This window comes from Haemaphysalis longicornis, unplaced genomic scaffold, assembly GCF_048455015.1.
Source record: "Haemaphysalis longicornis isolate Haplotype H1 unplaced genomic scaffold, Haemaphysalis longicornis Haplotype H1 scaffold_1, whole genome shotgun sequence".
Classification (NCBI taxonomy): Eukaryota; Metazoa; Arthropoda; class Arachnida; order Ixodida; family Ixodidae; genus Haemaphysalis; species Haemaphysalis longicornis.
The window spans coordinates 4,106,328-4,250,506 of NW_027526203.1; the positions used below are offsets into that span (position 1 = coordinate 4,106,328).

General features: G+C 47.6%; 1 protein-coding gene and 1 long non-coding RNA gene across 3 annotated transcripts; both read left to right on the top strand.

Annotated features, from left to right (window-relative positions):
- Positions 1 to 1,975: 1,975 nt before the first annotated feature.
- Positions 1,976 to 67,580, top strand: LOC144174912 (snRNA-activating protein complex subunit 1-like). Of its 2 annotated transcripts, XM_077703899.1 has the most exons (8): positions 1,978 to 2,262; positions 2,341 to 2,371; positions 2,476 to 2,604; positions 18,616 to 18,756; positions 31,974 to 32,087; positions 34,728 to 34,840; positions 37,596 to 37,641; positions 64,862 to 67,576. In XM_077703899.1, the coding sequence occupies exons 1-8, from the start codon at positions 2,120 to 2,122 to the stop codon at positions 65,177 to 65,179; spliced, it is 1,035 nt and encodes a 344-aa protein (XP_077560025.1). In that variant the 5' UTR covers positions 1,978 to 2,119; the 3' UTR covers positions 65,180 to 67,576. The 2 variants fall into 2 exon arrangements, with proteins under 2 accessions (XP_077560033.1, XP_077560025.1); XM_077703907.1 differs by lacking the exon at positions 31,974 to 32,087 and having other exon boundaries at positions 1,976 to 2,262; positions 64,862 to 67,580.
- Positions 67,581 to 98,953: 31,373 nt separating this feature from the next.
- Positions 98,954 to 108,714, top strand: LOC144174928 (uncharacterized). The gene is made up of 3 exons (XR_013323541.1): positions 98,954 to 99,069; positions 101,509 to 101,611; positions 108,466 to 108,714. It is a non-coding gene; the product is annotated as an uncharacterized LOC144174928 (long non-coding RNA).
- Positions 108,715 to 144,179: the final 35,465 nt, after the last annotated feature.

A 144,179-nucleotide genomic window follows, 5' to 3' on the forward strand; every position in this document is an offset into this window, starting at 1 on the left:
ATCGCAATGACTTTGTACCAACGATTAACTCCAGGGTTTGTTGGGTGCACTTGGACGGCAAGCAGACGGAGCAAAATCCATTTATCACACGCAAAGCTGCGACAGGGAACGGAACCCCCTGAAATGTTAGAAGCAACTTTATCCTTTACAATACAGCATTGATTGGCTGGTTGATTGATTGATTGATTGATTGATTCATTCATTCATTCATTCATTATGGTGTTTAACGCCCCGACGCTTCATGGGTGATGAGGCGCGCTGTAGTGGAGGGCTGCGGGTTAATTTTCACCACTTGAGGATCTTTCACGAGCGTGGATACAATACAAAACTACAATAACTTCTGGTTCCTTGTAGTCAATTTAAAATACCATATATTGTTTGGTCATTACAGCCGATTGGCATTAAACAATCCTCTTTTCATATAATCTAACCTTTAAAATCACGGCGTTTTGTTTACTTTTTTTCAGGCCAACGCATTACACTGCCAAACGATATGAAAGGATAACTTTCTCCATTGCACGTACTGCTGGTCGATAGCCGGATAAGCAGGCAGCAAAATGTGGAAACGCAGCTCGAGATACGCGTGAACGCTGCATTTGGAAAATAGCTCAACCTGTTCACAACGCGGTCAAAGGAAAAGCTTCTAATCCTTTTGCGTTGCCACGGAATCTAAAGTATTACAATTACAAAACAATTACTGCTGGTCGCATAAAGAATTTGTGGTGCAAGCAGCGGTTTCACAAAGGTGGGCTCCGAGCGACAGGCCACATGCGCTGCGCATAGTTCAATCACGATCATGATCATGACAATGATCACGATCATGATCAACCAATATTAACTCGCCCGTACGTCAACCCTTTTGCTCAACCTTCGAATAGTAATTTGACTGGTTGTGCGGTCGTGTTATTTTTCCGCCCGGGTAATTTCGTTTCGTCAGTACCGTCATAACTCTAGTTAAAAAAAGATTATATTGCATTGCAATGTCAACAGCGTAGCAATCGCCTCGTCGAAAGTCCATCGCGAGCACGGATCACCGTGACCCACATATGCTGTGCGCGCTCCGCATTCGACGTCCGCGCTTCCGTAAACATGACTAATCGGTGAACATAACAAGCATGGTGGCATTGAAAACACATATTTACTCCCCGATATCGATTTCTATGTCAGTCGGTGCCATACCGGTACGTTTGCATCGCGGAACTGTGGAGCACCACCGGCACCACCACCACACTGCTACTGCTGCTCGCAACAGCCGGGGTCGGAATTTCCCGCTCTGGCAGCAAATTAGGACCTAAAATCCGTCCGCAGATGATGAAAACAAAACAGAACACACACACGCAAGCACTGCAACCGCTAACTTAACGCCAAACCACTACGGTTCACTCGGTAATGCACGGATACCGAGCAGACGCACGCAAAGAACGGCGCACTTAACAGCCCAGCGCGGAGGTTTCGGCGGTCGCTTCATAGACGGCGCTAGCGTCTGGTCAGAAAAAGCAAATGGCGGCGCCCACCTCTAGCAAGGAAAATGGTGTATAAAAAGGCGCTTGACGAGTTTACCTCAGTGAGATGAACACAGCACACAGCTTTGCTGTGACATCAAGCTTGCACCGTTGTGCCAGCTGGCTTTGATTTTTTATAAGAAAAAATGTAACTTCCTTACAATTTCTGTCATTTTGTTTTTTTCGCGAACCATTTCGGTACATGTTGTTCATGCGGATAGATTCGCTCCGCTGCGCGTACGGCCAGTCCCAGGCTTGAAATTTTTCGGGAGGAAACTAACATTTATACGTAGGTCCATTCAAAGTAGCCATGGGCGTATGCAGAAGATGGGAATAACACCCACCGAACCCCGACGACTGCCCTGAACCACGACGACTGTGTCCTCTGCAGCAATTCACCACCGAAGCAGAAACTGAAACTACAAGGAAACGGCACCAAGGCACAGTGGCGCCGCTTCGCGGCCAAGGAGCAGGTCACGTGGGTTTTCAGCGTTCGCGGAGTGTTTGGTCATCCCTGTTCTGTCGTTCTGTGGTTTGGTCCTGTTCTGTCAGAATTAATACTACTCACCCGTTTGTTTTGCCTCCCCGGTCTAAACAAAAAAGTAAATAAGCCCGCCATGGCCAAGCCACTGAAAAAAGTAACCGCAGGGTTTCAGGTTGACATGAATACCCTTCTTGCCAGATACTCCGCATCGAAGAGCGTCCGTTTCAGTGAATTCGCCAAGTGTTTTAGAGAAGCAAAGTTTTCCTTAATATTCTGGTAAGTTTTCTCTGTGATCGCTAAGATTTATAAAGTAGCCCATTTCACCTGTTTGCACTATTTGTTGCTTCATTTCAGTGCTCGGAAGGACCCTCGTGAACTACGCCTGGTAATCACGTAATTGTTCCAGCCAGCTTGTTCATTGAAGGGGCCCTTCTGCGTGTGCCTCATAGTTTTAATTGTGATTGTGCTTACCGGTACATTGTTTTGCAGATGGTTGAGGAAATGGTTTCGGTGGTTCTGAAGCTTTGGGCCCCTACGACCACGTTTCCCGAGAAAGTGTTTGGTCTGTACATGCTGTACGCGATCTACACCATGCAGCCGTTGAAGCCCAAAGCGAAGGTGTGTTTCTTGCCACTCTACCAGTGAAAGCGTGTCGCTGTTCAAGTTTAAAATTACCGTGAGGTGGTGGTGGAACGCAATTTATTGGCCTTTAGAAGGGGAGGGGGTTGGGGAAAGGAGGCCCGGACTCCGGCTCAGGGGAATCCGAATGCCATGGACGCGGCCTCTGCTCTGCCGACCAGTAGCAGCTGGTCCTCGAGGGAGGGGCTGTCCAGGGTAAGCCTCCAAGACCTAGGAGCATGATGGGATGGAAAAGGGATGCTTTTGTTACTGCTGGCTTCTTGGGGTGCCTGTCCCAAAAGCAAGGGAGGAGGAGTGCCGATTCGAGGAACCGAAAGAGGGGCGGGCGAAAGGCCCGGGGTGTGTCTGCAAAGCCACACCATGTGCTCCACGGTTCCGTCGCCTCCACAGAACGTGCACTGAGGGTTGGTGAATTTCGTTGGGTAAAACTGGTGGAGTCTGACTGGACACATAAGAGTATTTGTCTGCAGTCACCTTAGCATTGGCTGTTGTGGCTTGGTGAGGTTGAGATGGGGATGTGGCAGCCGTCGCCACCTGGACCGAAAATGTTCAATGATTTTGGCGAAAGACGTCAGGCTATTGGGTATGGAGTCCACAGCCCCGTCTTGCTTGAAATTGGTGTTTCCGGCACCGGGCGGAGGAGGCCGAATTTGAGGGGCTCGACGCTTGTGGGTGGGGTGGGTTAGAGCACTGGCCGCGGCGTGAGCTCGCTCATTGCCCCTGTTGCCTGAATGTGCCGGGATCCAAAGTAGGTGGAATGTTGTACTTGTGTGGCGGTGCCTTGATGACGAGGCGAGCAGAATCTCCTGGGCTGTCTTTGAGACGACCCCGGAGATGAAGTTTCTGCATGGCACTGCTGATTCGGAGACTACGTAGATCTTGGGAGACATTGTTGGTGCTTGGGCAATGGCCAAGGTTATTGCCACTTCTTCGGCTGGAAGGATTGTCATAGCGGAGACGATGTGTCCATTCCCATCGACTACGACTGCAACCAGAGGCTTTTGATTGTAGCTGGCGCCTCTGATGGGCAGGGCTGCAGCATCTGTGTAGAATACCGCATGTGGCGGGATGCACGATAGGCAAGCTTCGATGGTAGCCGTTCTTTTCCACCTGCGGTCACGATGTTGCATGGGATGCATGTTTCTGGGGATGGGATCGACGTGTATTCTGGAACGGCAAGTTGTTGGTAAGAAGTGGTTTAATCGGCTGTCGGGAGGCCCGTGCGTGGGGAGGCCTAGGAGTCGGAGTACATGTGCCCCCGCCTCCGTTTTTTCGAGCCTTCTGTATTGGCACATCAGGTGGGCAGAGATTAGTTCATCAATCGTGTTATGGAGACCCAGCTCTTCTAGTCTGTCTGTATTGGTCCATTGTGGTAGGCCCAGCGCCTGTTTATAGCATTTCCGTATAATGATGTTTATCTCGTCATTTTCACGAGATGAAAGACGGAGGTATGGTGTATTGTAAATGAGTCGGGTAATTATGAAGGCCTGGACAATTCTCGTTATGTCCGCCTCTGTCATGCCACGGTTTCTACTTGTAATTCTTTTGATTAACTGAATTACTTGTTTTCATGTGGACTTGAGTTTTAGAATAGTGATGGTGTTCCCGATTTTTGAAGGTGCAGCCCGAGGATGCGAATGTTGGCAACTTCAGGGATCATATTACCGCCTACTTGGATGGGCGGTCTCTTAGAGGTGCGAACCTTGCTGAGGCGTTTGTGGCCGTCCAGTAGAAGCAACTCCGATTTTTGCGGGGAGCACTCCAGACTGCAGCTACGGGCGACGTTCTCTACAAGTGATGCCTCTTCTTGTAGTTTTTGTGTTATGGTGATTATGCTTGATTGGTTCCCGGTGGTCCAGAGTGTAATGTCATCAGCGTAGAGCGCATGCTCCACGCCTCCTACAGTCTGGAGTTGGGTGGGCAGTTTGAGGAGTGCCAGGTTGAACAACAGTGGCGACAGCACTGCTCCTTGAGGTGTTCCTCTATCGCCGAGCTGGATTGTGTCGGAAGTGATGTTCCCGATCTTAATTTTGGCCGTTCTGTTCGTGAGGAAGTCTTTCACGTACTTGTAGACGCGTGCTCCACACCCGGTTTCGTTAAGGTTTGCAAGGATCGCGCTGTGTAAGACATTATCAAAGGCTCCTTTGAGGTCTAAGGCCAGTATTGCCTTTGGGTTGTTGTTACCATACACATCAATCACTTCACGTTTTAGTTGGAGCAAGACGTCGTGGGTAGAAAGATGTTTCCGGAAGCCAAACATCGTGTTGGGGAGTTGTCCTGTAGCTTGGAGGAAAGGTTCTAGCCTTCTCAGCACGATCCTCTCCATGAGTTTGCCTATGCAGGATGTGAGGGAGATGGGTCTTAGGTTGTTAATATTGAGTGGTTTGTTCAATTTAGAAATAAACCGCACTTCAGCTTCCTTCCATTCAGTTGGAATTTTGCTTGATTGCCAATATTTGTTGAATTTTCACAGAACTTTCAGGGTTTGTCATCCAAATTAAATAGTATACTATATGTAATTTGATCCTGGCCGGAAGCACTTCCTTTCCGACTATCATTAAGTGCGGCCCTCAACTCGTGCATTTCTATAACAGCGTCCAATTTGGTGTTCGGTTGGCCAGTATAAGGAGGGTGAAGTGTTCCTCGGGACGTTTTTAGATAGAGTGATGTTAGCTCAGCAAAGAGGTCTTGCTGCTGGCCAGTGTACATGTTCAAAATCCTGGCCATGTTGCGATCTGTGACCGTTTTACTTGAGTTGGGATCGATGAGGTGCTTCAGGAGGCTCCATGTTTTGCAGAGTCCGAGGCTTTGTTTCATTTTCTCGCGGATATTATGCCATTGATCACGTAATGTGTTCGCATGGTCCTCCGCTAGCCTTGTAATATTTCGTATCCTCATTCGAAGTCGGGCATTCTTCTTGTGTTTTTTCCATCTTCTTAATTAACTTTATACGCGTCCTCCATAGGCGGATTAGCCATAAGTCGGCTTCCGGTCTCATCGAATTGAGAGGAATGGTTTCAGTACATTTCTGGACGTCGTCGAGAATGCCCTGCACTAGGCTGTCGTAACTTGGTACATCTTCTCCATCTTCTGCAGTTTCCAGGGTGGTATTGACCCTTTTACGGTTTTCTCTAAAACGATCCCAGTCTACCACGCGAGCAGTGCGATGTATCGCCTCGTAGTTGCTTCGTCGCCCAATTGTGATTATGATGGGGTGGTGGTCCGACCCTAGTGTTTCTTCTACTAAAGTCCACTGACACTCAATGTTGGGGCTCGCTATAGTCGCGTCTGGGTTTGTATCTTGAGTTCGCAAACCTCCATCTCTTGTGGGCGTTGTCGGATCATTGAGCACAACAAGTTCCTGATCTTCGATGGTCTTCATGAGGTTGGCTCCACGGAGAGATTCATTGTCGTATCCAAGTAAAGGGTGCGGTGTGTTCACATCGCCCAGCATGAGAAGCTTGCTTCCAACTGGGATGGTCTTAAAGGAGCCATGAAGAGAAAACAAAAGCTTGTTTTATTCGAAAGATTAGGTGTTTCATAGTACCCCAAGCGCTTTCCCGGAAGCAAATGATGCTTTATTCACTGAGAAATAAGGCAGTTTAAGCCAAAATTTTAAATCTCCCGCTAAATTGCACATTTCGTGACGTAAACAATGGCGTCATACGAGCCGGTCCATGAAACAGATACTTGTATGTCGACTCCATATAGCACCCACACGCGGTAATCAAACAGGAACCGGAACTCGTGCCGAAACCGAGACGGCGGCCATTTTAAAAATACTAGTAAAACCTAGTGCACCCGCAGCCCTAGTCATAGAATCGCCTGATCCGGAGAACAAAACTCTCGCCGAGAAGCTCGGGCTTGCATTTAACAACCTCACACCACTTGAATGCTCAATGCTTCTAAGTGCACGAGCGGCAGGAGTTGTGGGATACGCGGATGGACCTGAAAGCGACCATTCCGTGATAGCCACAACAGACGAACGCCCAGCCGTCGGCACCGCTGCCTCGTGAGCCCCGCCGCGACAGACGAATACAGACTGGTACGTATGTGCCGTATTTTTATGACGGTTAATAATAGTTCAATTTCAGTAGCAGTATCGCTTATGCCAGTTGGCCGGTGTCGTGTATGGAAAGCCGTTCGCGCGAGCTCTCTGCTCCGACCAGAAAGATACGAGCGTCAATGCGCGGTGTGTACGGCATTTTTTTCCCCCAAGGTCAGAGCGCTTTGACGGCGATTTGACAAAGTCGGCTACGAGCGCCAGCATGTCCCAGGAGTGAGCTAACGTAAGGGTCCCTGCTGTAGTCACTTCCTCGGAAATGAAGCGAGCACACTCGTACTTCCTTTAGCTCTCTTTCTCCTCCGTTTGCAAAGTCCACAAAACGTAGCCACTTGCTTTGCCGAGGTTCGTCGTTGGGCAGCACATGAAAGGAGATCTCACCGGCGGGGATGTCGCACTCCCTCGACAATTTGCCCGTACTACATGGGCATTTCAAAACGCAGCAACGAAATTTCATTGTAAAGTACTCGAACAAACTGAAGTTTTCAGTGGTTGTAAACTGGAAACGAGCTCCTAACAACAGCAGCAAGCCAACACCATTCCGAAACTTCTGCGACGACTGTCACTATCTCGTCGCTGCTTGCTGTTCCTTACTCCCCTCGTTTCTGTTTTTACCTTTGCTGGCTGGCGATATAACGGCCAACCTCCTGTGAAGGGATTACGATACCAAGCAAGGTCGCGGCTGTGCGTGCTGGGACGGTTCGTTGGCCCCGAAGAGCCTCGAACCCGAAAATTCGTCTGCGCGACGGTGGCGACGGCGAGATGTTGAGTTCGGCTGGCGGTAGTTTCGTACGCATTGGCATACACGCTTGCGTTTTTATTCTGAACTTCAACCGTTTACTCCACCGTTCTTAGTGTTAAAAGGAATGTGCACTATGTTTAACGGGCATATAGCTCACTATGCAAACTGGTAAGCCCTGCCTAATTTGCGTTTGCTTTTGCCGGCCTCCGCCAATCGCAGAGCATTCTCGTGTGACATCATAGGTTCTGTTGCGGGAAACGAGCTCGTGGGTCGCATGGTCATTCCCTTTTTTCCTAATTATGTAGCTTATTTGAGCTAAGTTTGTGTTAAAAGTGGTGTCAGTATGGTTCTACCGAGGCAATCTTTCGAATGAACCAAACTTTTGTTTTCTCTTCATGGCTCCTTTAATTACGTCGTTGACAGTTTTGTGAATGTCACCTGAGACTCTAGGCCTGCAGTACATGTTCACGATGAAGAGGTTTTGCGATCGGACTGCGATGTTTCTGGCGTGGAGCTCCGTGACAACATGTTGGCATCTCCTTTGCGGCGTGTCGATCTGGGTGGAGGCTACTTTGTTTTTAATGAAGGTCGCGGTGCTCTTTGTAGTCGGGTCTGGCCCGCAGGGGCGCCTTGTCTATTCAAGGTGACGGTAGTGGCGACACCGCGGACCCCGAGCCCATGTGGGTTGGACCCACCCACGCCCTTGGCTGTGCGTGGCTTTGCCGTGTCCGGGGAAAAGGGCATCCTGGTGGTTGAGCCAAAGCCAGGGTTGTTTTGGACCTTTATGGCCCCCTGGCAGAGGCAACACACCACTTCGGCCCCCGCTTCCCGTAGACGGTGCCCCCAGGCTGACCCGACCTGGGGGAAATCAGCCAGTCGCCTTTTCCTGTCCTCCTCTCCATTCTTTTGCTTTCCTATCGTCTTTCCTAACCCTGTCCTGTCATCTTCTCTTTTCTTCATTTCTCCGTTTTCCCCAGGCGGCGAGGGTTAACCCTGTGCGAAGGCTTCAACCTAGATCCCGAGCATAGGGTTATAGTGGCAACGTACAGTTAGCGTGCGCTGCAAAGCCACGTTCCCTTGTTGGGCTCCGTGGTGGGTGACTGGCCTTGCCACCGAATTCATTCCATAGTTTATGGCTTCCCTCTCCATTCCATCCAAACGAACTGATCGGCCTCCGAAACGAGGCCGCACTGAAGAAATTTTCAAACCGATTTCTAACCTCGCCTTCAACAACCCTGACAACTTCCCACGCTTCCTAGTGATGCAGTCAGCTGATAAAGAAACTCCCGTTACCAGCAAATCTGTATTTTTGGTTGCAAAATTTATTGAAGGTTTGATAGGAAAAAACTATGAAGCGAAAAAGCTCAGTTCTGGAGACCTGATGATCGAAGTCAAGAGTAGAGAGCAGTCCAACACTCTTTTGAAGCAAACCAAGCTAGCCGACCTTGAGATCACAGTAACTCCCCACCGTACCCTTAACAGCTGCCAGGGTGTCATCTCCGAATCAGAACTGATCAACGAAACAGACTTTGACCTGCTCGAAGGTTTGCGCGAGCAGGGGGTAACCGCTGTGCGACGCATCACCATTAGACGGGACAGAAACGAAATTAAGACGAAGCACATAATACTGACCTTTGATCGATGCACTTTGCCAGAGTACGTAAACGCAGGGTTTCTGCGCTGTAAGACCAGAGTATACATACCAAACCCGCGACGTTGTTTCATCTGCCAGAGGTATGGGCACGGCAGCAATTCGTGCCGAGGAAAACAAACGTGTGCAAAGTGCTCTGAGCAGGACCATTATGCTGACGACTGCAAAAGCACACAACTAAAGTGCAGCAACTGTGGAGGACCCCATGGAGCATACTCTCGCTCTTGCCAGGAGTTTAAGAAAGAAAAAGAAATCATCAACCTAAAAGTGACGCAAAATCTTTCATTTCCAGAAGCCCGTAAGCGTTATGCTCTGCTTCCTTCAGGGAGCTACGCCAGCGCTGCCCGCCGGGGCGTGGGGCGGCGTCTGGTTTCTGCGGCCACTCAGTATAGTGAAACTGACTTAGTGGCGCACACACCCCTCGAGGCGCTGCCCCTGGCAGGCCAAACAACTCGTGCATCGCCAGCAGTGCCCGCAGGCGTTGCACCTGACCAGAATTGCTCTGGGAGTGGCGTTGCTGTCGCTCCTCGACAGACCCCGACCGCCGAAACTGCGGTGGCAATGGATGTGGGTACAGGAGGCGCCTCTTCTGCAGCCATGTCCAACATATCAAAAAAGGTGGTGGCTGAATCTTCTGCCATCCCATCAAACGCGTTGCGGGATGGGCGCCGTAAAACCTCCCTCCCGTCAATGCCCCAAAACCCGGACGAGGACATGGATGTCACGCCATCCCGGCCTGCATCGCAGTCATCTAAAGACCAGCGCGGTAGTTTTGGCCGCGGCAAAAAATCACAAGCTCCCCGAGTCACTGGCCCTGATTCGGGCTCAGTGACATAGGGATCTCCATCTAAACAAAACCTATGCTCAGCACCTTTCTTCTAACCTTTTATGGCAGTTCAAAGCATTATCCAATGGAACTGTAGGGGATTAATTAGAAACCTCGGTGATGTCTACGAAATCCTTAATAAGTACCATCCAGATATCCTATGCCTACAAGAAACACACTTAAAACCTACACAAACCAACTTTCTCAAACAATACTCGGTATTCAGGAGAGACAGGGACTGCTACACTCACTCCTCTGGTGGTGTAGCAATTGTCTTGCAAAAGTCTGTCCCCTGCTCACCTCTTCAGTTGCTCACTGCCCTCGAAGCTGTGGCAGTCCGAGCAATCCTCTTTAATAGGTTAATAACAGTTTGCTCTTTATACGTTCCCCCGGATTACCGTCTATCGAGCTCAGAATTCGAGTCCCTCATAGATGAGCTCCCGGAACCCTTCTTATTGGTAGGCGACTTTAATGCTCACAGTGAACTCTGGGGGTCTCAACGGACAGATGCCCGGGGCCGCTTGCTAGAAAAGTTTTTATTTTCTTCCGGAGCTTGTCTACTCAATAAAAAACAGCCGACATACTACAACACTACACACAACACATACTCACACCTGGCAATCGGCTCTTCTGTCCTTTTTCCATCTATTGAATGGGGAGTTGACAATAATCCTTATGGGAGCGACCACTTCCCAGTCATCCTGAAAAGCATTGACAAAATCCCTAACAGCTTCAACTCCTATAAAAGGTTTAGGGAATCTGCTGCAGATTGGCTGAAATTTAAACAACTATCTCAGCTTTCATACACATCTTTAAGCCATTTGGGCATTGATGAAGCCTGTGAACTGATTACGGCCCATATACTTCATGCCGCTGAGTGCTCAATTCCACAAACATCTGGTGCCACACCTAACGCTAGGAGGCCGTGGTGGAATGACGAGTGTCGGCATGCACGGAAGGCGCAAAATAAGGCATGGGGTGTCCTCCGCAGGTATCCCACTTCTGAAAACCTAATTTCCTTCAAACGCGCGAAAGCACAAGGAAGGCGCATTCGCCAGCAAGCCAAAAGGGAGAGCTGGCGCTCTTTTGTGACTTCTATCAATTCATACACAGATACAGGCAAAGTATGGAATAGAATTAAAAAGCTTAATGGACAAAAAACACACAGCCTACCCTTGGTTAGCAGTGCGGGCGACACCCTGGAGGACCAGGCCAACGCACTTGCAAAACACTTTCAATATATTTCGAGTTCTACTCACTACACGAATACTTTTTTACGACACAAATCATCCATGGAGAAAAAACCGATTAGAGATAACAGAACATCCGATGAACCATACAACTCGGATTTTTCTTCAACAGAGCTTTTGGTTGCCCTAGGAACATGTAAGGCTTCAGCACCAGGGGCAGATAGGATATCCTATGCAATGATACAACATCTGCACACAGAAACTCTCCAAACACTTTTGCACTTTTTCAATAAAATTTGGGCGGCAGGATACTTTCCGAGAGCTTGGAGAGAAGCTGTTGTAGTTGCCGTACTGAAAGAAGGGAAAGATGCCTCACTACCTGCCAGTTACCGACCAATAGCTTTAACAAGTTGCTTGTGAAAGCTTTTTGAAAAAATGGTAAATAAGAGGCTAATGTATTTTCTTGAATATAACGGCATCCTGGACAGTTGTCAGGCGGGTTTTCGATCAGGTCGAAGCACAACTGACCAGCTGGTAGCCTTCGAGTCATATGTCAAAGATGCTTTCATCCACAAACAGCACTGTCTTTCTGTTTTCTTTGACATAGAAAAAGCATATGACACAACTTGGCGCCACGGCATACTGCTTGATCTCAAGGCTTTCGGTGTGTCTGGGCGTATGTTAAACACTATTGAAAGTTATTTGTCACAGCGAATGTTTAGGGTAAGAATAGGGACAGTTGTATCCAGAACGTACATACAAGAAAATGGTGTTCCCCAAGGTGGAGTATTAAGCTGTACTCTATTTGTAGTTAAAATGAATTCGCTTGGAAAATCCTTGCCACCCACAATCTCCTACTCACTGTATGTTGATGATGTTCATATTAGCTTTAGGTCTTCCAACCTGTCCATCTGTGAAAGGCAAATACAGTTAGGTGTAAACAGGCTCCGGAAATGGACAGAGGAAAATGGTTTTAAACTGAATCCTCAGAAAAGTACATGTGTTTTATTCACAAGACAGCGTGGAATCCATCCGGAACCTGACTTTACGCTGAACGGAGAACGGATTCCCGTCAAAAAAGAACACAAGTTTTTAGGTGTTATACTTGACGAAAAGCTAACATTCATACGGCACATAAAAACACTCAAACAGAAATGCCTAAACACCATACACATTTTAAAAGTTTTGTCGAATCAGTCTTACGGTGCTGATAAAGATTGCCTTTTACGCCTCTTTATCAGTTTAGTTAGGTCCCGTATAGACTACGGAAGCGTAACATACGGGTCTGCATCTAAAACTGCCCTAAAAATGTTGGACCCAGTGTTACATTTGGGCCTTCGCCTTGCCTCGGGAGCCTTCAGGACAAGTCCAATTCAAAGTCTCTATGTAGAATGTGACCACTGGTGCCTAGAGCACCAGCGTGCTTATACAGCACTGCTCTATGCTACTAGGACAATGTCTGTGAAGAATCACCCGTGCAGTTCATTTCTGAATGACGTCTCATCTGCCCATTTGTATTTAGCGCGCCCTTCGATCCTTGCCCCTTTATCCTTACGTGTCAAAGGCCTTGCAGAGGAAATAGGGGTGTCTTTCGATGAGGGCATGAAGACTTCCATCGCCGACGCAGTCCCGCCTTGGGAAATGTCAACGATTCGTTGCGACACATCCTTTAAACGCATTGATAAGCGCCGTGCACCTCGTGAGCTGATCTTCCAGCATTTTTTACAACTACAACACACATATCCATACACCTCATTTTACACGGACGCCTCGAAGTGTGCTTCCGCTGTGTCGTGTGCTGCACATGGCCCGGATTTCGCCAGCACGAGGACCTTGAACAAAAATACCAGTATCTTTACAGCAGAAGCTTATGGTATTTTAATCACAGTGGAGCACATTACACAGAACAAAATACAAGAATCAGTTATCTACACACTCCTTAAGTGTCGTTACGGCACTAGGTTCCTTTAAACCTACAAAAAATGTTGTCCTCAATCACCTTTTTAAAGCTCTCGTGACTGCTCATAAATTACAACTAAAAATACTTGTTTGCTGGATCCCTGGACACAGTGGCATTCTAGGCAATGAAATTGCCGACCAGAACGCCACTTTGGCGGCCCTCCATAGTGGTGTTGACGTCGCGGAAATCCCTTACCTCGATCTGAAGCCAGTGATCCGAAGGGGAATCCGTAAACGCTGGCAGGACACTTGGGACACACACACAGAAAACAAGCTCCACTCAATAAAACCCCACCTAGGAAGATACACAACAGAAAAACAAAACAGATTCATTGAAGTATCGATTTGCAGACTACGCATTGGCCACACTTACGCTACGCACGCATATCTTTTAAATGGCACACCCCCACCGGTTTGTGATAAGTGTGGGGACCGGCTCTCCGTCCTGCATGTGTTAATTGAGTGCACATCCTGCAATGAGGCCAGAAAACGGCATTTCCCTAAAATCTATACTTTCAACATTCCGTTACACCCGTCACTGTTCTTAGGAGATGAACCTATGTTCATAAACAAGTCCCTTTTAAGTTATCTTGCAGATGTCAAGTTTTTAAAGCTCATTTCGTACAGTGCGTGACCTCAGAGCCTACAAGCATTGAGCAAAGCCTTCATGTTTTCATTGTTCGCACGAGGGGCCCGCTGCCGTAGCGTGCTCTTCGGCTCGAGCTACAGTCGCGTTCCATTCACAATCCCTTTCATCCGCCATTATGAACATCTCCATTTTTTAGTCTACGGGCCCTCTACACCCATATATACAGTATTTTAGGATATATCATACTCACCCACCGCGGTGGCTCAGTGGCTAAGGCGTTGCGCTGCTGAGCACTAGGTCGCGGGTTCGATTCCCGGCCGCGGTGGCCGCTTTTCTGATGGAGGCGAAAAGCAAAAACGCCCGTGTGTACGAGATTTCGGCGCACGTTAAAGATCCCCAGGTGGTCAAAATTAATCCGGAGCCCTCCACTACGGCGCGCCTCATCGCCTGCGTTGCGTCGGCGCGTTAAACCCTACACTCAGGATATATCATACTCATTTCATACATATTCTAAGCTCAAACCTGACTATTGACGGACCACTTAACATAGTTTTGGCGCTCTTTGGTCCTAGTTACCCTTGCGCCAATAAACACAAACATACATACATACATACATGTAGTCGGGTCTGTGTGAACATAGTATCCAGGCAAGGAGGGCTTGCAGGGAGTCTCTTGTAGTGCAATGATGTCGGGTTTACACTGCATAAGGTCAATGTAATTTACGAGAGTTCCTACCGTCTGTCGCAGCCCTCGACAGTTCCGTTGCATGATTTTTACTGGGATGTTAGTTTTATTGTTTGATGTCATGGTAGTCGTTGGAGGGGTGGAGAAACACTATTAAAGTGAGTGTAAAATTCCTTTCTTAAAGCCTCTATCTGCTGTTGCATACCATGTTGCATTTGTGCAAGTTGTTGGAAAACCGTAAAGATATTTTCGAGAGTTTTCTCCACACCGTTCTTAGGATCATCGTCGGTTTGTTTTTTCGCCGGTTGCTTGCGTGGTCGAGCCATGTCTCTATGTTCAGGCAATTGTGCAGTCACTTCCTCGTTCATGACAGAGGTGTCATCGTTTTCTTTGCAATTGAGGTGTGTAGGCGGGAAAGCGGTTCTTTTTTTTCTTAAAGGGACAGACAACCGATTTTTGTCGCGTATATGTTCTCTAGCTCATATGAAAGCCAGCGTTTTATATAGCCGGGTAACCACAAGCAATTTTTAAACAAACTGGCGGAAATAATTTTAATTTGGCAGCAAACTTCCTGAAATCGGAAGGGTGGCGGTTCGTAGTGTCGAAACTTGACACTACAATATGTGTCCCTGTCACGTGACCTGCAAACCTAGCAGCTACTGTAACTGCTGAAACGTTTATTTACGTATTGAGAACCTTTTAACAATAGTATTTGTACAAGCTTAAATAGTATACGTATTTCTAAACATTATTTTGAAAATTCTAAAGACACGCCGCCCGCCGCCGCTGGGTTGCTCTCAGTGTGGCTAACTGAGCCACCATGCCCAGAATCAACGGCAGCGTTCAGTAAACATACCCAGTGAAGGAGCTTTGATGATTCTGTCTGAGTCAGGGGCGTTTGTTCAGTCTCCAAATACGCCAACGGCAGCTTAAAAAAAGAAAAAAAAAAGTCGCGCCCGGGAAGAATCGAACTTCCCGCTTCCACAACGTGAAGCCAGATTCTACCTACCGTATATCCCAACAGATGGCGCATTCGTGCAAAATAGACCCTTGCATTAAAAAAACACATAGAGGAACAGAAAAGCCTGCGATTCACACTTTTTTAGCTGGGAACAAGTTTTTAAATATCGTTTTTTATTTCGTATAAAGACAAAAGTATGTTGCCGAGCTACTCTATGTCATGGTTGCCAGCATTAGTTTTGGGAGGGACACATACGGCTCGTACATGAAAAAATTCGATTTATAAAGTTCTAGAGCGTTGTCAGCAAAACCGTTTCTCGTCAAGGTGCTTTAAGTGATGCCCTTTCATTTGGGATAGAGAATATATACTCAACAAGAATCGGTTGTCTGTCCCTTTAAGGAGGGGGTTTTTCAATTCGTCGTCTGGACGGCTTTTTTCGAAGTTTGCCCTTAATGCAGCAAATTTTTTGTTGAGGTCATTAAAGGGACACTGAAGTGATATGTAAACATTGCGGGATTACTAGCGCAAATTGTAGTCTGGAGTCCCCAGGCCATGTTTCGACCACTCTGGGCCCGTTTACGCGATTTTATTTAGTAGAAAAATTAATTAGAAAATGCTGTCCTCCTCTCTTTACACTCGCCCATTTTCTGTGGCATTTTCGTGTGACGTCGGGAGGAGCCGAGCTCGCAATTGGCTGCGCTACTGCACGGCTCCTCGGCCATCAGACAGAGTCAGTCGGCCCAGCGTTTCGTCCGCCGGCCGCCGACGGGTCGTCGCAATTCGTTCGCTCAGTTGAAGCGAAGCCAGGACACGTTTGTGAATGGAAGACAGTGCCTTTCTTTACTTGGTTAGTTTGTACACTGTATCTAGCTCCAAGTCAAGGTCGCTTCACACAAGCGCTGCACAAGCGCACATGCGACGCTTCGCTGACTGGTACGCCGCTAGGAAAGTATAAGGCCTCTTGAAGGCGGGAGAAGAGTCAGCGAAGCCAATATAGGTACTAAGGAAATAAAATCAACTGATATTTTTACCGTACAGCGTAAAACTAGGGTGCCGGAAGCACTTTTTTGTGCTGGGCGAACAAGCACAGCGGTCAGCAGCACGACTACGCATCTGCGAACGCTTTTCCGTCTAAAAAATGCAATTACTAGACGTGACATATTGTGGAAACTTGGGGGATGCTTACTGCACGAGCGCAGAACAACAAATAGTCACCTAAGCTGCTTGAAATGCCAAAACTAAATAAAAGTGTAAACTGGTTATACAATATATACCTCATATTACCAACATCAGTAGAGCCTGTCCCGTGGCCGAGGGGTTAGGAGTACTAGGTATGTCGTCGCAAGTGTTTTGCAAATCAAGAGTTCGAATCCCCGCGGGTACGTGGTTTTTTTTTTTTTTTTCGTAAGTTAACTTTTTCGTTTTCCGCCGATGTTTTCTATACTGAGTTCACCTTTTCTTGGGCCGCAACGTTCATTGCTCCACGAACTAGTTCACAAAACGCGCGCAGTCTGGCACTGGCGCGAGTTCTCGTTGGCGTGCTGTTGCCATAAGCACCGACTGCTTGCGGGCAGTGGGCACAGGCCAGAATCAACAGACCCTTGGCCTGGTGCGAACACGCTTTTTACGATACAGGCATGAGTGAGGCAGGCTCCAAATATGGGGGAAAAGCGCATGGCATTTGAGCGTCTGCGGGGACGCGGAGGGCGTTCATGCACTGCGTAGGCCTCGGCTAGTGAATGCTACGATTCCAAGCCGTCCTGGGAGGCTAATCTTACGCATTTTACAGCCGACAACATGGCAGAAGCGCGGTACGATGATTACCGAGATATTGAGAGTGCCTTTTCTTCTTCTTAGGTGGTTCGGGTGAAAAGGAAAAGGAAGTGCACTGGGGATATTATCGAGCCCAACTGGGGGCTCACCTGCATACAACCCAGTGTGGTGGGGAGGGGGAGGAGGGGGATATAAAGATTAGAGAGGAGAAAGGGGGTGATAAAGAGATGTCCATCCAACAACGCCAATGGTGGTGTTTTACAGAACCGAAACCGAAACTGAAACTTGTTTGACTGCTAACCTTGGACATCGTCCAGTCACGGTGCCCCCTCCTCCCAACGTCACAGCCTTAGTTGGTGCAGCCGCCGCAAACCGCGCATGGTAGTTTTTCTTCTTTCGCGCTTTGTAAAATATTTACCGATTTTTCAACCGGATAAACGATGAAAAGTGTGCTAATTTGAGCCAGTCTACGCAGTGCAAGCAAAAACGGGAGCTTGACAAATTCACTTCAGTGTCTTTTTAACTAAACTGTCTTTGGCTCTGAGTTTTTGTTTGAGAAAATTAATTTCTCTGTTTGCTTTTTCGAGGTGTTGGGTCAAATTCGCCTTTTTGCTTTGTTGTGCACCATATCCGGTAACAACTGTAGCCCAATTAGGTATTTCGGGTATTGTAACATCTCGACGAGGTTGAACTGTGGAAATAGTCGTCGTTGGCGTGTGTGTTGTTTGGTCTGTAGCTCCACCGTTGTTACGTCTCGATGTTCCATGTTTGGATAAACTAGTGGATTTGGTTGGCTGACGGTGTCGATTTACCATGAAGCATGGGAAAATTACCGTGAAGCATGGGAAAAATCAGCACGTGTTGCTTTATTTGTATGTATATGTGCTGGTGGTGAAAAGGACGCCTTGCTGGACGCATGGCCAGCAAAGACCCAGCATCCGTGGCTTGTTTGATTCACTGTGTGGGCCCCAGTGGCACTTGTTGCGGCTGCCCCTGCGTCATAGACTGCTGAGGAAGCTCCCCTTGCACTTAGTCTTCAGAGCAGTGCTATGTGGTTAGAACAAAAATCTGGTTGTTTGTAGTGGCAAAAGGGGCTCGAGCACTTAAAATCACAGCATTCATGGAAAGGATGGTCTTCTTCTTCTCACGTGACAGTTTCTGGATGAATTAGGGGGGTGCTACACCTAACATTTTGGGGGAAAGTGTTGGCCAAGGATCCTGAATTGGTCTACGTTCTTGCTGTTTGTGAATTGACGGACAGCAGATTACAAAAGTAGCTTGTACGTGTGTGTGTGTGTGTAAAATCTGAGCACATAAGGTTAACCTGTTTCTGTCTCTGCAATTCTTGGCCACACACTGCTCCATTCAGTCTGAAACACCTTCGAAACAGTGCTCTAGTTGGGCTGTGTGTCGCAGTGCTACATTAGTCCGGATTGGGCCATTAAGTTACGTCATTTTTTACGGGATTGCTGGGGTAGTTTTCTAGAAACATGCAGTGGGGGCTGTGAAAAGCTTCAAGATTCTAATGAATTGCTATACGGTGTGATTGCAGTTGAGGCTGAAGCTATGTCACATGAGTGTGATGACACAGCTCTTGCATAAGTGTGAGCAGGAGCAGCACTTGGATGCTTGCTACATCATTAACAGGCTGTACATGGAGAAGTGCTTCTTCTACACCGCTTCCGTCAGGCAGGTATGTATTTTTCTGACTGCCTATTCAAATGTTAAACCTTTGGCCTAGGAATGGTGGGTGTATGCTTGGGCTGTTTTACCGCGCTACTCTGGCAGCTTAAATGTCAGCCGTTCGTACCTAATTATTATCTGCTACCGCTTCGTGTCCTGGCAAACCACAGTTACTTGGCTCGCCATAGTTAACACAAACTTAGCTCAGTTTGGTAACCCTGACCTCATTTTTGCATGCATTTGTAAAAAGAAAATAGTAATGTAAAAACAAAATGACAAGCCCAGCTTAAAGGAGCCATGAAGGCAAAATACAAGTTTCTGTTATTCAAAAGATTTTGTGTTTTATAGTGCGCCCAGCATTTGTCCGGATGCAAACGATACTTTATTCACTGAGAAATTAATTATTTAAGTTAAAATTTTCATTTTCCCACTAAATCATGCGTTTTCGTGGTCTTCAATGACATCACAGGAAGCGACTGCTCTGCAGCCGATTGGGAAGGCTTGTTTACCGTTAGTGAACCTAGATGGCGCCACCATACCGTGGCTGTTTCCTGTCTGATTTGTTTTTGACTGTACTGTAAAGCCCGCTTATATTGAACACGGATATATCTAATTATTGCCTATATCGAACCCTTGTGTAATTGTGGTAAAAATGACACGGATTTAAAACTTTTATATCGAACGCGATTTCGCTCACAATGGATATATCGAACTCTCCCGCACGGGATTTTTCGCTCTCCTTAGGATGCGGCAGGCTTTCCCGCAATATACCGGCGCGCAGCGGTGGTGCGGGTGTCGCTTGCGACTCCCACACGAGCTCGGGCGCGTCCAAACCGGCCGTGGCAGAGCGGACCAGCTCCACGCATGCATGCCGTTTGAGCCGGAGGCGCCACATTGGGCGCTGCGGGCTGCGGTGTCACCGAACTTCAAGGCCGCGCCACTCGCTCCCCGCACTTGCTCAGTTCGCTGGGTTCGCCGTTATTCGCTTGTATCCATGCTTGTCTTCGCTCTGTCGAAGACGCCGACGTCACAGGGCGGCCTCTGCATCCACCGTGGTCCCGCGTAATTCGCAACAACAGCGCCAAATCATCTCCTAGTGGTACGTGGCATCTGAAAAACGTTGCACTTATCGTCATGGCAACGAGTGGCGAGGGGAGAAAGGAGGTTGGTGACGTCGCGGACGCTGCTGACGTCATTTTTCCCGCGGCAGCCAGGCCGGGCCGCCGTGCGCCGGCCCCTGAAACCGACGCTTGCCCAACTTTCGCGCCTGCCGCTGGTCGCCGCCTCATGGGCCGCTCGGCAATGGCACCAGGCGGGAAAGTTGGACGAGCGGCGGCGATGACTCGAAATGGCCGCCGCCCGTCGTTTGTTATGTGTGCAGTAACGTTTCTAATAATTGAACGAAGAAAACATGTAGGTAATCGTTTGTTAAATGTGCAGTAACATTTTTAATAATTGAACGAAGAAAACATGTAGGTAATAGAATGTTTTCTGGTGTCGAATTGTTGTCTTTGGGGCGATGTTAATTGGAGTGTTACACACGGTCGCTGCCTCATGGGCCGCTGGGCAATGGCACCAGGCGCGAAAGTTGGACGAGCGGCGGCGATGACTCGAAATGGCCGCCGCCCGTTGTTTGTTATGTGTGCAGTAACGTTTTTAATAATTGAACGAAGAAAACATGTAGGTAATAGTATGTTTTCTGGTGTCGAATTGTTGTCTTTGGGGCGATATTAATTGGAGTGTTACACAAACATTCTTTTTGCTTTGCGTTTATTCAAAATTCATATGAGGACGTCTTTGATTCGAAGTCATGACAACACATGTACTACACTCATATATTGCACATACATTTTATGCACACAGTATAGGAATAAGCAAAAATATGACATATGCAAATTTAGGCATACAATATTGTACAATAGGAAAAAAATGTGCTACATACACATTTACGATAACACGTTTAGTTGGTATTCTGAATTCATGGCTGTAACTTTTGCGCAACTTCAGACGGAGACAGATACAGGTCTTCGCGTCCCTCTTTGTATCTGTCTCCGTCTAAAGTTGCGCAAAAGTTACAGCCATGAATACACATTTAGGTGCACAATACTTGATTACGAAAGAAGACCTTCGAAAGTTCTAGTCCCTGCACAGATTTTTTTTTTTCGCGCACACCTCGGCGGGAGAAGAAAAGAACTTGAAAGTTCCACTCAATGTATACTTATTTCTTGGGCTCACCTCGAGACAGGAATGTTCCTTAGACATTAAAAAAATTCATTTTAGTTCAGAGACACAATAATCGGGAACCCATAATTAAAAGAAAAATAATGCACAGGAATGCTTCAAGGCATGCCTTTGGGCCAGTTTACGGAAACTGTGCAAGAAAGCGTTGATTCGACCATTTACTGGCATACACTTCCGAGAAACCATGCTCACGCCAACAAAATGCAGCCATAAAAAACTGTTGCAACACAATGACCGCACTATAGACACTCATTGCTGGTTTATATCTACGTACAAAAACAATGCGCAACCATGTGCACGTCGTACAACACAGGACACAAATCGAACGCACCCGTCTTTTCTTTTAATGGCACGTGAATTAAGTCTGCTTAATGGGGGGGGGGGGGTTGAAAGAAGAGGGGGGGGGAAACACCCAGAAAAAAATCCCTCCTGTATTGTGAGCCACTGATATCGGCCAGGTTGTTACAAGCTACCCTCTAGCTCATGTCTGGGCAGTGCCTCTTATCTCATCCTGTCCGATACGGTATGACCATTCTAACTTCAGAACTATGGAACACCAAACCCACTCGCGATAAGATGACAAGGCGTGGGCGCGCAGGTTAGATTGAACAGCAAAGCCGGCAATGCTACTCGGTTTTATTTATTTTTTAATGAGCGAAACGCTTGCAATGGCGGCTGCAGACAGCGCATGTATTTCGGTTTGGCCTTCCACTGCTTCCTGTGAAAATCGACTTGCATTGAACACCGCAGTGTTACGTCAGGTTTTTCGGAGCACTGAAGCAACGCTTGGCAGTAGTTTCGCCGCAAATATACGTTTTGGAGCAAGACGGCGGAGGAAAAAATGCTTAGGGCGCAGCACCTCCACGCCTCTAATCGCTGTGATAGTAGGTACGCCGTGAAAGGCAAGAAGCACGTACAGTTGAGCTTGCCTTCTTTGTGAGCAGGTGCGTCATGATGACATTGGATGGATTGAGGAGAGTCACCGGAGGAAACGTCCAATGAAACCGTCTTCGACTTGGGGCCCAAACCTAGACTCATACCTGCTGCACAAAACAACAAAAAATACCTTGATAAGTATTCTGAATCGACATTCCAGCACTTACTAAGGCAATAAAAAAAACGTTAATGCCACCACAAATTGATCTTGCAAGGAAGAGTGTGCGTACCAAAGACGCGTTTACTTCTACTAAAACTTCGCGTACCTGCACAGCTGGGATATATTTGCACATTAGTTTCCACTCCAAGACGAGTGACATGTCTCATTAACTTCACGTTACATGCACGAAATATTTTGAAAACAGAAGAGTGCAATCGGTCGGCTTTTAAGGAATTCACTATAACTTGTACAAAGCTAATTTGCTTACCTGTCGTCGTCGGAGGAGGCGAGAACTGGGCCGAACTGTATCGCCCTTTGTTGCTGCACCACAGAGCTGCGCAGGAGTGGTAACGCTCCTTCCTCCGCTGCCCCATATTTAGAATACATTCGAATGTATTTTATAATGCAGCGAAACTTTCAGCCCGTGCAGGCGTTTAGGCAACCCGCGCAACCTTTCGCACGCCGGCTCGCTCACGCACGTACCGAACTGGCCTGCCGTGCGCGCCGAGAGAAAGAAAAAAAATATTGGCGCCGGTGAGCTGTTGCGCATGCGTGAGGAGGCGCGGAAGCGTTGACGGTGTGGAAAGAAAGAAACGCTGAGGGAAAGGGAAGGGCCACGCCGCAGCACCGTGCCACTAGGTTCGCCACAATTTCGGAAACCGAAACTAGCCAAAGTCGCCAACCAGTGCCGACGTCTCCGTACCGCTTCCGAGCACGAGCGAAGCCGTCGCTGCTATGGCCCTGCTAGGTGATACTGCAGTGCCATTGAGGGCAGCGGTCTTGTGCTTGTAGACTGTTTAGTAGATACATACCGTGGAGCAAGTGGTCACCAGCAACGCGTTGCGGTCCAAGAAGCAGGCTACACACACGGAGTTCTTTCGCCTCAATAAATGATTGTTTTCTTTCCGAGGAAGTGTCGTATCAATAGTGAACTGCAGAGTGATAAGAGCTCAGCGTTAGCTCGTGACTCTGCCGGCAAGATTGCTCTCATGTAAGTTTTTTTTGCTTCACTTTCTATATCGAATTTTTGCTATATCGAACTATTTTACAATTCTCGCGCTGTTCGATATAGGTGGGCTTTACTGTACTTTAACCTGGCTTGTTTTTTTTTTCAGGGAGAAAATAATCATTTCATGAAACATAGTGCTCGCTCGACATATATATGGTCACGTAATACACCGTTGCTTGCGCCAATTGGCCAGTGCTGTCTGAGACAACCCCAAAGCCCCGTTGTCCTGTGCAGCTAAACCAAGCATAGTGCGTGCAGTACCAACAGCAGTACGCATCGGCACTTCTATTCATAGCTTCCACTGTTTGTCCTACTATTCTTACTCCTTTAAAAAGATTGTGCCCTAAATTTAAGTGCAAATAGCTTCGTTCGGCAAGCTTATAAGCTCTGCTTAATTTGCACTTGCTTTTGCCAGCATCCGCCAATTGCAGAGCTGGCTGGTATGACATCATAGGTTCTGTTGCAGGAAATGAGCTAGTGGGTCCTTTTTATAAGCTCTGCTTAATTTGCACTTGCTTTTGCCAGCATCCGCCAATTGCAGAGCTGGCTGGTATGACATCATAGGTTCTGTTGCAGGAAATGAGCTAGTGGGTCCTTTTTTCCTAATTATGAAGCTTATTTGAGCGAAGTTTACGTTAAATGTGGTGTCAGTATGATTCTAACGAGGCAATCTTTTGAATGAACCAAACTTGTTCTTTTTTCTTCATGGTCCTTTTAAGTTGAGGTTAAGATTGCATTGGAAGGCTTTTTTTTAAAAAAACAATTTAAGAACAAAAATTCTGGCATTTTTATTCTTCACTGCTGTCACGAAAAAAATCAGCCAGGTATCGAAGCTGCGACCTTTTGCTCACCAGAAGTGCAATGTAGGGGGATGCACACTGCCATTTCATAACCGTGCCCAATCTGAATGCGATGCAATGGAATGCCTGAGCCCAACCTTGCCCAAAAGACCCATACGCCAGGTCTGGCTTGTGCTTTTGCACTAGTTTATAGCGGTCTGTTTCAAACGTGGCTTTTTGGCGCTGCCTGCTGCCATTGTCGGCGCCGCCGGTGTTGCGCTCCATGCGAAAAGAAACTGCTGCCACTCGGTGCAAAGTTCGTCTAGCACTAGGTGCGCACATACTATGAAAGTGTCAGGCTGCTGCCTTCGTAGTAGTGTACTGCACCTTTATGACAGTTTGACAAGATGGAAAGGTTTTATCATTGTTTTCACTTCGCAAGATGCACTGCTGTGATGTTGAATTATTACAAAAGCCGAACCGTGGCGTCGTATCGGCTCATCAACAAAGCCCCATGATGGGCTTAGTTTATTGCCCCCTCACCAGTGCTCTGGACGATGGGGCAGCTCTGCACTGTGTAATCTCAGAGAAAAGTTGGGCTGCACAAAATGTGGTGCCGCAAACCTGGCGTTATCCCAGCACAAAAACGGGCAGGCTGCCTGAGCCTTGTTTGTGGGACGAGCCAGGACGGGTCCTTTGGGCCAGCTGGAATACTTGTACTTTGCTAGTGTAGTGTATTAGCCACTAAGCCACCATGGCAGGCTGTGCATGTTTTTCAGGTTTGCAGCACTCTCGTCAGGGTTCGATTAGCGCGTGCTCTACGGACGCCTCAGATTGGAGCTTTAAGGCTGCTTTTACTCACCTGTAACAACCGCATACAAGCACAATTGGGGTTTGACACATGAAGTCACCCCTGAAGGAAAGTGAAAAGATGCTTGTGATGAGGAATCTAGATATTGAATTATAATAACAGGCCTGGTGGTGGTCTGAACTGCAGTAGTGGCTTGCAGCAAGTGCTTCGAGTGTGTGACAGGTTAAGGCAAGAGCAGGTGCCTTGTGCTGTGGCAGGGTGGTCTGTGAGCCATGTACGGGGGAGTGCAAGTGACAACGCTGGATGAAATGGGTTAACCAAAGGCCTTCTCCTAGCAGGCCTCAGTACCAGGAAGGTCAGTGCAAAAGTTTGACTAAACTTGCTTCGAATTGTTGGAAAGGAGGTGTGAGGGCGAGCATTTTCTGGTGACTGGAAGAATATTGTTAGCATTGACCGCCGGGGCAAGAACTGCAATACATCCAATCAACCTGCTTGTTGTAAGGTCGAGAGCGTGATGGAAGTCTAATGGAATACGGCCTTCCAGCAAAAGGCTCGATGCTGTGTAGAGCTAATCTGCTTTTATTGCTTACAAAGAACACAGGTTCATAACAGTATAGTGCGATGTGAAGCTGCCCCAGTTGTGTGTTTAACCGGTTGTACACGCTGCAAGGCAACTTATTGTGCACAATTGTCAAACTATTAGCTGGCCAGTTAATGTTTAAGTAGTATGGGACTTTTTTCTGCTAGCGACCAGAATGAAAAAGTTCTGAGGGCTTAGTGAGCCAGCAAGGTAGACTAAGATCGCCTGAGACTGGTACAGTGCATACAACCAGCCTGGTATGGGCTGGCAGTTACGGGGGGCCAAACAAAGAAAAAGATCCCCATTGTGGCTGTTTAGCCAGGTGGGAGTAAACAAAAAGAACTCTTTGCCATTAAACAGGGTAGTCAACTCTGCACAAATAACACTCGCATTTATCTGTGACCTCTTTTTGAATTACGCAAAATCTAGGGCTATAAGCCCGCAGGGGCACCTTGTGAGTTCAAGGTGACGGTAGTGGCGACACCGCGGACCCCGAGCCCATGTGGGTTGGACCCACCCACGCTCCAGCTGTGCGTGGCTTAGCCGTGTCCAAGGAAAAGGGAATCCTGGTTGCTGAGTTGACACTGAGGATGTTTTTGGACCTTTACGGCCCCTCAGCTGAAACAACACGCAACTTTGGCCCCTGCTTCTTGCAGACGGCACCCCAGGACTGACCCGCCCTGGGGAAATCAGCTAGTCGCCTTTTCCTATCCCTCCTCTCTCTCTCCTTTCTCTTTTCCGTCACTTTTCCATCCCTGTCCTGTCACCTATTCTTTTCCTGAACATCCTCTTTTCCCCCTCTGGCGGCAAGGGTTAACCCTGTGGTTATAATCAGCCTTGATTAGACGTCATGGGGTTATAGTAGCGCTGTATGGTTAGCGTGACAAAGTCACGTTCCCTTGTTGGGCTCCGTGGTGGGCGACCAGCACCGCTGCCGAACATTTCACTTCTCATGGATAAGAAGAAAAATCTTCACCCTGATCGCCCTCCTAAACGGGGGCGCACCGAAGTTAATACCTCGCAGTGCTCGAGCGTTAATCGTTCACCCACTGAAGCGACCTTCCCGAAATTTCTGGTGATGCAATCTGACGACCCTCAGAAGCCCCTGAGGAAAGTGTCGCCGTTTGCCGTAGCCAGAGAGCTGAGCAAGCTACTTGGACCAAGATACAGTGTTAAAAAGCTGCCGACCAGGGATCTCCTTGTAGAGGTCCAAGCGAAATTTCAATCAGATGCCCTGCTGTCAGTGAAAGAGCTGGCAACACACAAGGTTCACGTAACTGCCCACCGCACCTTAAATACTAGGTTGGGGGTAGTGTCGGACGAAGACTTGATGGATGTGTCTGAAGATGAGATTCTGGAGGGGTTTAAAGAAGAACAGACAAATGTTATTGCAGTGCGAAGAATAAAAATCCGCAGGAAAGATGAGGAAATCGCCACAAAACATTTCGTTCTAACCTTCAACTCCACCACCTTACTCGACAACGTTACACCTAGGCTACCTGAATCTACGTGTGAGACCGTACGTACCAAAAGTGTGAGTGTGAGAGTGAGAGTGTGAGTGAGAGTGTGAGTGAAAGTGAGAATGTGCGTGTGAGTGAGAGAGTGAGAGTGTGAGTGATAGTGAGAGTGAGAGTAAGAGTGCTTCCGCTGCCAGAGGTACGGGCACACACAGCAGTCATGCCGTGGAAAACCGACCTGTGCACTGTGCGCTAGCACCGAACATAGAAATGATGCCTGTGATGTAGAAGAAGTCAAATGTGGGAATTGCAGCGGTGAACACCCTGCGTACTCCAGGAAGTGACCACGCTTCCAACAGGAAAAAGAGCTGCTAGCGATCAAGGAGAAAGAGAATGTGTCCTTTTAGGAGGCCAAACAACGCCTTGCCTTCGCTCGGAAAGGGTCCTTTGCTGAGGTAGCCCGTCAGGGGGCGGGGCTGACTCAGTTTCCGGCACTGGCGCAGTCCACTCAGGGGAACTGTGCAGAGCCACAGCCCCCTAAACGAGTCAAGCCGGCAGCCAAGCTCCCGGCCACCAAAGAAAGTGGTGTGGCTTCTAAGCCACCAAAAGACTGTGCAGGCCCCACCCCTGCCACACCATCGACCTCCTCTCCTCGGGTGAGGATCGACGCACCCCAGAAGAAGGCGCCCTCAGGAAGTGGCACTGCTGCAGGTGCTGCTCCTGGGCGGCAGCAACCTGGGGACCCCCCCCGACCCTCGGCAGAAACCAAAGGGCCGGGGAAAACCACCTGGTACCCCTAACGGTATTCACGGAACTGAAGGCAGTGCAAGAGAGGTAGAGGAGGAGATGGAGGTGTGCCCTAGTGCCTCTGGGAGCATGTCTTCGTCCACACCTACCTGACCTCGAAGGCGAAAACTCTAGAAGACACCCATATGGTGCAAATAGTCCAGTGGAACTGCCGTGGATTATTGCACAATATAGATGATATTCATGCAATTATACACAAATATGAACCCAAAATAATAGCCTTGCAGGAGACAAATCTAACGAAAAGACATGACAACATCTTTCACAACTTTCACCTCCTTCGAAATGATAGAGAAGACTGCACCTGTGCCTCGGGCGGTGTGGCCTTGGCTGTGGCACCAGGCACAATTCTCAAGTCGATACAACTTAACACTACGCTGGAGGCTGTTGTAGCACAAGTCTATATTAACAAGCTTGTCGCTGCTGTGTCATTGTACTTGCCACCATCAGACCATGTGTCCTTACAGGAACTGAATGACCTCGTTGAACAACTTCCAGCTCCAATAATTATTATGGGAGATTTCAATGCTCATCACTACTTGTGGGGAGGTGAAAGAATAGATAGCCGGGGAAAACTCATTGAACAGTGGGTAACTACCAACAGCTTAGTTGTTTTCAATAACGGAGATAAGACACATTTTTCTGCAGGTAATGGAAGCTTCTCTGCTCTAGACCTTTGTGTTGGGTCGCCGGACCTCCAGATGGATTATGAGTGGAGTGCTGTGAATGATCCATATGGAAGTGATCACTTTCCTGCCTTACTGCGCGAAGTGCAGACCCTTCCTTCCCTCAAGAGCTGTTCACCCCGATGGAAGCTCGAGAGGCCAGATTGGGAAAGATTTAAGGAGTTAGTTTGCTTTGATCATTTTGACAGCAGCATGTCCATTGATGAGGCAAATACTTACATCTGCGAGGAACTTCTTACAGCTGCAAAAGTTGCGATCCCCCAGACATCTGGACGGATTCCCAAGCAACCAAAGCCGTGGTGGAACGATGCGTGTCGCGAGTCCCGAAAAAAGCAGAACAAGGCATGGGGTGTATTTAGACGGTACCCCACCTTAGGGAACTGTCTGAGCTTTAAAGCAGCCCGTGCTGCCGCCCGGAAAATCAGAAAGGTGGCCAAAAGGAATTCATGGCAAAGCTTTGTAAGTACAATACTGCCACTCCCACAAAAAAGGTCTGGGACCATTTGCGTAAAATTAAAGGCAACTACAGATGGTTCAGCATACCACTTTTCTCTACAGACGGTGCGTGCAACTTACTGGAAACACAAGCAGATGTTTTAGGTGCCCACTTTGCAGAAGTCTCTAGTGATAAAAATTATACAAAAGAATTCCTGGCACATAAAAATAATGCTGAAAAGTTCAAGATTAAAAACTATAGCAATAACACAGAGGAATATAATAAAGAATTCACTTTGTATGAACTGAAACGAGCATTAGCTCAGTGCAAGGCTACCTCCGTCGGCCCCGACCTTATTCACTATGCCTTTCTGCAGCACTTAAGTGATGGGTGTTTAGAAGTGAGTGTGGAGTTCTTTAACAAAATCTGGAAAACAGGTAGGCTGCCTAAAGCATAGAAAAAGGCTATCGTAATACCATTACTGAAAGACGGCAAGCCCCCAGAGTGTCCATCAAGCTACCGACCCATAACTTTGACCAGCTGTTTGTGTGAGACCTTTGAGAGGATGTTGAATTTTAGGTTGGTTTTTATTCTTGAAAGTTCTGGTTATCTAGATAGGTTTCAATGCGGGTTTCGGCAGTTTCGGTCTACGACTGACCACCTGGTGAGGCTTGAAACAATGATACGAGATGCCTTTGTTAATAATCAGTTCTGCCTTGCCATATTTTTTGATATGGCAAAGGCTTATGATACAACCTGGCGTTATGGAATTCTCGAGGATTTAGCAGCAATGGGAATCAGAGGGCGAATGTTTTCATGTATTGAAGATTTTCGCCAGGAACGAACCTTCAATGTAAGACTTGGCAATACACTATCCCGTACATTCCCTCAGGAAAATGGAGTTCCTCAGGGCAGTGCACTGAGTGTGACCCTTTTTGCCATCAAGATAAATTCTTTGGCAAAGGTTATTCCCCGGCCAGTCATGTACTCCCTTTATGTGGATGACTTGCAGATTGCTTTTCGCTCGTGTAACCTCTCGATCTGTGAAAGGCAGGTCCAAACTGCGGTAAATCGGTTACAACGATGGGTGGATGAAAATGGTTTTTGTTTTTCTCCTGAGAAGTGTGCATGTGTGTGCTTTACGCGGAAACGAGGTATGCATCCCAACCCTGATATAAAAATTAAGGATGTACCCGTTCCAGTACACCGAGAGCACAAATTCTTAGGTGTCACATTTGACTCGAAATTGACATTTGGAGCTCATATAAAGAAGCTCAAAATGACCTGCATGAAAACGTTGAACATACTGAAAATTTTGTCACACACGTCATGGCGTGCAGACCGCACATGTATGCTAAGAATTTATGGCTCAGTGGTTCGGTCTCGTCTTGATTATGGCTGTATTGTGTATGGGTCAGCCCGCCAGTCTGTCCTGACCTCACTCGACTCAGTACACAATCTGGGCCTCAGACTTGCCACAGGTGCATATCGCACCTCCCCCATCGACAGTCTCTACGTTGAGTGCAATGAATGGCCCCTGGAGTACCGTCGAGTATACTTAAGTGGAGTATATGTAGCCAAAACAGCATGTATAAAGGACCATCCCTGTGCTGGTGAAGTGTTTGAGAATAGGTACAAGAAACTGCATGCAAACAAGCCCAGAGTGGTCCGCCCTCTTGCCCTTCGTTTGGAGGAATACATGTCTCGGTATTCGTTCAAGATGTGCCCGTCAAACCTTCTGAGTTTTTCGGACGCTGTGGCCCCCTGGGACGATAGGCCCGTCGAATGTGATCTATCCTTGTTAAAATACGACAAAAAGATGTTTCCACACCAAATTTTGCGCCAAGAATTTCTCGAACTTAAAGACAAGTACAGTAACTATTGTCACTACTTTACTGATGGCTCAAAAACCTCCTGTCATGCAGGTTTTGCTGTTTTCAATCTACCGGTGACAGTAGCAAAGAGGAGTGCTGATGAGAGTAGCGTTTTTACTGCGGCAATTCTTGGTATAACCTCAGCTGTTGAAGATGTAGTGCCAAAGGAAGTACAAAAAGTGGCCATTTTTACAGATTCTTTGAGGGCCATACATGCTGTAACCTCCCTTGTCCCTTCAAAGAATGCAGCTGTAGGTGAGCGAAAAAACCGACTGTGCTGCCTTACATTAGCAGGGGTCAGAGTTGTCCTTTGTTGGGTACCTAGCCATATCGGCATCCCAGAAAATGAAACCGCTGATAAAGCAGCATATGAGACCAAGCATCCTGAAATAACAGAGTTAAAGCTTCCCTACCAGGACCTTCGAAACAGCATACGAAAGTCAATGAAGTTGTACTGGCAGTCTGAATGGGATAAACAAACCAGAAATAAATTACATCTAGTCAAACCTTACGTATCTGAATGGAAAAGTTGTAGACACCGAGATCGTTTCATCAAGGTTATTTTGTGCCAGCTGCGTATAGGTCACACCGTGCTGACGCATGGCTTCCTGTTGAAAAAGGAACCGGAACCCATTTGCGAGCACTGCGGAGAACCTCTTACTGTATTACATATCTTAATAAGTTGTCCATACCTAGAAGCGGCCCGCATTAGACATTTTAGAGCTTTATACACATTTTGTATACCCTTACACCCAATGCTCTTACTTGGTGATGAACCAATGGTACCTTTGACTAAAGTTTTTGAATTTTTCAGAGACACTGGCTTTTTACACCAGTTTTAGCTACTTCATCTCACGGAACTGTTTTTAAAAATAATCATTTCTATATTTATGATACTTTGAGCAAAACTTTTAACTTACATTGATAAATTCTTACCTTGTGTTTGGCGCATTATAACCGAAAGGTTGCTGCGCCATTAAACCTCAACTTCATCATCTAGGGCTATAATAACGCTTTCCTGCTGTAACTTGCGGGATGACTGTACTGCTTAAGGAAGCCTTTGAATGGAAACCATTTGTATGCGTACTTTGGGGGCTTTGTTGTTGTTAAGCAATGTGGTCCATGTAACTGTTTGAACTTCAGAAAAGAAATCATAAAAAGTAAGAAGGAACCAGTCAGTAATAAAAATTTAAATGTAGTCTCCAGCACAGCTGACATGCACTCTGCTATCTGGGCAACAAAGGTTGGTGCCCATTACAGTTGCTGAAGGGAAGTGGTATTCTGTGCTGTGAGGGGGGGGGGGGGCAGTAATTTGTGTGACGCAAGATTTTTGTCCCTCTAAGGTTGTTGTATACCTTGAATGAACAGGGTTCGAGGCTATATATTGGTGTGTTGCTGAAACATACGCAGCTGAATGGTGTGTTGCTGAAACATACGCATTTTCAACACAGATGAGCCCCATGATGACCACTGAGAAGGAAGATGACACGGATCCTGCTGCAGAGGTGTCTGGCAAGACGTTCAGCCACGTGGAGATGTTCGGCACAATGGGCAGCACACTGGAGGTACTTAGCGCTCATAGCAAGCCCCTCTTTCTTGAGAAACAAACAGCAGGGAACTCTGTAGTTTAGGCTTTCTTAGCTGAATGTTCTGATGCACTCAGGTCAAGGGGGGTGGGGGATTTTTAACGTTAATCTTAAGTGCAGAAAAAACACATACAGAGAAGACAAGGAAAAGTGCTACTTCCCACTGAATGTTATTGAACCAGGGTGAAATGTATAACAGTAAAAAGACAAGAGATACAGAAAAGGTTACAATTATACAAAGATTATATTAACGGAAACACTTGGTGCTGTCCCGCACGTGTCAGTCACTACCATGACCAGTTCTTTTTCAAAAACGCTGCCTCCTTTTCCGATAAGGCTATTGGTGTCGTACTGACGCATTCGAGATCGCCAACTTGCATTTCAGCTGCCTCCACTATCTCATGCATGTGCTGGTCAGAATCATGAAACAATATTACCGAGTTTTGAAAGTACGGCTCACACCCGCTGCATTCACTGCAGTTAGTTCACCAATTCCCATTTTTCTTTTCTGTACGTTATTCTGGTGTTTGCGCAGCCTGGAGTTGATACACTGTGCCATCTGCCCTACATATACCCTTCCACAGGCCAATGGAACACTGTACACAACCCGTCCATCACATTCAACATACTTGTTTTGGTGCCCAACGCTACAGCTAGTCTTTTGTTTTTGCACTGGAAATGTGTCTCTGGAAAGCCTCATGAGCTTCATTTGGGCAATCATTACAACCCGAGCGCCAGCTTTCCTCCCTATTTTCTTGTGCTATACCAGTGGTTCTCAAATGGGGGTCCGCGAAGCCATTTCTAGGATCCGCGAAGCCATTTCTACCGAAACAGGTTGAATGTGGCTGCAGATATGCAACTCTGTTCAAGCGCGACTGTGCCACGTATTGATGAACTGTCCAAAATGAAGTGATGTGGCACGTTTGTTTGATGTTTTTGGTAGCAATAAAAGGCACCTGTTTCACGCTCCAGTTGTGTTAATTTACCTACGTACCCCCCCCCCCCTCCCTCCCCTCCGCTGCAAGGGGTCCCCCATCACTTCCACCAGTCCACAAGGGGTCCCCGACACATCCATGGCTGAGAACCACTGTGCTATACCATGCAGATACGGTATAACCACCGTCATGTGCACTGGTTTCAGCCGCTTTCACTGCCTGCTTCTCATGCCTGCAGACAGCCTCACAGACTGTCACAGTTACATGCTCAGGATGCCCTGACTGTCTTAGCCGAGTTACCGGCGCCTCCACAGCGCTCTGCGCGTGGGGAACACAGGACCTCTTGAGGGTGTTGGTGAAGCGCATTGTTGCTACTGAGCATTTCACCAGTTTGGTGTGGGCAGAGTTAAATGGCAACAGGGGCTTCTGGCTGTAGGGCCTAACTTCAGCAAACCTGGTTGTCTGAAAATGTGCGGCTTGTGCCCCAGAACTTCACTGCGCTACCTTTTGATATTTCGTGCGTTATCTGAAGCGGATTCAGGCAATCTTCTTGTTGACCGCACATCGTTCTCAAAGCAAGACGCGCCTATCCTCAGAAAACTTGCTCAGATTAGTGTCACTAGACATGGTTTCAGAGTATCGGCACTTTTTTCTCCTATTGTTTTATGCCACCGCCTCGATCATAGCTGCCTCCCTGCTCGGCGGCTGTGCGCAACTGATGTTGTTCCAAACGCGAATCAAAGAAACCGTGCTTCCCAGCATTTCCGTTCACGAAGTGTATCTGAAAATGCTGTTTTGCTGTGTATTCGGCAGTGTTGTTTACAAACGACCCGGTCAGACTTAGCGGCAAGACCATAGACATGGCAACCTGGCAACATAGACATGGCAACCTGGCAACACTGATAAACACCAAAATGCCCTCCGTTGCTCACTTGCGTACTTCAGTGGCAGTGCTGTGGAAGCTTATTTAGTGACTCTAGCACAGATGTATACAGTGTTGCAGACCTTCCATATTGCAAAAGATCTCTCCAGTAGTTATAAAAGAAAATATTGTAGCTAATTTTCTCTTGTGCTGTGTAACAGAGTCTCTCTCTCTCTTCCCCACCTCCCAGTTCTTCCCGCATTTTGCTATGTTAGCCTCTAGAAGTGGGTACGAGTTGGGCTGCAAGCTGAGTTGGTTGCAGCAAGCAACTGAAATTAATCAGGTTGCTTGTAATCCTAAATTTAAAGCTGGATTGAAAAATTGAGAGATGCTGCGTAAATGCAAGGGATACCAAGTAAGATATGCAGCACGTTACACGCAAAAGTTAGTTCAGCTGAAATGTGAGGCCATGTTTGCCTGGACATAGTTTGCTTGTTTGAAGTGTTCATTAATGTGGAGTTCAAGTGATGGCTTGGCAGGCATGCAGAGCTTTAGTGGACACTCCCCAGCATTATTGCTGTCTGAAATCTGTGCATTATTCTGAATATTTTAGACTTTTCTGCCTTCAACCAGCAAGTGCCATGTACTTGTGCCTGCTAGTTGGAGGCAGCAAACTTTCATAATAGTTGTGCACATACTTCGGGGTGCAGCACAGCGAAGAAATGTTCATACAAGCTTTCTGTGCCCACTTGATTGCTTTCACATGAATACTTTTTGGCTGTCCGTACGCATTGTAACTGGGTACCGGGTGCATTTTTGCAGCAATTGTCGCATATCCACGATGAGTATGTCAAGGCGAAGTCCAGCCAGCAGTCTTCGGACAGCGTGAGAGAGCTGACCATGATCTCGGACAACCTTTTCGCCAACTTTGGCAGGTAAGCCCTGATTTAGCACAGAACACTCAAGAAATAGCCGCTGACCTTTTCCTGAGAAATTGTTGAGTGTGGGCAATGGGGTGCAGAAATTTTCTTTAGTGTGGGCAGAAACTTTTGAGTAATTTAGGCTAGCCTATGCATATTTGGAAAGATGTTAGAGAGCGGGCAATAGTTAGATTACCAAATAAAGGCATTCAACCATTTTTGTCAGGAGCAGTTTACACCAAATGGAATGCAAACGCAAGGCCATAGAACACATATTTTCAAATGTTTTGTTGTAAAGCCAAATGTCATGACAGCCTGCTTGGGATGTCAAATTGTAGTTATTGCCCCTTGTGCATGCGGTCAAACTACCCTGTTAATAGTTTCGATTCATGGGCTGCAGTCTATGCATTTAAGTTGGTACCAACGTTACCATGTTGGCACGTAATGTATGCCTGGATGAAACATGGAAAAGTTTACCAATTGGTGGTGGTTGGAAGACTGGAATGGGCAAACAGCAAACAAATTGCACATGGTAAAACCCAAGTTAGGTAGATCGATCCGTGAGAAACGAGACAGGATCACAGAGGTTACTCTCTGTACACTGCGCATAGGCCATACCCATGCTACACATGCGTACCTATTGAAAGGAACAGAACAGCCACGCTGCTTGAGGTGTGGAGGGTCGGTATCAGTCATTCATGTGCTTTGAACCGCAAAGAAAGCTTCATTTTCCAGAATTGTACACACGCATGATCCCTCAACACCCATTGCTGTTTTTATCAGACGAGCCACTTTTCTCTGTTAACCGTGTTTTTAAGTACCTCTCAGACGTAGATTTTTTAAGGTATGTGTCATATCGCCCGTGAGCCGAGCCACCATCGCACGCTAGAACCCGGTGGGGCCACTCATTGCTACCGCAAAGACGGTGGCAAGGGGTGCACGTAGGAAATGCCTGTCATAGTGACAAACGTTTTCACTTGGCCCTTTACACCAATTTTTTTTTTTTTTAACAGAAATTTGAGATACCTTTTATTATATATTTTGTACTTTATATTCTCACTTGAATAATCCTCACCATAGTACTGGCGCTCTTTGGCCTTGATGCCCTTGCGGCAAGAAAACCTAACATCATCATCAACCAATTGGTGGTGGTTTCTTTCTTTTTCTTTTTTCTTTTTAACACCTCTTTACTTTCAGCATTGTATGCGGTGCCCCTATACTTGAGAGGCTCGCATATACATTGCGTCAAGTTATGTACCTGCTGCTTAATAACACTCGATAGATGGCGAAAAGCGGAAGAGGGGATTCTTCTTGAACCCCAGAAGTTCCCTTGGGGACAGTGACGGGAAGAATTCTGATTTGAGAACCCCTAGTTTGAAATCTTTCTAGCACCTGTCCACCAAATTCAGCCTCCCCTTGTCGGATTGGTGAGCCTGTATTGCTGGCCTTGTAAGTAATAGTTGGAGCTTTTAGACCTTCTCTTAATTCTTCCCTGAAAGAATTTTTTCCGTGTTCATCTTTGCCCGCTTGAAATGACTGCGCTTTTTTTTTTTTTTGGACTGAGTTGAAATTTTTAAAAAAACATTATCAATTACAGCAATAAAAAGGTTCAAATGGGGATTTTTATTCCATGGCTACACCTGCACTAAAAGGTGGGCTGTTGAGAAGAGTGAAACGGCTTAGTCTAGACCACTTGGCGTTTGTGTGCAGGTATCATACAAAAAAATGTCTTTGCTTTTCACCTCCATGCCAAAAAACATACCGTATTTATTCGAATCTAGGCCGGCCCCGATTCTAAGCCGACCCCCGAAAGTCCGAAGGCGCAAAAAAAAAAAAAAAACTTACCTCGAATGTAGGCCGAACAAAAAGGCGAGGTCAGCGTTCACAAAAAGAAAACACGTTTATTGAACATGAAGATGCGGTGCTGGAACTCAATCAGTTTCTCTTCAAAATCACCGGGCAACTTCTGGACGATTGAGGTTCGACGACGGAGGCTAAAGCCGAAGTGCTTCATGAATTTCTGTAGCCAGCCCCGACTGGCTTTGAAGTGTGTCCGCGATAAGCCTCGTTCCCTTAAAAGCTCCCTTGCTTTTGCCTGGAGCACTTCCGTCGTTACTGGAAGGGCAGCTGCTCGCTGCGTCTGAACGAAGTCAGCCAATGCCATCTCCATTTCATGGTGACGGCATTCTCGTGGTCCGGTGATTGCCAACCTCGTTGCGGCGCACGCAAATATCCTCTCCCGTTGCGTCCTCCAACGACGGACATTTTTTTCATCCACGCCGAAGTCCCGCCCGGCTTCAACGTTCGACGACAACTCCGCAGCTAAAACAACTTTTCTTTTAAAAGCGGCACTATAATGGCACCACTTCTTTTTGCGCTGTCAAAACCAAACGCCACACTGCACGCAGGCCACTATCTGCACAATTCAAAATGGCGGCCTATGGCCCTTAATGACTACTGGCTCGTCTAGTAATGGCTACAATACTTTCTTTTCTGGGTGGCGCTAGCTGTGCACCACTTCACTTGGAAATTGGCGCGTATTTCAAAATCCTCGAATCCAAGCCGACCCTGGAGTTTGATATATCAGTATTTAGAAAAAACTATCGGCTTAGATTCGAATAAATACGGTATGTGCAGCAAGAGTTAAACTCGCCAAGACACTTTGTGCTAAGCAGCACAAGTTCTGCACCTGCGACTAAGTTTAGCATAGAGCTTTTTTCTGACATTTGATTTGGAGTCAATGACATGCACTTTTTTTTTTTTTCCACAGGCAAATTTCTCTTCTCCGAGCTAAGTACCGAGCCATTGAAGAAGACGTAAGTAACATTTTGTTCTTGCTTCTAAGGTCCTTAATACAGGAGAATGAAAGGTTTGCCACTGGGCAAGGAGGTCTGTTGTATGGTTCATAGGGAATGTTACGAGAATAGTGCTTTTGTCGTTTAGGTTTTGACAATTCATGAATAAATACCGTGTGAACTCACTAATGCTTGCACTATTTTTAGCAAAAGAACACTGTGAATTTAAGGGGTGCGATACTCCTGTGAGGAGCAATATGCAAGTAAATACAGAATATTGCTCGAATTTATATAATCTCTGTGAAAGCAGAGTGACTAAAATAGAATGTGACACATTGCTAGTTTAATTCATTGCCTGCGAGGCCGCTTTGGTAATTGCTGCATGTGATTCACATTTCTAAAGCTATGTTTGACTCGTGTGCCTTATACTTGCTTTCAGTTTTCTGTCTTAAAAATTTGTTATGGGCACTATGTGACAGATTTAGATGGCTTGCATACCAACTATTGCAGTGCCTTCCACGCTTCCTCTTCTTCCGCCCTAACAATTCCTTCTGTGGAACGGAACAACTCAGCCTCTGCTCTCAGATTCACTTGAGCACATTCCCGTTGGTTGGCCAGGTAATGGGAGTGCATTTTGTGCCACTTCAAGGAAATTAATGAAGCTTTTTACATTTCTACTGAATCTCTGATTCCCATCAGTATTCCCTTATGGCATTATTTCCAACAAGAAGGTCGCCTAGTGTGTACAGGTGGTGTGGTTTGCTGCTGGCTTGCGACATCCATTGCACGCTTGCATGAAGTCTTTACAGGTATTGGTGCATAGTACTGTGTGGTTTCGTCTTGCACCATCTTGAGCTCTTTCCTTTTATTTTGCGTGGCCAGCGTTTGCACAGTATCGCTCACTCCAGTAGATTTACCAGTTAGGCACTCGTCCCATCTTCATTCTTGCTGTGTGTCTTGCACCATGAAGGCTTTACATGATGCTTCCCACTCCATTGTGGGGCTGCTGCAGTCCTCATGGCACAAGTATCTTGGTTACTTGCATGCAGTCAGCCCACCTGGTCTCACTGAAGTCCATTCTGATGCAAGGAAAATCAATCTTCACAGGCTATGTTTCGTTCGTGTGCTATCATGGGCAATATGAAAGGAAACGCGGTGACCCATTGGCTAAAACGTTGCTTTACCTGCCACTTTTGTGCTGTAGCCACTTTTACATCAACATCTGTCAGTATTTCGTAGGGGGTATATTTCTCTCAGTGTGGGGTTAAAAGCATGCGTTCATTGCCGCAATTTCTCAGCCTTGCATTGTTGCTAATGGGTACTGGGGCCGAATTTTCTAAAACGGCGGCCGTCATATTGAAACGACTGGGTAGTGCCATGCAAATGCATGTGTTCTCCATGTGGGGCCGTCGCTTTGAGCTGTTCAGCGGGGAGAATAAGCTGCAGAAAAGCACTGTGGCAAGGGCGCGAAGCGACACCCACTGCCCCCCGTCATTTCGCTTGTCGCTTCGCACCCTTGCTACAGTGCTTTTCTGCGGCTGATTTTCCCCGCTGAACACGTCAAAGCAACGGCCCCACACGGAGAACACTTGCGTCATTTTAGAGAGTTCGGCCCCTGCTCTCTGCAAATTCAGTGAGAGGTGGCCGTGCGTATGTTGTGAATGCTTTTCTGGAGCAGCCTTGACCTTGTAGAGATGGTGTCGTTACAAGTTCGGAGTCTTTTTTTTTATGTTTCATGTTGTGCGCTGCGAAAGTCCACTTGGGTACTGCCCCTGCATTTCACAACAGTAGCGACGCACATTCGCCTGCTCCCCCCTCACGTTGAAATGGATAAATCTGCAGCTGCTGCTAAAGTGCACTTACCTGCGAGCAGTCTGCGAGGGCTTCACAGCAGGTATCCAAGAGGAAATGGAGCAAGTTTCCTTAGGGCACCGAAAAGAGCCAGATAGTTTGCCTGGGGAGGGCAGGCGAGTGTGATTGAGAAGTTCAGAGATTGCACTGCACTTCTAATGGTGAACGCCACTACACTGGCATAGTCTCCTGGCTGCCTTATCGGCCTTGGTTTCAATAGCTGCCAGGTACCTTAATGCTTAAATACTTTGATAACTGCACTTGCTTATCACAGATAAGATGTAGTCATCGACACTCATTTGAAGTGGCCTAGTGATGACCGGAATTACATGTGGCGCGGTGCAGATATGAGAAAAGCAACAGTGAGCTAAAGCATGCAGCTGAGAGTCAGTGAGCGCTTGCCGCCGCACCTGCACAAATGAGCTGCACCTGTTTTGATCGCAATTGAGCATCTTTTGGCTGCTTTCCTTGTGCTCTGTTTCAGATGAACGCACGCATTTTTGTGGCCCATTCAGGCACCAGGGTACGCAGTGGCACCTGTGCCTCACCCCCATGTCGTTCAGTTTTCACTCGGTCATTTCATCTCGCGCTGTCGATGGCTGTGCACCATTATGCATAATACAGTTAAACCTCGATATAACGAAGTCGTACTTGCGGGCGGAAATTTCGTTAAATCGAGAAGTTCGTAAAATCGAGGTTTTGATTTTACAGTTAATTTTACCAGTTATTGAGGTTTCAAAACCTTGCACATCGTTCAGAAACTACTGTTATGTAGTTACCTCTCTACTTAAAGTGAAATTTGTATTAAAACTGGCCGCGAAAATTGTGTGAGTTAAGAGCTTCAACACTTACGCAATGGAATTCGGATACCCGGCAGTAGTTCATGTCATCGTAAAACCGGTGCTTTTTCCGCAACGCCTCATTAAATATGATAAAGGACTAGGTTTCCACTTTTTCTTTTTTTCATTTCGGTCTCTACTAAACGCCGCTGTTAGTCAATTGAACCCGCGTCTATGCCCCGTGAACTTCACCCAGGCGAGATGCTGCTTCGAAGTTACGCCTCTTTTCGTTTGTTCAGTGGTAGGCTTAGGCGCGGCGTTGAGGGGTGCGGCGGGCCAACAGCGGAAGAAGCTTTCGAAAGACTTTTTTCATGCACAAAGGCTCTGCAGTATGGACGCGGGATGCCACCACGACACTAGAGATAAAGCCATGATTGAGAGTTGAGCAGAGTAAAAAACGGACCGCTTCACTTCGTGGAGCAGCGCTTACGTGCTCCTGCAAAAGCGGAAAGCTTACAATAAATATCTTCTGGCCAAATTTGATTAAGCAATTACTTTTATGCCCGCTGAAAGAAGCCGATTTCTCCACATCGCAGCTGTCTAATGAACACGTTTTGACTACGTTCGGAGAGCAATTTATTGCCACCAGCACTCGATGTTCAAGCCATAGTGAAGAAGTCCGTAAGCAGTGCTTGGCGTTTCTTAACCAGGGTGGGCTTTACGTGACGCTCGTATGCTGACAGCGTTAACAAGGCTTGCTCTTAAACATTCGCGTGCGCCCGCGTGCCTCCGCAGAACGTCGATGGCACCCATTACTTCGGTGGCCTTCGGTTTCACCGACACTTCCTCAGGCTCTTGTTCGGAACACTTTTCTTTCTCTTGGAGTGCTCATGCTGCTTATAAGACTCATGTAATGATGGACGAACAAAATATGTGGTTATCAGCGAGCACAACCTAGAGCAGCACCACCATGAGCAAGGATGCGTAGAAAAAAACACTTGGAAGTAGGCTTCGGCAGCCTGAGCATAGAGGGCGCAGGCGGAGGCAACGATGGAAGTTAACTTCAAGGCTGTCGAGGGGACGAAAAGAAGATTAGAATGCTGGTGGACGAAAAGCAGAGGGGAATATTGCCTAGGACAGTTACCACCTGTAACAGGGAAAAGAAAGTATTTCGGGCCTAATAAGCTTTAGTGCCTGCCCTAAGCAGCGCTAGCATTAAACCAAGAGTGTAAAACGTGGTTATATTAGTCCTTTTTGGTAAGATGACATGTCATCACCCCGCTTCAAAGGGGAAACCAATAGCAATCATCATCATCATCATGGAGACGTGAAAATGGTGGCCGCAATATTAAACCGTCCATGACTGCTAACGGTTATTGAGCAGTTTCTTTCATCACTTTTAATTGTTGCCAATCGCATAATTCACCGCTTTTCTTTCATTTTAGCCTTTTAAGAGTTAATGTGAGTACTGAATGTTTTCAATGTAGGCTCTGAGAGGCAAAATAAAATGTGCCTCGACCGGAATTTCGTTCTTCCTTTCTTGCCATGACTTCGTTAAATCAAAAGCGCCGCATGAAATTACTTCGTAAAATCGAGATAAAAATACGTGGATTTAGCAAAATTTTGATAGAAAACTTGAAAAAATTCGTTATATCGCGAATCTCGTTAAATTGAGGTTCCTTATATCGAGGTTCAACTGTATTAGATGCAACGCATCTCATGCTCACCCCTCTGTCTTTCCTGCGTCTGTCCGGCGTTGTCCGCACAGCTGCGCTTCTCCTCCTCTCCTCTCTCCGATAGCGAACACTCTCTCCCAAACAGCTGCGGGTTGGCGCAGCGCGCTCTCACTCCGTTGCTAGGCACCGGTGGGCGGCGCTGCGCATGTGCAGTACTCTCTCTCTCCGCGCTCTCCTCTCCTTCGGGCGCTGTGAATATAAAGCGGCATGCCGCGCTCCGGCGGTCTCAGTCGACGGTCATTCGCCCACCTCCCCTTCGCGTGAGAATCCCTGCTATAAGCGTAATCAATACGATGGAAAACGCCAATGGAACCCCCCATGAGATGCGTTGCATCACACCAGGGTTCCCGCACGGGGAGGTGGGCGTAATTTTTTGCAAATACGTATGCATCTGCAGCAGCTTCTCCGGCTGACTTTGTTTTCTCTTGTCATGGGTGAGGATCATTTGTTTTTCTTGCCTGCATGGTTTCATAGAAGCAGGAGCCGAATATGGTAGTGGAATTTTTGCAAAGGACGAAGAGGTGCACTGTAGATGACATTCATATTGCATAAGCTCTTGTTTAGAGCTTCTATCTGATTGATGAAGACTAGGCTTTCTGTAATGCCCGCCACAGATCGTAGTTTATTTCTTGTGATCTGGGTCACTTTTTCTGTTGCATTCCATTTTTTGTGACTGTACATATGTACGTATAAATTTTTCACTTCAGCAAACCATACATCTCATTCTGTAATCAAGAATGGAATCTTTCCTCCTCGGGAATATGTATACTAGCGGCACGAGCAGGGCACATTAGAAACTTGTGCAGCAATGAAAGACATCTGAAGTTTTATATGCTTTTGGGCTGAAGCCATTACTCCACTTTAGAAGACTTCGCGACATACGGAACATACAGAGAAATTTTCACGGAAGCCAGGCATGCATTTCGCTTAGTGAAAAAAGCCTAATTCTAGTTCTCGCATCCTTCTAGAGGCATAACTGCTCTTAAAACAGCTACTTTAAATTTTTGAGTAAACTCCGTGAAACTTGCCAGTCTTGCTGCTTTTTTCCCACTGATTTCAAACGTGCCACTATTTCTTTAGTCAGTCAATTATTTCCCAAGATAAATGGAGATAATTAGTCATTTTTGGCAAAACAATACACAACACAGTCTTAGTCATAAAACTGTAATCTTTACATTTTCCAATACCAAGAACCATGGTGAATGCAATGAGAGAATCAGTTTTTTGATGCACCACTTGGAACTAATTTTACAGCTCATTAAACTTTGGTGTTGCCCGTAGGGGCACCTTGTCTATTCAAGGTGACGGTAGTGGCGACACAGTGGACGCCTAGCCCATGTGGGTTGGACCCATCCACGCCCTGGCTGTGCGTGGCTTAGCCGTGTCCAGGGAAAAGGGCATCCTGGTGGCTGAGCCAAAGCCAGGGTTGTTTTGGACCTTTACGGCCCCCTGGTGGCGGCAACACGCCACTTTGGCCCCTGCTTCCTGCAGACGAGGCCCCAGGATTGACCCGCCCTGGGGAAAGCAGCCAGTCGCCTTTTCCCATCTCCCTCACTCTCTGTCTTTTTCTGTCCTGTCATCTTTCCATACCTGTCCTGTCACCTTCTCTTTTCCTGTTTTTTCCCTTTTACCCTCAGGTGGCAAGGGTTAACTTTGTACAAAATGGCCTACCTAGACTATTTTACATGAAGTTATAGTGGCCATGTGTGGCTAGCGTGACTACCTGCACGCTCCCCTGGTTGGGCTCCGTGGTGGGCGGCCAGCCTGGCCACTGAAACAGCAGCTAAATTCATGGCTAAAAGCAAGACACCTCTTGATCGGTCCCGGAAAACGGCCCAGACCAAAGCCACTGCTCAGTACATCGCGCAAAAGAACAATGACAACTTCTCACGATTCTTTGTCATTCAAGGAGTGGAGGAGCCCATGCAGACAAAGTCTCCCTTTGCAATAGCCAAGGCCCTCAATCAGCTAGTGGGGACAAACTACAACGCAAGGAAACTCCAGAATGGAGATGTACTGGTCGAAGTGCACACCAGAGAGCAGAGTGCAAAAATCGTGGAACTTGCAAAAATTGACAACACGAATGTGGCAGTGACAACGCACCGCTCACTAAACTTCTCTAAAGGCGTGGTCTCCGAGTCCGAGCTAGTCCACTGCACCAACGCGGAGATTGAGAGCGAACTGGCGGAGCAAGGAGTGGTCGCAGCACGTAGAATATTGATCAGGAAAAATGGAGAGGAAATGAAGACCAAGCATGTGGTCTTAACATTCAATTCGACCACACCACCAGACTCAGTGAATGCAGTGTATCTGCGTTGCAAAGTGCGGCCCTACATCCCAAACCCTAGGTGGTGCTTTCAGTGCCAACGGTTTGGGCACGGGTCTGGATCATGTCGTGGCAAACCCACATGCGCTAGGTGTGGAGGAAAAGCGCACGAGAACGAAAGGTGCGAAAAAGAACCCCACTGTGTCAACTGTTCTGGTAACCATGGCGCATACTCCAGATCCTGTCCGGTCTGGAAGAATGAAAAAGAAGTCATGACTATCAAAACCACACAGAATGTGTCTTACCCTGAGGCTAAGAGAAAGCTTAGTTTTCAGCAAAAAGGGACTTTTGCGGAGGTGGTGCGGCGGGGGCCAGCACCATGTCTGGTGTCTCTAGGCACGCAGGTCGAACTGAGGGACGTGTCCCAGAGGCTGGGCTGCCCCAACGCCCAACACTGACTCGGTCCACGCAGGTGGACCGAGTGCACCGCTCAGCGGACTGCTCAGTCCCGCAGCCCCTCTACACAAGTCGGGCCAGAAGCCGGTGTACCGGCTACTGATGGGGTGGAGGAGGCTTCGGGGCTAACATGCAGCTCAGCGGGTTCTGCCCCGGCTGCACGGTCGACTCCCTTTTCTCGGGGCACGGTCGACACGCCCCAGAAGAAGGCGCCGCTGGGAAGTGGCACTGCTGCAGGTGCGGCTCCTGCACGGCAACGGCCTGGGGAACCCCCCGACCCTCAAAGGGTACCGAAGGCCCGCGGAAAGCCTAAGCGTCCAACAGGAGGCAGTGGAAAAGAGGCAGAGGAGGAGATGGACGTGACCTCACCCACACCTCCTTGAATGCAGGAGAGCAAACCCAAAGAGACCGGTATGGTGCGAATCATACAGTGGAACTGTCGTGGGTTATTGTGTAACATAGATGACATTCACAAATTGTTGGAGAAGTCCCAACCATCTATTATCTGTCTTCAGGAAACTCATTTATCTTCTATGCACAATAATCCATTCAGAAAATACAGTCTTCACCGCAAAGACAGGACAAATTCACTTGTATCTTCTGGAGGAGTGGCAATCGTCACACCCCAGTCGATCCCAACAAACGAACTGAAGCTTCAAACCACTTTGGAGGCAGTAGCCATAAGAACGCACATTGGAATAGCCCTCACGATTTGCTCCGTGTGTATTCCACCAACCGTTTCAGTGACCCAAAACGATCTGTTCAGACTCATAAATGAGTTGCGTGAGCCTTTCCTGTTGCTGGGGGATCTCAATGCGCGCAATGTACTGTGGGGAAGTGCAAGAAGTGACACACAAGGCTGTCTTATCGAGGCTGTAGTGTCCGCAACTCCTTTGCATTTATTCAATAATGGGAGTCCCACTTACATATGCTCATCAACCCGCACCGAATCATGCATTGACATCTCTCTTGCAATGCCATCCCTAAGTGCCTTTTTCAATTGGTCAACACTTTAAAATCCTCTCGGCAGTGACCACTACCCAGTTTTTCTGGACTCAACACCGGCAGTACCCATGCTACCAGAGCGCACCAAAAGGTGGAAGTTGGAGGAGGCCAACTGGTCTCTGTTTGAACAAGCATGTGAAATTGAATTGCACGAAATACAGGACTTGAGTGCAGATGAAGCTTGCAGCCTAATAACTTCACGGCTCTTGGAAGCTACAAAAATGTCTATTCCCGAGTCCTCCGGGACACTCCCCAGGAGGTCAAAGCTGTGGTGGAACTCTGATTGCAGGGACGCCCGTAGGAAGCAAAACTGCGCATGGTCCCGTTTCAGACGCTACCCCACTGTCGAATGTCTAATAAACTTCAAACGACTCAGAGCAGAGGCGCGCAAGATAAGACGGCAGTCGAAAAAAGCTTCATGGCAGAACTTTGTAAGTTCCATAAGTAGTAACGTAAGCACAAAAACGGTCTGGGATAGGGTCAGGAAAGTCAGTAGAACTTGCCAATTTTTGATGGTAACAAAGGCCTTGCCGAGCAGGCAAACATTCTAGCTGAATATTTTGCCAAAGTGTCCAGTTCAGCCCAGTACTCTGAATCATTCGTCAGGTATAAAGAATGGGCTGAAAAAAAAATATAATTAAGATAAACTTGAGTAATGAAGAAGCATATAATGCACCTTTCTCCATGGCTGAACTACTACTGGCGATTTCTCAGGGAAACAGTCGGGCTGCAGGACCAGACCGAATACATTATGAAATGTTAAGACATCTGACCCCAGGAACCTTAAAAGTCATTCTACATTTCTTCAATAAAATGTGGTTTGAAGCCTACTTTCAAGTAGCGTGGCAGGAAACCATTATGCTCCCACTACTGAAGCCAGGTAAAGACCGTAGTGAACCAGCAAGCTACAGGCCAATTGCCTTGGCAAGCTGCCTCGGGAAATGTTTTGAACGAATGATCAACGAGCGGCTCACTCACTTTCTGGAAGAAAATCACATTATTGATGCCCTTCAGTTTGGTTTCCGGGCAAGGCACTCAACAACTGACCACCTTCTCCGTTTAGAAACTAAAATTAGGGAGTCTTTCGTTCAACGCAACACTGCGTCTCCGTATTTTTTTACTTGTCGAAGGCTTATGACACCACATGGAAACATGGTATAATGCTAGATCTGCAGGGTTAGGGTGTAAAAGGCAGAATGCTTGGAATGCTGAAAAGTTACCTTTCCAATCGCTCCTTTCGAGTGAAATTTGGAACAGTATTATCGGATGTGTACACTCAGGAAAATGGCGTACCTCAGGGAGGTGTTCTTAGTGTTACATTGTTTCTAATCAAGCTAAACTCAGTTGCATGTGTAATACCGAAATCTTTGATGTATTCGCTTTATGCGGACGATATTCAGATCAGCTTTTCCTCGTGCAACTTAGCATCTTGCGAAAGACAACTGCAAATTGGCATCAACCGTCTAGTGCAGTGGGCCGAGGAAAATGGATACAACTTTTGTGCAGAAAAAACAGTCTGTGTGCCTTTCAGTCTGTACTGAGGAATTGTGTTAGATCCTCAGCTGCACATTAAATCGACCCAAATCCCTGTTCGAACTGAGCACAAATTTCTTGGTTTAATATTTGACCAAAAGTTAACATTTAAAAGCCATTTTAATTATCTAAAACAAGAAGGTCTGAAATCAATGAATGTTTTAAAACATTTATCCTACAGAACCTGGGGCTCAGATCGTACCTGCCTTTTGCAGCTGTACAACAGTATAATTCGTTCCCAGTTGGATTATGGCTGCTTTATCTACGGATCTGGTCGTGAACCTGTACTCAAAGCACTCGACACCATTCACCACTCAGGCTTGAGAATAAGCACCGGAGCTTTCCGGACATCTCCGGTACAAAGCCTGTATGCAGAAACCAATCAATGGTCACTTAACAAACGGAGAGTACTCCTCGGAAACATGTACATAATGAGAATTCTTTCCTGCGCCCTCACCCTTATCAACAGCTGTTTCTGAAACCTCGCTTTGAAACTCTCTTTACCAACAGGCCTCGGACTATTCCAACCATGTTTTTCAGGTACCGTATTCTTAAGAAGCCCTTGACTTTTATGTAGATACCATGCTGGTCACCCACAGAACCGGTTATGCTCCATGGGAATACCGCAAGCCACAATGTGACTTTTCCTTGCTGAAGTATAATAAGCACAACACTCCAAAGGAACTACTGCAGCAAGAGTTCTTAGACATCCAGCTCAGGTATGCCAGATGTGCTACTTACTTCACAGATGGTTCTAAAGGAGAAAGGCATGTGGGAGCAGCTGCAATTGGACCTTATTACGAAGAACGCCAACGGCTCAGACCTGACGCTAGTATCTTCACTGCCGAACTGCATGTCATACAGCTCGTTTTAAACAAAGTATGCATTGAAAGGATGCCACAGTCAGTCATCTTCTCTGACTCTCTCTCCGCGCTATCAGCCCTGTGTTCAGGAAACAAAACCAAAAATCCGCTTGTCTAACAAGTGCTTAACCAACTGATGGACTGTAGCAAAAATTAGTTAGACGTGAGCTTTTGTTGGTTACCGAGTCAGGTAGGAATTGACGGCAATGAAAAGGCAGATTCCCTCGCAGCCCAGACAAAAGAGCTCGAGGTGACGGAAACTTGTTTACCCTACCAGGATTACAGACGGAGACTAAAATTTTCAATAACGAAGAAGTGGCAGTCTGAATGGACAGAACTCAACAGGGGTGAGACAGCTGCGCATATTGCACACTTCTGATACAAATTTGTTTTCCTGTGCCAGGCTGCTCCAGAAGCTTGAAAATTGCAAAAATTGCGCCAAACTGCTCCAAAACAGTCTGAGAGCAGGGTTCGCACAGGTCCTTGAAAACCTTGAAAACCCTTGAATTTAGAAGTGTCAATTTCAAGGCCTGGAAAGTCCTGGAATTTTTAAATGGTCCTTGAAAACCCTTGATTTTTTCGGAGAGAATCAATGGCCCTGTCTTTTCACAAGAATTCAAAGTGTTTGTCGTGGATTTTAGGTGCGAACAAATCTAAAGAAACATCGTAACAATCAAGTTTCAGTGTATTGCGTGAAATTACAAGTTTGGTGGGAGCAGACACTTGTCAATACAATCCATGTCACGATACAATCCAGTGAAAGCCAGCTTCTGTTCTCTATCTTGCATCTTCCATATAGTCTGTGGACGCATGCTCCTTTCATGTTTCCTGTGCCTCATACGCTCCATCTGCGTTTGCTTTTTCGTGCAAATGGTGGACGTGTACATTGTTCATCCTGCCTTGCAGCAACACTTGCGGATTTAATTTTAGCTGATACTCTTGCTGACAAAGGAGGAGATGCAGGCAACATTAACTAAGTTTTAAAATCAAACAGCCTCAGCAAACACAAAGGAAAAAGAAAAACCTCTAAATACCAGTCATGAAATAAAAAATAAAGCTGGGGAAGCATTTACGAACCCGTTAGCAACTATCTAAATGTGCACTAATGTGCTTAGGTATTGTGCAATAAAAAACTTTTGCATTGTGTTGGAAAGAAAAGTTATAAAAAATCCCATATAAAACGTTAGATGGGGACCTTGAAAATGTGTTTTCTGGTCCTTGAAAACCCTTGAATTTTTGCTTTTCAAGCCTGTACGAACCCTGGAGAGCCAAGGATTTCAACACTCCCACCAGTTTCAGTGGGGAAAAATGCTTACTGACGGCATAATTTTCCAGCACCCCCAAGGTGATTCTGTTTGTGAAGGTTTAATTGATTAATTGTCCCCAAAATAGTTTTTTCGAAGTTCACCATGTCGGGTTGCACATGTTATATTCTGTGAGTTTTTTAAGTTTTCCCATGGAAAACTATTGCAAAGTCCTGTAGAAAAAATACGTATGTGTACTCAGGCGACAAACTACTGGTGAAAATTGATGAAAAGATGGCAATTCTCGGAGCGCCGTATCTCCGGAACGACATTACTGGGCGCTGCCATCTTGGTTTGGTGAATATTGGAAAACATGGCCGTTGGGCAAAGCAGTTGCTCATGGTTCAGGCAGAGTGCTCTTCACCGATTTCTACTGTGGTTTTGGTTATGGGGGTGGCTGGGTTTACATTTAGTCGTTTGATCTGTTGAGGGAAGGTGTGTGACTCGAAGAACGGGATTTCACCAAAAACAACGTGGGGCCCGTTAATTCGCCGTGTTTCGGCCTCGAGTGCGAGGCGCGGTGCGTGCTTGAAGTGAAATTTGGGACTCATTGTGGTGTTATAATAAAACGCTGAGTTATTGCTGCATTTGAGAGCGAGCTTGCGAGTGGCGGAAATGGGACGATCGACACTGCAGAAGTGGCGGCGCAGGCTACATCGCCGCAAAGTGTTCAAGCAGTGGCCGATAGCTGGACGGGCTATTATTGCGCGCTAGTAATAATGGTTTATCTATCTGAAGTGAAATTTAATGCCAAGAGGGAGGCGGCTAAACATACCAACGTTATTCAAATTGCGATCATAGTGAATGCGCACCTTGGGGAGTGAAATGGGACGGCTGGTGGGGGCAAAGATTGTCACCTCGCTTTGCGCAACTTTTGCCATGCCTCTACAATTGTGTGTAAAGCCGAGTCTGGGATTACAAAAATAACAATTTCAGCATTCACATGATAATGAAAATGCCTTACGATTGCTTAGTTTTTCAATTCGATGTTTTCAACGGCACTCCATGCTATCTATGCATAGAGCCTAAGAATTTATAAATGGCTTGTAAAAACGTAGGGCAGTTGGTGCCTTGTGATACTCTAGTAGACAAAACTTCATTGAACGGCTGTTTCAGTGTTATGTACGTTCAAAACCCATCAAAAAGTGCCCTCCCCCCCTTCCCCGAGTTGCCAAAAATTTGATTTTTAGGCTCCTAAGGTGGCTGAATAAATGTCATCAGTCTGCTCCAAATCAAGGTTCTTCTGCTCCAAAACCGAGATTTCGCTGCTCCAAAAACTGCTCCCAAATCTGATTCTGCTGTCTCACCCCTGACTCAATGAAAACAAGCTCCACCTTGTGAAGCCGCACCTGAGTGGCAGAGCTGCAGACATAAAGAACGATTTGTGGAGGTGGTGTTATGTCGCCTAAGAATTGGGCACACGCGCTTGACCCACAACTTCCTATTACAGGGAGAAGACCCTCCAGAATGGGAGCAATGTGGGAAGCGCCTTACAGTAATACACATACTTATCGAGTGTCCTAGTTACGAAAACAAGCGTCGTGAATTTTTTTCCCACTTTTATAAATTTCAAATTCCATTGCACCCTGTTTTACTGCTAGGCGATTAACCCCTGGTTCCCCTGGAAAAGATTTTTAAATTTTTGAGTGCCATCAAGCTTTTAGAGAAACTTTGGTTTTACCATGTTACGCCATTTTTACATGAGCGGGTCTTAAAGGTTTGAGTACACTGAAGCTTTTACAGAAACTTTGATTTTACCACTTTACATGATTTTTACATGAGCCTTTTACCGTAGTGTGTTCAAAATATATTACCTCGTGTCTGGCGCATTATAGCCAAATTTGGCTGCTGCGCCAATAAAATTCAAAATTCAAACTTTGGTGTTTGAAATGAGCATTCAAAATGATTTCTTGTTACTGGTGCCACCAAAGTCTAGTGAGCTGTAAAAGTAGTTCCAAGTGGTGCATCAAAAAACTGGTTCTCTCATTGCATTCACCATAGTTCATGGTATTGGAAAATGTAAAGATTACAGTTTTATGACTAAGACTGTTTTGTGTATTGTTTTGCCAAAAATGACTAATTATCTCAACTTATCTTGGGAAATAATTGACTGACTAAAGAAATAGTGGCGCATTTGAAATCGGTGGGAAAAAAGCAGCAATACTGGCAAGTTTCATGGAGTTTACTCAAAAATTAAAAGTAGCTGCTTTAAGAGCAGTCTCGCCCTTTTTAAGTAAAGTGTAGCAGGCATATATGCACTCGCTCAACTGGCGGTCATTACAAAGCAAGCCATTTGGAGTGTAAGATTCTTGCAGTGGTACTCTGATTCATTCCTCCACTGGAGCCTCCAGTGGAGGAGATCCTTGAAGTCGATTTCCCCATGCTTTTAAGCATTGCGGAATCCTCCCCTCAGCCGAGTGGAGGGAGCAAGTGGAGCGGAGGAGGGACTCAAAATACGGCCCCTAAACTTTCAGAACCCCAGAAGTTAGACGACTATCTTAAACCGGGGCCTCCGACGTCACCCCACGCGCGTTTTGCTCCGACTGTCCTATTCGCCGCGCGCCCCAGCAAAAAGTTGTAACCGTGCTGGTCCCTCCAGTCTCCACCAGCCAGCTGTGCGCACCTATGCATCGACCAGCCCCTTGGACCTGCTCGAGCCGCTGTGTATACGGCATTTTATGGCATACCTATGCAACCTTTTTTTTTGTCTTGGCCCGAGCGTATTTATGAAAGGCTTATTTACCGCACGCTGCTGAAGATACTGATTCAGAACACCTGTTATGGGCAAGCCCTTCATTGGAACAGGCGAGTACTTGACACCTTCTAGGCACTGCCCCCCGATTTACATGAGTGAATATGGGGGCCCTACCATCACTCCCTCTCTGCGTTCCTCTGCGAAACGAGAGCCAACATATATCTCTGATGTACATTGTGTGCCATAAGGCATAAAATCAGAATTAAAAAAAAAAGCAGCCTATTGTTCTTGGTTGCTTCCCAAGTAAACGTACACAGCGTAGACAACTCGGAATATAGGGCTTTTGCGTATGTTATTTCACGAGTTTTACCACGGCCAAAACAGTAAAGTAACACCCTAAATTTCCAAGGAATTGCAGTGATGCTACCGCTGCGCCAATTGCGCCAAACTGCGCCCAAGTGCTCTTGCTGCTACATCCTGCTACATTTCCTTTAAATTTGGCGATTCTGCGCCCAACCTGCGCCGTAGGGTGTACGCCGACTTTCAGAAACGAAACTAACTAGAGGTTCCCCATTGAAAGCGACATCGCGGTGCACCTGTTTTCAGGACGCAATCCGAGCCGAGCCAAGGCAAACTGGCCCTTGCTGCGATAACGGCGATGATGCGTTTTGCGGCTGGCGCCTCGTAGGCGTTGTGAAATCTCCCCCTCCGGCCCCCCACCCGAGACTGTTAATTCCGTGCAGTGCGCTTTGCACCTATTGCGCTCGCGAGACCGGCTGCCGCCGTCGCGGCCGTCCGTCTCACCATCTTCGGGCCATGATATGCGTGCCGTACTCGTGAAGTTTGGCAACGTCAGGCATCGTGAAATTGCCGTACTCGCTTGCCAACGCGCCCCGTCAGCGTACGCGTCGACTGGGTGCTGGCGGAGTTGTGCTGGAAGAAAAGTAGGCAAGAGATGAGGACGCAGGAGTTGTAGCTACAGCGGAATCTCGATAATACGAATTTCTGATAAGTTCCGGCGAAATTTCATTGTTTGAAATGGGAAAAATTTCGGCTCTTATGAACAGACCTGCGGTGCGCGGCGGATGATACGAACGAGTCGGCGACGCGCCCGACTGCCGAGCGAGCAAGCTACAGCAATGTACGGACTCTCTGCCCTCTTTGTTGCTCTTTCTACAGGAACGGCCGGGCTGCTGTTTTCTTCTCGCGAAAACGCGCCACACACTCCACAGGCACGCTGACGGCGCCGCGAAACCACCCGCACGCTGCGCGGGGCGCGGCCGGTCGTGGCAACATGGCGGCTGTTTCGGCCGCGAAGTGGTGCAGGGCGCTCAGAAGACCGCTTCTAACCGCTCTTTAAAATGCCGCTCAAAGCACACACAAAGTTTTTTGTGCGGTAAATGAGCTAATAATGTGAGCGAAAATGGTGCTACAAAACATCATCTGCGCCGCTAGTGAAAGCGCCCGTGAAATATCTGTCTGGGTGCTAAGCCTAAACATCCCCGGCGGAGCCAGCCGGCTGTCTCGAGCGCTTGCCTTCCCATTGGCGCAACTCGTCAGGCTCCTCCCACTGCCACGTGCGGTGCACGTGATTTTCTGATCGCGGTCGCCGAGTGGCCGACGCGGGCGTGAAAATATTGTTTGCACAATGCAGACTCGCACGAATCGCGCGCAAAAACGCTCCTGTAGTGAGCTTGGGCACCGCGAGTGATGGGAGTCCAGAAAGGACCGCTCGGCGGCATGGAGGTTTAAAAAAAATGCAGAAAAACGTCACGGATTTCTTCATGCGAAAGTAAATAAAGAAAAAAAAAACGAAAACTTGTTTTAGTGCTTAGTTTTTTTGTCTGTGTTCATACGAATTTCGGATGATACCAATGTTTTTCGCGGTCCCTTGAGATTCAATCATCGAGATTTTACTGTAAGCAGATGATAATTTACAGAGTGCAGGGGGCAGAAAATAGTATGCAAGGACAGGAAACGGTGAGAGAGTTCGGGCCGCACGCCAGCAAGCGAGTACGGCAATTTCACAACTCCTGACGTTGTCGCCGAGCTTCACGAGTACGGCATGCTTATGATGACGCCCGTCTTAGATTTCACGCAGAGTCCATAGAGGCATAGAATTCACATACGTGGGAATTGAAGGTGAAATGCGCGCATGTGGCCTCGCAGGGAATTAGCATAGTCTCGGGGTAGGGGGGAGGGATTTCACAACGCCTACGAGGCGCCTGCCCATTTTGCTGTGTGAACGTCAACTGGAGTTTCTGCGCACAACTGGGTGCGTTGTCAGGCCTTGTCGATGGCGTTTTCAGAGCTGAAAGATTTGAACATTTTACTTGTATTTTGCCTTTCTTGTATGTGTGCCACTGCAGGTTGATGGGGGTCTCATTTCATGACCGCCTTTAGGCATAGCAGTGTGCAAACAAATGACGGAGCGGTTCTTTTGCCCAGACTTGAACCCTTGTTATACATGGGCACCTTAACGGCCATTACGAGAACGGCAGTTGGCCTTAAAGGCAGTTAGGCGGAGTTACATGGCAGGGCGAGCGCCGTTGAAAATCCAACGGCGATCACCGCGCCAACGGAGGTCACCGGTCTCCGTTCCATCGGCAGATGGGCAAGATGGCTGTGCCCAGCAACGTGTCCCCGCTGCAGGCGAGCGCGCTGTCACAAACTCGCTGTACTGTTACAAAAAACGGTTGCCACGAGTGAAAGAAATACACTGTGTAACATGCAGTGCAGAAAATAATTAGAGAAGAAAATTTTTGAGCTCGCGAGGTAGCATTTCAAGAGTAACATGATAAATCATCCAAACGGAACTGAACATGAGAAGTGTCGTGTGAGCACAGCCACCACAGCTCAGTTCCCATGGCTGTTAGGGCATTCAACTGCCGTTTGCGTTAATGGCCATTGCAACTGCCCATGTAGCAGGGGTACAAAAGCGATGGCTGATTTGCCGTTCATTATTGCTGCAATGGCGGTGCACCCGCGTCACAGGCAATTTTTCATTCGGATTTTAATAGCCTAACGTGTCATAAACGGAGGTGTTTTGGTTGCTTGCGACAAACCTGAAAGGGCACGATTCAGCCTGGTGCTGCATGTTGGTTGCCAGAAATGGCTGCCCGCTGCCTTTGTAAACAATAGTGCTGCTATCGGTAGCTTGTCGTTTTAGACCTTTGTGGTGGCAGCACTGAAGCTGCTCAATAGTGATGCATGTGCAACACGGGGAGGAGCGTGATGTTCAGTTATGCAGTCAAAGCCGTGGCGCTACTGATGTTCTCTGTCAGCACTCCCACGATAGTCTTCCAATAGCGCTCGATTTTACATAGCATGTTCATTGTGACGAGCAATTTTTAGTTTGTTCATAGTAAATCTGCTATTGTGTAAAAATGGGAGCTTGTTTTCTTTTTTTTTTTATGTGCAGGCCGGTGCACAAAATTCAATGCAGACATTCTTCAGGAGACTGATGAAAATGGGGACAGAATATCCATGTTGTGGGTTCTTTTAATTCTTTATTATCGTTTGAGGGTGTGCCTTTAGCGATTATCTATCATGAATGCCATACATGTCTTAAAATTGCTTCTATCAACACTTGCTCCAAAAGCTGGTTTTGCCTGCTCCAAAAGCTGCTCCAAAGCGGCCTAAGCCGGTAGCATCACTGGAATTGCATACTTAGTGGAGTTAACATGATCAATTGCTACAATTGTCCAAATGGAGATATTTCGTCGGACGTAATTTTAAAAAGAAATGCAGAAAGTCAAAAAAGAAAAAGTACATAAGGGAACGAAATCATGTATATACACCTTATACAGCTCGTTCACAAAACAAAGACAAAAATAACAGCTGCGAAAAGATGGCAGAAATGGGAATAAAAAATCGTGAAAAGGGAGCAACGGTGTGAAGTTCTGCATTTATTTCCACAGAAATATATAACTGGCGACTAACAAACTCAGTCGTTAATTATTGCGTAAATAGAGATAATTGGTCGAGCGGAATCTTAAAAAAGAAAATACAGAACCCAGAAAATAAAAAAAACTATAAAAGTGAACTTACAAAATCAGAATTATGCGTTCTATTCATTTCCGTGCAAAACAAAACAAGCCCAGAAAACAATTAACTACGCGAACATCAGTTAAAAATTGGGATAAGGATCAAACCTGTAACACCCTACATTTGCTGACAATGTCAACAGAATTGTTCATTTTAATATAGCGTAAAGAGAGATCATTGGTTGAGCAAAATTTAAAACTGCAGAAATAAAAAATTAAAAATATGAAAGTGATATTACAAAAACAAGAAATATAGCGGATTTATTACAGGTATTGTATAACGGAAAAGGCATTGCATTTGTGTATAGCATAGAACTATTGCGAACATACATAAATTAAGTCGCAGCTCATGTGAAAATTTACAGCTTCATACTATGGTGTATTGTGTAGTCGTTACAGACCAAGATTAGCCGTTTGCACTTGTGGGCATAAGCGCTTTTTTTGAAAACCTGAAAAATACTCGTGGCACTGCAAGGAACGGTGGTGTCTGTACCATGGTTGCTTCGTGTCGGGCTTGCGAGCCTACAATTTTCCAAAGCTGCCTTATAAAAATTGCAAGAAAAAAAGCTATTGTAACATGCACTCTATCCACACAACTTTTATTTATGCGACAAGGTCGCCACCCATGTAGATAATGCATTAGGTGAGAAAGTAAGGAGCTTCGCAAGGACACTGCGTGCGTGTACACACGGGCATGTTTCACAAAAATATATACAAAAACTATGCGAAACCGCCGCCCGAATAGACTGTGCTTCGTTCGGGGGATCGTTCCTTAATTTTGTACTCTGGGGCCTCATATTATTATTAAGTTAACAATAATCAAAGAGTTGGCTTTTGTCCTTCCCTGTCAGTTTAAAGCTGGCTGCTCGACTCAGTTTGCGTGCAAGCTGTAAAAACTCCTGTTTTATCGCCTGCGCCAAGCTGCTGCGGAATATTTGACGCATAGGTGGCGAGCGTTGCGGCGGAACTCCGGCCGATTGGGATGGCCGGTGCAAAATGCACACGGGGTGATCTCAACTTTCACAACCTTGGTAGTTTTACTTTTCCAACTTTATGCTGCAGGCATCTGCTCAGCTGTGCGCGTCTACATTCGTTAAAAGGGCCAGGAAGACTTTATACAAGTTCGGTTCATTACAGGGACTGCTTTTGCTTTGTCCCAGTACTGATCATGCCGATTTTATCGCAAACTTCAAACAAATTATGGAGATATTAAAGAAAACACACAAAGCAGTGGCAACTCCCCAGTCACATTTCGGCAATTTCTCTATCACGTCACAGAATCTTGTTCATGTGATTGGTAGCCCCACATGGGGCACCTTGAGTAATCTTGGTGACGTTACTGGCGATACCGCGGACCCCGAGCCCCCATACTCTTGCTGTAATCTACCCCGGCTACGAGTTTTAAGGTGAAGGGCAGAAACCACAAACGGTGGCCGTCGGAGCCCAGGGGCGGTATTCTCGAGTTTTGTCCCTTTTGCGTCCCTTTCAGAAGTGTCCCTTTGGCGAGCCCTGATTGGCTAAAAGCAAACAACAGGAAGTGACGTAACGCAAGTGCGACAAACCCACTGCCAAAGCCCACTGCTTAACCGGAAGTACGTCACGATAAAAGGGACGCAAAAGGGACGTTTTCAAAAGGGACAGTTACGAGAATACCGCCCCAGGTCAAGCTCTGGCGGATGGGCTCCCTGTCTTTTTACCAGGCAGGGAGCTCCGGGACCTCGTTAGCTATCAGGGTAAGGCTGACAAAGAAAGTACCCCCGTCCCCTGCTTCTATACTATGCTATATGGTATTGTCACCCCCCCCCTCCAAATGATCGGCCCCTGAAGAGGGCTCGCACCGATGTAACTCTCAAACTGCAACCGACCATTGACCTTCGAAGCAAGGACAACTATCCTTGCTTCCTTGTGATGCAATCTGTAAATAAAGATACCCTTGTAAGTGAAAAATCAGTCTTCCTCGTACCAAAGTTCATCGAGAGTGTTGCAGGAAAGAACTACAAGGCCAAAAAAACTTTCTTCTGGAGATGTGCTCGTTGAAGTCAGCCACAAAGAGCAGGCGAATAAGCTTCTGCAACAAACCAGAATCCATGATCTTGAAATACCAGTCACTCCCCATAGAACCCTAAACTCTTCCCAAGGCGTCATCTCTGAACTCGATCTCATCAATGAAACAGAAACCGACCTCCTAGAAGGACTGCGTGACCAAGGGAGCAGTCAGGCGCATCACAATAAGGCGAGACAACATAGAAGTCAAAACAAAGCACATTATTCTGACTTTTGATAGAACCCCACTACCGGAAGCAGTGACGGCAGGTTTCCTCCGATGTCCCACGCACCCGTATGGGCCAAATCCACGCCTCTGCTTCGAGTGCCAGTGTTATGGGCACGGTACGAACTCTTGCCGCGGTAAACTCACATGTGCGAAGTGTGGGCAAGCTCACCATTCTGCAGACAACTGTGATGCTAGCAACTTCACTTGTCCCAATTGCCATGGACCTCGTGCCGCGTTTTCACGATCATGTGAAAAGTTCAAACAGGAAAAGCAAGTTCACTTCGTATTTCGTGCACCCTGGCAATGAAGTTCATGAAAGTTATCGTTTTCACAAGCGGATGCAGCAAGCAGAAGAAAGCGTGGATGCATTTTATTAAAGGAGGGCTATGACCCCGCGCCGGCGCCGGTGCCCGCAGAGGCCGCAGATTCGGCCGCGGAGACGCCAGCGCCATCTGACGCCCCCGCCGCGGATCCTCCCGCGGCGAAGTGCGAGGAGGTGGCGCCGCTCGTCGGCACCCCAGCAAAGAAAGAACTGAAACTAAAGCGTGGAAAACTGTTCGCATGGCGACGCAGTGAAACATCCCCCTCGCGAGGGGCACGATCAAATGCAGAGCATTTCCGGGGACGCACGACATTAAAGGGAAGCTGAAGCGCTTTCCAAAAAAATTGAGTTAGATTAACAGTTATATAGTTTCTTGCGCGCTGATTCCGAATATCACATTGAAATTTATCGTACATGAGTCCAAGTGGCATTTATCTTGCAAAAAGCGCGGCCCCGTTTGAAAGACGCGCGCTTTTCGTCTTTTGACGCCCCTGATTGGTTGCGCCCGTCATGACGTCAAAGGAGGACACCCTTCGGCCGCGCGGGTTGTCGGAAGCATTGCGAACGATCGCACGGTTGCCTTTGCGGCAATTTAGCTTGCAGTTTAATTTTCACACATGACTGGAAGTTTGTTTTATATTTTCCCGTGCTGTTGGTTCAATTATCTTGGAGCTTAAATTTGCTTTACACGACAGAGAACCCCAAAGCAGTGACTGTGACGTCGACTAGTGGGTTCCATCAAAATATTTTTGAATTAGGCAACCAGCATAGGGGGATTTTATACCTTATGTTAATATTAGGTACTGCCTTAACTGTTTCTTATTATACACAAAACCATTTATGCAAAAGATTAATTGGCGTTTTATAAACAATCTACCAGCGAAAAGCACGTACGTGCACTGCGCGAAAAAATAGCGTTCATGCGCTGTAAACGTATATGCGAGACACATCTTGCCGGTACACGCATAAACCAACAAGCAGACTCTGCTTCCGCATTTCCTTTGTTTGTTGTCGCCCACCCCAGCCCCGTTACTCATCCCCGTACACAGACCCACACGCGCGCGCCATTTCGGCAGCGGCACTACGGCGCCTCCGCGATTGCTAGCTGCACTTCGATGAGTGGCGTCTTACTGCTTCACATGCATTTATTCTGAAAACACTGCAGCATACTAGTGCCTGCTCAGCATTATTGGCTGTAGTAGGGCTTGATTTTCGCTTGTGCGTTGCGCATTCTGCTACAATATTACGGTCACCTCGTTATAATTAACAGACCAGTCGGACAAGGCAGTTACGTTGTAGTTACGTTACTTTAGGTAACAATCACCAAACGTTTGTGATAATGAATCGTTGGCCTGTTTCAGCATTTCTAAATTTAAGCATTTACCGCACTAGTCGGACAGAGGCTGTATATTTACTCTTAGCTCCTAATTTTTTTAGTATCATCATTATATGTATCACCGACTATCACTAGAGCGCACTTGAGGTTCAGTGACAACAAGTGCTTGCCAGGTTATAATATGCAGCCACACGGAATCTTGGGCAAAAAGTTAGGCCCCCGCAGTCAACACAAATTATAGCACGGTGGTGGTTCGGAGTGGTGTTTTTTGTTTTTTAATTCCAGACAAACATCACCTTATCGTGACATGCATACTTGCAAAATAAGTAATCTGGTTGTCTTGGTTCTTTTACTTTGTAGGAATACTGTTTACCTCTAAGCCGGGAGAGAATTTCTATCAGGATTGGCCCCTTGTTTTAGTTTCGCCAAAAAATTGTTTTTTTGAACACTGTCCTGAGCCCATAGGGAAAGAAAACCGACGCGTTTAACGAAACAAGTATTTCCTGAACAAATGTGACTTGGTTTCTGGAATGGAACGAAACATCCCCGGCCAAAGTACAGCAGTATTCCCCATCCTTCCTAAATCTAGAATCTAATGTGAACATTCACGTCCGTCGCATAAAAAAAAAAAAACCGCATTGGAGCGGTTTACAAAGTATTTAACGTAGTGTAGTATATTCTCTGTCATCAAGCACAGCCACCTCGGCTGTCGCTTCCGTATGTTATCAAGCATCCCGGTGTGGCATTATTCTGCTTAGAAATACGGCATGATAACGTATGCCTCGTTTGGCGTTCGTGCACACTTTTTGAACACGAAAATTGTACAAATGAGTGCTATCAACCACAACAACAACAAGTATCATTCGCAAGGAAACACGGCTAAAAGAGCATGGCCGAGGCGGCCGATCCGGCCGGAAGTCCAGGTATGACGTTTTTCAGCCGGTTTTCGCCCGCGCTCTTCGGTCTTCCGGCATCCCGCGGCGAGATGGGGGCGGGGCATCGGGCCACTTTTGTTTGCTAATTGCGCCGCTTCTATTGCATGTATTGCGAAAATATTTCGTACACATGAACCATTCAATGTGTACTTGCTGCTAGTCAACTTTTCTTTTAATTCTAAAACCGCTTCACCTTCCCTTTAAGTAGTTTGCGTTACGTTAATGTTGTTGCACTTGTGGCAACTGCTGACGAGAGAGCGCTCGTCAGCAGTAATTTGAATGAGTCAACGATATAAGGCGCGTTCGTAGCGTCCCATTCTGTGTCGGCTTCGTGGTGCAGTGGGTAGAGCACCATGTACATTGCGTTCCGCCCGCAGGGTCGAGGGATCGAAACCTGGCGCCGGATAGTATTTTCTTTTATATAGTGTAGGGGGAGGGGTACGGACTACGATGGGACATCGCGGGTGACATCGTGAGTTAGTGAAATGCTCTGCATTTAAAAAACAAATAATCGCTTTGAAGGTCAATGAGGACATCAGCTTTCCGGAGGCCCGCAAGAGGTTTTCACTCTTCGGCTCCGGAAGGTATGCCGACGCTGCTCGCTGGGGGGCGGAGCGACACCTGGTTTCGGCGGCGACGCAATACAGCGCAGCTGATTTGCTCCCGCCCCCGCCCCCCACGAGGCTGCCAGTGGAAGCCGCCCCAGTCACCACATCACTTGCTCAGCCACAGCGGCTGTGGTGGCTACCATGTCTGTTGGGGATGCCGCTGCGTCCACTGCTTCCTCTCCACCGGCCCAAAGCACATGCAAGGGCACGGAGGAGATGGAGACGGAGGCAGTAGCAGCAACCCCCTCCCCCGCCTCACTGCCTGGGCCATCTGAGGCGCTCTCCATGCCTTCGGCACTGGCAGTGCAGGCAAAGAACGCCCGAAAGGATACCAAGTCAAGGGGGCCCAGTCCGCTGGGCACCCCCTTGCCTTCAGATGACGACATGGACGCCGAGCCCTTCCGACTTTCATCGCAGCGAAAGGAATGGGCTCCGGCGTCCAGGTCAGTAGACAAGTCGAAAAAACCCCTCCCAAGAGTCCAAGCCCCTAAAGTTGACACATAAACACACACATATTCCAGTTGCTCTAAACTTAAATAATGGGAAGAGAAAAAATCATCCAGTGGAACTGCAGAGGCCTCATTAAAAATCTTGATGATATCTATGAAATATTTTATTGCAAACAGCCAAGTGGGATGTGCCTCCAAGAAACGCATTTAAACTCGAAACACACAAATTTCTTAAACAATTACATTATATTTAGGAAGGACAGAGGTGGTGGTGGTACATCCTCAGGTGGTGTGGCCATCATTGCCCGAAAATCCTTGGCGTGCCACACTGTCCAACTACAGACCACTCTTGAAGCTGTTGCCATCCAAACGATAATCTTCAATAGGTTTATAACACTATGTTCTGTGTACATCCCTCCTGACTTCCAGCTCTCCAGCTCAGATTTTGAAGGTCTGGTTGATCAGTTACCCGAACCATACATTCTCATAGGTGACCTGAATGCACATAACTCTCTTTAGGGCTCTGCTCGCACAGATGCCAGAGGACGCCTCATTGAGAAATTCTTAACATCGTCTGGAGCATGTCTTTTTAACCAGAAACAGCCTACATACTATAATATAGGACACAACACTTATTCACATCTAGACTTGGCAATTGGGTCCGCAGTTCTTTTTCCTTGTCTTGAGTGGGGCGGGGGCACGGACCCATACGGTAGTGACCACTTCCCCACTTCACTAACATATATAGGTAAAGGTCCGAGCAGTCCATCTTCCCAGAACAGGTTTAATGAAGCAAGAGCAAACTGGAATACATTTACAGATTCATCTAAACTACACCACACATCCATAGGACACCTACACGTTGAAGAAGCTACTTAGCTGCTCGCGGCGCACATCCTCGCCGCCGCCGAAAGGTCCATTCCCCACGCCTCTGGTGCCCCGCGCAACCAGCGGAGGCCGTGGTGGAATGAGGACTGTAGGCGGGCGCGAGAGGCCCAGAACAAGGCGGGGGGTATCCTACGTCGGTACCCCACGTCGGGTAACCTCATTTTGTTCAAACGGGCCAAGGCGTTAGGAAAACGTGTGCGCCGTGAGGCAAAACAAGAGAGTTGGCGTTCCTTCATAACATCAATAAACTCCTACACAGACACACGGAAAGTATGGACAAGAATACGCAAACTCAAAGGACAACAAACACACAGCCTGCCTCTGGTCAGCACAACAGGGGACACACTCGAAGACCAGGCTGACACACTCGCACAACACTTCCAACACGTGTCCAGTTCAGCACACTACACAAACACTTTCATGAAACAAACAAACGGCCAAAAAGAAGCCTATACTAGATAACAATAGGTTAACATCTTCTTATAACTCAGTTTTCACTGGATGAGCTGAGGACTGCTTTGAGCACATGTAAACCCTCAGCTCCAGGCCCAGACATCATCACATATACAATGATACAACACCTACACGCAGACACACTTGAAGCACTTCTAAATCTATATAATAAAATATGGCTTTCAGGGCACATCCCACACTATTGGAGGGAGGCCATAGTAGTGGCTTTCTTGAAAGAGGGAAACGACCCGTCGTCCCCCTCAAGTTGCCGTCCTATAGCCTTGACGAGCTGCCTGTGCAAGCTTCTCGAGAAGATGATAAATCGCAAGCTCGTGTACTTCCTTGAGTACAACGGTCTTCTCGAGAGCTGCCAGGCAGGCTTCAGGGCGGGGCGATCCACGAATGAGCTCCTCTGCTGGGTCCCAGGACACGCTGGGATTGCTGGGAACGAGTTGGCAGACGAGAGGGCCGCTGCTGCTGCACTCAAGAACACTGTAGACATTACAACGATACCCTGTACAGACGTCAAGCCACACATAAGACAACACTTGCGCAGAACATAGCAAACACACTGGAATGAACAGACAGGCAACAAACTACATGTAATGAAGCCACACTTGGGACGGTACACATCTGACTCACACAACAGACACATGGAAGTCGCCTTGGGTAGGCTGCGGATAGGGCACACCCATGCAACACACTCGTATCTGCTGACGGGATCTTCTAGACCTCAGTGCAGCAGGTGCGGAGAGGCCCTATCTGTAGTGCACATACTAATCACATGCAAGGCACTTCACACAACACGACACCAACACTCTAGAGAACTCTACAGACAACATATTCCCCTACATCCATCGTTGTTCCTAGGTGACGATGCGATGGTTTCCGTGAAACGTGTGTTTGAGTATTTGTCAGACGTCAAGTTTTTAAACCTCATTTCCTATCATGCATAATCAAATCTGGCCCTATACACCAGCCATCACCATTATCTTCAATTGATTTTACTATGTTCGGTTTGCACGTTTTTATACCTACCCTTGTGTGGTAATCACTTCTCTTCATTAAATGACCTCTTCTCTGGCGCTCTTTGCCCTCGTTGGCCTTTCGCCATTAAACACTAACCATCATCATCATGTGATTGGTAGCCACTGACTTAGGCCATCACCAGAAAACACATGACTGGTCGATTGTAGTGGGGCCTCTTGTTCTATTTAATTGCTTCACTTGAGTGCTAACTTGCGGTTAACGGAATGCTAACCGTGTTTTTAGTGCTGGCTCTATTACCCACTGTTGCGTGAAATTTGAAAGTATTTAAGTGTTTCTTGTGCGTTTCGACGAAAAATATCTCTCGTGGCTGGAATGGAGCTGAGTGAGCTGCCAAATGCTAGTTGCTTCAAATTCTCTCTTGGTGGCCCCCCTTGGTGGCCACTCCATCGCGCAGGCCTCGAAGGCCACTAAGGAGGTCGAGGACACTCCTGACGAAGAGCACACGGAGGACATCGGGACCCGGCGCACAAGACTGCGTGACAAGGTGTTCCGCAGTGCCGGCAACACCCGCCTGAAGCAGCGACAGGACGAGCTTCTCCACCAAGACGACTCGTCTGGCAACCTGGTCAATGATGCAAGCAAAACTGGCACCAAAAAAGGTGCCAAGCCGGCGGCCAAGAAAAGGGGGCGTCCGAGCAAGAAGGCGCAAGCGTCCACTTCAGGTGGAGCTGAAAGCGTGCAGTCTGGTGTGGAGAGCAATGACAATGCTTGAGAAGGGCACCCTAAATTAATCTGGCAACGTTTCTTATATTATATTCAAGGGTAATAAAATAATTCGGCTAACCTTGTTTTGAGAGGGGAAAGGGGGAGGGGGGGGGGCGTTGAAATCCACAATGAGCATCTTGTGAAACACACATTGCAGCAGGGCTCTGTTCTTTCTTTTTTCTTTTTTTTTCCCCCCCGGACCATTTTGTTTGCTGAAATGCTAGTATCTCGCACAATGCAGCAAGGCTAAACGCTGTTTTGTGAAAAATGCCTTATTAGTTCATCAGTCAGCTCAGTTGCGGAGGGTTTGTTTTGGCCTTAGAATGCATTTGTTTGCAACTTCACACTTGCTAGTAATGACTTTTGCCGATTATATTCTGGAGCGTTGTGTACAAAAAAAAAAGAAGAAAACGTTGAACACAGTCTAATGGGCACTGGTTGCGAACTAGTTCCAATTTTGTGCTTCCAAGTTGATGCAGAGAACAAAAGGGGCACCATGTCATTCGCCTAATGTTCTGTTGCATTTGATGCTCACCACAGAACTTGTCAGCGTTCTTCCTAGTCAGTGCATTAAAAAATGCGCGTTCCTAGCTGAAAGAAACGGCGTGTTTTTTTAATTGCTAGTGAGCTTTTAAGAGTACAAAACTTATTCATGTTGATATGATGCCTGTTTCACTGTTTACTGTTGCATGTTTTGCACCAATAAGCTATGTTTGTGTGTGCTCACCAGTTTCATTTGCTTTTAAAACCACAGCGGCTGTTAATGTAGAGCCGAGTGAGAGCGATGAAAACCTATTATGTGTTTCGAAGAGTTACAATTTTCCCTCTGGCAAGGTGTTGCTTTGTGCATCACAGTCAATTACTAGTTCAGCATAGCATGAAATGCAGCTTGCTCATTTGTCCAACTCGCGGTATTATAGCTGAAAAAAGGCTGCAAGCTCTGGTCACCAACGTGTGTACTGTGTGTTCTACCTAATACATTATGTGTTCAAAAGGGAGCCCTTCGTTCTCATTCTCCCGGAATGCTTATAGGGCGTCCGATGTGCATTGATTGTCACTTGGCGAGGCTTTTTTTGAACCAGAACTATGCAGCAAGAATGCGTTAAAAGCAGCAACTGTCTCTACCAAATAGATAATGTCAAACATGTTCAGAGCAGTAACAAGCTGGAAAGAAGGCACTGCCACTTGGTCTACCCCTGTCAGTGTGTACTGGGGGAGTATTTTTAGTTACATGTAGTAATACCCTGCACAAGTTTACTGCAGTTTCACTCACCTTCAATGTTTTCGCCTCATGTTTCAGACAGAGTAACATGTTTTCACATAGCCAGCATTGCGTGTAAAATCAGGAACTAATGAAATAAGTCCAAAATCTTTGAAGTGCTGGGGATGGTGGCAGTATACCACAACTCTGTGAAGTATGCGTAGAGTTCCCAGTGTGCAATTTGTTGCTGATTGTGTTGTAATTGTTACACTGCACAAAATATACATTTTGCATACCTATGGGAGGAAGTTTTACTGAAAGGGAAACGTAAACGTTGCCAGAAAATAGTGAGCAAGCAACAAAGTTTGGAAACCAAATTTAACTAGGATCCCTCTTACATTTCTAGTGCACTTTTATTGACAAACGTACCTATCAATGCAGAACATCAGTTCCAAGGGCAATCTGACAGTTTGTACGCCACTCCCGTCCTCATTGACACACGAGAGTATATAAGAAACTGTTAACCTTTTTAATTGCAGCCTTCACCTTCTTCCACCTGAGAACAGTCAGCACTGCACATATTTCACTGCATATGGTTCACATGTTACATGGGGGACCCGTTGGCTTTTACATGGTACAGCTCCACGTTGCTGAGAGATCATCGTGCAGTCTCTTACTTGCCCCTCTGGTGCCCCTCTGGTGCACACACCCGTGCCCTGCTTCGCTGAGCCGGAAAGGAGCAGAGATGGCAGGTGTACGTGTAGGGGACGAGCAGGTAGAGAATCAGGAGTGTGCTCCCGCTGGTGTGAACATAACCAGAGTCCTTCAATGCTTTGAAGGACTCTGACATAACTAACCATCGAGTTAGAGGGTGCCAGCTGCACATAAGCAAAGAGGTCTGCAGAGAGGTGCCTGGTAGTGGCGAATGCCAGTAAGGTGTGGCATTGCACATTTGTAAAGGAATTAGTCAGGTGCACGTCTCACATAGCGCAATCTCCTTGTGGTGTCAGAAATGCTGAAAGTGCGTCGCCCTGGTTAATGACGTCGAGCAGTCAATTGCGATGCAAGTCAAAATCGCCTACAGCTGCTCAGCAGTTGCAACACACCTACCTTCTACAATTGTAGGCCAGCTTCAGGCACAGCCCAGTGCCTTATCTTGTTTGTAGCTCTGTGCCTCTTACCAGGAATATAAGCGCCTTTAATAAACTTTAAAACATTGCATTGATTTGAATGCGCAAGTAATGAATACAAGCAATTTAATCAAGATGTTCTGAGGGCAATGCACTCCAGCATTGTGTCGGCATGTGTGACAATGCAGTTGCCATTTTCAATGCAACCATTATGCCATGCATCTGTAAATTGTTTTGTAGTGCATCAAAGCCAAGCAAAGCAAAGCCAAGGAGGCTTTGCTAAGTGTTATTACGTTTTGCGATGTTCTTGCCAGGCTATAGACGAAGTGTTGAGGGTGAGGCCAAGTTTAGCCGGATTTTATAAGGGCGTTCCAGTCGCTTCCACACACTGACAGCGGATCCCAGAGGGAAAGAAGCTAGGTCGACCATCAGCTCCGCTGTTTCTCCAGCCTTGCACCACTACTGCAAGCTGCACATTTTTTTGCGTTTTATTAGCCTAACAAAGACGACCACCTTTAAAATGGTATAGCAAGGGGTGTGCAAATGCATTTATCCCTTGTGCTCACGCTCGAGCAGGCACAAAAGCCAGCTTCACTGTTACAATACCCTATCTGCGGTGATGCACCCTTTGGCAGCGCAGGTTTTTTTTTTTTTTTTTTTTTTTGCAAATGCCTTTGTACAAAGCTTAAGATTCAACAGCTCCGCTGTTAAAAACAGAGAAGTCAAGAATGGTGCGTACCAGCGGACAGTTTGGGTTCCAGGGTTGAGCAAATGAAGCATTTCTGAAAATGCATTTTAGATGCAAAGCATCTCTTAGTTGACCCTCCGTCGTCCGGCATCCGCACCATTCCTCCTCTCCACAACAGCTGTGATAACGCCGCTCTCTCCCCTCCTCTCCACACCACCTGTGTGCCAGCGCGTGCTGCTCCTCCTCTCCCCTCTGCACACCAGCTGTCCGATCATGCGCATGCGCACTGCTCCTCCTCTCCACTCCCTCTGCTCTGCAAGTAAACCCGTCCGCGCTCCGCTCAGTTGCTTCTTCGGTAATGCGCCGTCTGATGACTGCAAATGGACGCCAACGATTCTGTCAGCGAACTGGCTGGCACACCTTCAACTAGCGCCAGCCAGCACACTGTCAGAACCGCGAGCACCTCCGAAGACAAGGCTGCACAGAGGAGAGCTCGCGACGCCGAATGTAAACGGCAGCGTCGAGCTGCGCATTCCTCGCTTCGAGAACGAGAAGCCGCTTTGAAATGCCAGCGGCGAGTAGCTGATCCAGATGGCGTTCGGCAACCTGACAACGCTTCAAAACGCCAGTGTCAAACAGCGGATTCCTTGCTTCGCGAACGAGAAGCCGCAAAACGTTCGCCACTACTCGATAAATAAAGAAGACATTTAATACGCTACTACACGTGTCTTTACTCTAACAACCAATTAACACGCTACTACTCCACGGCTTTGCATCCCCTCAGGGTTCCCACGTGGAAAGATGGTGTAATTTTTTCTCTCAATGGTGGAATACCTTTGAAGTATGTCACATATATCCTGATACTCCGGCAGGTATAGGTACCTCGTTACATTTTTCTTTTAAGGGGGGAGGCTGGTCTTAGACAAAACTTTTTTATTTTTCAAGCTATTGAGATGAAAACTTCCAAACAGTTGTATTTCAGCATTCTGATTTCAAATATCAATTTAGATTTTGGATATCACAAGTAGTTCTAATTTCATACAGATTTCATTGTCAAAAGCCTATCCCCAATTAAAAAAAAAATCTGCTTTAATGATGCTTCTAAACTGCACTTCATTGCATTGCTTAGCAACCAGGGAGTGCAATAAAAGTATTCCCATACTTCTAGCCTTCCTACAACCAATTGTATGAGGGTTCAAACTTCGTTGTTTGAACAAACTTCGTTGTATGAGGACGAAGTTTGTTCAAACAACAAAGTTTGAACCCTCATACAATTGGTTGTAGGAAGGCTAGAAGCATGGGAATACTTTTATTGCACTCCCTGGTTGCTAAGCAATGCAATGAAGTGCAGTTTAGAAGCATCATTAAAGCAGATTTTTTTTTTAATTGGGGATAGGCTTTTGACAATGAAATCTGTATGAAATTAGAACTACTTGCGATATCCAAAATATAAATTGATATTTGAAATCAGAATGCTGAAATACATCTGTTTGGAAGTTTTCATCTCAATAGCTTGAAAAATAAAAAAGTTTCTCTAAGACCAGCCTCCCCCCTTAAGGGCGAAGCCCCTTAGGGGCTCGGGCTGTTGGCGTCGTAACCGTCATCTCATGTAGTTACGGTATTGAAACACCGGGGCACTCGTTCACGCTTCGCGATAGACCGTAACGCGTACTAAAAAAAACACCGGGACACTAGTTTACGCCTCGCGCTAGAATGCTTTGTGCTTCAAAGACATGGGGCTTTCACAGCAAGGATGTATACCTCTACCCCCCAACGGTTTCATCTCCGTTAGAAATAATACACTTATACACTGCATGCTTCGCCCCTACCTTGCTTTCACGTTAGTGGAGATGGCCGGGGATTATTTTGCCTAAAGAGAGACACCTTCTTTCCCCCCTCTCTTTCTGTTTTCTTTTTCTTAAGTGGAGTCTTCTTTTTAACCAAACACCAATGAGGCGTTACCGTATACGGTAACGCCTCATCGGTGCGTGGTTAAAAAAGGACTCCCACTTAAGAAAAAGAAAAAAACTGGGGAAACTTCAAGTCGCGCAAGGCCTGAACCGTAGCGTCTCTGCGTGATTTCTTTCTACGTGAGCAGTGAAGGACACATCACACCCCGCATTTGTAAAAGTTTGAAATTGTTTATTTACATGTTCCGTCGTCGCTTTTCACTGTGCTAGTAGTAGTCATCGTTATATTCATCGATATCATCGTGTTCCTTGTGGCAACCATTACAAAGAGTGGGCAAGGGTTCTGCAAGCTCATCCTCGTTATTGTATAACACTTCACCAGTTCCTGCTCGTCAAATCGGTGAGAGGGACCTGCAAGTTGTCTCGATATGGCGTTGCACACTCGTAGCCTGGGGACGCTGGGTAGTTGCCGCGGGGCACGCGCTCAAGAGCGCTCTGCATTTTCTCGCTCCACGGGGTCTTCGCCAGTCTTCTTCTTTTTTTTTTTTTTGCTAAAGCCACTGCGCATGTCGGGGATGCTCGGCAGTCGCCGCGAGGCACGCACTTACGAGCAGAGGTCAGCAAACTCACGTGTGAGTTTGAGTTTGAGTGAGCGGGAGGCTATTGTGGCATGGAAAGTTTGAGTTTGAGATGAGCAAGCCCGAGTGAGTTTTAGCCCAACTGAGTTTGAGTACGCCTGGGTTCCAGTGAGTTCTCATTCCATTCTGAGCTCCGAGCTCATTTTAAGTTTTGAGTATATTCTGAGTTCTGAGTACATTTGGAGTTTTGAGTTGTTTCGATTTCGGAGTACATTTTGAGTTGAGTTCTGAGTACATTTCAGTTCTGAATTCGTTTTGAGTCTGTTTTGAGTTCTGAGCCCGAGTGAGTTATGAGATTTTCACTCGCGATGAGTTTGAGTTTAGGGAAGCGTAGATGAGTTTCTCAGCAATGTACCTTCTTGAGCATGAGTGAGAGGGTATTCCAAAAATGAAGTTGTGAGTGAGTAGAGCCGGTCCAACTTTGCCGAGGTATGCTAATGATAGTAGTTATTATACAGTTCATAATTTGTATATTGCGGTAGGGCGGCGAGATACGATTGTGCCAGGGTAGAGATTACGCATGCACGTTCGTATGTCGCTTGTTACCTAGCTGCGTTGCTTCACTTGCGTGATTGTTGCAGCACAAATGTTTGCGTCAGTTTGCGAGATTGGCTGTTAAGTTTCATGCATCGCTTTGGGCTCGGATTCAGGTTACGTGCATGTAGAGCTGCATTTGCGATCCGCATGATCAGTTAAGGGGGGGGGGGGGGGGTGCAGTGTCTGGTCTTCAAAGGTTTCTTGTAGAATTTTCATGACCCCCAGCCCTTGCTCTCCACCCCGTTTTAGCGGCTGGGTGTGTGTGTGATAATTGACTGGTGAGGTCATAAAAAACGGTTATCCAACATTTTCCTCCAGATGGATGCTCTGAGAAGGTGGGAGAGGGTGGGGGGAAATCACGCGGCGGCGCTGGCTTGCTGGTTGTTCGTCTGCTTCTGTTAGTGGTTGTAATCTCCTGTAATTAGCGGTCTGTAATCTCCTAAAAGTGTGCTCTTCTTAATGAGGCTTTTGTCCAATGACGGAAATGTTCTTCTTTTAAGTCTCAATATTGCCGCGCACGATGCATTTGGTTTGTTTATTTGTGTTTTGTTTTTGTCGACCGGCTGCGCCGGGCTGTGCCTGGCAGTGTAATCTGTGTTATCTGTGGGTCAAGTGAAGCGCATGTTCCATTCTTTATGCCGCACGCGTTATCTCCTTTGATAGGGAGAGTGTTTTGAACTAAAGTCACCAGCCTAGAATAATCTTCTTTGATCTACAGTGTTCTGGATGCAATTCGACGGTTCGAGAACCACTCTCGTCGAGGGATAAATACCCGCAGAGCATACGTTTGCGGTATTCGATTAACCGACACTCGCCTGCGCACATCACTTTGTTGACTGCTGCTTCGCCGCATCTGTATTTTTTGAATTGTTAGGGGGGCACAAGTTCGCCCCAATAAACTTGTTTTTACTTCAAGACAGCTGCGTCGTCTTTGGCTTCCTAACAATATGCTAGAAATTAAAAAGCCAGAGGTGAGCACCCGGAGAATAAGGAGGCGGTGGCCGTCTTTGCCACTGTTTCAAATGAGGTGTCAACTGAAACGTCCGGGCGACGCCCATTCAGATAGAATAATGACCGCATCATGAGAGAGTCATGGACAGTAATAGATGGGGTGAAAATTCAAACTGATCGATGCCGGTAGGGCATGTACGTATCAAATTAAGGTACCGATTAAGGGAATCACTCGGGATAAATTTTAAAAATGTTTCCTGCATATAGTCATCAGATAGTCATAACGAGTCATACTATTGGGTTAAAATTCAAAATGATGCCGCTAAGGCGTGTGGTGTATCAAATTAAAGGTCTCGGTGAGGAGAATCACATGGGGAAAATGCAAAAATGCTTCTTGATTATTATCATGACATAGTCATGATGGGTCATAAATTGGGTTAAAATTTAAAAGGACACCACTAGGGTGTGCGACGCATCGAATTGAAGGTTGCAACTTGCAATGAGGAAAATCCCAATGGACAAAAATGCGTTATGGCTATATCATGACATAGTCATGGTTAGTCATTGATTGGGTTAACAATCAAACTGATGTCACTAGGATGTGTTCAGTATCACATTAATGGTCTCGATTAGGAAAATCGTGGGGCACAAATACAAAAATGCTTCCTGGTTACAGTCATGAGATGCAGAGTCATAGATTGGGTTAAAATTCAAATTGATGCTGCTAGGGTGTCTCGGTGTAGAATTAGAGCGATGGCGATGCTGATCCACCTGGATGCCCAGTCCCATCGCAGGGCCAGGTGCCTGCACATCGATGGCGAGGAGCTCAGCTGGAAGACCAGTGTGCGCTACCTGGGGTTCACACTGGACCACTGCGTCAACTTCCAGCAGGCCACCAGGGAGCTCCACGCCAGGGCGCAGATGGCCACCACGGCCGTGCGAAAGATGGCCGCCCGGGACCGCGGCTGCTCGCAGCGAACGGCCCTGCGGCTCTACAATGCTGCGGCTGTGGGACTGCTCATGTACGGGCTACCATTGGTCACCCTGCGCAAGCCCAGCTCGCGGCAGCTGGAGGGCGACTGCCGCAGGGGCGTCCGCACCTGCCTTGGCCTGCCTCAAGACTCCCAGGGTGCGAAGACGCTGGCTGAGGCGGGGGCATGGACGCTCCAAATGACGGTGGACCTGCGCGCCCTGGGCCACATTGACCGGCTGCGGTGGGCTGAGGGAGGAAGCCCCCTGCTGCAGCGGCTGCGCACACACTGCCACTCGTGCATGGGGCGCACGTTGGCTCTGTACGAGGAGGTGGTGGCCCCCGTGGAAGCAGGCCCCCCCGCCAGCCGCCCCCCTGCCCTTGAGGCCGTTCCGGACATTCCGGGCCTGCGCAGCAAGCGGCGGACATCGCACTGCGGGCAGCTGCAGCTGGCCCGGGGCGTCGTGTGGGGAGACCTGGAGGGCCACACCTTGGTATACACGGATGGCTCCGTGCGGCAGCGGCGAGGTTCAGCCACGGCGGCGGCAGTGCTGGGGGAGGTCACCAGGCAGGCCCGGCTTCACACGCCTCATCATCTGCCACGGCCGAAATGGGCGTAAGTCTTGGCCTGGACCTTCTACTGGAACTGGAGCCGCCCCCCAAGCACTGCGCCCTGCTGTGAGATTCTCGAGTGGCCCTACTTTGGATCCGGGAGGGCGACCCGCGCTGCCTCCTGGTGTGGGCCATGCAGGGCAAGGTGGCACAGCTGGCTCAGCGGGGAGCTCGTATGCGGCTGCAGTGGGTGCCAGGCCACATTGGGCTGGAGGGCAACGAGAGGGCAGAGGAGCTGGCCGCCGACGCCCACGAGCTGCCCCCTTCGCCCCCAGTGGCCCAGTCAGCTGCGGATGCCGCCCGCCTGCTGATCCAGCGGCATGTACGGGCCCAGCACCCTGATCCGAGGTTGGCCGCTGGAGAGGCCCCACCACCCGTGCGGGCCACACAGATGCCCAGACAACAACGCTCGGCTGTCCTGCGCCTCCTCGTGGGGTGCGTGTGGACGGCCGAGCGAAAACACCGCCTGGAGCTCGTCGGCGACCCGTCGTGCCAGCACTGCCGGGCGGCTGTCCAGACTGCCGCATCTGGTCCTGGAGTGCCCCCGGGCCCCATTTTGTGGCAGGGAAAACCGAACTGTTGGCCGCCTTCGGGGGAGGGGCTCGGCCCCTCGAAGAATTTCTGTGGCCGCCAGGCAGTGCCGAGAGCGGGACGGAGTCCACGAGTTCCTGGGGTCCTACCTGGACGCCTCAGGACTCCTTCCGGCTCTCCACTTTCTCTCCACATAAACTAAACTGTGGTCGTTTTTAGATGCGACGCTGAGAGCATCTCTTGTCGGCGGCCCTGTCCTTCCTGCGTGCGTCCGTCGGCGTCCGCACTCTCCTCCGCTCACTCCCTCTCCTCTCCGATAGCGAACACTCTCGCGAGGGGCATTGGATTGGATTCGATTTGCTTGGCTTGGACAGGATTGGATTAAAGTGGATTGTGTTGCGTCATAGCCGCGGCAGACGCACTGGCGCCGGCGCGTGCCCAGGTGAGAGCGAGCACTCTCTCAACATTTGCGGGTGTGCGGCCCAGCGCGCTCTCACTCCGCTGGTGGGCGGTGCTGCGCATGTGCAGTACTCTCTCTCTCCTTCGGCCGCGCTGTGCATATAACCGGTGTGCCGCTATCCGGCGGCCTTTCGGTCGACGGTTGCTCTCTGCTTGCGCTTGAACCCCCCTCAGCGTTGCATCACACCAGGGTTCCCGCGAGGGGAGGTGGGCGTATTTTTCTTTTCTTTTTTTTGTGGGCATGTGCTTTGTTTGTTTTTTAGATGCGACGCTGAGAGCATCTCTTGGCGGCCCTGTCCTTCCTGCGTGCGTCCGTCTTCGTCGGCGTCCGCACTCTCCTCCGCTCACCCCCTCTCCTCTCCGCTAGCGAACACTCTCTCGCGAGGCGCATTGGATTGGATTGGATTAAAGTGGATTGTGTTGCGTCATAGCCGCGGCAGACGCACTGGCGCCGGCGCGTGCCCAGGTGAGAGTGAACACTCTCAACATCTGCGGGTGTGTGGCCCAGCGCGCTCTCACTCCGCCGGTGGGCGGCGCTGCGCGTGGTGCTGCGCATGTGCAGTACTCTCCGCGGTCTCCTCTCCTTCGGGTATGGTGTCTGGAAGGGGAAGTGTGACGGGCGCTATATGCGCGCCATGCTTGGCTGCTGCACGAAACGCGATGAAAACCTTGCAGTCCGCTAGGGGCACTGCACGAGGGAGGGGAGCGGTCTTGGAAGGGTCGTCGCATGCGTCGCCGGCGTTGTGTTCACCTTTCAACCGAGCGTGTTGTCCTGTGGTGTTGTGCGTGGATGTTGCCTGTTTTGTACGCGTACCGTATTTATCGTCTTGAATGTACGTTGTGCGTTTTCCTTGTCGATCGACATTGGCAGGAATGTGGCGAAACCTTCAAGCACATCATTCCGCCGAAGCCACGGATGGCAAGCTTGTATTGGTGCTATAGGAGGCGTTTACAATGTTTTTCTCATAGGATAAAACTTCATGCGTTCAGCATGCATGATTTCATCGCTTCTTTAAGCTGCCTAAAGTTCGACCAAGCCTGTTGTCAGGCTCACCGTAAGGTCCTGAATAAGGAAAGAGTTGAGCCGCCGGCCGGCAAAAGCATTTGATTGATTGATTGATTGATTGATTGCGGGGTTTAAACGCCGACGCTACACAGGCGATGATGCGCGCCGTAGTAGAGAGCTCCGGATTAATTTTGACCTCAACCTGGTTCGGTGGCGTCCGCAAAAAAATACTAAGAACAAAACCTGCGCTGCCCGTAGTTGGTGCACCACCGCGTAAAGTAACGTGCGCCGAAATCTCGAACGCACGGGCTTTTTTGCTTTCCGCGCCTCCGTCAGCAAAGCGGCCGCCGCGGCCGGGAGGAAAAATCATTTAAAGCTTCGGAAATGTTGCGCTTTCAAATTTATGCACTCTACATGCTTTATTGAAGTGTATGCAAGAAATAAACTGGAACATGCCCTTCAAATTAGGCTTGTGTGTACTTATTTTGCAGGTGTATACTGATTCCCAGCGAACTTGCAATTATTTCCCCGACATTTGCTATTGTAAACATTGAAATTGTTTTCTTGGATGTCAGATAATTCGTTTTAAATAATTGTACATCAGTAACAAATGAACCGCGATCAAGAGCTGAAACACGAAAAGCAAAGTTCAATCATAGGCCGGGAAAGGTTGATACTATCCCAGGTTATTTCGCTTTGAAGGCGCAAAGACTGCCCTTTAAAAGTGTTATTCAATTGAGTGATTGATTGTGGGGTTTAACGCGCCGACGCAACGTAGGCGATGAGGCGCGCCGTAGTGGAGGGCTCCGGATTAATTTTGACCACCTGGGGATCTTTAACGTGCGCCGAAATCTCGTACACACGGGCGTTTTTGCTTTTCGCCTCCATCAGAAAAGCGGCCGCCGCGGCCGGGAATCGAACCCGCGACCTCGTGCTCAGCAGCGCAACGCCTTAGCCACTGAGCCACCGCGGCGGGTAAAAAGTGTTATTCAACATCGCTTGTATTCCTCCTCCAGAAGCTACTATGTTTACGTTTCTTTGTGTACATTTCTATTGTCTTATTCACGTTTGAAAGTGCAGTACTGAGTTGGGGAAGTTGGTGTCCGTTCACGATGAAAAATAGCGCGGAAGGAAGAACGACAGCACGACCAATGCCTCCGTCAATGCCTCCGAGGCATTGGCACGACGCAAACAAGATAGCTCTTGTCTAAGTTATGGGGCCCGTCTTCTTCTTGCGCTATTTTCATCATTCAGTATGCGTTAATGTTCCAAGCTCGCCCGCATGTGCACGAAAACTGCCTTTGCCGCGATATGGCAATAAAATACTGGCGAAAGTTACCAATGCACCTGGATCACTATCTAGGCGCAGCATTGTTAGTCAATGACTGCATCGAACAGACAGCCGTTCTAGCTCTGGACAATGAAAGAAGCTCGTCTGCTTAGGTGCCGAAAGACGCGAAAGAACCAGCGTACACGAAGCCGTCTGCGCGCAACATGTGTCAGCGCCAGTTCCAAATTACATCGTCCTTTTAGCCGTTTCTTCAATTGAGGAACTGCTTGCACCCTTTTTGCGTACCATATTTACGGACACAAATCAAATTTCCGCCTATCAAGGGCGATTTCGGAAGAAACGCAATGCCAGCCGCCGAAACCATAAAACATCTTGTGGATGTCCATTCAATGTAACTTCCCTGATATCCAATGTGCAGAGGATATCCGTGAACACCCACGTTATGTCCACAGGATATTCAGGCGATGTCCCTATTGCCTCGGAATAGACATCCACAAATACTTTCGTCTGGATATCCACAGGATGTCCTTAAAATTCATGGAAACTTTCTGTGGACATTTCACAGATATCCGGACGACATCATGTAATGTCCATTTGATGCCATGTTGAGGCATTCTCAACCTTATACTATTATTATATAACTATTTATATATTATTATTAGTGACATGAAACCATCCCCATTTTTTATTGCAAAGAAAAATGGTATTTATTTCAAAATAATTTCAATATCCACCAGATGAACCTTGCTGGAAGTCCAAGGCCTAGAAAACATTTAAAAAAAGCACCAGTTAAACGCTTGTTAAATGGCTATTATTGAAACAGCTGCTTACACCATCTGCCTTTTGAAAGAGTGACAGGTTAAAAGAAAATTGCAATCAACCGGGCGGGTCAAATACTTTACATACAAATTCACCATCAACAGGCGTGCATATATGAATCGTTTCTTAACTGTGCAGCTAAAATGAGACATGAGAAAAACACAGCAAAGATTTCAGCAAATAATGTGATTCAACTTGAAGCCGTGAAAACTTAAGCAGAGAATAAATTTTAAATGTAATAAACCCACAAAAGAAGAAACAGGCCGGAAAAGCAAAGGCAAATTTAGTCTCTAAAAAAATGCAAAAGAAGGCACGTGCTTGGATTCATGTTAACGTGTTCTGTAAATTTGCTTCTGAGAAGTTGGGCCACCAGTTGAAATCTTGCGTTTGATCCAGAAAGCTTGTTTCTTCAGCAGAAAGAGCGGCAGCAAACTTCGCAGCAGCGGCAGCAGAATATACATTTGAATAAAAGGAAAAGGAACGAAATGCTAGGTACCCTTCTTGGAATGGCAGAATCTGGAGAAAACGCTAGTTGTACTGCAAGAAAATGTCGTATTTCTTGGTTAGCTTCAGCTTACTGCTGACATTATGATAGTTTCTTACCTGCTACTTGAGACGTTGATCAAGGGGCTGGGATGAAGTTTTTGTGATGTATTCACTGGCAGTCGATCTCAGAAGGAAAACTGGAAGAAAATACCAAGCAGTAATTTGGAGCCGCGAGTACGATCACAATGGCAAAGAAGAAATACCTTGAACAGAGATTGATGGTAATTATTGAAGTAGAAGTATACGGTCGGGTCCTTGAAGTGAAGCCGATCGGTGATCTGAGAACCGTGTGGTGCAGCCGAAGACAGGAACCGAACACCATCCGAACACCAACCGTCGATTTCCCGTCTCTCGAGACGCGAATTCCTTCGAGCAGCTCAGTATCACAACAGCCCAGCAAAGAGCGAGTGAGCGACTGAAAAGCGCGGGAACTGCGGGAACCACGGGAACCCAGCTCCCCGTCGGAGAGGGCGAGAATGTTTTCCTCCGGTCCTCCTCCGCCGCCGCCGCTGCCGCTTTTGTCAGACGATACGCCAAGCAAGTACGAAGCTGGGAGGGAGTATGCGGCGCGCTCGGGGGGATGGGGGGTGAATGCACGGCACTTGCTTCGTGCTCTCTCCGAGACCCCGGCATACAACCCCCCCCCCCCCCCTCGCCCTTTTCATAGCAAGTAGGAAAAAACGCGGCCGAGCTTTCTCGCGCAAACCCTGCCGCAGCCCAAAACGAAGAATCTAACGCCACGCGCGCGCCTTCCCTCCGAGCACAGCTTTTGAAGCTCCTTTCATGGCGGCCGAGCTCGTGTGGGCCATTCAAAATGCAAAAAGGAAAAGTGCGCCCGGGGCTGACGGCATCACATACCAGGCTATCGGAAACGTAGCCGAGAGGCAGCGCTCGCGCCACCTTGACTTTGCAACTTCTACTGGTCTTTCGGCACCCTCCCTGCTCAATTTGGCCTCCAACTTGTTTCTCCCATCCTAAAAAAGAACAAATCTCCCAAACTTTTCTCCTCTTCGTCCTATTTCACTCACGAGCGCTGCCTCCAAAATTCTCGAATCCATTGCGCTCGCACGCCTCGAATTACCATGGAGGAAAGAAGAAAAGTTTTTCTTTCCTCCATTTTTCTTCCTTCATGCGAATTACCAGTATGCGCGAATCTGCAACTTGAACCCTGAGCAGCAGACAGGTTTTTGCCGCCAGCACAGTGCCATCCCAGGTGAAAATATGTGTTTTCTTTTTCTAGCTGGATTATTGAACCAGAAATTTTCTCCTACTAGAAATATTCTAGCAAGAAATAGCAGAATTTCTAACTAGAAATTCAGTTTCTAGTTTATTTCTAGCTGGATTGAGATTTACTTCCAGCTAGCATATGTCAGTTAAGCGAAGAAAAAAACCCCGCAAGCTGGAAATAATCTTCTCTAGCTAAACTAAGAATTTTTCTAGGTAGAAGCTGTCGATTTCAGCTAGAATCTAATAACCGAGTCAGAAATGAAGCCGGAAGATATGATTTCTTGCTAGAAATGCGCTTTCCATTTTCACGGGGGATCGGATGGATTCAATTGCTGACCTTGTCTCTGCACTAGAAAACGCGAAGGCTACCAAAAACCGCGGCCTTTGTTGTCCTTCTGGACATTCGCAAAGCCTTCGACTGCTCACCCCACGAGGCTATTCACGATGCAGTAAAACGCTGCAAAATTACTCGGCCGTCACCCTCATCTCCCCCGACGTTACAAGACTGGACGAGACACGCCACTCCATCGCGCAAGAACTAATTAAGCAACACCAAGACGGTGGGTTGCATCATGCAATGCACCTGCTCGCATTCAAAGCATCAAATTTGGGTGACAAGAGTCCTGCCTACTCAGTGGGCTCCATACTGGTTCTGCACTGCAGGCTGCGTACGAGTGCTCGTAGAAAATTAGAAATGAGAAAATCAACAGTCCCGCTTGTTCTTCATCCACATAAATCAAGCAGCCTAAAATATAGAATTCAATTCCCGAATCAAACAGAAAGGCAACCAGATTTCGCTCAAATTCCAAATCAAATAACTACCCGCTCTTCTTAAAATATCAGTTAGAAACAGGCCAGAAAATAAGACACACTTTGTGTGGCTGGGGCCCCATATGTACACTGCGCTATGAGTGCGAATTCTCAGTGTGAGAAAAAATGTAAATTAGTGGACATCCTAGCAATATCGCATAATGATGTTATAATAACACACCTGCAGTGATATCGCATGGATGTCCGCAAGCAGATGATCTTGGGTGAAACATTGTATGGACATCACATGAATGTCCCAAAATGACATTGGATATTGTGACCATTTGTGGATATCCTATGGACTTTCGTGGTTTGCTGGGGTGCACTCTGTACTTTCGGTGGCACCGAATTGGCGCTAGCGCTAGCTCCCCTCCTCCATTGTGGCGCCACCTAGGAGCTGTAATCGCTGATCTGTGCAGCCTCTCGCTTCCGCCCGTCACACTTCCCCTTCCAGACACCATACTTCGGGCGCGCTGCGCATATAACCGGTGTGCCGCTCTTCGGTGGCCTTTCGGTCGACGGTTGCTCTCCGTTGCGCTTGAACCCCCCTCAGCGTATCACACCAGGGTTCCCGCGAGGGGAGGTCGGCGTAATTTTTTGCCTTCGTGTGTTAGCGTTTAGCTTGTATATATTGCACATATATGTCCTGTTAGTCCTGTATATATGTTTATATGTATCTTCTCTTTATGCTCCCTTTCCTGTACAACTGTGTTCCCCATTCCCCACACCCCCCACACCAGCAGGCGTTCCGGTGTGCACCCTTAGTTGAGACAAACTATGCCTGCTTGTAGTCTTTCCTTTCCTTGTTAACAATAAATTCATTCATTCATTCATGAGGTGAATAACGTAGGACAAATAAAAAAATTATCATGAGATAAAAAATTATCATGACTTATATTGGGTTTAAATTCGAAGTGACCCCGCTAGGGCGTATAGAGTATCAGATTTAAGGTCTTGATGAGGAATATCATGTGGCACAAATAAAAAAAAATACTTTGTGGTTCTTATAATCAGACAGTCATGGTGAGTCATCGATTGGGTTAAAATTCAAGGTGATTCCGTTAATACATGTGGGTATCAAATTGAAGGTTTCAATTAGGGGAATCACGTGGGACATAAAGAATGCGTCCTGGTTACAGTTCTGATAAGTCATGGTTATTCAAACTGGATTAAAATTCCAAATCATGCTGCTAGGGTGTGTGGGGTATCAAATCAAAGTTCTCGTTGAGGGGAATCACGTTGGATAAATATTAAAATGCTTTCTGGTTATTGTTATGAGATAGTCGTGGTGAGCCATGGATTGGGTGAAAATTCAAAGTGATGTCACCAGGGCGTGTTCGGTATCAAGTTAAAGGTCACGATGAGGGAAATGACGTGGAATAAATACAGAAATGCATCCTGCTTATCATCGTAATACATCCATGGGTAGTCGTACCTGGCGCGTAGCCGGGAATTTTTTAAGGGGTGGTGGAGGGGGGCTAACGTTGTTTTCCCGTTTTCCCTCTTCCTAAGTTACCTACCCGCTTCATAGCGGGCGCTCCTTTCAACAACCAATACAAACGCAAATATTGCATTAGAAATAAAACGAGATATAAATTTTTTGGCTCGCAGACATTAAGGTACCGTGATATCGTGTAAATATTAGGAAGCGATTATTTAAATATTAAAAAAAACACAAGTGATCACGCAAGGATAAATCAGGGGTCAGGGGAAGAAAATTACTTACAATTGCGGCCTCCTTTGTGTTTTGATGGCACTTCGAGTGTGTGAGCTTCCCAAAGCAAGGGCACTTCGGCCCTTGCACCGTTCTGTCATGTCGGCGTTTTTGTGACTCAGGCCCCTGAATATACACTGCAGCCGCCGCCCAGGCAAAAAGCGGCCGTGAACGCAATGGAGGGGCTTTTGTTGTGACCGAGGTCGAAGATGGACTTCGGGTATTTGTTACTATCGCGAGCGCCGTCTGCCTATGGCAGGGCTGGTGACCGTCAAGCCTTCACGTGTAGGATAAAGTACGGAACTCGCTCGGCAAGCCGCAGCGTCCAGTTTCGTAGGTTAGCGAAAAATACCGCCGAACAAATCTGCCTAATCGCGGAGGAGAAAATGACTGTCTGCAACACCGCGCTTTCTGAAGGAAACACGCAGTGCGCGCAAGCAGAGCCCATTCAATTATCCCAGGCCAACACCCTTCCGGGCTCCACAAAAACGTGAAAAAGAATGAAGGGGTGACGCGTAGAAGAGGGGCATACTTTGCTATGCGCCTCATCCGCAAAGGTCCTCTGCCCAACCACGACATTCATCCAGCTAAAGCACACGTTTCGCCCAATACGCAGACCCATCGCTTTCTTCAGTTAACTGTCTGCCCCCGCCGCTTGCACGTGGTTCTGTTTACACATACAAAGATTGTCTTTTCCCTTTCGGATCTTTATCGCAGTCTTCAAGCTTCAATGGCGGGCGGTCTCTCTTATTTCACGCCGCGAGTCAGTGCGGACCATAGAGTTTCTTTTGCGGACCACTCCTTGCTTCCCCGGTTATCGCTGCGCTGCCTGCCGCCGCTTACGGGATGGCCACTGCGCAGCTGGTAGCGGCTCATGCAGTATTTTGGTTTTCTTTCGCTTCCTTTTGCCTTTCGGCGCGCCAAACAACTTGTGATGGTGATGTCTGTAAGCAAATAGTACGTTTAGGGCACTTCAAAAAAACACATGCGTCCTGATAGAGCGCTTAAACGCCAACAAGAGCTATCCGGGGACGCGGAGTGCGCGCTTCTTCGCCGCTCTTACGGACGTCGGCGACGGCAGCAGCATATCACCACGTCACCTCCGAAGACGTCAGGCCGAAAGGAATTATTTTGTCTCCTCGTTTAGACATGGTACTGGCACAGTGGCAGGTTGGTTTCGTTTTGCAGCGCGGACAACGAATACGAATTTGTTTCGAATATATACGTATACTAGAAAAATATGATTCGGGGATTTGATTACCGAATACTTGGCAATAACTTGTGCCTTTTATGGGAATAGAGGACACATGAAAATGTTAATTATTCCAAGTCTGTGGGTCGTTAAATATGTGCCCACTCCGGCCTGATAGCAAGGGCCAAGGAGAGTTAATGAAACCGCGGAAAAATAAATGGTCTGCAACTCCAGGAGAAACGAAATAGCTCGTACGGGAATTAAACAAAAACCACGTGTCGCTTCGAAAATGCTAAAGCAGCTCGTCTAAACTTAAGCCATTGGTTGAACTTACCAGACTACTAGATGCCAATTGCACTGCAATTTCTCAAGACAGAGGGGGGGGGGAAGGGGGGGGGGGCAGGAGGGGGACGCTTAATGATATCGTTGTGTTCATATGCTGAGCGAAATGAAGGAATGGACGTTTTAGTAATCACACACACACAAGATTCCCGTTCACTTTTATATGGTTTTAGGATTTTTAACGAACAGCTGATCACTCGGCGGACGCATTTTTCTAAGTAAACAGTATATACGTAGCCACAAGCGAAGTATATACGTATATAGTCACAAGCGATAAAAAAGTGTCATTGGAAGAGTGTGGTATCTGATAAGGCCCTCTGATTTCATTTTTTGGCTAGAATCTGCAGGCTGCCTATGTGTGTTTCGAGGAAGCGTTTAGTCGCGGACGTGGATATATAAACTTTCGAAAATTCCTGAAGGTAGGCTTTTCAAGAAAAATAGGAATTCTCTTAAAGGAGCACTGACACCAATTTTCGGCGTTAATATTATTGCACAGTTCGCTTCCTTCACTCAACCGAATACCCTGGCTGAAATATGAGCCGCCTGCGACGCGAAGAACATAGTTCAATGGACCTCTCCCTGTATGTAAACAACATGACGTCACTAAGCACACGTGCGCGACGGGTGGCGCCTGCTGGCGGCCGCGAAGTGAGGTGGTGGTTGGCAGAAAGCGCCTGCGCCGACGGCACGGCCTGGCCGCGCGGCGCCCGAAAGGAAGGATGTGCCGTTGGTTCGGGCCGTCACTGGCTTCCCACATTGCAGGGGGGGGGGGGGGGGGTGTAGCTATCCTAGCTGTGGCCGTCGTACCTCCATGTAGCTTTCGGCATCTACAACCTCCGCTACACTTTCGTTTACCGTACAGTCAACTGAACGGCGACGCTTTCGGATAATCAGTGCGCGGCAGAACAGCCTAAACGAGTAATTCTGAAGGTTGGTGCTGTTGCGACGCATCCCAAAATGTTTTTGAAGATTCTTTGTGTTCGGACACATACCAAGGAAAGCTAATTTATTGTTGCTTTCGAGGTCCGCTTAAGCTAAGCGCGGTGCCGCAGGCAGCTATATAAACGCTCCCTGTTCTTGGTCTCTTTGCGTCGCCCGGAGACAGTGGCGAACACACGATTGCATGTCGAGGGGAAAAAGGAAAGGTAAAGCATGAAAGGATTAAATAGTAAAATAAGCAGCAACGAAACAAAAATATGAAGAGCAAAAGGCAAAAATTATTCCAATAAAAATATCGCGATGATGTCGTTCTCTACGACATTGGCCGATTGTTTTCTTACCTTTACCCCAGTGAAATATCGAAGTGGTTCATCGTCATTGTGAGAGTAACATAGCAGCCACTTATGGTTAGTGCGTATATCTTGCGACAGTGCACTGAAATACTTTCGGTAGTCATTATTTCATGATAGTCAAAAGTGTCCATGTACGCCCGCTGCATACGCCAGCGTCGGGAGGCCGCAACAAATGAATACATTCACTGAGTCTGTTCGCTAAGGGCAAACACATTTTTCGAGTCGCGTGAGCGGCCCATCTCGCCCCGAAGGTACGATGCTACATGTGCCCAAGCAACCACGGACGTCCGTGGGACGTCCGAAATACAGCCGGACATCCAAGGCCCAGTTTGGACGGCCACTGTACGTCCATTTTTGGACGTACATTTTCGGACGTACAGTGGACATCCAGAAACGGATGTACAAGTCCGAATGACATCCGCCAACGGACGTAAAAAGTTACTATGAACCATCAAATAATGGCCTAAATCGGATATAAAAGCAAAAACAAAAAAGCTACTGTGCTTTTTAATTAAAAAGATTTTGTACATCAACACCCTGGCTTGTAGGTTGGAAGTTTCATCTGAATATTTCTAATATTAAGCTTAATTTCTTAATTGTTTTGAAGGACTTCACCAACTCCAACGACGATCTCTTTGTGGAAGGGTATATAAGAATTGAGAACCGCTGACGAAACGTGAAGCAAGTTGCGCTAGCCTTGCCCGGTGTACTGCACTGCTCGTTGTAAGAACATTAGCTTGTCGTTATGTGAATCTGTAAATTTTTACTGAACATCCAAAATACAGCCGATTTCGGACGTCCGACTGGACGTACGGAAGTGTTAAAACCGGACGTCCAACGGACGTACATGGTACGTCCATCGGCCCTGAAACGGACGTCATACGGACGTCCGCTACAGCCGGAATGGACGTACGGCGGACGGCCGACGGACTTCCGGTGGTTGCTTGGGTGAGCACGGCAAGCATCTCAGTTTTCCGGCATCCTCAAGGCAGAATATAATTGATCAAGGTAAAAATTTATTGTACTTACAAGCAATGAATTTCGTTCGTCTTGAACAGATCCCCCCATAACAAAAGACCAAACTCGATCAGGCGGCAGGCGGCTATCGCGGATCCCTCGTCGAAACATTTATTTCGCGTCGCCTAAGCAGGTTAGGCATTCATTGTGTTTTTAATACAGTACTCTACCTCCTCAAAACATGACAATATTTCGCAGCAAGAAAATTTCCGTCTGCCCCCTCCCCCCCCCCCCCTATTTATTTGAGCAAATTTCTGCTGGTGCTGCATGATAGCAGATGGTTGATAAACAGCATCATTTCATTGCACGAATCAGCGCGGACTGCCAGTGTAGATGGTATGACTGCGCTATAGAGAACAGCTGAAGTTCGAGAATGCGAAATGTTGGTACGAGTAAGAGCAGACTATGTCGCTGCTTTGGCTGCCAGCCTCTTCGGCACAATGCGCGCATCCACAATACACGCCGAATTTACCTCTGTGGGGACTCCGAAAAGTCTGATGCCGCTGATTTTGCTCGCAAAATTTGGGTAGCCGAGAGCACAGCAGCCCACCGGCATCAGAAAAGCCAACACGTAAACAAAAATTCCAATTTTGCGCGCGTCTAATGCAGCCTCACTGCATACGCGCCGCGCGCCGGTCCGAATGTTTTGCCAACCACCCTCCCGGCCACGCCCAGCACGTGCGATTTCCGTGACGTCAGGGCCGCCGCGTGACGTACCCCGGGAGAGGTCCATTGGATCGCATTTATCGCGCCGACGGAGCAGCGCGCGGAGCGGCACTCAGCAAATGGACATCAGCGTGACATCACTCCAGGAGAGGAAAAAGAAGTGACGCGACAGCGCTCGTCAAAAACTCGTGACGTCACTTCACGCGCGCCGCCCCACGAGCGGCGAGCGGGCGCAACACCCTCTCAAGCGGGCGCCGGTGACGTCCGCACAAAGCGGTGAGGTCAAACCGGGAGACTGTCATATGCGCCATTCGGGACGAAAGCGCGGGAATTTGAAACAAACGATTTTCAGGCCGTTCAATGTAATTAACTATCGCGGGCTGAAGTATTTGAAGTGCTGTTTCAGGTTCGCCAACCATTAAGCATCGATAAAAGCAATAAAAGTGTAACAAAATTTTCGTGTCAGTGCTCCTTTAAAAAACAAGCTATCAGGTTCGGCGGACGCCAGCAGTTATGAGAAACATGCGAATTACATAGTTAGTTAATTAACTAAAACTCTCTAATCAACTTTTTAATTAGCGAAGTTTGGCGGTTATTGCCAATGGCGAGTTTGTAGCCACGGAGACGACGATAACGGACCAGTTTTTAAAGCAAAGAAAAATGCACTCTGTAGAGCCCTGCAGCCCGCAAAAATCAAGTTTTTTTCCCCCCATGAAACCGAAACGCAGCGCACATGGTGCGCCAGAAGTCTAGTGCAAACGCAACATCCGCTGATGACGTGTTGCAGTGACTGTGTCGCCCAATTCAAAAAGGTTCTGGTGATTCCCCACGCTAGGGAATCAGCTGATATCAACTCCATCGCCTATTGTATTTTTTCAATGATCAACGCTCACCTTATACCACGGCTAGCGTTATCTTTTGTTTCGTTGGTAGGCGCAAGAAAGAGGCTAGCCATTGCCCACAACACGGTCGCCCGTTTCGGGAGTCCTAGTGGGCGTTGGCGACAGTTTTGCTTTTCTTTTTTTATTGTCTCAACCACATGTGACGCGGCTACCAGACGTGCAAGATGTGGAACGTCACCATCCGTTCCTTTTTAAATGCGAATGCATTTCTTAGCCGCGGGTTGTCTTGCGTCGTTGAGCGGCGTGCGCCTAGCAACAGCTGTGGCGCGCGCCTAGCAACCGGAGCAGGTGCGGAGTAGCGGAGGGCAAGGGGAGAGGAGGAGCGCGCTCGGCGTGTGAGGGCGCTCGCATCGCGGAGCTCGGGAGGAGTAGCGGAGAGTGAGTGGAGAGGAGGAGCGCGTTCGGTGGGTGAGGGCGGAGCTCGGGGCGGAGAGGCGTATTCCGGTTTCGGCGATGCATCACCCACGAAAGGGAGAAAAGGAGGAGTGCGAGAGGGAAAGGCGAAGGGTTGCGGGGCTGTTCTGCCGGCGCACACACTCCCCGCTCTTGGCGCGGCGGCCGGCCGGCAGTGAATGCCCATTTCTTTCCTCCATGTGAAGCGGCAAGTGTTTCATTCGCGCGTTGGATTTCGCCTTCTGGGACGGCTGCGCTGTTATTAAACCTCACTCTAGATCTGTATATTTTAACGAAGTTAAGAGAGCTTCGCCTGTGTCTGTGTTGGATTTCGCGTCCGCTTGTGATACCCACCACTGTGCATTTCGAAGTGCTTCAACCGGGTCGTTTGATTAAGTTTTACGCTGCAACAGTGCTCTAGGTAATATTACCTAAATACTTTGTAATCCGTGCTGTTTTGCAATCGCAGTGTAGCATTCGCAAATCGTCGCGTGAACGGTTGCTACGCAAGCGTGCATCCACAGTTCACCCTGTGATCGGCCGCCGCTGTGAAAGTCAACCTTTATTATGAATGAATTCCTGGAGTGTGACAAATAGAAATTTAGCCTAATGCCCCATAAAGTTGGGCCTAAGTCACGCTGGGAATACGCGATAAGTATAATCACTTGTAGCCCACCTTGAAAATGTTGGTACTCAGATTTTCTGACGATTGCTTTCAACCTTGTCACGATGGTTGCACTTTGTGCCCTGCTGCTTTTTATGCGATCGCACAAACAACCGGGTTGCTTGTTCTGTTTTTTTCTTTATCGTATCTAGCGCTCCGCCCAGACGAAACGGCAGTTGGCACTAAAGTTTTGCCCAGGCAGAATTAGAACTGTCAAATACTCCTGCTCTGATCTTCGCCTCTTAGATTTAGACACGCAGGACTACCTTTGCACCGCCTCCTCTTCGCTATCGTGTGTTCACGGGTCTTTTTCTTTTTTGCTTGCAAGCCCCAATGGTGCTAGCACCCACATTTATTTGCGAGTTGGATTATGAAGCCTCCACTGATGACTTACGTTTGCCCACACACACTGACCAAAACAAGCTACAAGGGGCTTTGGTATCCAGTATTCTTACGCTGGAGCATGCTTCAAGGCATGTGATCATAAAAGCACTTAAGTTTACAGCAAATACAGGTTCTCAAATTGACTGAAAAACTGAAACATAACATTAAGACTTATAAATCTTTACCTAGTATGTGTGCCAGTTCTCCATCAATTGCTAAAAAAAAAAAACCCCGCAACACATGCTAATGAACTGATCATGAAAAAGTGACGTAGTGAATAGTAAATCTGTCTGCTAAAAACAATTTTTTAATAAAACTACAGATTTGAATATAGATTACATGTTGCAATGTATGGGCATATGAAACAGCAGAAACCAAGTCCCAAAGTTCGAAAATTCTTTATTAGATGCTTTATAACCTCAAATATGCATACAACATTTTACGTGTCCATCACGGTTTAGGCCAGGAACATCTTGGCTCAAAACTTTCCACAATTTCTCAGTCAGCACCTGCAACACCAAAAGACCAAAAGAAACAAATAAACGCTTCCTTTTACAACCACACCGCAAACGTCAAGTGAATCTAAATTCACAATTAATGGTGTATTTTGTCCCATATATGGCTACATTAATATGTACACAAAAGTTAGTTTAGCCTGCTTTTGAACTATTCTAACTGCTTATTCTGAATTTTTTTTCTACGTGACACCAGAGATCCTTTGCTGATGCAGTCTTGTGTCTAAAACCTGCTTTAGTCCCTTCACACCAAACGGTATTTTTGACTTTTTTGAGAATTTGTACAAGGCCAAATAATGGCTTACACTAGTAGGATTAAAGTTCTGAGCTAGACTGCTTTGATCTCTGATCTCGTTAACAAACTGCACTGCCTTTCCCAATAGCTAAGCAGGTGCTTACAGTGTATCTGACAGAACAGCTGTCACGCAATGGCCATACAGGACAACTGGGTCGGATTATCAGTCAGGAATTATATGAGGGGGCACTAGGCTGAGCCCCGCTCATCGCACCACTGCTGCAAAAACAAAGTGGAAAAATATTCTATTTCGGGGGTTGTAGTTGCCGAGGCCACTCTTGGGCTATGAAGCGTGACACGGTGCTAGGTTCGATTCACGTTAATCCTGACATTTGGGTATCTTAACTCGCAATGAAATCTCCACACACGGGCGTTCGATTTTTTTTTTTTTGCCTTCACTAAAAAAAAAGGAAAAGAAAAAACTCCTTGGGCTCAGCTGCACAATGCTTTAGGGCGGCTGCTGCTCGGGCACAAGTTGGAGCCATTACTTGACTAGGCACAAATCCTCAAGAGTTGAAAACTGATTTCAGCGCAAAGCGGCAAAACAGCACTTTATTAAAAACAAGAGAAGTGGGAAAGACCTTATAACAACACGCGTTAAAGAACGACCTCTTTGAATAAACACAGTGTCACTTTGTAAATCGTCAATGCCTGGATAGCATATCCTTCATGCACAAGTATACTTAGTTGCTCCTTTAGACCAACGATGGCCAGAAGAAGTCAGGCTGCTGAATTGCACGCCTTGTACTTGCTGCTTCGCCTTAATATTACCATAAGTTAGGACCCAAGTATCTGAAATACCCATCTGTTTGATGCTTTGAACGTGCCATGTAGGTGGTGCCGTGCAGTAATCCTCATTGGACAACGAGAACGAATGTAAATTAAATGACTCACGAGCGAAAAATGACGTTACCAAAGTTGGCCAGTTCGCTAATCTGGCACCGCTTTACCATTGAGCCAATGCTGTGGACTTGTTTGTAAACAACCTGTAATTTCTCTGCGCCACGTAACATCATTGATAGTGGTTGCGGACTGAAGTAGCGTAGAAAACCGGGCTAGTTGGTGCAGATTCATCTTCGCAGCGCACAAATAACGGGACAAAAAGGAGGATAACACTGGACAACCACTGAACCAAAACCGATTTTTTATTGAAGAGACAAATATAAAGCCATCGAAGCTATAAAACAAAGATAAAAACATGACACATGAACCCACTATAAGCAACTGTACAGACAAACGCTCTCAAGTACTGCTCTCTTCAAGATACGCCAATTCTGCATCTAAAAGTGCTAAAGACGAGCTCTAACACACGAGTCAGACATTTTTCGAATTTTATGTGCTTCCACTATACTTCCCTCACCTTTTGTTCATCGTGCGAGAACAGTACCGTTGTATCATGAAGGAAAAGCGTACAACCACAATCTTTGAAATGGGTGGGAAGAGGCCAGAAGGCACTCAGTGAACTGGCCAACATCAAAGCGACCACAATTGAAAGGAATGCAATAAACCACGTTTAATCTATAAGGAACAACCTGTTTCTCATGTTTCACACCACAGCTGTTTGCTCGGCCCTTATTACTAATATTCTTTTCGATGGCGGGACAGCTGCTGTTTAACTTAATTTTGGCTGAAAACACCACATTGATGTTATATCTGCTCCCCACTTCTTTCAAGCGGTGAGATACATCGTGCAGGCACGAGATTACAACTACCTTTTCCTTCACAACATCACAAGCAGGAGACAAGTTTTCTTCACCAAATCCAACAACTGAAGACAGGCCAACCCAATGACTCCGTCACCGTAGCCAGCATTTTTGGGTCCAACTAACTGTTCACCAAAGCTAGACTCAATTAGGTGAAAACAAGACTGAAAACAAAACAAGATAGCTGACCTGAGGCAGTTGACAACAATCCCATATTTTGCAATCCTAGAACGTGCTGATGAAGAGTTCCGTAGAAGCTTCTTCGATTGCGGGCTATAGAGCCAACATACATGTTTCTGTTCGAATTTTAACAACAGGTCCAAAAAAACTGGATTGTTCTTTGGTCTAGCGCCTTGGACATAAAGGTCAGACTAAATGCGTGCCGTTTGAATGCTTTTAAAATGTCCACCATTTTTCTTGTAGGGTCATAGTTTCCACAAAGTACTAGGTAATCGTCAACATACCCGAAAGTTTTAATTGCCAAACCCTCCAAGTCACGTTCCAATACACGGTCAACATGAGCCAAGAAATGTCACTAACAAGGTGAGGAAGTTTAGACCGTCTACAGATTCCAGATCTCTGCACAAAGACACTGTCACACCATCCTAAAATAGTTGATGCTAAGTAGAAACGCAGAAGCTCCAAAAAGGATTCCACGGAAATCCCGCAACTTTGCATAAACTTAACCTCGCCGTTGTAGACTGTGATACACTCTTTCACAGAGACCAAAACTTGTTCATGCGGAAGGGAGTAGAAAAGGTTTCCAGCGTCAATGCTGAAAGCAGAGCACCAGCCTGGATTACTGCGCGCACAGTAACCTCATTTGTGTGCTGTGAAGATGAAGAGGCTTGCGCAGCGTGCCCTATCCTGGTCCTCTTGCATTGCAACATCTGCTACCTCAAACACGGAGCTGCGCAGTGGACGCCAGGCCGGCACAGAAATTTTGGCACTCGATGGAGCCCTCTGGCCGACTATGCCACTTATGGTCGTCTCCCATCCCTGCGACCGCAGCACCTTCTGCGGCACTGACGTTGATGACTGGATAAGCACCTACGAGAGTGCGAGCGCTCATAACAGATGGGACGCAACCTTGGTGCTGGCCAACGTAATATTTTACCTCAAGGGCCTAGCCAGACTATTGTTGGTTTGAGACACACGAAGCAGACCTGACAAGCTGGGAAACCTGCAAATTGACATTACATGAGCTGTTCGGAAAGCTTGTTGGCCACCAACTAGCCGCGAAGGAACTTTCTTCCCATGCCAAAACCTCGATGGAGTCATCCGTCGCCTATATTCAGGATGGTGTTGCTCTGTGTCACAAGATAGATGCCGACACATCAGAAACTGGCAAAGTAGGACATGTGCAGAAAGGAATTGCTGATGGCGCTTTCAACCTGCTTGTTTATAAGGACTGCACCACCACAGATGGCATCATTACAGGGTGCAGACCGTTTAAACATCTCGAAAATGGCCTTGCAGCCTCTGGAAAATGTTTCTTTGGTTATCAACGTAACTAGTTGATGCATTTCTTTTTGTTATTCCCCCACTGTAATGCCAACAGGCGCTGTGGGTACCAAATAAAGTAAGAAAGAAACAAGTGAAAGCTCACTGTATTGGCCCACAGTTCACTCGACTGCCTAACACGGGTCCCACATCCAATTACGAGTATACAACTCCACTGGAATGTGCCCTTCTTTGTTCGACGACTTAATGAAAATAGTACGCCGTGAGCTGGAGGCTACGGCTACGGCTGCCCTACTAGCCCCGACCCATGAATGAACGTCACCTTCCATCTCCCTAATTCATGCGATATACAGCAAGAGCTCGCAAGCCACACCATTCCACGCATTTGCTCTGTAGCTCACCCGAAAAACGCTTTCACTGTTCCTCGTGTCTTAACTGGTCCCCACCAATATGCCCTACGCCATTTTCAGACACTAAATTCCGAAGAGTGGAGTACTCCTGAAAACAAGCCAATATGCTTCCACTGCTGTCACGGTGGGCATGTGGCCCGCTACAGCTTTCGACATTGCCACGCTAAGCCTTCGCCTCACCACAAGACTAATCAATGCAGCTCAAGGAGGTAATTTACTAGACGTTACTGTTGATGGTGTTGCAGCCCAGGCTCTCACTGACACAAATGCTCACATCTCTGTAATCAGCTTAACCCTCCGCTGGCATCTCCGCAAAGTTCTGACGCCACCCATGCAAACATTTGTTCAAGTTCTTCTCTCTTTTCGGGACTTCTCTCTTTTGAATTTCCTTCTGCCAAAAATGCTCAAAAGCACCGTTCTCGTTCCACAGATTATGTCCATTTGCTGTCAAATGCTGTAACATACATGCCCCTGTGATCAAGCCCACCCGTTTCTCACAGATTGTTCGACAAGCCGAGCGGAAGCTACTACGAGCACATATCCTTGAGTGCCGCCAGAAGCTACGAGCTTTGGAGAAGCAAACCTTCTTTGCACGCTGGCAACTTGAGTATCTTATTCCTGAGGACTTCCCAGATGTGCAGCTGCACGCAAACTTCACCGCTAGCATGGGAGAAGGCCGTCATAGAACGTCGCAAGAGAGGAAACTGCAAGCACTCCGGCCGGACGTGCACAATGCACCCAAGAGGTCATCAACCTATCTCCGTACACACCGAACGAAGAGGAGGCTAAGGTTTTGTCCCGTGGTGTGAATTTTAACACGGAAGCACCCCCGGAGCCAGGAAAGGTGATTTGTGCGGTCGAACGCGTGGTCGGCCAGCTTCCCTCTGAAGTACGGCAAGAAGCGCGCACCCGTGCTATTGGTGTGCTCTCTGGTTTGCGAAGACATTGTGCAAGACTGCATTTATCGGTAGCGGAGAGGCAAGCCATCAGGAGCCTGCGGAATAACAGCAGTATCGCAATCCTTCCTGCTGACAAAGGCAATGCCACGGTCTTGCTAGATAGCAGTGACTACCACAAGAAGATGTTGGCCCTTCTCGAAGACCAGCAGACATACGCTCCTCTAGCCCGTGACCCAACTAGCAAGTTACAGTCCAAGCTTCAAGAACTGCTAACCAGGCTTTTCAAGCTAGTCCCTCCGCATTACAAGGGCCTCTACTACTCGAGGCCGTCGACTTCTCGAGGTCACCGCTCTACCGACTATCGGGCTACCTTCACCAAGTGTTGAGCCCTCTAGCCGGTAAGATGCTCACGCACGTCGGAAACTCGTCCTCTTTTGTTTCGAAGCTGAAGGACGTAACTCTAACTGAAGACGACGTCATGGTTTCGTTCGACGTCAAGTCTCTTTTCACTAGTGTCCCAGTGGATCTGGCAGTAGCCATGTGCGAAGAAGCACTAAACGCGGACATTAGTCTTTCCGATCGCACTCCCTTTGACGTCCCCGAGCTCTGTGAGTTGCTTATGTTTTGTCTGAGCAACACCTATTTTTCTTACGGGGGAAGCCTCTATCAGCAGACCCATGGCACGGCAATGGGTGCATCAATATCAGTTACTACGGCCAATCTAGTTATGGAGGCTTTAGAGGGGAAGGTAGTGGCAACCTTCACACCGGCACCGAGGTTTTTTTGCCGCTATGTCGACGACTGTTTTTGTATTTTAAAAAAGCAAGATGTCCCGTGTCTTCTGGACCGCCTCAACGCCCAGAATGTGCATATACAGTTCACTGTGGAGTTCGAGCAAGGCAACATGCTTCCCTTTTTTGGATGTTCTTGTTCGCCGCGATGCGGGCACTCTCTCCTTCTCAGTGTACAGGAAGTCCACACACACGGGTCGTTACCCAGTTTTGAATCTTGCCACCCTCTCGGCAACAAGACATCCGTTGTGTCGTCCTTGATGAAGCGCGCCGTACGCATCTGCTCAGATGACAGTGCACTGAAACGTGAATTAGGAATGATTCGCCGCGAACTAATCGCCAATGGCTATCCTAAGCGACTTATTTGCCGAACCAAGAATAAGGTACTACAGCCAAGAATGGCCAACAACAGGACATTCCGAGCACGCGCAGCCATCCCCTACGTCCCAGGAATAAGCGAAGCATTGTCGCACGTCTTTTCAAAATACGACATGCGCATTGCCCATGTACCGACCAGCGAGCTCCGCGACGACTGAAAGAGCACCAACGTGATGTAAGAAATCATAATCACATGACAAATGCCATTGCCATTGCGGAGCACGCGCACAAACATTCCCACAAGATTGACTGGGAGAACACCGCAATTTTAGCTAAGGAAAAGAACACATCATCTTGGCGTCTGCTAGAGTCACTTTTTATCCAATCAACGCCAGCCGCAATGAACCGGACGGACGGGACTTTGCCTCCCGTCTACGCATGCTCTCTACGTCATGTGCTGCCTATATAATTGACGACGACGGCTTGTCTTACGTAGTGAACAAGGGACCCGTATGTGGTTCCGAAACGTCAATATATTTTTATTCTTGGTCAGTGTTCGCTTTTCTTTTGCAAGTTATTATATGGTCTTCCCTATTACAGACGCGCTGCTTCTGTGAAACGTCACTCTGCCACACATCATCATTACTGTGGTAGAGAACCAAACCTGCCTTCCCTTTCAGTTTTTAAACTTCAGTTTCACACCTCAAGTCCTTCCCAAGGGGATTTCGCTTGCAATGCTGTGCCCTTTCTGCCATGAATGCTAGCACTCCTGCAGATTTACCTCCTGCAGTGCAGGCGTACCATCAAGCACCATCAATCAAGGCAGTGGCTGCTTCAGACCTCCCATTGGATCATACCGCCGATCTCCCTCGTCTTCTGGATTCCTGCAAGGACATCTTTGACTTAGACAACCAACCACCAACCCAAACTTCTGCAGTCACCCATCATATCAACACCAATGATGCTTCACTAGTGTACAGGTGGCCCTATTGCGTATCACTTGCTGAACGACTCGTCATCCAAAAGGTATAAAAAAATGCTCAGTAAAGATACAGTCGAACGATCTTCCAGTCTGTGGGTGTCTCCAGTCGTGTTGGTCAGAGAAAAAGATGGGACGTAGTGCTTCTAGATGGATTATGCAAACTTAACTACTATGAAGGAAGGCCTTATACAGTGGGATCTCATTGATACAATTCTGCATAATACGTTTTTCTTTTCATTCCAAGCCAAAATCCCTTAGAAATAATGCATTTTCGTGCATTTGATACGATCACATTTTTGCTAAAAATTGGATGGCACGACAACGAAAGTGAACCTTGACCATTTTTAGAAACCTTACATTTATTCTTCGGTATACTAGCTCAAACCCCATGTCAACAACCCATGACCTGCATGGCAGCGCCGGTTCTGCGACAAAAACACTGCTGCTGGGCGTGGGCGCTCTGTTCAATGAGGGTGATATGTGAGGCGAGGCACTGTGCCATCTAGTGAAACATATCATAATCACAGAGTTTCTCAGTTTGATCATAATCGAGGAAGAAGGTTCCAATGCTCTTGGCAGGCGGCGACTTCCCTCCCCAACTTCTCGCCATGCTCTGTGCTTCCCGCTCCGTTCTTTGTTCTCTTTCTGCGCTGTTCCTGTGTTTGGTGGTGTTGCTTATGAGGCTATTTTTGTTCTTGTTCTATTTGACTAGCTTTGTTCTTCTTAGGCTGCCTTGTTGCTGTGCGGGGTGTGCTGCCAGGCTTGTGGCAATGTCGAGGAAACGGAAGGCACTCAGTATAAAAAGAAAAAGTGGAAATTGTACAGAAATTGGAAGAAAACCCGAAGAGGAAATGCGTGGATTTGGCACACAAGCTCGGTTTGCCAGTGTCAACGCTCAACACTATTGCCGGTCAGCAAGAGGAACTTCAAAAGAATCTGCAAGTTTCCGGCCCTGATGCAAAACAAGCACAAGGTGCGAAGCATGACCAAATGGAAGACATCCTGCTCACATGGTGGGAGGAAGTTAGAGCGGCAGGATGAACGCCGATAAGTCAGTACTACGCGAAAAAGTTGACAACACTGCGCTCTCCTTGGGCATTGAGGACTCCAAAGCGTCTGGTGGCTGGCTTCACCAATTCAAGGCACAACGTGAAGTGTCATACAGAACAGCATCCGCCCAAGTGAAAAATACCAGCAGCTTTTTTTTTTTATTTTTACATTTCCGGATAATTTTCTCCCAGACTTCGAAAAGAAAGTGCAGCACAAATTTACCAGCTACTCCACTGTTGCTCAATAAAATTGAGTTGCTGACGGAGAATGCAGATTTTTCTCCTTTTTTTAACAAACTCTTTGGATAATACGATTTTCACATAATGCTTTTTATTTCCCGATTCCCCTGAAAAACGTATCAACGAGATTTCACTGTACACGATACATAGACAAGACGTGGCTGGCAACTTGTGAAGGGAGGTAACTTCGTGCAACCAAAGCCTGATTAGTCATGCTAATTCCTCCTATATTTCAATATGGTCTAACACCAGCTACCCCACTTCGGCAGAGCCAGTGGGGAACATTTCAACACTACTGTCACTGTGTACTGCAGAACGAACATCCATCCCGAATTTAAAAACCCTGCATACGAAGCTGCATCGCGCAAAGTTGTTCAATGGCCACTGAATGTCCTCGCTGAATGTCAATGAATAAGCGTCCTCACCGACGCGCTTTGGCGTCGTCTATCAGCGGATTCGTATGTATACAAGCATTTACAGCAAGAACGGTAAATATATTACTACGCCCTTCAAGCACATGTCTGCAAAATGCGATTACTTCGCCGCGTTCGCAGGATTGAGCCGCACAGTAGAGAACACAGTCGTAGCATAGTAGCAGGAATGAACGCATCGTACGGCTTCTTCGACGTTTCGTCACCCCGTGACTACAGTTTACCTCAACACCATTTATAACGCACGCCCTTAAAGAGCTTACACTCTAAAAAGTGCTACAACCTTTCTGGTAACCTTGAGTAAATGTAAAAGCGTAGCCACCGCGCACATCACGTCGTAGCTAGCGCCGACTTCAATGCAAACGCGGTCGTCGACGCGGCTACGTGAACGTACCGCTGACAGCCTCAAGGAAAGTGTATTTGGGGGCTCTAGAACAACGTATTTAAATTTAGCCCATGTTTGGGAATAACAAATGATCCCTTGAGTGCTTATTGAAAGATGCCGAGGAGAAAGCAGCAGGTTTCGTTATCTACAAGAAATCGATGCTGGCTTGCGCTTTGAAACTCGTACACAACAGGCAAGTGGCTTCGGCTTGACATGGCTTGACCAGTGTTGCTTTTGTCTTGCGCAAACTTAATTCAACTAAAATTCTCTGTTACGTGACTTTTATACTCTGTTTTTTCCGCAAATAACAAATCACGAGCGGCTATATTTAGCCGGTCGTGTGACAGAGTTTTTTAGTTAAATTAGGTTTGCGCAAGGCAAAAACAACACTGGTCAAGCCATGTCAAGCCGAAGCCACTTGCCTGTTGTGTACGAGTTTCAAAGCGCAAGCCAGCATCGATTTCTTGTAGATAACGAAACCTGCTGCTTTCTCCTCGGCATCTTTTTGCGTCATAAACGAAAGGTAAGATATTTTTTAAGGGCTGGTGTCAAGAGGGACGGGTAATTATATACCTGTCCGTGTACTGCAAACGCCGTGCGCTCTCCGTATGTTGGACATAACTGGCTAGGCACATTCTGAATGACAATGTAACTAAAGCACTCAAGGAATCATTTGTTATTCGCAAACATGGGCTAAATTTAAATACGTTGTTCTAGAGCCCCCAAATACACTTTCCTTGAGGCTGTCAGCGGTACGTTCACGTAGCCGCGTCGACGACCGCGTTCGCATTGAAGTCGGCGCTAGCTACGACGTGATGTGCGCGGTGGCTACGCTTTTGCATTCACTCAAGGTTACCAGAAAGGTTGTAGCACTTTTTAGAGTGTAAGCTCTTTAAGTGCGTGCGTTATAAATTGGTGTTGAGGTAAACTGTAGTCACGGGGTGACGAAACGCGGAAGAAGCCGTACGATGCGTTCATTCCTGCTAGTATGCTACGACTGTGTTCTCTACTGTGCGGCTCAATCCTGCGAACGCGGCGAAGTAATCGCATTTTGCAGACATGTGCTTGAAGGGCGTAGTAATATATTTACCGTTCTTGCTGTAAACGCTTGTATACATACGAATCCGCTGATAGACGACGCCAAAGCGCGTCGGTGAGGACGCTTCCTTGACATTCAGCGAGGACATTCAGTGGCCATAGAACAACTTTGCGCGATGCAGCTTCGTATGCAGGGTTTTTAAATGCGGGATGGATGTTCGTTCTGCAGTACACAGTGACAGTAGTGTTGAAATGTCCCCCACTGGCTCTGCCGAAGTGGGGTAGCTGGTGTTAGACCATATTGAAATATAGGAGGAATTAGCATGACTAATCAGGCTTTGGTTGCACGAAGTTACCTCCCTTCACAAGTTGCCAGCCACGTCTTGTCTATGTATCATGTACAGTGAAATCTCGTTGATACGTTTTTCAGGGGAACCGGGAAATAAAAAGCATTATGTGAAAATCGTATTATCCAAAGAGTTTGTTAAAAAAAGGAGAAAAATCTGCATTCTCCGTCAGCAACTCAATTTTATTGAGCAACAGTGGAGTAGCTGGTAAATTTGTGCTGCACTTTCTTTTCGAAGTCTGGGAGAAAATTATCCGGAAATGTCAAAATAAAAAAAAAAGCTGCTGGTATTTTTTCACTTGGGCGGATGCTGTTCTGTATGACACTTCACGTTGTGCCTTGAATTGGTGAAGCCAGCCACCAGACGCTTTGGAGTCCTCAATGCCCAAGGAGAGCGCAGTGTTGTCAACTTTTTCGCGTAGTACTGACCTATCGGCGTTCATCCTGCCGCTCTAACTTCCTCCCACCATGTGAGCAGGATGTCTTCCATTTGGTCATGCTTCGCACCTTGTGCTTGTTTTGCATCAGGGCCGGAAACTTGCAGATTCTTTTGAAGTTCCTCTTGCTGACCGGCAATAGTGTTGAGCGTTGACACTGGCAAACCGAGCTTGTGTGCCAAATCCACGCATTTCCTCTTCGGGTTTTCTTCCAATTTCTGTACAATTTTCACTTTTTCTTTTTATACTGAGTGCCTTCCGTTTCCTCGACATTGCCACAAGCCTGGCAGCACACCCCGCACAGCAACAAGGCAGCCTAAGAAGAACAAAACTAGTCAAATAGAACAAGAACAAAAATAGCCTCATAAGCAACACCACCGAACACAGGAACAGCGCAGAAAGAGAACAAAGAACGGAGCGGGAAGCACAGAGCATGGCGAGAAGTTGGGGAGGGAAGTCGCCGCCTGCCAAGAGCATTGGAACCTTCTTCCTCGATTATGATCAAACTGAGAAACTCTGTGATTATGATATGTTTCACTAGATGGCACAGTGCCTCGCCTCACATATCATCCTCATTGAACAGAGCGCCCACGCCCGGCAGCAGTGTTTTTGTCGCAGAACCGGCGCTGCCATGCAGGTCATGGGTTGTTGACATGGGGTTTGAGCTAGTATACCGAAGAATAAATGTAAGGTTTCTAAAAATGGTCAAGGTTCACTTTCATTGTCATGCCATCCAATTTTTAGCAAAAATGTGATCGTATCAAATGCACGAAAATGCATTATTTCTAAGGGATTTTGGCTTGGAATGAAAAGAAAAACGTATTATGCAGAATTGTATCAATGAGATCCCACTGTATAAGGCCTTCCTTCATAATAGTTAAGTTTGCATAATCCATCTAGAAGCACTACGTCCCATCTTTTTCTCTGACCAACACGACTGGAGACACCCACAGACTGGAAGATCGTTCGACTGTATCTTTACTGAGCATTTTTTTTTACCTTTTGGATGACGAGTCGTTCAGCAAGTGATACGCAATAGGGACACCTGTACACTAGTGAAGCATCGTTGGTGTTGATATGATGGGTGACTTCAGAAGTTTGGGTTGGTGGATGGTTGTCTAAGTCGAAGATGTCCTTGCAGGAATCCAGAAGACGAGGGAGATCGGCGGTATGATCCGGTGGGAGGTCTGAAGCAGCCACTTCCTTGATTGATGGTGCTTGATGGGACGCCTGCACTGCAGGAGGTAAATCTGCAGGAGTGCTAGCATTCATGGCAGAAAGGGCACAGCATTGCAAGCGAAATCCCCTTGGGAAGGACTTGAGGTGTGAAACTGAAGTTGAAAAACTGAAAGGGAAGGCAGGTTTGGTTCTCTACCACAGTAATGATGATGTGTGGTAGAGTGACATTTCACAGAAACAGCGCGTCTGTAATAGGGAAGACCATATAATAACTTGCAAAAGAAAAGCGAACACTGACCAAGAATAAAAATATATTGACGTTTCGGAACCACATACGGGTCCCTTGTTCACTACGTAAGACAAGCCGTCGTCGTCAATTATATAGGCAGCACATGACGTAGAGAGCATGCGTAGACGGGAGGCAAAGTCCCATCCGTCCGGTTCATTGCGGCTGGCGTTGATTGGATAAAAAGTGACTCTAGCAGACGCCAAGATGATGTGTTCTTTTCCTTAGCTAAAATTGCGGTGTTCTCCCAGTCAATCTTGTGGGAATGTTTGTGCGCGTGCTCCGCAATGGCAATGGCATTCGTCGTGTGATTATGATTTCTTACATCACGTTGGTGCTCTTTCAATCGTCGCGGAGCTCGCTGGTCGGTACATGGGCAATGCGCATGTCGTATTTTGAAAAGACGTGCGACAATGCTTCGCGTATTCCTGGGACGTAGGGGATGGCTGCGCGTGCTCGTAATGTCCTGTTGTTGGCCATTCTTGGCTGTAGTACCTTATTCTTGGTTCGGCAAATAAGTCGCTTAGGATAGCCATTGGCGATTAGTTCGCAGCGAATCGTTCCTAATTCACGTTTCAGTGCACTGTCATCTGAGCAGATGCATACGGTGCGCTTTATCAAGGACGACACAACGGATGTCTTGTGGCCGAGAGGGTGGCAAGATTCAAAACTGAGGTAACGACCCGTGTGTGTGGGCTTCCTGTACACTGAGAAGGAGAGAGTGCCCGCATCGCGGCGAACAAGAACATCCAAAAAAGGGAAGCATGTTGCCTTGCTCGAACTCCACAGTGAACTGTATATGCACATTCTGGGCGTTGAGGCGGTCCAGAAGACACGGGACATCTTGCTTTTTTAAAATACAAAAACAGTCGTCGACATAGCGGCAAAAAAACCTCGGTGCCGGTGTGAAGGTTGCCACTACCTTCCCCTCTAAAGCCTCCATAACTAGATTGGCCGTAGTAACTGATATTGATGCACCCATTGCCGTGCCATGGGTCTGCTGATAGAGGCTTCCCCCGTAAGAAAAATAGGTGTTGCTCAGACAAAACATAAGAAACTCACAGAGCTCGGGGACGTCAAAGGGAGTGCGATCGGGAAGACTAATGTCCGCGTTTAGTGCTTCTTCGCACATGGCTACTGCCAGATCCACTGGGACACTAGTGAAAAGAGACTTGACGTCGAACGAAACCATGACGTCGTCTTCAGTTAGAGTTACGTCCTTCAGCTTCGAAACAAAAGAGGACGAGTTTCCGACGTGCGTGGGCGTCTTACCGGCTAGAGGGCTCAACACTTGGTGAAGGTAGCCTGATAGTCGGTAGAGCGGTGACCTCGAGAAGTAGAGGCCCTTGTGGTGCGGAGGGACTAGCTTGAAAAGCCTGGGTAGCAGTTCTTGAAGCTTGGACTGTAACCTTCTAGTTGGGTCACGGGCTAGAGGAGCGTATGTCTGCTGGTCTTCGAGAAGGGCCAACATCTTCTTGTGGTAGTCACTGCTATCTAGCAAGACCGTGGCATTGCCTTTGTCAGCAGGAAGGATTGCGATACTGCTGTTATTCCGCAGGCTCCTGATGGCTTGCCTCTCCGCTACCGATAAATGCAGTCTTGCACAATGTCTTCGCAAACCAGAGAGCACACCAATAGCACGGGTGCGCGCTTCTTGCCGTACTTCGGAGGGAAGCTGGCCGACCGCGCGTTCGACCGCACAAATCACCTTTCCTGGCTCCGGGGGTGCTTCCGTGTTAAAATTCACACCACGGGACAAAACCTTAGCCTCCTCTTCGTTCGGTGTGTACGGAGATAGGTTGATGACCTCTTGGGTGCATTGTGCACGTCCGGCCGGAGTGCTTGCAGTTTCCTCTCTTGCGACGTTCTATGACGGCCTTCTCCCATGCTAGCGGTGAAGTTTGCGTGCAGCTGCACATCTGGGAAGTCCTCAGGAATAAGATACTCAAGTTGCCGGCGTGCAAAGAAGGTTTGCTTCTCCAAAGCTCGTAGCTTCTGGCGGCACTCAAGGATACGTGCTCGTAGTAGCTTCCGCTCGGCTTGTCGAACAATCTGGTGAGAAATAACTGTGAGAAACAGGTGGGCTTGATCACAGGGGCATGTATGTTACAGCATTTGACAGCAAATGGACCTAATCTGTGGAACGACAACGGTGCTTTTGAGCATTTTTGGCAGAAGGAAATTCAAAAGAGAGAAGTCCCGCAGAACAGTGAATGAGAGCGGTTCGAGAAAAAATCGACGCCGAGGATAATGTCGTGGGGCATTTTTCAAGGACGGTAAAGAGAACGACACTATCGTGGTCGGCAATCCATATTCAGGCGGTACGCATTCCGGCAATTGAAGGTGTGCTCTCATTGGCAACTCGAACAAATGTTTGCATGGGTGGCGTCAGAACTTTGCGGAGATGCCAGCGGAGGGTTAAGCTCATTACAGAGATGTGAGCATTTGTGTCAGTGAGAGCCTGGGCTGCAACACCATCAACAGTAACGTCTAGTAAATTGGGCTTAGACTCCTTGGTTAATAGAGGATCTGTCGTCCAGGTCACAGATGCAGTATTACCTCCTTGAGCTGCATTGATTAGTCTTGTAGTGAGGCGAAGGCTTAGCGTGGCAATGTCGAAAGCTGTAGCGGGCCACATGCCCACCGTGACAGCAGTGGAAGCATATTGGCTTGTTTTCAGGAGTACTCCACTCTTCGGAATTTAGTGTCTGAAAATGGCGTAGGGCATATTGGTGGGGACCAGTTAAGACACGAGGAACAGTGAAAGCGTTTTTCGGGTGAGCTACAGAGCAAATGCGTGGAATGGTGTGGCTTGCGAGCTCTTGCTGTATATCGCATGGATTAGGGAGATGGAAGGTGACGTTCATTCACGGGTCGGGGCTAGTAGGGCAGCCGTAGCCGTAGCCTCCAGCTCACGGCGTACTATCTTCATTAAGTCGTCGAACAAAGAAGGGCACATTCCAGTGGAGTGGTATACTCGTAATAGGATGTGGGAGCCGTGTTAGGCAGTCGAGTGAACTGTGGGGCAATACAGTGAGCTTTCGCTTGTTTCTTTCTTTCTTTATTTGGTACCCACAGCGCCTTTTGGCATTACAGTGGGGGGGAATGACAAAAAGAAATGCATCAACTAGTTACGTTGATAACCAAAGAAACATTTTCCAGAGGCTGCGAGGCCCTTTTCAAGATGTTTAAACGGTCTGCACTCTGTAATGATGCCATCTGTGGTGGTGCAGTCCTTATAAACAAGCAGGTTGAAAGCGCCATCAGCAATTCCTTTCTGCACATGTCCTACTTTGCCAGTTTCTGATGTGTCGGCATCTATCTTGTGACACAGAGCAACACCATCCTGAATATAGGCGACGGATGACTCCATCGAGGTTTTGGCATGGGAAGAAAGTTCCTTCGCGGCTAGTTGGGGGCCAACAAGCTTTCCGAACAGCTCACGTAATGTCAATTTGCAGGTTTCCCAGCTTCTCAGGTCTGCTTCGTGTGTCTCAAACCAACAATAGTCTGGCTAGGCCCTTGAGGTAAAATATTACGTTGGCCAGCACCAAGGTTGCGTCCCATCTGTTATGAGCGCTCGCACTCTCGTAGGTGCTTATCCAGTCATCAACGTCAGTGCCGCAGAAGGTGCTGCGGTCGCAGGGATGGGAGACGACCATAAGTGGCATAGTCGGCCAGAGGGCTCCATCGAGTGCCAAAATTTCTGTGCCGGCCTGGCGTCCACTGCGCAGCTCCGTGTTTGAGGTAGCAGATGTTGCAATGCAAGAGGACCAGGATAGAGCACACTGCGCAAGCCTCTTCATCTTCACAGCGCGCAAATGAGGTTACTGTGCGCGCAGTAATCCAGGCTGGTGCTCTGCTTTCAGCATTGACGCTGGAAACCTTTTCTACTCCCTTCCACATGAACAAGTTTTGGTCTCTGTGAAAGAATTTATCACCGTCTACAACGGCGAGGTTAAGTTTATGCAAAGTTACGGGATTTCCATGGAATCCTTTTTGGAGCTTCTGCGTTTCTACTTAGCATCAACTATTGTAGGATGGTGTGACAGTGTCTATGTGCAGAGATCTGGAATCTGTAGACGGTCTAAACTTCCTCACCTTGGTAGTGACATTTCTTGGCTCATGTTGACCGTGTATTGGAACGTGACTTGGAGGGTTTGGCAATTAAAACTTTCGGGTATGTTGATGATTACCTAGTACTTTGTGGAAACTATGACCCTACAAGAAAAATGGTGGACATTTTAAAAGCATTCAAATGGCACGCATTTAGGCTGACCTTTATGTCCAATGCGCTAAACCAAAGAACAATCTAATTTTTGGACCTGTTGTTAAAATTCGAGCAGAATCATGTATGTTGGCTCTATAGCCCACGATCGAAGAAGCCTTTACTGAACTCTTCATCAGCACGTTCTAGGATTGTAATATGGGATTGTTGTCAACTGCCTCAGGTTAGCCATCTTGTTTTGTTTTCAGTCTTGTTTTCACCCAATTGAGTCTAGCTTTGGTGAACAGTTAGTTGGACCCAAAAATGCTGGCTACGGTGACGAAGTCATTGGGTCGGCCCATCTTAAGTTGTTGGATTTGGTGAAGAAAACTTGTCTCCTGCTTGTGATGTTGTGAAGGAAAAGATAGTTGTAATCTCGTACCTGCACGAGGTATCTCACCGCTTGAAAGAAGTGGGGAGCAGATATAACATCAATGTGGTGTTTTCAGCCAAAATTAAGTTAAAGTGCATCTGTCCCGCCATCGAAAAGAATATTAGTAATAAGGGCCGAGCAAACAGCTGTGGTGTGAAACATGAGAAACAGTTTGTTCCTTGTAGATTAAACGTGGTTTATTGCATTCCTTTCAATTGTGGTCGCTTTGATGTTGGCCAGTTCACTGAGTGCCTTCTGGCCCTCTTCCCACCCATTTCAAAGATTGTGGTTGTACGCTTTTCCTTCATGATACAACGGTACTGTTCTTGCACGATGAACAAAAGGTGAGGGAAGTATAGTGGAAGCACATAAAATTCGAAAAATGTCTGACTCGTGTGTTAGCGCTCATCTTTAGCACTTTTAGATGCAGAATTGGCGTATCTTGAAGAGAGCAGTACTTGAGAGCGTTTGTCTGTACAGTTGCTTATAGTGGGTTCATGTGTCATGTTTTTATCTTTTTTTTATACCTTTGATGGCTTTATATTTGTCTCTTCAATAAAAATTCAGTTTTGGTTCAGTGGTTGTCCAGTGTTATCCTCCTTTTCGTCCCGTTATTTGTGCGCTGCGAAGATGAATCTGCACCAACTAGCCCGGTTTTCTACGCTACTTCAGTCCGCAACCACTATTGATGTTACATGGCGCAGAGAAATTACAGGTTGTTTACAAACAAGTCCACAGCATTGGCTCAATGGTAAAGCGGTGCCAGATTAGCGAACTGGTCAACTTTGGTAACGTCATTTTTCGCTCGTGAGTCATTTAATTTACATTCGTTCTCGTTGTCCAATGAGGATTACTGCACGGCACCACCTACATGGCACGTTCAAAGCATCAAACAGATGGGTATTTCAGATACTTGGCTCCTAACTTATGGTAATATTAAGGCGAAGCAGCAAGTACAAGGCGTGCAAGGCAGCAGCCTGACTTCTTCTGGCCATCGTTGGTCTAAAGGAGCAACTAAGTATACTTGTGCATGAAGGATATGCTATCCAGGCATTGACGATTTACAAAGTGACACTGTGTTTATTCAAAGAGGTCGTTCTTTAACGTGTGTTGTTATAAGGTCTTTCCCACTTCTCTTGTTTTTAATAAAGTGCTGTTTTGCCGCTTTGCGCTGAAATCAGTTTTCAACTCTTGAGGATTTGTGCCTAGTCAAGTAATGGCTCCAACTTGTGCCCGAGCAGCAGCCGCCCTAAAGCATTGTGCAGCTGAGCCCAAGGAGTTTTTTCTTTTCCTTTTTTTTTAGTGAAGGCAAAAAAAAAAAATCGAACGCCCGTGTGTGGAGATTTCAGTGCGAGTTAAGATACCCAAATGTCAGGATTAACGTGAATCGAACCTAGCACCGTGTCACGCTTCATAGCCCAAGAGTGGCCTCGGCAACTACAACCCCCGAAATAGAATATTTTTCCACTTTGTTTTTGCAGCAGTGGTGCGATGAGCGGGGCTCAGCCTAGTGCCCCCTCATATAATTCCTGACTGATAATCCGACCCAGTTGTCCTGTATGGCCATTGCGTGACAGCTGTTCTGTCAGATACACTGTAAGCACCTGCTTAGCTATTGGGAAAGGCAGTGCAGTTTGTTAACGAGATCAGAGATCAAAGCAGTCTAGCTCAGAACTTTAATCCTACTAGTGTAAGCCATTATTTGGCCTTGTACAAATTCTCAAAAAAGTCAAAAATACCGTTTGGTGTGAAGGGACTAAAGCAGGTTTTAGACACAAGACTGCATCAGCAAAGGATCTCTGGTGTCACGTAGAAAAAAAATTCAGAATAAGCAGTTAGAATAGTTCAAAAGCACGCTAAACTAACTTTTGTGTACATATTAATGTAGCCATGTATGGGACAAAATACACCATTAATTGTGAATTTAGATTCACTTGACGTTTGCGGTGTGGTTGTAAAAGGAAGCATTTATTTGTTTCTTTTGGTGTTGCAGGTGCTGACTGAGAAATTGTGGAAAGTTTTGAGCCAAGATGTTCCTGGCCTAAACCGTGATGGACACGTAAAATGTTGTATGCATATTTGAGGTTATAAAGCATCTAATAAAGAATTTTCGAACTTTGGGACTTGGTTTCTGCTGTTTCATATGCCCATACATTGCAACATGTAATCTATATTCAAATCTGTAGTTTTATTAAAAAATTGTTTTCAGCAGACAGATTTACTATTCACTACGTCACTTTTTCATGATCAGTTCATTAGCATGTGTTTCGGGGTTTTTTTTTTTTAGCAATTGATGGAGAACTAGCACACATACTAGGTAAAGATTTATAAGTCTTAATGTTATGTTTCAGTTTTTCAGTCAATTTGAGAACCTGTATTTGCTGTAAACGTAAGTGCTTTTGTGATCACATGCCTTGAAGCATGCTCCAGCGTAAGAATACTGGATACCAAAGCCCCTTGTAGCTTGTTTTGGTCAGTGTGTGTGGGCAAGCGTAAGTCATCAGTGGAGGCTTCATAATCCAACTCGCAAATAAATGTGGGTGCTAGCACCATTGGGGCTTGCAAGCAAAAAAGAAAAAGACCCGTGAACACACGATCGCGAAGAGGAGGCGGTGCAAAGGTAGTCCTGCGTGTCTAAATCTAAGAGGCGAAGATCAGAGCAGGAGTATTTGACAGTTCTAATTCTGCCTGGGCAAAACTTTAGTGCCAACTGCCGTTTTGTCTGGGCGGAGCGCTAGATACGATAAAGAAAAAAACAAAACAAGCAACCCGGTTGTTTGTGCGATCGCATAAAAAGCAGCAGGGCACAAAGTGCAACCATCGTGACAAGGTTGAAAGCAATCGTCAGAAAATCTGAGTACCAACATGTTCAAGGTGGGCTACAAGTGATTATACTTATCGCGTATTCCCAGCATGACTTAGGCCCAACTTTATGGGGCATTAGGCTAAATTTCTATTTGTCACACTCCAGGAATTCATTCATAATAAAGGTTGACTTTCACAGCGGCGGCCGATCACAGGGTGAACTGTGGATGCACGCTTGCGTAGCAACCGTTCACGCTACAATTTTTGAACGCTACACTGCGATTGCAAAACAGCACGGATGACAAAGTATTTAGGTAATATTACCTAGAACACTGTTGCAGCGTAAAACTTAATCAAACGACCCGGTTGAAGCACTTCGAAATGCACAGCGGCGGTCATCACAAGGGGACGCGAATTCCAACACAGGCACAGTTGAAGCACTTTTAACTTCGTTAAAATATCCAGATCTAGGAGTGTGGTTGAATCACAGCGCAGCCGTCCCAGAAAACGAAATCCAACGCGCAATTGAAACACTTGCCGGTTCGCGCAAGCGAAAAGGGTGCACGCTTCGGTATTTACTGCCGGCCGGCCGCCGGGCCAAGAGCGGGGAGTGTGTGCGCCGGCAGAACAGCCCCGCAACCCTTCGCCTTTCCCTCTCGCACTCCTCCTTTTCTCCCTTTCGTGGGTGATGCATCGCCGAAACCGGAATACGCGGCGGAGAGAGAGCTCGCACGCGGGCTGGCGCGGGTCTCTCCTCTCCGCGTACCCCTCTGCGCTCGCTGCGCATATAAATACAGGGAGCGCGCGCCTCTCTCCGTGACTGCTTGCCGACTGGCGCCTTAATAGCGATGGAAGTCGGTGAAGTCGAATCCCTCCCGGCAACGATACCGCAAAGAAGAATTCGGTGCACCCAATGCATTCGCATTTCCGCACGATCCCCTTCGGGGAGGTGGGGGATTTTTTTTTCGTTAGGTTTATTTGCTGTTCGTTTATAATCGCTGCGTGTTAGAAAGCGCATCAGACAAAGGAAAGGTTTGTTTGCTGGGCGAGGAGGGCTTTCGCGGCTGTGGCTGCTTGCTGAGGCTTCCTAGCTAGGGAAAATTGCACTTACATTTCGAATTGGCCGCCACATTAATTGAACACGTCACCAGCCGACGTTGCGTTCGCTCAATACTTATAGCGCTCCTTCAGCGCCGAGTTTCGTTTTTTAGCGGAAAACAACGGCGGGTTTCCTCACACTACAGGGCTTTGAACACCGACTTTTTCGTTGTTTTAAAAACTGATATGAAATCGCCTTCTCTGGGGCCACAAAATCACCATTGACAACAACCACCAAACTCCGCTAATAAAGAAGTTCATTAGTAGAGCTTAATTACCCACCTAACTAATGTGCACACCCTTGATACTATCTGGCGTCCGCCGCAGCTAGCAATCTCCTTCTGAAGAGGGTTTCTTTTTTTCTCGAAGAGCCTATTTTTAAGAATTTTTGGAAGTGTTCGCTGAAACACCCTGTATGATGAATGTCTGCGAGTGCTCACCTCGCGACAAGACGACCCATCAGTAGATTCTTTGTCGTGTGCTGATTCCCGCATATAATTTTGCGTTATCCATCGTACTTATTTCGTAGAATGTCCGTGAAACTTATGCCACCTTGGCTTGTTCAGGGTAGTGATCAATATCTGAGATATGAAGCATAACTGGCGGGCTGTGCTCCGCCAGATTATGTAAGCACACGAAACTGATTTACGTAGCATGGGTATCTGAACGAATGCTGCTCACGGAGGTACTGTTAGTAGATTTCAGAGCCGTCGAATTACAATCAGCTCCATGCATATGGCGGTTTCGCGAGGCCGGCCTGTATGTGGCACACACCTGGTGCTTATGCGGACCGAATGTACCACATTAACATCTTGTCAGAAGCATTTAGACTCTCATAAATAAACACAATTTGCTAAAGAATTGACTGCTCACATCAATATGTATTTCCAACGCATACAAACGGGATATATCAGTTCATGAATGTGCCGCAAAAGCAACGGCGACAGTGGTGAGCGGGCCGGAAACTCCCGCGACTGCTTTCGAAACTGGCCGCTAGGGGGATTTCAGTGGCGCCCCTACAGGCAGCGCTCGAGGCGTATACCGTGACGAGTCAATCTCCTCTATTGAGAACGACTGAGCCGGCCAATTATTCTCGGTGTGGCCACATGCCACACACAAATGGACACAACGCACGCCTTTGCCGTCCCGTGCGCTGAGCGTACCAGAGGGCTGCCATCGCTTTTGGAGCTGCACCCCTCCAACCCAATTATCCTGACCCGGGCGCTTCGTTTTGTGTAAGCACCGATGCGTTAGGACAGACATTGGGTCGTGAATGTTTTTAATAGAGGAACATCCGAAGGATATGCGCCTTTGTTCACAGGCGACGTACCAGGCATAACAGGCAGCACGGCGCCGGCCGGGAAAATTTCGGGGCGGGGGGGCTGAAGCCTGGTCACCGCCCCCTCCCCCCGGCTACGCCACTGGAACTTGCGACGTACGGATAGATGAACCCGCGTGAGGGAGGCAAACTAGACAAACCGGGAGATCACAACAGCGACTAGAACCCAAACCTTGATCGAGATCTTACCGAAAGTCGCAAGAAAATCGCCGTCATTCATAATTTTCTCTTGCTACGAGCGTGGGAAGTTCGCCAATTTGGTGAAAAGGAGGCACTATGCGCGGCGCTGTGGGCAGAGTATGGTTCCTTAAAAACTACGGAGTGAGGACGGGGGGGTGCAGTGAAAATTTTGGGGGTGGGGGGGTTTGACCTCCCAAACCCCCTCTGGCTACGCCACTGAGTCGTACATTGGGTTAAAATTCAAAGTGATGCCAATAGGCCCGGTTGGGTATAAAAATATTTGTCTTGGCGAAGAAAGGTGGATGGGATGCAAACATATCGTAAATCATGACACTGAATAATGACCAGTTAGGCAAAAAGTCTTATCTAGTGTCCCATAGATATAATTGTGCTCGTTAATTGTTGGCACCCCATCTTGAAAGCACGTTTGGTTCTACACATTACAGCACTCAACATCCGTCAACAAGCCTGCGTTCCCATGAAACAGCTTAGGAACTATTGGGCTGATATACCTCCTACGTATGCTCAGAAGTAAGTGGGTTGGCGCAATCAGCAAATGCCACCGATCGCGCGCGCGATAATGCAAATTTTCAAGCTTGGCTTTCTGCTGTCACGCGCGAACATGTTGACATTTAATACGCGCTCATACTGAGTTGGTTGAAACAAGGCCCTGTAATACTCCTTAACTTTGCAGGTCGTAGACGTATACATGCTCATAAAAGTAAAATATTTGCCGGCGCATGACACTATTTCCTGCTTCCAAACAGGGAAAACCTATTTGATACATACAGCAATATTTCACGGCCGTTTGCTTGCTTAAAAAAACTTTAGCGTTTCAGCGGTGGGTGGGAACCGCGAACAGCTATTTCCTGACACGACCGGGCGTTCTCCGCCACCGCGACGCTTTTATTTCGCTTTCGGCTAACTTTTTCGCATACTCGAGCTGCAGCATAGGTGTCGGGATGATTTTTGCCGGCTTCGAGTCGATGATATGAACAGGACGTACCACCAGAGAGCAGAAACGTGCGATAGGGATTGAGCAAGAAGGTGAATGAACAGCGCTTCCAAAAGCAGCGTACGACCATACGTATTCTTGCAAATTTGCTTGGTTTGAAGTCTTTCCGATTCAGCACGACGCCCAATTCGCGGCGGCACTCAAGGGGCGCAGGAAATTTGCGCAGCGAATAGATTCCGCACATGCAGACACTTCATTTGTCGTGGTGCACTTCATACGTTTCTTGCATGAGCACTTTGCCCTAACGCTGATTGTTGGTGCAGCCAACAACGTCGTAATCACGCATCACGCCCTGTACATCGCCAAGTAAAGGCAATGACGGCAACCTTCCAACATTGAAGAAAAGAAACATCAATTGGGGATGAAAATTCGGGCGTCCTACTGGCACGGCGAAACGTAGCCTCACAGGCAACCCCCGTCAGGACAAAACACGTGTGCGCTTGCCCGCCCCCTTAGGGGGTTGGGGAAGGAATTTATGGGCAAATCTGACAGCTCTCGGACGCTTTGAACGTTCTGCTTAAAACACTGTTCAACTTGTCGCTGCTGTCGCACCGAATAAATGGCACTTAACGATTTTCGATGCCAGCTGGATGTCTGATGGTATACCGACAGAACAGCACGCGACGAAAGGGCACGCGACAGAAGAGCACCGCCATAACAGCACGGCGTCAAAAGGGCACGCGTCAAAACAGCACGCGACAGAACAGCACAGCGACAAAAACGCACACGACAAAAAAGCAAAGCAACAAAATAGCACAGCGACAAAAGCGCACGCGTCAGAATAGCACGGCGACAAAACAGCACACGACAAAACAGCACACCACAAGGGCACAGCTCTGAAACAGTTGGGTGCGGTGGCGTAGCTAGGTAGTCTGACGCAGACGTAGTGCACTGGCGGGGCAGGCTCGGGCCGGGTAGCACGCATTTTCTCGGGCCGCGGCCGGGCTTGCGCTTGAATCAAAATTTTCGGGCCGTGCCAGCCCGAGCCGCCCTGGCCATCCGTGAGGCCCGGCAGTCCTGTGCCGCAAATTATAAATTGTTGACAACAAAAAAGATTTTTGTTGATCTTTCAGGTTAAGTGAGAACAAAAAGAAGCGAAGTGTAAATTCATTACGGCGCTGTTGAAAGATATGATAAAAGGCGATTGCGCTTAGAACGCTTTTTGGAAGTTTAGAAGAAGAAAAAAAATTTAGAGTTTGCCGGGCCCGGGCCGTGTCTCTATCAGACAGGTTCGGGCCAGGCCTAGAAATTGCGGCCCGGGTAGTGCTCTAGTTAGGGCACAGCTCGGGCCCGGGACGGTCTAAAAGGACGAGCCCGGCCCGGCCCGCAGGCCGTGCTCGGGACGGGCAGCACAAATTTTCTCGGGCCCGAGTGGTGCTTGGGTTTGAACAAAAACACTTTTTGGGCCCAGCCGGCCCGGGCAGGCCCTGAATCCCAGTAGTCGTGTGCCGCAAATTTTGAATGTTGACAACAAAACATTCGGCTCAATGATCGTTTGGGTGAAATGAAAAAAAAAAAAAAAAAGACGAAGTGCTAAAAAAAAATAAAAAATAAAAACATGACGTATTGCACTTAGAAAGCCTTCAAGCCAACAAAAGAAAACGTATGGGCTTCATCAGCATAGTGGGAGAGAACGGGTCAGAAAACGAGAGCACTCTGGTAGTAGAGTACTTGATTGTCTCTTTCCTCTGTTTTTCAAACTAAAAAAAAGAACAAATGTGGCCTGGACATTCTACTTTGTGCAGACCATAACACCAAAGGACCCTTGTGCCTTTCTTAAAGCTTTTTATGTACATACCTTTTTGCCCATAAAGCGACTTTTTTAGTAGAAAACTTTGTGAGCATGGGAGGAACTTAGGTCTACTTGGATAGACACCTGGTGCAAACCGACAACGAACCTTGGCCAATTAAATTGAGAGAAGTACAAGTTAAACAAGCTCTCGGCAGAGTGTGCTGGCGTCAAAAACAAGTAGAAAAAGAGTTCTTTGGGAAACGAATTGAATGAAATAACGAAACGTGGCACATCTCGCCAAGAAATGCATAAAATAAATATCCACTTTTATCAGCATATTTAGGCGATCCTCATTGTGCTTTAAGTTCGGAGACTGTCGCAAATGCAGCGCCTGTTTTACCAACATTTTCCGTAAAGATACATTTTTTAGGTCAGGATATTTATGTTGTACAGATATTGGTCTAAGTATAGAACAAGTGTAAATTCAATATACGCCCTCTAGGTTCATTTTAGGCTAAAAAAAAAAAAACTTTGAGGGCTCAAATTTGGAGTCTGGCGGACTCGGGCTGAGCTGAAAACCGTGCGCGGGCTCGGGTTTCTTTTGTTAAATGCTGTCGGGCTCGGGCCGGGCTCGGGCTTTTATCTTAATGTTTTGTCGGGCTCGGGCCTGGCCCTGGCCGTGTCTCTACCAGGCGGGGTCGGGCCGGGCCTAGAAATTCCGGCACCCGCACTGCTCCAGTCTCTGTCATCCAACGATGGCTGCCCTCTCCCATTCGACCGGCGAGTTACGCGGTCGTTTGAGGCACGCGTTCACTGAATTTGTTTTTTTGTTTTTTTTTTTCAACACTTGAATTCTCGGGTATGACAAGGGCACGCGCGCCAGCTCAAACAGCGGCCATGTTGATTTTCTCGCACCATAGGCCGGGCGCGGAAAAAATGGTTCCGGAACAAATGGTCCCGGAACAAATGGCCTCGGAACAAATGGCTCCGGAACTACAGGTCCCAGAACAAATAGTCCAGGAATAAATGGTCCCAACTTCAAAGTAGGAAAAAATGGTCCCACGACTACTGCACCTATGCATGAGCGCCTCTATGAGAGAAAGAGGGAGGGGATCCGTGTATTTATATTTATATGTCTGTATTTGTGCACAATGTATTTTGCATCTGTCTATACGCAGGGTGATCAAAGTTAAAGGAGCCATGAAGACAAAATACAAGTTGGGTTTATTAGAAAGACTGCTTAGTCCCGATAACAATGATACCAATAGCATCGCAATCTTCGAACAAATAACGGAGATATTAGAGAGTTTTAGCATAGCGGCTCCCGTACGCTACGCTAAGGTTAGCGGGTAGCGGGACCGGACTGCGCATGCGCGCGCGGGGAGTGCGAGGAGGTTGCCCCTCAGCAGAGGGAAAGAGCGGGCATGGCGAAGGCAGGCCGCGCGGAACTAATCCACCCCACCGTGACGAATTTGCTCTCCCCAGTCGCGCCCCGCTACCCGCCGCCGTAGCGTTAGCGGACGGAGCACGCTATGCTAAAACTCTCTATTAAAGAAAACGTTTGAAGCAGTCGCGACCCCCTAGCCAATTTTCCGCAACTTTTCTATGACGTCACGGAACCTTGTTTGTGTGATTGGCGGCCGCCTAAGAGACCTGTCGCGACGACACATGACTGGACGTCTGTAATGGGGCCTCTAGTTCCATTTGACCGCATCACTTGAATGCTAACGTGCACTTAACGCACTGATAATTATGTTTTATTGTTGGCCCGTATGACGTCATTCTTGCTCATAACACATCATTGTGGCGCAAAATTTGAAAGTTTTTAAATACTTCTTGCTTTTTTTTTCGTTAAAAAACATCTTTTGTGGCTCTAATGGAGCTCAGTGAGATACTGAATCCTCGTTCTTTCAAATTAAACAAAGTTGTATTTTCTCTTCATGGCTCCTTTAAGTCGACATTTATTTTTAAAATTAGATGCTTAGATATACGTGAAGACCACCGCTACAGTGAGGTTATGCACCAAGGGGGACACACAGTGAGGTGGTAACTATAGGCCTCCTGCGCTGCCCAGGGGGCGCTGCGCAAGCGGCTTCCGGGCAGTACTTCCGGGTAGTACAAAGCTGCGCGGGTCCCATAGGATCCCGTGTTGACAGAAGCAAAATGAGCTCGACGCTCCCGATTATTTTGCGACGTGGTCACCAGCTCATCCCCGACGCATCAGATCTATTTCAGCGATCAACTTGGCATTAGGGGAAAAAGCTTTGCAGCGCTAAACACGTTTACAGCGCCGACGAAAGTGCCGGGACCGTGACGGCGTCTGCTACTCGCAGGTTCACCGATCGATGGTCGTACGAAGTGAAATTTTAGGTAAAATTTCTAGTTTAAACTAATACTCTAGGTGACAAAGACTTCTCAAAAACAGCCGATCAAAAAAGAAGAGTGACGCAATCGGCGATGATCGCGCTTTAAAAAGCCAGCGAGCCCGACGGACCGCAGGCTCGCCTGCTGAGGTGCGCCGCTCTTTTGCGTACCTGCACACTATGCGTGCGCTTTCATTAAACAGTGCTCGTTTGCGTCGCCGTTACGAATACATGGTGCAGCGTTATCTTGCCGTTTTGTTGCGTGTCTCAGTGACAAAATGCCGCGACCGTCAGAAGCGTGAAATCTGTTTTCGATTCCGAAATTAGTGGCCGTAAAACAAAGTGGTCGGGCGAACTAAGAGGCCGCTCGCTTTCCTTGTTTGCTCTCACTTTACTTAATTACGCTCTTGCAGCGTACATTGCCAGTTCGCACCTAATAGCCTAGAATCAGGGTCAGCAACGGCTGAGTTCCATGCAGCCTACACAGCCGAGGGCTGGACGGCAAATAAGGGGGGGGGGGGGAGGAGGAGGAGGAGGGGGGCTTTGAATGCAAAGAGAAAAAATTCAGCGAATTTCTAATAATATTTGACAATAATCTGGCGAGGTGTGAAGATGGTGGGGGGGGGGGGGGCAATTCAACTGGAGGACGCCACTTCTCCGTTCTTGTCTCGCTGTCTAACTCCATTTGAAGTCATAACTGGCGTGTCGGCGTACGACCCCTGCACTAGAAAACCAACACAGTCAGTGATGATCGTATAGAAATATTCGGGGCCCCGCGCCGTGTATGCGGCTGTGTTATGTGATGTTATAGAAGTACACATCTCTGCAGGGCGTGTGATTTGGTGCGTGTAATTTTGCGTCCTTTAATAGCGTTTAATTTGTTTATTTAATTGGCGCTATTGCCCCACCCACTCGCTATGTACCCTGCCGTTCGTAAATCGTGCGGCGTAAAACGTTACGTAAGAATCATTTAGTTTGCGAAAATACGAAACAAAATTTCCACTCGTTTCAAAGGCGGTGCCAGGCCAGCAGTGTCAGCTGAGTCGGCTGCGCAATTCTTGCGTTCGCTTGCATGCTCCCGATGAAGCAACATTTGCAGTTACCTCAGGATGTAAGATGAGCAGCGTTCCGTGTTTATGCTACTCGTGAACTTTCCTTTGTCGACCACACGCAAGAAGAAAAAACTGTAACTGTCGTCAAACAGTTAAACCAGCCGACCTGGCGATATACTGTCCCACGCCGCGACCACCGCGACAGCTCGCTCAAAAGAAAGCCGACAAATCGGCTTCTTTTTGCGGATATTATTTTGTTTAGCCTCTGCAGCTACTTTAGGGGCTATTTCATACAGTGTGCAGTGATTTAAACACGCCACAAAGCGCCACAACCAACTTTCACTCTGGCTTGTAATTGAAAACACAAGGAGGGCGGCGAGGGTCGTCTGCTTTTGTACTACCCAGAGGCGTCGGCCGCTAGAGGCGCTGCATGTCGCCAAAACTCCAGCGCAGGAGGCCTATAGATGTCCGTGGCTTAATTAACTTAAATTGTTTAATTAACTTTTTAGCGGCTGCAGTAAGCAGGCATGTTTGTATTAAAAATTTAGAGGCAATCGTGTTTCCACGAAGTTCCATTTGACAGAATTCTTTTAGCGCATTCGTACTCTGAGATGTCGAACCATGAAGTTTAATTGCCGTTCGCATGATTACGCATGCAAGACAGTGAAGACCAGCGCAAAGCTCCTCCCTTTTGTGACGTGCCTGCTGTGTACGGTGTTTAGTTCGACAAAGGGGTGGAGGCACAAGAAAAAAAATTGGCGCCAATCCACTCGGTGAATGTGGTTGGAAAGCAAAGCTGTAAACGGCACCCACAACGATTACCCATGCGACATCACATAAATTCACTCACGTCGCTCTACAAATCGTGAAACCAGAGAGAAGTGAAATGTACTTAACCACACCCTGTATTACTTCAAAGAGATATTCTTGCTCAGGTTAAATTATTGCATGAGGAATGAACGGTGGTTGGTTGAGTTGTATTGGTGCAGCATATCAGTGCAAACTTTTTTTTTGTAAAATAAAAGCTCAAACCCGGTGTCAGACGATCTCACTCCTCCGTCTTTGCCGTAGCGGACGGAGGCGATGAGATCGGTTGCATAGACGGTGGAGGAGGAGGAGGAGGAGGAGGAGGAGGAGGAGGAGGAGGAGGAGGAGGAGCAGCAGGAGGAGGAAACACTTCTATTAGGACTTCTGAACGGCCAAAGTGCGGTCCAGGGGAGTGGTTCCTTCTTCACTGTAGCCCATATTCAGTCCGCGCCGCCTGTGCCCTGTCCACCAGTTGAAGCTGGGTAGGTAGAGAGGGGCTGGATAGCAGCATCGCCCATTGCTCTTGTTAGGTAGTTGACAGAAGGAGAGGAGGTGCTCAGGGCTAAAGTTGCACACCCCGATTATGTGGCAGAGTGTTCCTACTTATGAGCAAAATTTACATGCAGCGTCTTAGCGATTCGGGTGCATTAAGTGAACACGCGTCCGGTGTGGGAAGGAGCCGGATTATATGAGCCGTAGGGTAGTTTGTTCTTCTATGGAAAGGTCAGGGTAAGCCAAAGGTAGAGTCTGCCTCAGATAGCGATAATTCTGGTTTATGTCCCTGAATGAGACAAGCGGGTGACTGCCCTCGTGCAGCTCCATAGCACTGGGGGTGAAAGTGCAGGCTTGGTGGGCGTATTTGTTGCCCTCCACGGAAGCGTGAGCAGGTGTCCAGATGAGCTGAATGGAACCGTTTGGGGAGTGGTTTTTTAGCACACGCAGTGCAGGTGGGGACACGAAACCCGACAGGTAGTTCCGTTAGGCTTGTCGGGAATTTGTGACTACTTTACAAACCCCTGGTTGAGAGCCAAGGCGATGGCTGCCTCTTCTGCTGCCATCATGTCTTCGGTCTTGAGTGAGGCACAGCAAGGAGGTTGGTTCTGGAGGTATACACGATGATGACGTACTGCTGCACTCTATGTTTGGAGGCGTCTGTGTAGACAACTGCATGATCCCCACCGCGGGTGGTGTTGAGCGCTTGACCCCGTGCTTGTCGGTGACCCTCGTCGTCTGAGGGGTTCATATTTCTAAGCAAAGGGAGCATATTTTTTTCTTGTCGCCAAAAGCCCAGGAGTACATCAAGCGGAGTGATATTTTGTGCTGCCCAGCCAATCTGGTGAAAGATTCGGCAACCCGCCGCAGTTCTGCTCATTCGGAGCTTCTGGATAGAAAGATGACCACCTCTCAGCTTTTTAGAGCCCCGTGATAAGCAGCCTCTCTGGGCGCTCTCATGGGAAGACAAATGGCTTGCTCAACCGCCATTCTAATCATTATATAAAGCATCTTTATGTCCTCCTTGCCGAGAAGAAGACAGGGGGTTGACGTAAGTGATTCTGGAGAAGACGAAAGCTAATCGAAAGGTATCGTATTCCTTGAGGCCTCGCTTCTTGGTGGTAACTCGCCGGATCCTGTGTATGATTTATTAATGTTGTGTTTGACGCACTGCAAGGATATGTTATTCTTGGTGTTGTCCTGAAGATGTAGGCCCAGGATTTTGATGCTGGGGCATGGAGTGATGGCCTGGCCATCAAGGAGTATTTGAATGTGTTTCTTGAGGTATCGTCTGGCGTGAGGGCGGACAAGGAGCTGATATTTGTTTACGCGAACACTGGAAGCCACAGGCCCATTGGCGTCGTACTAGAAGTGAGACGCCATGGGTTAGTGTGTGCTTCGTTTAATCGCTATCGCGTAGCATTTAGCGAGAATGCAGGGGTTAAAGCCGTAGATGTGCTTGGTCAGTGCATCACTTGTCTTCCCCACTTCCGCGTGGGCTCGTAGCTAAATCGGTAAGACTACGGGCTCTTGGTTTGTTACTCTGTTAGTTCCAGGTTCGATCCCTGGCGGTGCAGTAAATTCTTTTATTTCTTTCCGGGAGTTTTCTGGTGACACCAACGGTCGCGAAAGAACCCTTGGGGGGTAGAGGTAGAAAGCTTTGCTTTAAAAGTGATAACTGGCACCCATTCATTCTTGGCAGGCGGTATTGCAACCTGCAGTACCCGGAACCGCTATCGAAACACAGAACAAAAGGGAGGAGCTATGCGCCGGTCTTGACTTCTAGCATGCGTAATCATGCGAGCGGCAATTAAACTTCGCCGTTCGATATCTCGGAGTACGGATGCGCTAGAAGAATTCTGGCAAATGAGACTACATTGAACTTCTCAATACAAACATGCCTACTTACTGCAGCTACAAAAAATTAATTATTCAATTTTAGTTAATTAACCCACCGACATCAAAATTTAGCACCTCATTCTGTGTCCCCCTGGACGCATAACCTCATTGTACAGGTGGTCTTCACGTAAAATCAAACGAATAATAAAAAAAAAAACCTGTCGACCTAACTTTGACCACCCTGTATAATATATTTGCTAAGGCTGAATTTACTCGAGTTAAATGCTGCATACAAATTCGTCGTCGTACTTGTATGTTATCCCGTGCTTCCTTTGCTTTGTTGAAGCGAGTGCCACTTGAGCCTGTGCGGGGAGCCTATTTACAGTTGCAGTATTATTTAGGTATGTGAAGTATCTAAAATGTGAGTGGGCCGGTACTGCTGAATGTCAGGCAACATAGAGCTGCACTAGTGCATCACGCTTGCCGATTTATCGCTATTTCAAAAAGAATTTTACACGATGAATGGTATATTTACACGATATATGGTATATATCGGTATATTTACACGATATATGGTATTTACACGATGAATGGTATATTTACACGAATGGTATATATTTTACACGATGAATGGTATACATGGAAGGCTTGGATATCTGCAGTTCGGAACAAGCGAAGCGGCGCTAATGAAGATTTTCGACATTGATAATTTGGCAGCTTGCAGCTTAGATACTTTTGTTTTTCTCTAAAAATATGCAATGTAGCTATTAATATGCCTCGTATCTTGCTGCAAGGTTTAGAAGACTGCTGCTAACATGATTTGTTAATTTTGCCGGCGTGTTGCGGGAGCGTAACATTTGCTAAGGGCAGCAGGGGAGCTCATCGAAACTGGTCACCCACAATCAACAACGAACTTTATTGTTCGGAATTGCTTTTGAGCACAAATATATGCAGTTTATTTGCGCAAATACGAAAACATGTTTTCGCTCGTTTTTCTGACGGTTTTACTTGCCCAGAAATTGCGAGAACCAAAGACAGTCACTTGTCATGGTTCAATGAAAAGCCAACGATTGATGCAAGTTGATGCGCCATGCCGCCAGACTTGCCTTTTTGGGACGCCCCCTAAAAAGCGAGATCAAACAGGAAGGAGTGGGCGGGGGTGAGTGTAGGGGGTTCGCTTCGGTAGAATATTTCTTTTGCTTGAGCTGGCCCTCGTTGCCCTCTTTAGAAGAAATTTGTCATGGTGCTGAATGTCGTGATAGCCACGTTGGACCAGCGGCCCAGCCGATGGTGCGCGAGGTAGTCGTAATAAGGCGTGCATATGAAACTCTGCCTGTCACCAACCGCTCTTACTCGCGGCGGTTCCTCGCGACAGGTGCGGCTTCCTGGAACACGGCCGGACTCAAGAACTGTCTTCCTGAGTGAGAAAGGAGCGTGGAGTCTGGCCGTGCCTGGACGTAGTTGCTGTTAGTGCAGTTGCTGTGACAATGAAAACCTCGGAGAGGGGTGGGAAGAACTAGCGAAAAAATATAATTAGCGTAACGGTTTAATAGTTATAATAGCGCAAATAGAAATAAATTGTAGTGCGGAATTTTTATGTATAAGTAAGTAAATAAATAAATAAATAAACGAAAGAAATACGAAAGTAAAAGATTTTACAAACAACTAAAGAAATAAAAATGTATTTTCAAACACCTACAACAAAGAATGAAATGGAAAGCCGAAAATAACGGCGGAAACACACACACAAAAACAAACAAGAAACAGGCTAATTAGCTGTGTTACGCCATTCAATTGCATTTCCGAAAAAATGCATACTAAAATGAAGCGACGGTTTGCTGACAGTTTTTGTTACAGAAGGCGATACACCACTTCAGCAAGATGCAACAAATTGGAACAAAGAGCCAACGTCAGGTTTTGTGGAACCATTTTGCCCGATGAGGTACCTGGGATAATTTGTTCCGGGGCCATAAGTTCCGGGACCATAAGTTTCATATAGGGACCATAAGTTTTTACGGCAAGCAAATCAGCTAAGGCATTTCGGTGGTGTTCACTACGGTATAATGCATTCTTAATGATATTTGCTGAAAATAAAAGGCACTCCACCTATACAAAGAAGGCAGCTTTACAAACATTCATTTGCCCCCCAAAATGCAGAAAATCTTATGAAAAGTTTTAAGTAAACTGCGTTGTCACAATAAATTGAATTTTCAAACACGGTTGTCCCTTGTTTTTTCTCCAGGCAAGCCTGCGATATTGTCGTGGAGGAAGAACGGACCTTTTTGAAAGCGCGTGCACGCATTGTACGTCCCCGCGCATGCCCTGTAATACCCGTTTGTTACTGTTGTTTCGGGGGGGAGGGGCAGGCCATTGTATTGTCCCGTGCAGGGATCGCACTGCCCCTTTGTTCCTCTTGGGTGCAACAAAAGCCGACCCCCTCCCTTCGTTTTCACTGAGCAGAGAGCGCAGTCGAGGTTACACGGACGGGGGCAAATGCTGACGTGTTTATTTGAGAGCGATTGTGAGCACGCGGTTGTTTTGAGAGGGGGATTCTTAGACTGGCAAAGGGCGGTCAGGTTTTTCGTGGTCCACCCACCGCAATGTCCGTGCACCGAAATGTCCGCACCGAAACGTCCTGCACCGACATGTCCTCCTACACCGAAATGTCCGGATACCGGCTGGAGCCTGGAGGGTCCCCTTCTTGCTTGTTTTTCCAGTAATTTTCATCACTTTAATTAGCGTGCCCGACATACCCATGTTCGCCAGCTCAAGCAGCGGCTGCGTTGATTTACTCGCGTCATATCATTCGCGTTCTTTTTTTGTGCAGATTCTGTGACCCCCGAGGGGGACACTGGGACTCGTTGCGGCTGCACCGACGATGCAGACGAGATTGAACTCTCCGGCTCATTATATCATGATTGCTTGTGCCATCACTAGTTCATTACAACTTTGTTTGCGTGGGGACACTGAGACTTGTTGCGGCTGCACCGACGATGTAGGCGATATTGAACTATCCGGCTCATTATATCATTATTGCTTGTGCCATCACTCGTTTATTACAACTTTGGCGATAACTACTCTCTGGCAACCCGCCAGCTATCGGCTCAAGCCGGCTGGCCTCTCTGGTCAACGTCTTCGTCTACACTCCCATTTTCCCACCTCATCAGGTTTTTCCCTTCCAAAAGATGGCGACCCACGACAATGCAATGACGACCGTCACTGGCCCACGGGGCGCCCGGAACTCCTTCCTTGGAATTTGGGTTCGTCGACCTTTCCCCCGCGAGCCGAGGCACGCACGTGAAGTTGGCGAGTCTAAAGTGTCCTGTACAATACCGTCTCAATGATTTCCCTGGGGCTCTTCGGCCGCCACCTACACTCTCCCCCCCCCCCCCTCCCCCCCTCGCCCCTCTCATCTGCGGCATTCCTGGCAAAAATAACCTAGAGACTTTCACAGGTACTACGAAAACATCCGCACAGACTAAAGCAAAACAAGCTGACACATTTCATCTTTATAACAGCGTGACTGGAGGCAGATGGTCCAATAAAGTTTTGAACGCCCTAGAATAGAAAGAACAAGGTTAAGAAAATTACTTAACCAAATAAAAAGTGTTCCTCTTATAGATATTCTAAAATTAACAAAGACTGAAATAGAAAATCCGGGAAAATAACAATAAAAACATGATTGAAATCGCGAAATTATAATTGCGCGTGTTTTTTGAAACACTGTCTTCTGCAATTATTTAATGAGAATCGCTCGTCGATCCTTTTTCATTGGTTGAACTTTCTTTTAAACGATATTTCAACATGCATTCACTTCAATTACGCAGGCCGTGGCGCTATATTACTCAGCTGTTGTCGCAGGTTGCTCAAAGCTTTGCTAAAAAAAAATACGGCAATAAGTCATTACAAGAAACCAGTGAAAAAAAAAATACACGATGATAATGTCACTGATTTGCTCTATAAATTAGGTCCCTAGAAAAAAAAAGAACAAAATTGACTGAAAGCTTTAAATATGTCGGCTGATATTCCACAAATAAATGTACATTTTGGGAAAGGCCGCATAACCATCCGCTGGCCTGAAATAACGCAAAATTGCGAGCAAGAACATCTCTAATAAATAGTTCAGAATGGCGTGCTTTCTCCATCGAATTATACTCCAAGCCGCTCTAAAACATCTCTAATAAATAGTTCAGAATGGCGTGCTTTCTCCATCGAATTATACTCCAAGCCGCTCTAACACCTGAATAAATCGAATTCAAAGAAACGAATCGTAAGCGCCCATTTTCTTCATTTAAACCAGAGAAAGCTTGGTGTTTAAGCCGTCTTCCTCATTAAATCACTTTAATTATCTTTTTATGTCCTGGAGCCATGTTTGCATGTAGCATTTGAAAGGCAGCAACTGAAACAAGGCATACATTTTTGCCATGTAAAGAAAAATGCATGCAACTATCCCGCAGAAGCCCAAAGAGCTAAGCCCTTCGTAGTTATAAATTTGTTTTGAAGGAAATAAATGAGCGGCATGGATACCTACAGTGTACAACAGATTAGGAACACAAGATTGCTGTCGAAATACTAACTTTAAATGCAGTAAGCGTGAATATAATACAACCTCGCTTATGTTTTGTCCATCCACGCAAAAGGCGCTTCTCTAGACGTGTGCGATTTAATTCAACGAAACGTCTTGACAGAATCCTCCTTCTACGAAACGCCGTTCGCTAAGAAAGGCATTATTTGGTGGCGGTTTATTTCAGCGCATTAACTGATTGTAGGCTTACTTGTTTAAAGCCACCGCTATGGTTTTATGCACGCGGTGGGAGGGTTTCGCCTTGAATATCAGCTGTGCAAGAATAATTTGATTTGAATTGAATAACTACATTGCTTCCCGCAGTTTCTGCGTATATACTGTTTAGTTTGCAACCTGCTACACTGAATGCCATTTATTGTAGGTTGGAGCCAATGATCTGATTTTGTTTTATTCGGAATCGCTCTCCTGTACGTTAAGCCAATCATCGGTCTCCACTTCATCGAACTAGGTTATGTGTATTTGCTCGATGTTTTTTTAGGGGCTCGGGCTTTCTGCGTCTCCTGTCATTGTCGTCATTGTAGTCACGGTGCTAAAACACCGGAACACTCGTTTTCCAACGACTTGCGCTAGAAAGTGACGCGTATTAAAAGAACCCACCGGAACACTCGTTTTCCAACGACTTGCGCTAGAAAGTGACGCGTATTAAAAGAACCCACCGGGACACTCGTTTTCCAGCGCCTCGCTCTAGAACGCTTCCTGCTTCAAAGAAACAAGACTTTTTCAGCAAAGCTGTATACCTCTAGTCTCTACCCCCCAAAGGATTCATCTCCGTGGGCAAAAACGCCAAGGCGCCAAGGATACGTTTTACACTGCATGCTTTGCCCCTCCCCAGGTTTCACGTGAGTGGAGATGGTACGGGATTTTTTCTTCTTTCTCAAATACTGTTCGCTACTATGTTCAAACTTTGTGGGGTGGTTGCTATAACTTCTCATCCTCCTATCTAGCGACTTTGAATTTTCCAATTTTTTACATGGCACACATACGAGGGAACATCGTATTGTTTATAGTGTAAATATTTCGACTCTGTAGGTTTACGCAGTGTAAGCCATGCCATGTATTGAATCCTTGGTCCCAGTCAAGCTATGTTTAAAGCTTTTTTGCCTAGGAACCCATCTAGGTCTTTTAGAAAATAGGTAGGTAGCTGGATTAACTGGTTTATTCAGAAGAAGGGTTGGAAGCCAGTAAACCCCGGCTACTCCATTTCGCTGAACGAAGGGCCATAGACCCAATTAAAGATATCACAAGTATACGACAACGTCCACAAGGTTCCCGAGGTTTAGTTGGTTCTTCTGGGTTCGTATTCAGGAATTCGCGGTGAAAGGCTTAAACTATCCGTTATTAGTTTGAAGGGATACCTGTTGAGTTAAAGAATGCATTGAAGGCACGGACAACCTTATTTTGACGTCCAGCGTCAGGCCATATACGTAATAGTTTCTGGACCCACCATAATATGGTTATCTACTGCTATTGTTTGTGGTACAGTCCACGTTTTGCCTGGAGTATATTGGGCAGTCTAAAATAACGCGCTGGAAACATTGTCCTTGTGCTCTCCGCATGGGCGGGATGGTGAATTTGCCCAGTCATTTTAACAGCAGAACTGGTTAGGCCCAGCTTTGTCCGTCAGCCTCACCAAAAAGCCTCGAAGCCTGAGAAATAACTGCGGTTCGGGAGGGCATGAAACCACAAACCCGAAATGCCATGAAACCGGAAACCTAACACTGTGCCACCCCAAAGGTCCGAGGGTGGCACGGTTGTAGCGGCGGCAGTGAACAACACAATAACAATAATTGGAAAGAAAAAAATCCTGGGCCATCTCCACTAACGTGAAACCTGAGGTGGGGTGATGCATGCAGTGTATAAGTATATTTTGGCGCCTTGGCGTTTTTGCCAACGGAGATGAAACCACTGGGGGTAGAGGTATACAGTTTTGCTGTACAAGTCTCTTGTCTTTGAAGCACGAAGCTCTCTTGCGCGAGGCGTAAACTAGCGTCCCCGTGTTTTTTTAGTAATCGTTCCGAAGCGCTCCAGCACGAGGGGTAAACGAGTGTTCCGGTTTTTTTATTGCGCGTTACGTTCTAGCGCGAGGCGTAAATGAATTCCTGTGTTTTAGCACCATGACTACGTGAGCCGACGATTACGACGACGAAGACGACGACAGGAGATGCCAACATCCCCAGCCCCTAAGGGGCCCATGCCCACGGTCGGTATCGAACCTGGGATCCTCGCGTTATGGGTACTGATTGAGCATTGCATTCCGGGCGCACCGCATTTCGTTTGGGTTCGTAGCGCGGGCGTTGACTTTAGACTCGGCCGCCAGTTCTAGCGCGGGCGGCCCACTTTGGCAAAGATGTGGAAGCCTGCGGACGAAACGATCCGGACCTGCTAGTCTTGGAGACCTTTCAGCGGCAAGTTCGGAAATAAATGTGAGATGCAACTGACTGGTCTCCGACGAAGAGAGGGGGCTGCCAGCTCTGCCTTTTCTCTTGCAGTGCAAGCTGCGCCATTTTTTAAACAAGAAAAAATGTGTAGGCAACGCCGAGTTACATAAGGTGGAAGAGAGCTTCCACATAATGTGGCGCCTCTACATTCAATCGGAACTGCAAGGCTGGAAAATATTTGAATAGAATCGAAGGAACTGTCATCGCAGAGACTTCCCAAAAGTTTTGTAAAGGGGTCTCAAGGCAATATCTTGTTATTATAATAATTTTTATTATTATTATACTCTGATATTACCCCCCAGAAATTGAAGGGCTACTTCAAAAACGCTTAGTGTAAGGGATAGTTTCTATAAACCTTGATGTTGAAAAGGAAACAAAAGCCATTTTGAGTTCCATATAGCCCAAGCTTTCGTCTTTTCTTTTTGAATTTTTTGGTTCTATACAAGAAAGAGTAGCGGAACGCGAAGAGAAACTCCTACAGAGCATCTTGCGCCCTTTATTATATTTGTACACGCTTTAAAATCTAAACAATTGCCCAGTTAGGCATTCTATAAAATCGTGCCCTTCTGTGCTGTTTTGTCAGTGTGCTCTTCCGTCGCGTGCGCTTTTGACGCCGTGCTGTTTCGTCGCGTGCTGTTTTGTCGCGTGCCCTTTTGACGCCGTGCTGTTATGTCGCTGCTCTTCTGTCGCGTGCCCTTTCGTCGTGTGCTGTTTTGACGGCGCCCCCCTCGGGTAGGGGGGGGGGTGTTGTGGGAGAGGAAAGGAAAGGAAGTGCACTTGTGTGGCTACGCTCTGTACCACCCTCCCCTTACCAAGCCCAAATCCCACACCCTCCGGAAGGTTCTTTTTCAAGGTTCTCGCCAATGCACATACCCTCCAGTTGTTTACTTTCCTTCCCTCTCTTCCCGATTACAAAGCCTTTACCGACTCCTACAGCGCCTTTTTACGCATACAAAACCGCACCCTATCCATTACATTTCTACAGGAGGTCGAACGAGCGGTCTTCGCTCTACAGCCATCCACCGTTTTCCTGCGTTGCGTCAATGGACATTCCGGGATTGACGACAATTCGTTGACCCATCAACTAGCCCGCGATACTCTTCACCGGGCGCCGTTGATCCCCTGGCCCGGGCCCTCGGAGAACGGTGGGAGGATCTCCCTGCCTTGCGCCATCAAGGAGATCTACCTCCAGCTACGTCTGGACAAACGCCTCTACTCCCTCCTCATCCATCAAACACCGCTACGGAGTCCAGACTACTTCTACACATCCAAATGAAAGCTGTGATTACTCCTTCGCCTAACTTCTATGGCCCAAAAGAGCACCGCCGAGAAATGCATCAGACTCATAGAAAATACTTACGGGACGGCAGAGATCAGAGAACCACCCTCCCCTACCCTAGAAGATTCGCCCGCCCTGACGCTGTTCTTATTCGACATGCACAAACGGGCACGCTACCAACACAACACATACAACACTACTCAGACGGGCTTCCAGGCACACCAAGATGCTCACACTGCGACCAATACCCCAACAATGAACACACCCTCTGGACATGCCCAAACATACAAAGCACCCTGAGATCTTCCCTGCAACCAATTCCTGCCACAAAGCGCCCTACTTGCTGGGAGGCACGGGTCACACCCCCCAAGGAGCTTGAAGAGCTCTATTGGACCACGCTGGTGCACCACGTTAAAAACACGCCAGGACTATAGATAGCCAGGACTATAGTCCCTGCAACCTAACCAAGAAGCCGAGCAGTCCTTTGGACACAGGCTTCAAAATAAAGTTTCTCTCTCTCTCTTCTCTCTCTCTCTCTCTCTCTCTCTCTCTCTCTCTCTCTCTCTCTCTCTCTCCTTCATATTTCTCTACCGCTAACGATTCAAAGTCCCATCTCATGCTCCGCGCGTCATATTTCCCTTTCATTTTGAACCAGAATAATCTGTTATAAGATCCCGCAATGTAGCACACGGAACGACGGCTGGGGGTCAGGCGGAACGGTGACATACTGATTGTAATGCACACATCCGGTATATTAAACTATCGCGAAAGGAATTGCAGTGGTGAGAGCAATAATATGCAGTGACTGAGCGTTATCTATAGCTTATTTTTAACAAAAGTGTGGCTAACAAATTCGATAAGATGACAGCTAACAAATTATTCAGGGTGACCAAATAATCTAATTAATTGGCAGTGTTTATGTGCTGTTGTAGGATTTTTCTGTTTCGTTACAAATATAAAAAAAATGTGCGTAATTGGAATTAAGCGCTGGTGTTCGAACGCGCCAGTACGCAGGCCTACATTTAAGTCTTTAATTAAGGTTAGCGTGATGGGCGGTTCCATAGCGACGATTGCGATTTTAACAGAAAAGGAAAGGGCAGAAAATATATCCCGCCGTCATATCTCGTGGCGGTGGTTTTGTGAATAGTCGCTAGGACAATATAAGGACTGGGCGAGAAAGTAGGTGGTAAATCCTCGCCACTTCATCTGTTTTTCTAATATCTCGTAATTGTTTAAAGTTTGCTTTGCAATTGCGCCACTGCCCTTGGGGAACAGCAGCATTTTGAATTTTTGTTTGTAATTTGATTTGACTGACCTTTTAAACTACCAAATGTTTTTTTTTCTAATTACAGTGATAACTCAACCAGTTCGCAAACCGGTTCAAGCTCTCGAACCGGTTCGGTACGTGACATTGTCGAACAGGAACTGAACCGGTATTTTTTTCGGTTCCGCACACTGATATATAAATAAATAAATATATATATATATATATATATATATATATATATATATATATATATATATATATATATATATATATATATATATATATATATATATATATATATATATATATATATATATATATATATATATATATATATATATATATATATATATATATATATATATATATATATATAGCTTTTTAGACTTAAATTGCCAATTCTGTTCCTGCGCGTACATTTTTTTTCTTACAAGTTGCAGAAATTGCAGCTATAACGGCAAATAAGAGGTTATTTGCAGGCGTTAATTGAAAATTACCTAGAAATAGGGCCTGTGTATGAGTCAAAAGGGGCGTTGGCCACAATGCGCGAGTACCTTTTTTGTATAATTGCAGCTTTGATGCGTTAGTGGCGGTAGTGATTGTCCACATCAAGTGACCTTACGAAATATTGGAGACAAATGAGGAGTTGTACATGATTACCTTAACTGCTGGTGGTGGTAAAAAACGAATCTTAGGTGACAGTTCTCTTGTGCTGGAGAGTTTATTTATTACTATAAAGACATGCGCATCACACAATACGTTTTCTTGAGATATCACTTTCAGTTTTTTTTTTTGTTTTGCAGATTGAACAGCTTCAGTGCAGTCTGTACCCAGCAAAATATTATCTGATGAGCACGGTGCTTTATTTTTAGTTACACGAATAAGCTTTGTCTTATTAAGATCAATTTTTAAAAAAGGACACTGCTTCTACAATATTATCACGCGAGGACGTAGTTTTCTTTGCCTCTAGTTTCGGAATCGTTGGATCACATGTAGAGTTATACCGCCAGTCCACATTGTCACGAGCAACCATGTTTTTAGCACATCCTTAATCTCCGTCTTCCTGTCCTCCCTCTGATTTCTTCTTCTGTGCCGAAGCCGACTCCGCGAGGCGACCCGTGACCGAGCGTTGCTTCCCACGGGGGCTCCGGTGATGATCGTCCTCATGGGTGGCATGGGAGGGCGAGCGGACGGATCCACTGGGCTCCTGAGGGCTGCGCAGCTTCGTGTCACGGTGCTCCACACCAACTTGGGCGAGGAAAGTCAGTGTCTCCTCTGTGCGGTTGTTGCGACTGATGATAAACTCTCGAATCAACTGAAGCTGGCGTTCTGTTTCGAGCAGTTCTTGTTCGCTTTTCACCCTGAGAAGCACCTCTTTCTCCAAGACTTCTTTCGCGTGGGCCAGGTTTCTTTTAAGCTCGTTGTTGGCTTCCGCAAGTGCCGCGACCTCCTTCCGCAGCTCTTCAATTTCGCGGTCGACAGCCAGCCGGCGCTGACGGCATTCCTCCTGATTCTTCAAGGCGTCCAGGAGCACCTCTTCGACTCCCGTGTCGTCCCTGGTCTGCCTGATGAAGTCATCAAAACTGGCGAGCAAAGAGAGTTTTGGCGGCGTAGGTTCCATGTCCCTTCCAAGAACGTATGCTATCACAGCACAGACTAATACTAGCGTAGTACAGGTGGCCCTTGAAATGACGTTACCTTCGCAAGGAAAAGTCCCGATAGCCGTTGATGTTACTCGTCGTTGTCTTCTTTCAACTGCTGCACCTCTCGTGATTATGGTGATTCTGGCGGGTATTGTCCCGGCGGTCGCGGACGTTTCGCTTTCACACTTTGTACAACAGAGACAGCACAGCTTCGTTAGAAAAAAAAATCACACATCTCCACGCCGTGAACGATGCCGAGGATGCAAACGAACCAAACACGTATTTTATATTCATAGTCTTTAAGGGCGCTTGCAAACTACCACGCTTTTTTTTTCTAGAGGGGGAGGGGGGCATTGAGAACAACTATAGCCCTCCCTGAAAAAAAAAGTTTTGACTACACGCCTGCAGTGGAGGTAAATGATCCGGGGTGTCTGTGCACATATTACGTGTGACCCTTAAAGGGCGGTGCTTTCTCAGCTAACGTACTTTTGCCCGTCATCATGTGTTTTCAAGAGCTGGCGGTACATATAAAAGGTAAACTTCCTTGCCTCAGGTTTTAAGCTGCTTTGGGATTGTTTTTTAAATATCTACCGGTGGGAAAATTTTTGCGTGTTTATTTTTTATCAGGTACTTGGCAGTAAAGCATGGACGTGACTGGAATAGCAATGGATAGCCACCACAAACAAGCAACGACAAAATTCAGTTGCCTTCCACTCTGTGAATAAGGATGAACAGCGAAGCGATGCGCAGTCCACGGAGTGCACGAAACAAAAGACGTTTGTGTGTAATTTGCGATTGCGCATACTTCCTAGCTAATTAGCTGAATTAAGCTTGGAAGTACCTGAGTTTTATCCTAGCAGGTGCATGAAGCTTGGAAGTTCTATAGTTTTATTCTAGCGGACAAACATGTGGCTGTAAATTTTCCTCCCACGTCGTAGGCATCTTGCTGTCTGTGTAACAAACCAACCCAAATGCTCGTCCATGGACAACAGCAGCACGGCAGCATGCAGTCAGGTCGCATCGTCAATGTGAGACGTCCAAGGTGAAATTTCCCGACATCAGAACGGGCATGTCATCTTTTAGTCATATTAGCCCCGTCGACCCGCACACTTTAGACCACGAAAACACTCACCCTCATCGCATTTTTTTACAGCGATGGTGTGTATGGCTAGCGTCCCGGGTTTTTTCCTCCGAGGCGACGATTTACTCAGCGCCGCTCCTCCTCGCCACCGCCTCTTCCACCGCTCCTTTCCGCCACCACCAACGCCTCTTTCACAAGTTGTAAAATCGGATGATAACGGCGCTAGCGCCGTAATCAACACTCGCTATAGGACGGACGCGTGTCTTTCGCTCGGAGGAAGAAGGGCAGGAATTGAAGGAGCGCCGACGAGCACACAAGGGCGTTGCCGCCTCAACTTCCGCCTCGTCGAGCAACAGCGAATCTCTCCCGAATAAAGAGCATCTTTACGATTTACCGCTTGAACCGCCGACGCGAGCCAATAGCGATAACATATAAATTCACTATAGCAAATACCCACCATAGCCAAACCCGCCATAGCTACAGCTTCACTGGCTTCCATCTTCAGAGAGCAAAAGTGCTATGACTTTTTTTCATTAAAACTGGTCTAGCACGAGCTGTATAGCGTGGGTCTACTCCTGCACCAGGTTCGGCCTTCAATTCGCCTTCTTCGACTCCTCGGGCCCCTTTTCCAAGTCTGCCATACCATCCTCCGCTCTGCAACGTCCCGCACTACCCACCCCCTCTCCCCTTCGATGCCTAGAGCCATCCTAGACAATAAAATTTCAGCAACATCTGTTAGCGCATGAAGACTGGATGCGCGTGCATTTCTCCCCCCCCCCCTTCACCCCCGCACCCGTGTGCGTATAGCCGGCAACCGGTGTTGTGCGCGTGATACGTGAAAGTCACAAAGATGTCGCTCCGAAAGTCCTTCCAGCTGAGCGAAAAAACACCGTCCAAATAGTCACACTAGGCGCCCTTCAAGAACGAAACGTGCACAATAGGTCTTGGGAGCAAAAAACTGCCTGTCTACGCCGGTTTATCCATTCGCGCTGTATGAGGACACCGGGGCATATACAGCTTCGCTGTAAAAAGGCGTAGCCTGTATACTATATCCACTTTACGACACCTGGCTTTAAAAAAACATAATAGGTTATCAATGACAGTTCATGAGAGACCTGAAAGGCACTTGTAGACTACTGAGTGGACGTCAGTAACTGTAACCCCCTCCCCGCTCCCTCCCCATCAAAAAAAAAAAGTCGAGGAATTAGGCGGCGGCGTGGGTCGTCTAGCTGCCATATAGTAAGTTGCCGGCGCTGAAGAAGCACTCGTGGCCACGAACCGCAAACAGATACGTCACTATAGAAATTTAGAGCTTTTTCTTCTCTGCGTAGCACAGAAGCATATCCTGCGCTCTTTATTTGAAATGTGCATCGTCATTCTACCGTCGTGAGGCTCGTAAGATGCCCCACGAGCTGCGAAACATGTCGCAATCGCATAGACGTGGCAATAGCTGCAACCCACGTTCGTTAGCGTTTCGGCTTCCTACTGCAGCGGAGTTCTAGACCATGTCGGTGGAAGCAAGAAAGCATCACTGACGCATCACTGACGCATTCGACGCTGGCTCAAGTGCAATATGATTTCTTATTGTAAATTCAGTAACTCAGGCGCTGCACAATTAATGGCGGATAAAAACTCATTTTACTGGGCGCTTTTCGTTGGTCATAACCGTGGCAGCTCTCCCGCTACGAATAGTCCGGATGGCCGAAGACGCCGCTAGGGACCAAGGACTCCTGGCTCAGAGATTTATACACACCCCCCTAACACCCCCCCAACACCCCCTCAGAAGGACTTCGACACCTCCCCAAAAAGATTCCACAACCACAAGTGTCATGTGTCAGGGCACCCCCCGACAGGGGATGCATGAAAACCCCCGAAAAATAGAAGGGAAGAACAAAAGAACGAGAATTTTGAAGTGCGCGCCATGAACGCGCCAATCAGCAAGCGCCAGCGCCGACGCACCAAGGAATCCTGGGAAAAGGTGGCAGCACAATGTTCGGCCAATCAGGGGAGGCCACGCAGGGGAAAAGTGGCGAGATGGCCATATAAGGACATAGCAGAGGCAAGACAACGAGAGGCAAGAAACAGAAGACAACCGGGAGGCGGCCGTAGCACGTGCGCTTCAACGAACGAGCCAGGGGGACGCGGCCAGGCCATCGACCACGCCATCTGAGCCTGGGCGGGAGCGGGCCGACTGCGCATCGGCACCGTCATCCTCGGTGCACCACGAACCTGTGCCTTCGTGGCCCCAGCGGCACCAGCGGCCAGCGTCCACGCTCCGTCGACGTTCGTCTCGACGGCCCCGAAAGGCGACGTTCGTGCCAAGCCTACCTGAGACCTCCAGCGGCAGCGGCTACCACGGGGTAGCCACCGAGGAAGCGCGCCGCCGAAGGGATGACCGCGCGCATCGAACGCCGGCATCAAGGACCTCCAGCGAGAGCGGCTACCAGGGGTAGCCACAGAGGAAAGACGTGAGGACGCGCGGAGCCCACGCCGCCCAAGGAGTGACCGCGCGCATCGCACGCCGGCACCGACGAAGCGAGACGACGACGGCTACCACCGAGTCGCGGCCACGCAAGGGTGCGACACGTCAGCGCCGGCGACCGTGGTAGGCCAGTCCAATATAGGGACATAGTTGTAGGTGTAGACAGATAACCTTGAAGGTGATAGAATGAGTGTATTTGAGATAATGGTGTAGGACTTTACTGTAGAATCTTTTGGTGTTTTGCTTTGAACTGTATTTGTGATATTTAGTTTGAGGTTTGATTGTTTATCGGGTGTGTAGTTTAAATATTGAGTTCTTTGCCTGAGGGTTTTTTTTGTGTGTACATTAAATGTGTGTTATGACAAACTCGCCAACGGCCTCCTCGTGTCCATTGCTCCGAGCTGGTTAAGACCACCCCACCATCCGTTCACGTGACAAATAATTGGCGAACCTGCCAGGATAGATTTGTCTTCACCCAGGATATTTCCATCGGGCCCAGTCACGTGTCTAACCAGCTTGGAGAATGGATTTGGAAAGGCTGTTGACGCTAGTTCAATCGCGAGGTTTGAACAAAACGCAGTTTTTCGAATTGTTAGATGAAGAGAGCCGCAAAGTGCATGAGAAATTGGATGCAGAGATAGAAGAACTGCGAAAGAAGTTAAAACTCAAAGAATCGAGGCGGCGGTTAGGGGAAAATAGTTTCTACGAAAAGGGAGGGAGCGTTGAACTCGGCGCACGTGAAAGTCAGGGCACGCGCCTAGCGCACAGCTTTGAGGCTAAAAGCAAAATAATAGAAAAAGAAAAAGAGCTCTCGCGACACAGCGCCCAGGAGGAAAGACGCAAAGAAAGCGGTGAACGCGCCGCACGTGAGCCCGAAGACACGCGGATTGCAGACCGCGATGAGTCACGCGAGACAAATCACGAGGAGGCACGTGAGTTAGGAAGAACGCTGATCGCAGAAAACCATGAAGCGGCAAGTAAAAAGGACTACAAAGAAAAAGGCCCACGATTCGTCCCTAGACCCCGACATTCCTTTGGAATCTGTTGACACACGCCTTCAACATCTTTGGGCAGCGTACCAGGGTCTTCAGAAACGCTGGCGCCGTCAAAAGCACAATCGTCGTCTTCGACTGCGCATTGCTCATCTCCGCACCACTATTGAGAACTGTGCGGCTGAACTGGCTCGTGCGCAGTGGGGTCAGTTCTGGGACAGCATGCGTGGCAACCTTAGCATGCGGCGTACCTGGGCCATTCTTCGCCACATGATTTATCCTTCTTCATTCGAAATCAACGAGCCGCAATCGTCTTACCAACCTCTTACATAAATTTCCCGGTACAAGCAATTAGCTTCTCGCCCGTCTCAGGGAGCTTTACCTTGCCCAGGGCCCGCAGGAGCCCCTTTCACCATACACCGGACAGCCCAATGAGACAATGAATCGTCTCATCTCCACAGCTGAGGTTCGCGCAGCCCTTCTTAAGATTCGCTCAAGCTCAGCGCCAGGAGAGGATGGATCAACCAATAAGCTTCTTTAAAATTTAGACGGTCAGTCAATAGAGGTCATAACAAAATATTATAACAGTCACTGGGAGTCTTGGGAACTCCCACCCAAATAGAAGCATGCTAAAGTCTCTTTCACTCCCAAGCCGGGTAAACCGCTCGCTCTTGAACAGCTTAGGCCCATTTCCCTCACATCCTGTGCAGGTAAGGTCCTCGAGCAAATCGTACATTCCCGTTTGACCCAATACCTGGAGAGTAAGCAACATTACCCCCGCACACAATGTTCGGATTTCGAGCCGGCCTTTCCACCCAAGACGTCTTACTGCAGCTCAAGCATGATCTTCTCCTTGCTCCCCCTACAGCCGACTCGTCAGCTGTTCTAGCGCTAGATCTCCAAAAGGCCTTTGATCGGGACTCCCGCCACGCCATTCTGCGCCATTTGGCTGCTCTGTCTCCTGGAGCCCGCACCTACAACTACGTGCGGGCGTTTCTCGCTAATCGGACGGCCGTAATCAGATTAATGATCTGCGCTCCGACGTCATTCCGCTCCCCTCCATAGGCACCCCACAAGGAGCAGTTCTCTCCCCACTGCTCTTCAATATCGCCATGATAAACCTCCCTCCTCTTCTTGCTAATATCCCCTCGCTTCGCCACAGTTTGTACGCCGACGACGTCACGGTGTGGGTTCGAGGAGGCAGTGACGCGCACATTGAAACCACCATCCAGCAGGGGGCAGATTGTGTTGCTGCCTATGCTCGTGGTGTCGGTTTGACTTGTTTGCCCGAGAAGGCCGAGCTGCTGCTTCTGTTGCCCAACAGTCCCAAACGCGCCCGCGCAGCTCCGAACATTACCATCCGGCTGGATGATCACCCCGTTGCCGATCCGGAGTGCCATGCCTTAAAATCCTAGGCCTCAATATCCAGCAGAAACGCGCCAATACCACATTCCTCGCCAACCTAACATCCCAAGTCAATCAGACCATCAACCTCCTCCGCCGCATCACCACCCGCCACGAAGGGTTCAAAGAGGCAGAGCGATTGCGGCTGATACAGGCTTTTGTCATACGTCGAATCACTTACTCTCTTCCTTATCTAGCACTGTCCTCTAAGGAACTCAAAAAGGTGGATTGCCTAATTCGATAAGTGTACAAGACGGCGCTGTCGTAGCCGGGGTCCGGGGTCTCGGGGGCTCACCGCATCGGACCAGGATTGAGGGGCCAGGGCGACAAGGAGAAGCAAGAAGGTTTATATACAGTTGGGTTACATGGTCAAGATACAGGGTCGAGTGCCAAACAAAGGGCCTGCACGGCCTTAAATAGAGTTTCAGGTCCTTGTACGGGGTCTCTGGCTCTAACCGCACGAACCAATCACAGCACGGGCACCGTGTTACCAGGGCCCCTGTCATTGGGCCCTCCGGGGCCTTTCACTGGGGACACACGAACCAATCACAGCGCAGGCTCCGTGTCTCCAGGCTGTCGGTCCGGGGTTCTCCGGGGTCTGCAAAAGTGGGCCCACGCTCCGGCCACGGCGAAGCACGCGGAGAGGGGTGCCGACCTTGACTGCCAGGCTCTCCTGAGGGGCGCATTCCTTTTCGTCGTTTTACTGTTTTGCAGTATTCTCGGTGTTTTCTCAGCGTTCGACCCGTGCTTCGAGGAAAGACGCTTTCTTGGCTTCCCGGGAGCTCTCCGACCCAGTGGAAATGGTTGCTGGGCGCTTTGGGACGATTCCACGAGCCGCGCGAAATACGCTTGCGAAGCAGCACATAAGGCTTCGAAGTTTTGTTGTCGGTCTCGGTCGCTCGCTCAGGATTCCGCAGAGCGCTGCCACCGCTCGTGTAGAATCGCTTGGGGTCTACAACACCGCATCTGAGCTCCTCGAAGCCCATCTTGTGAGCCAGTACGCCCGCCTTGCAACAACCTCAACAGGCCAATCTCTCCTCCGGCGACTTCCACTTAACTTCCCTTTCGCTACAGAATCCTCTCTTGCCATCCCTAGCACTATCCATGACCTATTCATCGTTCGGCCCATTCCCCGTAACATGCACCCGACGCACAATCGAGCCCGCAGGGAGCAGCGTGCGCGGGCCCTTACGAAGCGATACCCAGTGCATCCGGCAACTGTTTATGTTGACGCGGCTAGCTAAAGGCGCCACGACGCCTACGCGGTTGCAATAATCAATGGTCCCAACAGTCCCCCTCTTACCACTCTCACCCTTCGCACTTCTTCCCCCGCGACTGCAGAAGAGAGAAGAGGCGGCTATTGCTCTTGCATTAACACTACGGCCTTCCCCTGCGATCATAATCTCCGATTCGAAGACGGCCATTCGAAATTTCGCCCGGGGCCGCATTTGTGCCCTGGCACTCAAAATCCTTCTTCAAAATCCCCCTGACTCCCCCACCGAGCTGGTATGGACCCCAGCCCACACGGGTGTGGGAGGGAATGAGGCAGCACACAGAGCCGCTCGAGAGCTCACCTTCCGAGTGGGTCTTAGCCTTGAACCCTTCCATGGAGCACTGTCAACTCGAGATCGGCTCCTTTCCTTTCGTTAGATTACGTCTCATTACTGCCTCTCCCGCCGTCTACTGCCTCCTGCACACTCGGCGCTCTCTCACGCCGAAGAACGCCTATGGCGCTTAATTATTCCAAACGTACACTCTTCCTTGCCTCTCCCGCCTGCACCGCATGTACCCCGGTGTGCACCCTTCACCCCACTGCCCCGCTTGTGGGGTGGTCCAAACCATGGATCACCTCCTCTGGCAATGCCCCCCCCCCCAACCCATTCCCCCCATATCGAGACGGTGAGTACTGGGCGAGGGCGTGGGGTAGCTCGGATTCGGCGATGCAAGATGCCATCGTCGCCCGGGCTGCCAAAGTCACCGGGGACCTTCCTGCCTCGGTCACCACCCCTCCCCCGAATTAGCCCTTGCGGCAATAAAAAGTTTTGTCTCCCCCCCCCTTTCTCTCTCTCTCTCTCTCTCGTGATGGATTCTTTGGTTGGCCAATCCCTAGGGGCATCCTGCCGCAATCATCATCAGAGGCGCTGCGGACGGGGCGAGAGCAACGTACACGCCCTCCTCTTCACAGCTTTGTCCTCTTCTCCTTCTTCAGCGGTTCCCCTACGGGAAGATGACGACGGTGGTTGAACGCGAAGCTATCTCGTGATGGATTATTTGGTTGGCCAATCCCTCGGGGCATCCTGCTACAATCAACAATCATCATCAGAGGCGCTGTGGACGGGGCACGGACGCGGGACATCCCCCCAAGCAAGAGATGCCTCGCATCTAAACCCCTGTCCTTGAGGCCGTCAGCGGTACGTTCACGTAGCCGCGTTGACGACCGCGTTCCCATTGAGGCCGACGCTACCTACGACGTGATGTGTGCGGTGTGGCTACACTTTTACATTCATTCAAGGTTACCAGAAAAGGTTGCAACGCTCTTTACAGTGTAAGCTCTTTACGAACGTTTGTTATATATTAGTGTTGAGGTTAATTGTAGTAAAGGGGGGGACGAAACGTGAAAGAAGCCGTACGCTGCGTTCATTTATGCTAGTATGTTACTAGTTTTTACGCCTGGGTTCTCCACCGTGCGGCTCATTCCTGCGACCGCGGCGCAGTAACCGCCTTTTGCCGACGTGAGCTTGAAGGGCGTTCTACTATATTTACCCTACTAGCTGTAAACGCTTGTATGTATACGAATCCACTGATAGACAACGCTAAAGCGCGCCGGTGAGGACGTAGCATTATTGTAGGGCATTCAGTGGACATAGAGAAGCTTTGCTCGATGCAGCTTCGTGTGCAGTTTTTTTTAAAGGCTGGATAGACTTTCGTTCTGCAGTACACATTAACAGTATAGTGTTGCATGCACCGTATGGGAATGTTCCCCACTGGCTCTGCCGAGCTTTAAAGTAAGCTAGTTGGTTTTTTCACCATATTGGAATATAGGAGTATATAGCATGACTACTCAGGCTTTGGATGCGCTAAGTTACCTCCTTCCACAAGTTTCCAATCACACCTTGTCAATGTATCATGTACAGTGAAGTCTCGTTGATTCGTTTTTCGCGGGCGCCGGGAAATAAAACGTCTTATGCGAAAATCGTATTATCCAAAGAGGTTGAAAAAATGGGGAAAATCTGCTCCGTCAGCAATTTACTTTTATTGAGCAACATTGAAGTAGCTGGTAAATTTCTTGCTGCCCTTTGTTCTTTTCGAAGTGTGGGAGTAAGTTTTCCTGAAATGTAAAAGAAGAGGCTGCTGATATGTTTCGCTTTGGCGTACCCTGTTTTGAACGGCACTTCCTCTCGTGCCTTAAATGGGTGAAGCCAGCCGCCCGACGGGCAGAAGTTTTCAATACCCAAGGAGAGCGCAGTGTCAGCTTTTAAACGCAGAGCATTTCAGTAACTCACGATGTCACCCGCGTTGGCGTCCGTAGTCCGCGTCCGCATCGCTCCCCCTACACTACATAAATACTTGCCGGCGCCAGGTTTCGATCCTACGACTCTGCGGGCGGAGCGCAAGGTGCACGGTACTCTACCAACTGAGCCACAAAAGCCACAAAGCCGACACAGAACGGAAGGTTACGAACGTGCCTTATATCCTTGACTCATTCAACCGTCGGCCAGAGGTGCGCCCTCTTCCCCGCGTCCTCCTCGCCTTCTCTCCGCTCGCAACGCCCTCTCTCGCCGCGTTCGGTTCGGGCGCACAACAGGTGGGGACGTGCGCAACACCCTCTCTCGCCGCGTTAGGTTCGCGCGCAAGAACAGGTGGGGCGCTCGCATCGCGCTCTCTGGCCGCGGTCGGTTCGCGCTTAAACCACATATGTCGTTCGCGCGCGCTGCGGTCGCTAACATCTGTGGCGTGATCGTGACGTCAGCATCACGCGTTCGCGTGGTGGCGATTTCGGCGCTATAACACTCTCTCGCGAGGGGCATTGGATTGGATTCGATTGGATTGGCTTGGATTTGGATTGGATTGGATTAAAGTGGATTGTGTTGGATTGTGTTGCGTCATAGCCGCGCCACGTTGCGTCATAGCCGCTCCACGTTGCGTCATAGCCGCGGCAGGGGGTTCACGGCACGTTTCACCATCGACTTCATCGACAATGTCTACGCTGGAAAACAACAATTACAACAACAACAACCAATACGTAATCCATACGACTTGCAGGCGCGCCCCCCCGCAGAAATGCTCTGCATTTGATCGTGCCCCTCACGAGGGGGATGTTTCTTTATATAGTGTAGGGGGAGCGATGCGGACTACGGACGCCAACGCGGGTGACATCGTGAGTTACTGAAATGCTCTGCATTTAAAACACAACAACAGATTACGACAGAATGATCCTGTGAGGGAATGGGACATTCTGTAGTCTGTAGTAAATCCTGTCCTGTAGTCTGTAGTAAACCCTGTCCTGTCGTCTGTAGTAAATCATGTCCTGTAGTTTGTCGTAAATCCTGTCATGTAGTCTGTAGGAAATCCTGTCCTGTAGTCTGTAGTAAAGCCTGTTCTGTCATCATCATCATCATCATCATCACCAGCCTATCTACGCCCACTGCAGGGCAAAGGCCTCTCCCATTATTCTCCAATTACCTCGGTCCTGTGCCAACTGCGACCAATTTATCCCCGCAAAACTTCTTGATCTCATCTGCCCATGTAACTTTCGGCCGCCCCCTGCAACGCTTGCCTTCTCTAGGGATCCGCTCTGTTACCCCTAATGACCAGCGGTTATCTTGCCTTCGCATTACATGCCCTGCCCACGTCCATTTCTTCTTCTTAATTTCTACTAATATGTCTTTAACACCAGTTTGCTCCCTGACCCACTCCGCTCTCTTCTTGTCCCTTAATGTTACACCTATCATTTTCCGCTCCATTGCCCGCTGAGTCGTTCTCAATTTAAGTTGAACCCTCTTAGTGAGCCTCCAAGTTTCTGCCCCGTAGGTGAGTACCCGTAGGATGCAGCTGTCATACACTTTCTTCTTCAGCGACAATGGTAGGCTGCTATTCATTATCTGAGAATGTCTGCCATATGCACCCCACCCCATTCTGATCCTTCTAATTATCTCTGCCTCATGGTTGGGATCTGGGGTCACAACTTGGCCTAAGTAGATATATTCTCTCACCACTTCCACTGCCTCGCCACCCATCTCAAACTGCTGTGCTATCCCGCGGTTATTGATCATTACTTTAGTTTTCTGCATATTAATTTTCAGGCCCACGGTTCTACTCTGTTCGCCCAGTGCGAAAAGCATGCTTTGCAATTCGTCCCCCGAGTTACTTAGCAAGGCAACGTCATCAGCAAATCTGAGGTTACTGAGGTATTCTCCATTAACCCTTACTCCCACCTGTTCCCAATCCAACGTTCTGAATACTTCTTGTAAGCATGCTGTGAATAACATTGGAGAGATTGTGTCTCCCTGTCTGACACCCTTCCTTATAGGTATTTTACTGCTCCCCTATGGAGGATGATGGTAGCTGTAGACCCATTGTAGATATTCTCTAGTATTCTTACATAATGCTCATCTACCCCCTGGTTCCGTAATGCCTGAATGACTGCTAGGGTTTCGACCGAGTCAAATGCTTTCTTATAATCTATGAAGGCTATATATAGGAGTTCAGTATACTCAGCGCACTTCTCTATCACCTGATTGATCGTGTGAATATGGTCCATTGTAGAATAACCTTTACGGAATTCTGCTTGTTCTTTAGGTTGACTGAGATCTA

Bases quoted from the DNA above. Each gene is read 5' to 3' on its own strand.
- LOC144174912 (XM_077703899.1), top strand. From the start codon at position 2,120: ATGGCCAAGCCACTGAAAAAAGTAACCGCAGGGTTTCAGGTTGACATG. The intron at 32,088-34,727 runs GTACTTAGCGCT...GCATTTTTGCAG, and splicing joins CAATGGGCAGCACACTGGAG to CAATTGTCGCATATCCACGA. The intron at 37,642-64,861 runs GTAAGTAACATT...TCCATCGCGCAG, and splicing joins ACCGAGCCATTGAAGAAGAC to GCCTCGAAGGCCACTAAGGA.